The sequence below is a fragment of the Lithobates pipiens genome, unplaced genomic scaffold (assembly GCF_037356315.1).
Source record: "Lithobates pipiens isolate NorthernLeopardFrog02 unplaced genomic scaffold, aLitPip1_a1.2 Scaffold_8, whole genome shotgun sequence".
NCBI lineage: Eukaryota > Metazoa > Chordata > Amphibia > Anura > Ranidae > Lithobates > Lithobates pipiens.
In genome coordinates, this window is record NW_027507903.1 from 242240184 (window position 1) to 242384362 (window position 144179).

The 144179-nt window shown below is 43.3% G+C and overlaps 1 protein-coding gene across 1 annotated transcript; it reads right to left on the reverse strand.

Annotated features, from left to right (window-relative positions):
• Positions 1-2064: 2064 nt before the first annotated feature.
• Positions 2065-111078, reverse strand: KCNMB4 (potassium calcium-activated channel subfamily M regulatory beta subunit 4). The gene is made up of 3 exons (XM_077468754.1): positions 110588-111078; positions 39761-39888; positions 2065-2617 (listed from the first exon to the last, which is right to left on the reverse strand). Exons 1-3 carry the CDS (start codon positions 110921-110923, stop codon positions 2449-2451), a joined length of 633 nt encoding a protein of 210 aa, XP_077324880.1. The 5' UTR covers positions 110924-111078; the 3' UTR covers positions 2065-2448.
• Positions 111079-144179: the final 33101 nt, after the last annotated feature.

The following is a 144179-nucleotide window of genomic DNA, read 5'->3' on the forward strand; positions in this document are numbered from 1 at the left end:
TCCAAATTTTTATTCCGTCTTACCAGAATTTTCGTACTTTAGTAGCCTATTCGTTTTCGATATAGCATGGAAATAATAAGATGATCATTCATCCCATAATCTCATCATGTGTACTAGACTTTAGAGTGTGCCTGCCCCAAGTCTCTTCACCAATAGTCTCCAAAGTTTAGCCCTCTGCTTACCTTTATGAGGGCCCTTGGGACACTATTCTTCCCACTGACACCAATGATGAGGCACTATTCCCTCCACTGACCCCAATGATGAGGCACTATCCCTTCACTGACACCAAAATGGGACATTGTTCTTCTCACTGACACCATTGATGGGACATTATTTTTTTCACTGTTATTTTCTTCTCCCATGGCCACAGTCCGGCCCCCTAAAGTCTAAAAGGTCAGTAAACTGGGAATTCGTTTAGGAAGTTTGAAGACCGCAGCTCTACACCTTTAACCCTTTGTTAGGACAGACAGTTAAAATTTAGTTACAACTGATAATGAAGATCTGCCTGCACAGTACAGACAGGGATAACCCCTTTATAAACAAAGATAATTACCTAGGGTTTCTCCTACTTAAATATTAAGTAATGCTACGTTAATGTGTAACAACTATAAAGTAGACGAGAAACCCGGTTTAGAATATACAATGGGGACATGCATTTGCTGATCAAGCCATGACTATACTAGCTCTCCATTCACAACCACAATATTGATAAGTATGTTAAGCCACGTACATACCTCATAGTGAGTGCTCTTGACCTGATCTGTGGGAGTTTGGACACTAAATAGCCCCTGGGTTCATGATCAGTCATTCTCTCAGAGTGTGGAGTTGGGACCTGGGCAGACCGATCATTTGATATACTATAGAGATAGAGATAGCACATTTCTCTATATAAAAAGATTTAAAAAATTTAAATACCAGAACTGAAGTATTTCTAAGTGAGAAAATTCATATGACTATTAGGTTGCCCCTCAAGGCAAGGGGTTGGAGATACACATGAAGGTAAATCTAAAAATGTCAAATATCTTAAGAGCCTAGTTGAGTTAGACAGAAATCTCATTAAAGCACAATAACAGCAGAATATATATCATGTATGTAGGCGTCTCAAGGAACAAGTCTGGCCATCTGTTGCTAGTAGATTCAGATTTTTGCTCTCCTTTTATGCCATATATTATATAAAAGGTTTATTAGATCATGTTTCCTTAACCAAAATGGCTATAGCAGTCTTCCTCTATAAATGGTACAATAAACTCTGTCCTGTTCACAGTGGAGAAAAAAATATATTGATTGAATTAGCCTCCCTCATTTAAAAGACACAGAAATACCATTACAGTACAGCCTTTTTTTTTTCCATGAAGATAAATTAACATATTTGTTAAAATTCAGTTTCCCAATAGTACTGTATGTGTATCCTACGATTTTCAGTTTTTACACTGGTTGCAAGATTCACATCTCCCTAATAATAATTCTACATATAACAAATATACATTTACTTGTGTAACAGGTGCAAAGTCTACTGGCATAAATTTTAATTTGTGCTATAAGCCTAAAGTAAACTACATAGTATAGTAATAAATACACTAAAGAATGAGGACCATTACTGTTTGCTTGGCAAATGTGAAATATTTGGCATTTCTTTTTAGTTAAATAAGGAAACCAGTTTAAATTAAGTTGAGAAGGATGTTGCAAAAAGGACGTGTTATTTTTTGCCTGTAATCCAACGTTCTAAAGTGCAGCTCAATATAACACAGAGAGGGATTTTTCAGGTTTCTATAGGCCCAACACATACCACAGAAGTTGATGAATACAACAAATCAGGATATGTGAGGCACAAAGGTGTTTGGTATTACTACACCAGCTACATGCCCCTGCCCTTCGCTCAGAACATTGCAGGCATTCCTTATAAGGTGCTAAAACTTTTTTTTTTTTATATTGATCATTGAAAAGACAGGAACTAAAAATTTGTTGAAAGAGATTACACATTTCTTAGTGACTTCAGACTTCTAAAAGCAATAAATATCAAAAGTGGAGAAAATCAAAAAGATAAAAAAAAAAAAACAACAAAGCTAGAACATAAAAAAAGCACACTTTAATATTTGAGAATTACATGGTACAAAATAAACCGAAATCTTCTGACTGAGACTTTACATACCAAATAAAAAATATTTTATCGCAAAGGTGAAATGAAAGTTTCAGCCTGCTTCACTTTACATTTGGCCAAATATGAGTCATTACATTACTCCTTGTATATCTTTGTCTGTTGTGAGCCTTTCTGGGCATTCATCCCACAGGAAACAGCAGTCTAGAAAAAGTCTGAATAAATATCCTGCTTTTAGCTCGAATCCTCAAATATTAAGTTCAGAAAAATAGAGATGAAGAGGCAACAAGAGGACTATAGGTAAATGGGGTTTTGGTTTAGACTGAAGCTTCCATTTTTAGTTTTCGTTCAATCTATGAAAATTTTCTTTTCTGTATAGCCTCTGCTTTAACAGCCAGACTTCTTGCACATATGGTGAGAAGCACGATCAGTACACCCACGAGGAAAGTTACTAGTGGCCACAAGAAGCAATGCAGTAGGACATTTGCGTCGTGAGATCGTTTCAGCAGCACATCTTCAGGCCTGAAAGAGAGTAATCACAAACACACAAATTCAGATGTAAATAAACCTCTACAATAAGCAAAATTTGTAAGAAGCTCACTTATAAGGCAAATATTGATTTTACCAAAAGCCAAAAATTATTTTTGGTTGGGTGGTACATTCAAATATATTCATATATATGTTGTAAAGTGCTGCGAAAACTGTTGGTGCTATATAAAACCTGTAAATATATATATAAAACATGAACAAATCTCTATCTATCCATCTCACAAAGGATTCCCAGAGCACTATAATTTTGCCAAGGACAACAGTAATAAACTAATTTTAGACAGAGATGAGACACTGCAATGATTCCTTCAGTTTAGTTGAATTTCACCTTGAGCTGTTGATCTCTGTAAATGACCAGCTTCATTTCAACATGTACTGGAGCAAACAGGAGCTCCTCCTGTTGGTTGAATAACATAATTTTCAAATGCAATATTTATTACTTTAAGAAAACGCCTTAATTTTTAAGTCTTTCCATAAAAAGTTTATGTATAAAAGTACTACACATTCCTTTTAATGGGGTACAGATGTTGTGGAAACCCTCAGCTGTATAAATCTGCCCTGCTTCTTAATTCCTGCTAGTACAATTGCTTTGCACATTAAAATTACACAGATAAAGCTGTTTATACATTTCAATATACATATATTAATGTTCTGAGCATTACAATCTTGTAGATGGCTAGGTTAGATCCTTATACGTCATTAAACTGAATAAATGGTTTGAAGAGATGTTCTGTCTGCAGCTGACGGAACACATTCATTTTATTTTAGTAAGAGATAAACCAAAAGGAACAAATGTGGGATCTCATGGCCCATCATTATCATCAATAGCTACAAGGACTTAGTCAAGCGCCAAGCATAAACCCCAAAAATGTAAATAAAATAAAAATTAAAAATAAATGCTTTTCATAGCCAGGAATGTAATAACACTATGGACAAAAAGGCAACTGCCTCAAGATTACAAGTCCAAGAAGCCCACCAAAATCACCATATTGATACAGCCCTATGCCAAGAACAATAGGGAATTTGCGACCTGCAGAGCACAGTTGAAGCATTAGCTGGAACCCAAACAATGGGTTGTGAACCAGCACAGCAATCTCCTTCCATCTTGACTTATTTCACATATAGCCAAATAAGAGCCTTAGTCGTAGCTATAACTAAAGCCGTTGGAGGCTAAAATACATCAGCATAATTGTTGGAAGATCTTTTCCTTTATTTGAAAAACAAGTAACATGGGAGGAATTTGCAGTGTGTCAATGTATTAATTATTTTGATCCACCAGGTAATCTTTTGCCATGACCCATAGCCTGTAAGCATTGCAGTCTGAGATCCAGGTTAGTGAAGCTTCAGGTACACATTTTTAAAATACCAGACTAGATCTCCCGAGACTAGGTGCACCCGCTAGAAAGTGAAGAAACGCCCTCTATTAATTTTCATGTGCTTTGCTCTTTTGGTCATATTAGATGTCACATGACCAAGACAATGGAAGATGAGAGGATTGTCTAAACTCCTGCAAGCATCCAATCTGAGGAGAGGTCTAGTTTCTTATTACTCTTTAGAAATCTGTGCATCTGCTGCTTTACTTGCTTGTGACCCAAGGTATAGTCCTTGGACAGCAGGGAACACCTACTGTTACCAACAGTATAGCCAAGGGCATAATAAGAAATTACAGGCTCCCATTAAGTTTTAATAGTCCCCACCCCATTAACCAAAATAAAAATGTAAACATATCCATACTTACCACACTTTAAATATTCTAAGGGCTCTTTCACATGGACGATCTGTTGAGGTTTGCCTGTCAGTTTTTTAGGCGGACCTGAACGGGTGCTCCATAGACCTCTATGGAGCGTCGGATGTCAGTGGTGACACGTCATCAGATCGGATGACGACGGACTCTGCAGTCTGTTGTTATCCAATCTCCCATAGGGGAGAGCGTCGCTCTGACAGGTCCATCCCTGCACAGTGTGCAGAGACGGACCTGTCATCTTCTTGCTCAGCGGGATTGACTGAGCAATCCCCGCTGAGCAAGCGGATATCCACGGGGCGGATCAGCACGGATCTGTCCCCTGTGAAAGAGCCCTTACACTGTTTTTATTTTCTGATGCTTCCTTTTGTTGTTGTGAATAGCTCTAATCTCACAATCTTATTGAAACCTTTTTTTCCCCTCAGGGAAATTTTTCAAAACCCCATTTTCCCGTTCATTAATTTTTCCAGGCATTTTTAATTTTTTTTAGTAGTTTAATTGCAGTGTACCACATTTATAAAAGATACAACTTAGACTTGGAGAAGAAATTAACATGGTTAGTTTGGTGCTATAATGTAATTACTTATAATATGAGCCTCCGGTTTTCCTGGTCTAAAATTTAACAGATTTGTTCCAACTCACCAAATGTTCTCCAGTTTGCTAGATGTGTTAAGGGTGAGGCCATTACAGAGACAGGAGAGACACTGCAGTGTGGAGGGGCTGTAGACATACCACTACTGTACATTACGCAGGCAGGCTCTCTCAGAGAGGTTTTACTCTATGATGTACAGTGCATCTGGAAAGTATTCACAGCGCTTCATTTTATCACATCGTTATGGTACAGCCTTTTTCCAAAATGGATTACATTTATTATTTTCCTTGAATTTTACAAACAATACCTCATAATGACAACATGAAAGAAGTTTGATTAAAATCTTTTCAAATTTATAAAAAAAAAAAATCCCATGTACATAAGTATTTACAGCCTTTGCTCAATACTTTGTTGAAGCATCTTTGGCACCAATTACAGCCTCGAGTCTTTTTGAGTATGATGCTACAAGCTTGGCACACCTATTTTTGGCAGTTTCTCCCATTCTTCTTTGCAGGACCTCTCAAGCTCCATCAGGTTGAATGGGGCATGTCGGTGCACAGCTATTTTTAAATCTCTCCACAGATAGGGTTCAAGTCTGGACTCTAGCTGGGCCAAAGACATTCACAGAGCTGTCCCTAAGCCACTGGGGTCGTTGTGCTGTTGGAAGATAAACCTTAACCCCAGTCTAAAGGCCCAGAGTGCTCTGGAGCAGGTTTTCATCAAGGATGTCTCTGTACATTGCTGCATTCATCTTTGCCCTCGATCCCGACTAGTCTCCCAGTTCCTGCTGCTGAAAAACATCCCCACAGCATGATGCTGCCAACACCATGCTTCACTGTAGGGATGGTATTGGTCAGGTGATGAGCGGAGCCTGGTTTCCTCCAGACATGATGCTTGCCATTCAGAACTAAGATTTCAATCTTTCTTTATCATAGTCTGAGAGTCTTTCAGGTGTCTTTTGGCAAAATCCAGGAGGGCTGTCATGTGCCTTTTACTGGAGAGTGGCTTCTGTCTGGCGACTCTACCATACAGGCCTGATTGGTGGAGTGCTCCAGTTCATCTGGAAGGTTGTCCTCTCATCACAGAGAAATCCTGGGGCTCCGTCAGAGTGACCATTGGGTTCTTAGTCACCTCCCTGACTAAGGCGCGTCTCCGCTCAGTTCAGCTCAGGCGGCCCGTTCTAGGAAGAGTCGTGGTGGGTCCAAACCTCTTCCATGTATGGATGATGGAGACCATTGTGCTCATTGGAACCTTCAATGCTGCAGACATTTTTCTGTACCCTTCCCCAGATCTGTGCCCGATAAAATCCTGTCTCAAAAGGTCTACAGACAAATCCTTGGCATTTATGGCTTGGTTTGTGCTCTGACATGCACTGTTAACTGTGGGAACTTATATAGACAGGTGTGTGCCTTTCCAAATCGTGTCCAATCAACAGAATTTACCAAAGGTGAACTCCAATCAAGTTGTAGAAAAATCTCAAGGCTGAGCAGTGGAAACAGGATGCACTTGAACTCAATTTTAAGTGTCATGGCAAAGGCTGTGAATACTTATGTGCATGTGATTTTTTTTCATTTTTTTTTTATCTTCAATACATTTTCAAAGATTTCAAACTTCTTTCACGCTGTCAGTATGGGGTATTTGTAGAATTTTGAGGAGAATAATGAATTTAATCAATTTTGGAATAAGACTAACATAACAAAATGTGGAAAAAGTGAAGCACTGTGAATACTTTCCAGATGCACTGCAACAGTGTCCCTTTAAACATTAGACTACAGATTGGGCAAAACGGAATATCTTTGGAGCACGGCAAAAAACACCAATGTTGAGCTCTTGGGAACAACATGACCCGGCAGATTAAAAAACCTTGTCCAAATGCTGATGAGTTTCTTGGCACTGGAATGGCACATGGATTCTCCTTCTTCCTCTATTGTCCTACATAGGGAGATTAATGGGACTAGAACTCTGTTAGTGGGGGGAATTGGTCTAGAGCAGTGGTCATCAACCCTGTCCTCAGGGCCCACTAACAGGCCAGGTTTTCAAGATAACTGAAATACATCACAGGTGAAATCATTTGCTGCTCAGTGATTGCAGTATTCTAGTCTGTATCTCCCCAAGGTAATACATAAAACCTGGCCTGTTAGTGGGCCCTGAGGACAGGGTTGATGACCAATGGTCTATAAGACAATGTGTAATTTACTGTTCACTGTCTGCTGTCATCACACATCCGCTCCAGGCTCTGGAAGGATGCTGATTAAAATGTCATGATCTACCCAGATGCCTGACCAGGAGCTAGCCCAGCTTCTAAGAGCCAGATGCTCCTACCCGCTCCCTAGCCTGGCGTTTTAGTGAGAACTGGATGGGCAGAATGGAGAACGGTGATTGACAGTCACTGCTCTCTGTTCAGAGCAGATTAGGAACTTATCAGCACTCATGTGATCACTCAGTGCTCGGTGCTAGAGTCTGTGGGGTTTTTTTTTAACGTAGCCCACACTTCTCCTTTAAATCTTGTTCTTGGCTGACTTTTGTCTACAAAAAAATAAAAATAAAAATTGACACAAAAGAGCATTTGATAACATGATTGGTGAAAATTTAGTATCCATTTCTGAATTTATAGAACAAAAATCATTACCTATAAAATGTCATATTGCACTACAGCAGTTAAATAGCTTGAAAAGCTCATTTTCACAATAGTCAAATGACAGATAGCAAGTATTTAAATACATTACCATACATTTACTCTTTTTTGTAGTAACAAAAGCATGAACACCGCTTTTAAAGGGGAAACCATGACAAGTCACCCTAAAAGTAGTACAGGAACCTTTTTCTAAGTCGGAGCGACTTGTGTCGCTTCCATTAGAACAGTTCCATCGTACAGAATGAAGCGCGACTTGTCAGTGGGCTAAGTCGCCTGACAAGTTGCCCCAATGTGAACCAAGTCTAAATGTTCACAGTTTAATGCATTTTCTTTTCCTTTCAAAGTAAGCGTGTTGTAATGGCATGAACATTTTTTTTTTTTTTTTTAACAAAACTCAGAAATGTACAGCTATTTGCAAGTGCCTTTTTTTTGTTTTTTTTAGCTTCTAACATTTCAAAGAGACATCCCACACAAGTGATATTTCGGTTATAGTCAGTGTGAAATTATCTGTTGGCTTCTTATAGCTCTCATCTCCAGATTAAAGTTGGTAAATCAGCTAAATGCACAGTTGAATAATTATATATTAACTATCTTATTTGTCAAAAGACAAGTCCAGCAGTGACATTTTAGTACTCCTTCCTGCTTATTGAACAATGAAGGTGCAGCAGGACACTATTGACGGCATGTATATGCTCTGCCCTCCTGTAAACATGGGTACAGTGTTAGACTGACAGCAATATATAATGCAGTAAAAACCCTACTGGCTAATCAGTAAGGCTCTTCCATCTCCCTGTCCAAGTTCTTTGGCATTGGAATGAAGGGCTTGTACACATGGGCAACCGCCTCTGCCCCACCTCTGAAAAGCAATCCATGGTGGATCTCAGAGAGTGGCACAGAAGTGGCTGCAAGGCATTCAGAAGGCAATACTGCTGCCTCCTGAATGGCATTTTTTTTTATGGCAGTTGAACAGGAAATTTTGAATGTGAATACTGTGCTGCAACTACGACCCTAGAGCCTGGGTCTCTTATTGTGGCATGGCCCAATTTACTTGAATGGGTCACATTGGGCAGCAGGCCTTGCAGCAGGCCTTTACACAACATGGAGTATAATTTTTGCCACAGCCTTGAGGCAAAAGGATCACAGCATACCTGTATGTGCAACCCCCATCCAGTTGTCCCCCAAGCCGCACCCATCTGAAAAAGACTCCAAATGTCTTCTTCAGCCTCCCATGGAGCCGATCAGATAGATTGGTCTGATCGGCTGCATCCCTGGACGCCAGAGGAAGTGACGACATAACCTGGGAGAGGCAGCGGCAGGTGGTACCCCTTTTTGCCATTCACAGAAGTGATGGAGTCACTAATTAGCCACTATCACCTTCTGCAAGAAAGAAGAGAAGAGAATCGCCAGCTGCAAATTTACATACCGGAATGGTGCCTGTAGGTGCAGGCATAATTCTGGTATAACCACTGAGACTGGGGCACGTCCCTGGACGTTCCCCTTGGTAGGAAGTGGTTAAAAAAATGTAGTGCCATACTTTAATATATATTCAAATTATAGAATAGAAATTATACTGATTGTACAGAGAAAACATTTGGATGGAATATTAATTTTTTGTGCGACAAAGCGGACCTTAAGTCATTTTTTCAACTTTCCATCTATTAAATCTTCTTCCCTTGTTGTTTTAACTTTGGATAATAACACATTTTTTTTCTGCCAGTAAATACCTTCTACAGCCGGTGCGATCCCGATCTCCCTGAGACCCCCGGAGACTGGAGAGAAGAATACAACAGGAGGGCCATGTGATTGGCCCTCCTGATCACATGACGACTGTGTCCAATCACAGTCGTCATGTAATGTAAATAGAGAGCAGTTGTAACTGCTCTCATCTCTTCCTCTCCTCACACAAAACCTGTGAGTGAGGAGAGGAAGAGAAATCTGTGCTTCAGCCGGGAAGATCAGTGAGTTTTCTAGCTGTTTGTCTGCTGTTTACCCACTGATCTCCCAGCTAGTGTCCCCCAAAACACAGTGTCCCCAAAAACAGTGTCCCCAAAAACACCTGGCCCATCAGCCCGCCATCTGACATCAGCCACCCGCCATCACCAGGCGCATCTGCCCCGCCATCACCAGGCGCATCTGCCCCGCCATCACCAGGCGCATCTGACGCCCGCCATCACCAGGCGCATCTGACGCCCACCATCACCAGGCGCATCTGACGCCCACCATCACCAGGCGCATCTGACGCCCGCCATCACCAGGCGCATCTGACGCCCGCCATCACCAGGCGCATCTGACGCCCGCCATCACCAGGCCTTCAAAATGTAATAGGTACTCAGGAAATGAAATGTGTAATTTATGCCTTTAGAACGCCTGATGGTGCTACATGGATGTTGGGCCTCTGTATGTGGCCAGGCTGTGGAAAAAGTCTGACACATGGGGTATCTCCATACTCAGGACGAATAGCAGAATGTATTTTGGTGTGTAATTGCAATTATGCCTGTACCATGTGTGAGAAATAACTTGTAAATATGATAATTTAGTGAAGAAAAAAAAATATATATATATTTCTTAATTTTCCAAAGCATTGTGGGGGAAAAATTGCAACTTCAAAAAATTCACTACGCCTCTTACCAATTACCGCAGACTGTCTTCTTTCCAAAAAGGGGTCATTTGGGGGGTTATTGTACTGTCCTGACATTTTAGGGCCTCAAGAACTGAGATAGGCCATCAATGCATTAGGGTTGATACATTTTCAATTATGCATAGCATGGCTTGTAGGCTCTATAACTGTCACACAAACCAATGATCATACACTTATCAGGATTTTTTTTTACCAAAGACATGTAGTAGAATACATTTTGGCCTAAATTTTCGCCAAAATTAGATTTTTTTGGTTTCTTTTAAAAGAGAAAGTAGAAAATGTTGTTTTTTTTTCAAAAAATTCTCTTTTTTCGCTTATATTACAAAAAATAATAAATTAAGTGGTGAATAAATAACACCAAAAGAAAGCTCTATTTGTGTGAACAAAATGATAAAACATTCATTTGGTTACAGTGTAGCATGACTGAGTAATTGTCTTTCAAAGTGAGAACGCACTGAAAGCTGAAAATTGGTCTGGGAAGGAAGGGGGTTTAAGTGTCCTGTATTGAGGTGGTTAAACACTACCCGATCCGGAAAAATTTGAAGAAAATGTGCCCTAATTGAGAGGGCACATCCAGCTCACCAACCCTTGTTGAAGGTAGTGATCGCTACTAAAACTTGAGAGTTAGCAACTTGACTGCACAAGACTATTGGCTCAAAAGGATCCCCTGTAAGAGCCTGTAATACCAGAGAAAGACCCCACATAGGAAAGGGGTGGTCAATATCTTCTTAGGGCATTAGAGAACCTCGATATCCAGGGGTTTACCGCTAGCTGTTCCACAAAAACACTTCGCATTCTGGGTTTCTGCTCTAAGGGCCAGCCCATTGTCTGCTCTACTTTGCAGGAACTTCAGTACTGCTACTGGGCTGTGTATGTTAAAATGAACTTTCTGCACACCAAGTATTAAACTTTTCCAGAGTATCAGGTAAATAGCATGCGTCTCCTTTTTCCTGAAATTTAGACAGGTCACCACCAATCGGTCAGAGAAACCCTTAACCGTTAGCATCTCCTTCTCAGTAACCAGGCTGCTAGATCACCTCTCCACCTGGGGACAACAGATCGGGCCTTGAGAGAAGTCTTCCCAGACTGGCAACACTCAGGGGGGCTCCCCCAACAGATCTCTCAGAAAGGAAAGCCACAGCCTCCTGGGCGAGTGTGGCGCTATCACAGTCGTATCTTGTCTGAAATTTGTTCAGTACTGCAGGTAACAATACAGGAAGCGGGAAGACATAACACTTAGTAAAACGCCAGCTCAGAATGCATGCTCCCCTATTGCCCTGTCCCACCTGTTCAGTGAAAAGAAACAGTGAGTTTCCGCATTCTCCCTCGAAGCGACAAGGTCCACACATGGGACCCCCCCATCTTCGAGTGATCACCTCTTATGCCGCGTACACACGAGCGGACTGTATGGCGTACTTAGTCCGTCATACAATCCGACGGACAGTCCGTCATACTTACTCGACTGAACGGACTTGACCACACACGGATGCACAAACAGTCCATCGAAAGCTTGCGCGATGACGTGTACAGCATGTACGACGCGACTAGAAATAGGAAGTCCAATACACAGCAAAGCACCCTTCCGCCGTGTAAATCCTTTCTGAGCATGCGCCACTCTTAGTCCGTCGAACTAGCCTACCGACGAGCGGATTGTCCGCTGAAACCAAAGTACGACGGACAGAATTTCGAAAAATCCGAAATACTTCGTACGCCAGACTGCACGCTGAAAAAGTCCGCTGAAGCCCACACACGAGCGGACTGTCCGCTGAAATGTGTTTCGACGGACTAAGTACGCCTTACAGTCCGCCCGTGTGTACGCGGCATTAGGCGACCTGATTCGGGCCCAGTCGCCTTCACTCAGCGTCTTCCTGCTGAGCAAGTCTGCCAGCTGCTTTAACTCCCCTTTCAGATGTACCACTAAGAGTGACAACACTGTGGCTTTGGCCCGCTTAAAAATTGCTTCTGTCAGGACCCACAGGGAACTGCTTCTAGTGCCTCCCTGTCGATATAGGCAACCGCCAAGGAGTTGTCAGAATGGACCTGTACATGTTGGCCCTGGAGCTCCGGCTGGAAGGCTTTGAGAGTTAATGCAATCGCCCTCAACTTCCTCCAATTCAAGGACTTTTGCGTCCCCCGCTCTCCAGGAACAATGCACCAGCCGGTGCCACTTCCGTTCATTGTGACAGTCTTGGACACCAGCAGTACCCATTCTAGATTTGGATTGTGGAACAAGTTTGGAGTCTCTCCATCACCACAGGGATCTTTTTACTTGTACTGGTATTTGAACCACTAAGTCCAGAGACCTCGGACTGTGGTCCCCAACCCCTATAATGAACCGCTGCAATGGGCAAAAGTGTATGCCTGCCCGCTATACAGAAGGGAGGGTTGCCATCAGCAGGCTCAAGGATGATATTGCCTGCCTTATTGAGGTCTGGTTATTGCAAGGCAGAAATGCCTTGTCCACTTTTTGGATTTTCTCCTGAGGAAGAAAGACCCTCCACTGGGTTGAGTCCAAGATCTTGCCTAAGAAGGTGACCCTCTGGGATGGGACCAGGCTGGATTTTTCTAGGTTTAAGAGCCAACCTAGACTTTCCAAAACACTTCTTTCCTCCTGAAGACCCTGAACCAACTGCTCTGGGGAGGGAGCAAACAGGAGCAGATCGTCCAGGTATGCAATAACAGCAATACCTCCGAGTCACAGAAAAGCAAGGGCCTCCACCATGACTTTTGTAAATATGTGGGGGGGGGGGGGGGAATAGGCCAAAAGGAAGGGCCTGGAATTGCAGATGGACTGTCTCCTCCCCAGACCTTACTGCTAATCTAAGAAACATCTGACTTCCCTCTGAGATGGGAATATGCACGTAGGCATTAATTAAGTCTATGAATTCCATGTAGCAGTCCGGAGGGAGCAGTGCCTTCACTGAGAAGACTGGGCCGATGCAGAACCTCCTGTAGGCAACTAAATGGAGAGGATTCATTTTTAAAAATGAGCCTGAACTTCCCTGAGGGCCTGCGTACCACAAAAATGTGGGAGTAGAACCCTCTGCCTATCTCCCCTGCTGGGACCCACGTCACTACTTCCTGCTGCTCCAGTTCTTCCAAGGAGGATAGAAGCCACCTTCTCTGCACACCTTGAGGACTTGAAAATTCCAGTCTGTACCCTCCCCTTACAATTCCCAGGATAAATTGATCGGAGGTGACCAACTCCCACTGTGGGAGGAAAGCCCACAGTCTTCCTCCCACTGTGGTCAACCCATCATTGGGTCTTTTGGGGCTGTTCAGGAGGGTGAAAAAAATTGCTCCCCCACTTCCTCTGCCCGTGTGGCCCAAACCCTTTTTCGGAGCGTCAGCTTCCGGGGGGGGGGGCAAAATTTATTTTTAGACTGTTCTCCAAACTTCTTTATTTTATGGGAAAGGCCTTCTTTTTGTCATCTGTCCGATCTAGAACGACCTCCAAATCTGGACCGAACAGCAAATCTCCTGTGAGGGGTACACCGCAGAGTTTTACCTTGGATGCACGACCACCCTGCCAAGTTTTAATCTAGTTTAAAAGGGCACTTCTGGCAGAGTACATCAGGGTGGAAGATCTTGCGGACATGCGTAATGACTGCGCTGAGGCATCTGCGATGTACGTTACACCTTTTAGAAGCATGGGAAAGAAGACAATATTGTCTCTTTGAGGTCCCAGACTCAATATGCGCGTTTATATGCATTAGCCAATACTCCATGTTGCGAGCCATCACTGACTGCCATGGCAGGCTTAAGATTTCCCAGGGACGAGTCCCAGGTTTTCTTTAGGAGGGAGTCCATCCTTTTGCCCATGGGGTCAGCAAGGACCCCCATGTCCTCAAAAGCCAGGTCTGTTTTTCTAGAGAACTGTGAGAAAGCAGTATCCAGCCTAGAAGATTTGTTCCAGACTGCCGCTTCATCCTCAGAAAAGAGAAATCTACACTTTAGGGCCCTCGAAAAGAAAGGCTTTCTTTCTGGGTCTCGCCATTCTTTAACGGCATCCACCCAGACTTCATGGACTGGAGAGACCTTCCTTTTCTGTTCTCCCAGACCTTTATACATTTGGTCGTGGAGCGACAGTGATTTTTTTCTCTTCCTGGATCCCCAAAGTGGTATGGATGTCTCCCAAGAGATCCTCCACTTCCTCAAGGGAGAGCTTATACCTAGGAGGTTCTAGTGGATTCACCATCCATCCCCCCCTCCCTCAACTCTCATAGAGAGGCTGAGGATGCACTGTCAGAATCTTCTTCTAGTACCACCTGGTGCCCCCGGGAAACCCTCCACTGGTGGAGGGAACAGCCTGCGAACTAGGTGTGATGCTCTGCTGAGCTGGTGGAGGATTAGCTGGGGGTTGCAGTGGCAGGAAACTTGCAAACATTGATTTAAAGGTGCTAGAAAGCTCCTTAACGGGCGCTGCCAAGTCCATACCCTGCTCTGCTGAATGCTACTTCACCAAGCCTTCAATGCACTTCTTACAGAGTACCTTAGGCCAGGAATCCCCCATAATGGTCTGGCATGATGGACACTTCCTCTTGGAGCTGTGTGGGGACCTAGCCTTTTCTGTGGATTTGCTCAGAAACGACAAAAGTATCCCCAAGACACAGCCATGAATACCTGCCTGCGCAACACAGACCACCACCAGGAGTGCATCCCCCCAGGACCAACCACCAGGGTCCAAGAAGTACACATCTTCCACGCTGAACACCTGACCCCCGACACACTGGCCACATTAGGGCGAGGGGAACCCGGACACCTCACACAGCACCCTCCCCGAATAGCAGAAAGCGAGCCCCTGGACTTTCAGCTTCCCCAAGAGAGGACCAGGTGCGCTATGCAGCCGCACAGGTAACAGGCTCCCCAGCCCCGCGGTAGTAGCATGAGAGACCTCAGCCTCTCCAGCTGAACTGGCCTAGTGGTGTCTCCCCACCAGAGGAAACACCAGAATTGAAGGGGCGGGGGGGATGTTTCCTAAGAAGGGAGGAGCAAAGGTATCTCAAAAGGTAGCTGTCCTGAAAAATATCCCAAGCTTTGAACCTCTCACAGACCACTGTTCAATCCATCTGAAAACAGAAAGCGTATGGCACAACTACAAACCTACCAAGACCATGGCCATCCACCTAAACTGACAGGCTGGGCAAGGAGAGCATCAGAAGCAGCCAAGAGGCCGATGGTAACTCTGGAGGAGCTGCAGAGATCCAGAGATCAGGTGGGGGAATCTGTGTACAGGACAACTATTAGTCGTGCACTCCACAAATCTGGCCTTTATGGAAGAGTGGTAATAAAGAATGCCATTGTTGAATGAAAACCATAAGAAATTCCCAGTAAACATGTGGAAGAAGGTGCCCTCTGGTCAGATGAGACCAAAATTTAACTTTTTGGCCTAAACGCTGTGTGTGACGGAAAACTAACAAACAATGCACATTACCCTGAGCCATCCCCAGAGTGAAAAACGGGGGTGGCAGCATCGTGTTGTGGGGATGCTTTTCTTCAGCAGGGATAGGGAAGCTGGTCAGACTTGATGGAAAGATGAATGGAGCCAAACACAGGGCAATCTTAGAAGAAAACCTGCTAGAGTCTGCAACAGACTTGAAACTGGGGCGGAGGTTCACCTTCCAGCAGGACAAACATACAGCCAGAGCTACAATGAAATGGATTAGATCAAATGATATTCATGTGTTAAAATGGCCCAGTCAATGTTCAGACCTAAATCCAATTGAGAATCTGTGGCAAGACTTGGAAATTGCGGTTCACAGATGCTCTCCATTCAATCCAACAGAGCTTGAGCTATTTTGCAAAGAAGAATGGGCAAACATTTCACTCTCTAGACGTGCAAAGCTGGTAGAGACATCCCCAAAATGACTTGGAGAAAAAGGTGGTTCTACAAAGTATTAACTCAGGAGGCTGAATAAAAAATGCATGTCACACTTTACACATTTGTAAACATTTTAATACCATTTATCATCTTTCTTCCTGTTCACAATTATGTGGCACTTTGTGTTGGTCTATCACATAAAATCCATTTATTTTTTTGGTTGTAACATGACAAAATGTGGAAAATTTCAAGGGGTTACACATATATATTCCCTTCATTATGCAGATATATTTCATATGTATGCAATATATTTTAAAAAAACTACAGTTCCATTATATGTATGCATTTTATTTATTTCATGAAGTATCTTTTTTTGCATGGTTAAGAAATTAGGCAGGTGCTCAGGAAGGCTGTCATCAAGGGTCCATTTCATCCAGCTGGAGAGTATGCCTTGTGTCCCATATTTCATACCAATGAACATTCTTGCATATAAAACTTTGTATAAAGGTGAGAATCTGTTCCTTAGCCATAGACGCCTGCATGCTTGCTACTGCTGACAAGCCCATGCATTTTTTAAACCCATAGCAGATTTCTAGGACTGTCTGGTGACCTGAGATCTCATTTTCCTCTACTGGGAAAAAAAGCTTTGTCCTTACAACTAAGTGGATAATGTGCACACTGGCCAGCATTGCACATCTCATTATCACAGCCAAAGTTCCACTTTCAAAACACCGCTAGTGCTCAGGTATTAAAAATATAATAATAATTCTTGGTGGATGTTGGTTATGAAACATATACAAAGAGAAGCTCTTATTTTTTAAAGCAACTCGTTCACTAGAAAAAAATTACAAAAAGGTGCCTTGCAAAGAATCTTCAGAACAACTTCCGGAAGTGCCCAGTTCTAGTGTTGTGCTGCACTTAGTGGTTCCTGTAGGTACGTAGGGGCCTACAGGAGAAGACGTAGAGTGCAGCACAGGACCAACAATCTGACACTCTTAAGGTCAGGACACCTCTTTCATACAACAAATATTGGCAGTGCAGGCAAAATTCAAGCAAAAGTTGTCTTAACCACCTCCCGTCTGCTGTATTGTCAACCGACGGGTGGATGGAGCCCCTCTCATTCTGGGGACCACATCATATGACGTCATCCCGTGGGGACACACAGTGCCACGATCAGTGGTGTACTCTGTCCTTGGGACACACCACCAATATCAGTAAAGAGCCAACGACGAGGCTCTTTACCCATGTGATCAGCTGTGTCCAATCACAGAGAATCACATGTAAACAAGGAAATGCTGGTTATCAGCATTCCTCTCCTTACACTGACCACGTGTGAGGAGAGGAGAGCTGATCACTGGAATTTCCTCACAGGGGAGAGCTGCACAGATAATCTAGTCACCCATTACCAGTGTCCTGATTATCAGTGCAGCCCCAACAGTGCCCAGCAGTGATGCTAGTCAATGCCCATCAGTGATGCCAATCAGTGCCTGCTCAGCAGTGCTGCATATTAGAGCCCTTCGGTGCTGTGTCATCCGTGCAGCAGAAATATTTTATAACAATTATAACAATTTTTTAACTACTTGCCGACCGCCTCCTATACATATATACGTCGGCACTTTGAAGAGGGATACCTCAGTAACGGCAGCAGTTGCTGCCTCAACCGAGATATCCATCTTTACAGGAGGCGGTCGTGTTTACGATAATGGTGGTCTCCGTGGTGGGTTCCCTGCAAGATCAACGTTATCGTCGGCGGGAGAGGTGCCACCCCTCTCCCGCACCCTCCGCCGCTTACCGGAGCCATCGGTAGCGGCAGAGGCGATCGGGTCCTGCACACTGCTGGGTATGGAGACGAGTGAGGCCCAAGATGGCCCTCACTCGTCTCTATAACATAGGAGGGCGGAAGAGACGTCAAAACGTCACTTCCGCCCATACCTCTTAAAGCAACATTTTTTCAATGTCATTTTTTCAAACGACATTTTTTTTTTAAATTGCATTTAAGTCCAAGTATGAGATCTGAAGACTTTTTGACCCCAGATATCATATTTAGGAGGACCTGTCATGCTTTTTTTCTATAAGGGCCGGTTCACACTGCGGGCGATGCGAGGCGACACCGACTTGCCTCGCCGCGACCTCAGCGGCGATTTGCAAATGACTTCTGTATAGAAGTCAATGCAAGTCGCCCCGAGGTCGCCCAAAAGTAGTACAGGAACCTTTTTTCTGAGTCGGAGCGACTCGAGTCGCTCCTCTCAGAACGGTTCCATTGTACAGAATGGGGGCGACTTGTCAGATCGCGGCGAGGCAAGTCGTGTCGCCTCGCATCGCCCGCAGTGTGAACCGGCCCTTACAAGAGATGTTTACATTCCTTGTAATAGGAATAAAAGGGATCCAGATTATTTAATTTATTTTTTTAAACTGTGTAAAAATAAAATAAAATGCAGAAGCGAACGCATATGTGAGCAGCGCTCGCATATGAAAACAGTAGTCAAACCACACATGTGAGGTATCGGCGTGATCGGTAGAGCGAGAAGAATAATTCTAGCCCTAGACCTCCTCCGTAATGCAAAACATGCAACCTGTAGAATTTTTTAAATGTCGCTTATGGAAATTTGAGGGTAAAAGTTTGACGCCATTCCCCGAGCAGGCGCAATTTTGAAGCAGGACATGTTGGGTATCAATTTACTCGGCATAGCATTAGCTTTCAAAATTTAAAAAAAAAAATTGGGCTAATTTTACTGTTGTCTTTTTATTCAAAAAAGTGAATTTTTTTCCAAAAAAAAGTGCGTTTGTAAGACCGCTGCGCAAATACGGTGTGAAAAAAAAAGTATTGCAATGATCGCCATTTTATTCTCTAGGGTGTTAGAAAAAAAATACACAATGTTTGGGGGTTCTAAGTTGTCTAGCAAAAAAAAAAAAAAAATGGTTTTAAACATGTAAACACCAAGTCTGAAAAAGAGCCCTGGTCCTTAAGTGGTTAATTTAGTTTTTTTTTTTTAGCAAAAAATAAAAAACCCAGTAAAGATTAAATACCACCAAAAGAAAGCTCTCGCTCTCAAAAAAAAAAAAAAAAAGGCAACAAATGTAGTTTGGGTACAGCGTTGCATGACCGCGCAATTGTCAAAGTGCGACAGCGCTGAAATCTGAAAATTGGTCTGGGTAGGAAGAGGGTAAAAGTGCCCAGTAAGCAAGTAGTTAAGTCCAGTACACCTAATATTGGGGAGCTTCTGTTTGTATTCTACAAAAGTTAAGGGTATATAAATCATTAATATGACAGGTAATAAAACAATACAGATAAAAGAGAATAGCAACAACTTTAAAAGATGGCCATATGTTCCCTAGAAAACCATTAGGTACAGTAAAGTCTTTAGTGCATCTTAGTACAGATTAACCTTTAAAAAACAGATAATGTATTGATTTTATACATCACGCCTTAAACAGATCACTGATATTAGGGGTATGAGGCAGTTATCCTCAAACGCAGAAATCACTTTAATGTCCTGCACGTCAATTAATGCAAAATATAAAAAACACCCTTCTCTAAAAAAAGCAGTTGCATAAGCATAACAGAAAATGCCAATAATGTGACATGTTAGCAGTTCTATTTATCTGCTGCCAAACGTTATAATTAAATACCACCGTATAATCGTCTTGTGCTTTCCAGTCAAGAAAAATCCATTAAACCAGTATTGCTGTAAATAGATTTTCTTCTGCATTTTCATTCACAAGGAAATTATCAGTTGTTATGAAAAAGGCAGTAATAAAAATCAGCCTTAGACTACAGCCCGGGTATTCAAAGTTCTGGTCTGCACACATGACCCCACACATTACAGATACTATAGTTCATAGGCAGCTTTATCACAGTAATCTATTTATGAAAGATAAAAAAAAAAAAAAAGGTAGGACAATTCTAAATGTGAAAATATAAGGAATAATTTTTATAAAAGTTAACTGAATATTTGGACAGTCCTCTTTATGTCACAAACATCAATACACCGTATATTGTATGCATGTACATTTTTGTGAACATATACAGTGCATTCATAAAGTATTCAGATACCTTCATTTTTTTCAATAGCATTATGCTGTAGCCTGATACTAAAGATATGTAAATGGATATTCCCACGCTAATATGTGCTAAATAGGCCCTAATGGAGATGCAGAAGTCACCGTAAGGGTCAAACACTACCCAAAGAGTAAAATGTAAAAAAAAAAAAAAAAAAAAAAAAAAAAAAATCAATATGTGGTGATGCGCTCCTCAAAAGTGTTAACAAAATCACACTAAAATGTATAGTAAACGAATAAATATTGTGCAATAAAGTGCAAATGTGCAAGTATGGTAAGTGTGCAAATATATATATCCTTAGGGCCGGTTCACACAGCGGGCGATGCGAGGCGACACGACTCGCCTCGCCTCGCTCCCGCAAGTCGCCCCCGTTCTGTACAATGGAACTGTTCTGAGAGGAGCGACTCGAGTCGCTCCGACTCAGAAAAAAGGTTCCTGTACTACTTCTGGGCGACTTCGGGGGCGACTTGCATTGACTTCTATACAGAAGTCCTCTGCAAGTCGCCGCCGAGGCCGCCGCAGGTCGCGGCGAGGCAAGTCGGAGACGCTTCGCCGCGCCTGCAGTGTGAACCGGCCCTTAGGGAATCACTAAGCAATAAACATACCCACACTTATATAGAGTCTGTACAATAAAAATAAAGTGCAAAGATTACAGATATTGAAGCAATATACAAGTAAAAAAATAAAAATAATAAAAAAAAATGGTAAAATAAACTTGATAATTAAAAGTCCATAAAGTGAAGTAAAGTGCAACCAGTGCAAACAGTAAAACAATTCCTAAGTCAATAAATAGTGCAAATAAAGTTCTGTCTAAAAAGGTGATGTTGTGACTTCAGTAAAGTGAAATCTTCAAAGTGACTTGAGTGAATGAAATCTTCGTTGTGTGCTACACCTGTAGGTGCACTACCTTCTTACCTTACTGGAGGAAGGTAATCAGCATGTCAGAGTATAGGGGATGGATGATCGCACAAGGAAGAGGGAGGGAGGGAGGGAGGGAGAGAGGGAGAGAGAGATGAGATCAGGAAGGAACCTCTACAGTGTAGTAAGTTCAATGTAGTTTATTGCGTTCATAGTAAAAACATATGGGTACTCACATGTAGAAAAGTAAAAGCATGCACATAGTAAATGAGTGCCGAACTCGCAACCTGACATCACTTCCAGGTTTTGTATATCAAACGCGTGTCGTCACGAATCACGCGACTTCATCAGGGATAGATTATGGTGCTCGGAAGGGTCTTTAAATAGCGTATGATAGGTTCAAAATGTCAATCGGCCATTTTGTTGAAGTCCATACATAGAAAGTAATGGGGTGGCCATTTTCCAGATGATGCTATGATCCCGGCCATTTTCTTGGCCCATATTACATATAAAAGGAAGCCAAAATGGGCGCAAGTTTCAAGAAAGTAAATAAACATGTTTATTGGTGAAATGGTGTTCATTTCTAAGCGCGGGGCTGAATGCCGCACACAATGCAGATGGAACACAGCCCACAAACCACGGAGCTGAATATTCCCCATAGTACAGACAGAATACAGCCCAGTCCAAAAAATTTGCCAAACACCAGAAAAACAAAACGAAGAAAAAAATAATTAAAACATTTTCATATACTACATTTAAGACAATGAAGGTGGCTCTAATGTAAAGTGAAAAGCACAATAAAAATAAAAATAATCATATAAAAGGGAAATGTAATGAAGCCAATGTGTATCTGTACACAAATTTATATGAACTCCGGAAATGATGTCATGACGCAAGAAGAGTTCAATAAAGCAAAAAAATTTGAATAAATGAAGAAAGATGATAAAAATTAAAACTACAATAGGATATCTAAAGCATAGAAAATATGTATGATATTGGCATAGTATGCACTACTATCAGGCTGCAACATAACTAAATTGAAAAAAGTTAAGGGGATAGAGAACGCCTGAACAATGCGTATAGTTCCAGTCCCAAAAGGAAATCATTTATATGCTTATGCCAATTTGCAGCTCGAAGAGCTTTTCCCCTGCATTCACGAACGCAATATTCAGCCATATTACTCAACCAACAGGCAACTCTGATACAACTGTGGTTGAACTGGATGGACTTGTGTCTTTTTTCAACCAAACTTACTAACTATGTAACAGATGGTTCCTTATCAGCTTGACAGAGCCCACAGAAGTCAGTGTCAACCATATACGCCCCTAAATTTTCATTTGATTTTAAAGAGTCCGATTAATCTGGAAATAGGAAACGGTAGATGGAAATTTATAGGACTCAGGTTCAAGGCAAGATGGCAGAATGATAGCTAGCTGTCCCAGAAGGTCCCCTGCTCAGCCATGATGCCCACTGACTTGGCCAAGCTCCATGAGCTAGTGCCTTTTTGCAGGCAAATGATTCTCTGGGAGAACTGCTCCTGCATAAAAAAAACCCTCATGATTCATGCCTTAGGAAAGTGGCTACCATTGAGCAGGACCTTACACATGGGAAGTATGGAACTGATGCAAGGAAAAAAAAAAACAGGTGATCTAATGTGGGTGTTAGATTAGAATAACACTACAGAAGATACTGACAAAACTAAATGTATACAGCAAAGTGAAGACCATCCCGCAGGGTGACGTGAGATAAGGATACATAAATAAGGGGATTTAAAGGGTTAGCCTGCCAAAACCTTACATTTCAAAGCTTGATATATGCGGTGGAGTTAAACCCCATGACAGTTTCTTATGACTTCTAGGGACTCTGTTATTGGGATATCTGCGTTGGTTCATCCTATTTGCGTTGGTCATTCTCCTGCTGGATATCTTAATCATTACTGTTGAGAATGCAATGAGAGATAAATTACTGGCGGTAGATCTTGATGCTGAAGTAAACAAAAATGAATGAGGAACCAGCTTCCCAGGCTCGAGCAATAAAAAAAAAAATACATGACATGTGAGGTACCATAATACATGGGAACAAAGACAGCATGACATGAGGAAAGGGTGGTGAAGGGCTCTTATGACACATGGGAGAACATAAATTGGAAGGGGTGTCATTAAAAAAAAAAAAAAAAAAAAAAAAGAAAAAAAAAGAAAAAGGGGAGTGAGTTCATGCACATTAAGCAGATCTACTAATCTACCAGATTTCAATGTAGGGGGTCATTCAATAAGGCAGTGCGATGAAGAATGACATGCAAGAAGAGCACTAGTCCATATCACCCAATAAGAAATAATTTCTTAAGCTGAACTTTTAAGCAGTCACTGTTGGTTATAACCCTTTTATTTAATCATATACCATGCATGATCATGTATGTAAGATTCAGAAGCCAAGCTGTGTAGACTGTGAAGATGACTGTAGCAGATATTAAATGCGATCTACAAAAAAAAGAAAAAAAGAAAAAATCTGAAGAAAAACAAAACAAACAAAAAAAATCTAGCAGGCAGCAGATGCAGGAAGCTGTTTTCTCTTATTTACTAATTAGATATAGGAGTATATCAAATCGTCCACAGAAGTGAATAGTGTAACTGTGGCAACAGATAATTTACTGATTTTCATGCCGTGAGGTGAGCTCATCTTGCAAAGCTACTGGAGACAGAAAGTTATTGCACAAAAACACAATTTTAGGCAGTGTCTGAATATCATACAATTCTACAAAAACTGGCTAAGTCATTATGAATAATCACTGCCTTTAAATTAAAATTCATGAGTGTAAATGTTTCAGTCATTACTTAGAAGTGTATATATGTGTTTATGCCTTGCAATCTATGCCATGCCTAGACACTGATAGATATATTATTTAACATCATGACTTATTGATGCATGGTAAACTGAACTTACGAGAAGGTCATAATTACAGAGGGACAGACATCCAATTATAAACATATGTAGTTCTAAATGCAAGTGAATATGACACTCATTACTTTCCCTGTTAGATTCTACTGCCACTCAAGTAATTTATTTTTTTTGGTAATGTTAACATGTCTATAGTAAATCTCTATGCAAGATCTTCAAGTAATACCAAATCCCCCCCCCCCCCCCCCATTTAAAAATAACCAACATGTTATACTTACCTGCTCTATGCAGTGGTTTTGCACAGAACAGCCCAGATCCTCCTCTTCAGCACTCATGCCCCCTCCCTCCTCCCTCCTGCCATAGCTTGCTATGGGGGGCACCCGAGCAGAGGATGTGTGTCCACGGTTTGGCCCCACCCCCCTCTCTCATTGGCTCACTGACCTTTATAGACAGCAGTGGGAGCCAGTGGCGCCCCTCAGCTAATGAGGAGGGGAGCCCCTGGAAGCCGAGACTCTTGTGCAACATCACTGGATTGAGGTGGGCTCAGGTAAGTATTAGCACACTGAAGGTTTTTCATCTTAATGATAAGATGGGGTTCTGACTTTAGAACCACTTTAAAGAAGGTTTTTTATTATTGTCCAGGTCCCTGGTTGGAGGTCAACGGCATAGATTGAAGAGGACCTTCAAGGCAATCTGTTGCCAAAGCAAAGATATTAAAGTGAACGTAAACTCGATTCATGAAATTTGAGCTGAGCACATATATCTTTAGAGTTTTCTTATCTCTCTCCAAGGAACTGAGTCCCGTAGCTGTCTCCTGCTCCGTTCCTCTGTTATCATTCTGATAACTTCTCACGTTCTCCGAGACAGGAGCCTGAAGTGTGCGTCAGGGAGGTTGCTATAAATAGTGGCCATCACACTGCCACCTATCGGTGCCCATCAGTGCCGCCTCATCAGTGTACATCAATGAGGGAGAAAAATTACCTGTTTGCAAAATTTTATAACAAAATATAAAAAAAAATTACTTTTTTTTAATTTGGTCTTTTTAATTTTTTTTTTTTTTTTTAGATAAAAATAAAAACCGCAGAGGTGATCAAATACCACCAAAAGAAAGCTCTTTTTGTGGGAAAACAATGATAAAAAAATTTCATTTGGGTACAGTGTTGTATGACCACGCAATTGTCATTCAAAATGCGACAGAGCTGAAAGATGAAAAATTGGTCTGGACAGGAAAGGGGTTTAAGTGCCCAGTAAGCAAGTGGTTAAAGATGTTTTGTTTTTTTAAAAGTAGATATAGATACTGTGGCTCAGTAATCAATACTACATCATTAAATGCGCTTCTTAAATGCAAACAGAGCAAGTATCTGAATTTGACCTTGTGGCAGCCTCCGGCAGTCCCAGGAAGAAGTAGCACAAGGAGCCAGATCAGTTCATGTACTGGCAAGCAGTATGTTGATAGAAAGAGCCTGTGTACAAAAATATGATGTCATCACTGTGCTGCTTCTCTGTCAGCGTCCAGTCCAAGAGGACCTGGGCTCAGGGGAAGCTGAATGGTGCTGGGCTGAAGACATCCAGGGGCAAAAATAAGTACTGCATGGAAAATCTCTAGGTTAAATAGGGGATATTGCAGCAAAAGCTGGTTTATTTTAGATATTTTAATGGGCGATTTATCTTGGTTTGGTTGGAGCACTGCTTTACACCTACGCTTAAAGTGGTTGTAAAGGCTGAATGTTTTCAACCTTAATGTATTCTATGCATGAAGGTAAAAAGAAAAGCTTTTGTGCTACAGAATGTCCCCAGCACCCCCTTATACTTACGTGAGCCCCATATTGATCCAGTGATGTGCATGAGAGAAGCGACTCTTCCAGCTATGTCCCTCACTGGTCAGATTTATAGCAGCCAATCAAAGCTGTCAAACTATGGCAAGGGAGTGGGGGGCATGCCTGAGCTGCCCTGTCTGTCAATAGACACAGACAGAGCATCTTGGGAGTAAGCCCCCACAAGTGCACCCATAGAAAACAGCTTTCTATGGGGGCACTCACTGAAGAGAAGGAGCCAGGAATGCTGGTGGGAAGACATGAGAAGAGCAGGATCGGGGCAGCTCTGTGTAAAACCATTGCACAGAACAGGTAAGTAACTTTTTTTAAATTAAAATAATAAACAAGGTTTAATAAACCTTTAAAACATACTATAAGAAAAAGTATGGGGGTGCCTTTTCCTGGCCACTTCCGTGACATACTGGTTGTCTGGCTGTGCCTGGGTTTAATATTCTGAGCCATAAACCCAGAACAAAGCATGGCAATTGTCCGATTATAGCTCTATCAAATGGCCGACTAGTCACTCACTGCTCAGTAACTAAAAGACAGGGGGGAAACTTATATGGCCACGGATAAGGAAAAATTACGGAAATTTAAGTGTTCAAATTTAAGAGCCAAAACTTGCACTAGTCATTGGGGGCGCCGGCGTTAAAGCACTGCTATTTTTAGCGACACTTTACCGTTGTATTAGCGGCGCTATTCGGCCGCTTTTAATCCCCACTAGTTGGCAAAAAAGGGGTTAAACTGCCCACAAAGGGCCGCTACAGCGGTGGTTCGGCAGCGCTGCCCATTGATTTCAATATGCCGGGGCGCTTTAGGAACGGTGTGTATGGTTATCTAACACTTACCTGCAAACAAAGCCTGCGCCATCCCTGCTGCAGGCCGCATCCATGCTCAATCCTCTTCCAGGGGCGCGGACTTGGGCTCTGTGACTGGCCAGAGTGACGTCATTCCCACACATGTACATGGGAGCCGCCAGTCATGGCACTCACTACTGAAGAAACGGCTCGGGGGGGGGGGGGGGTTTCCTTCACAGCGCATGTGCCAATGACATCACCGGAGCAGGACAAAGTAAATATCTCTTAAACGGTGCACGTTTAGGAGATATTTACAGTACCCAGCTTATTAGAGGCTCGCCTATAGATACAACTTGCAACTTATAGTTCTCAATGAACTACTACGGCACTGTGCAGCGTCGTGGTAGTCCATTGAGTCTCCCGGTCAGGGAATTTTGGCTTACGGGCAAGTAGATACATCGACAGTGTGCAGTGCAATGCTTTACCGACTCCTACTACAAAAAATAAAAATAAAAGAACGTTTTTTTCTGCCTGCAAAAAGGGGTGCATTTATTATTTTTTGTAGAAAGGTGAACTTAAGAGAAAACGCTTTTAAGAAGCAAGCATATTATTTGACTGACCTCTATTACTAAAACTACTTTTTATCATGGCCATTTGTTAAATAATAAAAACTGGGGAAGTAGTAAGTTTACTTCCCTATTCTCTCATGCTTCACAGTGAGGAATACGTTTCATATAATCAATACTTGGAGATGTGAGCAAGCAGAAAGCGGGTTCAATAAATGACTGTAATTCTGTACTGACAAAGAAGTAAAGAGCTGCAACATTTCAACTTTCTAGCCATTTTGTTTGCCAAATATTCAGCTGTTTATCTCTAGACAAGATCTTTGTTCTGCTTAGTGCACAACATAATAACTTAAATTGAACTATAAAAGTGAGGCCATGAAGTGCAAACCCATTGATGGCGGGGCAGCTACTACACTGGCAGAACATAAACCTTGCCTTACGAGAGAACAACTGGTCATTCCAATTGCTAGCTTTTTATATCATTTTACTAATGTTTATTTTAATTACTGTTCAAAATGATAATAAATATACAAGAAATATGGATAATTGTATTGGTTTACTAATAACATGATATTGCATTACATAGTACACTAGTAATGATGGGAAATAATAGGCCATGTAATATGAAACACATTGACAAAAGCGCAATTCAATCCAGTTTATGGTCATGCATTTAGTTACTGTATATATTTCAAATACGTTAGGTGACTGATACTTCTATGCAAGTATAAAGCATCCAACAGTCAATGTTTCATCAACATTGTTCGAACTGGATCTAAAACTAAAATCAGACAGACGCCAATACCCTGATGAGGGTCAGCAAGGGCTGTAGCTCAGTCTAACTCCAGCCCTAGTATATTTAAAGTGGTTGTGAACCTCAGACATAAATTATGAACAAAGCATATGCCTCTATTGTCCCAATTAGGAGCATTATGTGTCATTTCGCACTGCTGCTTTGTTCCTCTGCTATCAGCACGAGTCCCTTCCGACAGGTTTTCCTGACAGAGAAGAAAGGTGACAGGGGAGGGACCTCCAGCTGATTGACAGCCTCAGCTCTGTTTCCGTGTGCTGTATAAAGGGGGGGGGGGGCGTCTCTTCCCTCCAATCAGCTATCAGAGCTCTCCTCACTGAGCTCTGCAGAGTGCAACTCCAGATCTCCACCCCTGCTTTGGAAGCTCAGTGAAGCTGTATACATTCTACACTTTGAACAGACGTAGAGAAGACTGAAGATAAACAGGAATACCTCATGCAAGAAGACTAGTTTAATCTCAGTATCACCCAAGATCAGTCACTTCACTGGGTATATGTAAGGGTTTACAAATACTTTAATGTAAAACTAGTCATTTATTTATAAATATATTTAGAGAAGTCTCCTATAGCTGCTCCTGTCACCCAGTTGCATCTACTTTACAAATTTGTATACTGACCGCCAAAGAAGACACTTTGGCATGTATGGTCTGTTTACAAGCATCTGTCTTAATAAGAGGCAACTCGCCATTACATGCAGGATGATCTGTATAAATGTACTTCACATAGAATCACATTCATCTGCTCAGTGGTGCCTGTCCCCGTGGTAATTAAATGAAAAATAATATTCAATTTTATCTCTAGCTTTCTTCTTCAATAAGATTTTAGAAAAGAGGAAACGGAAAGGTCACATCTGTAATCATTCATCGTTTAGAGGGTTCGCACAGCATCGGAACATTTAAAGAGCATTGTAATTTGTGAGCCCCTGCCTCTTCAAACACCAGTCCAAATTCTGATGAACATAAGGGCTTACAGCAAATATTTGACTTATCCCTGGTTAGTGTATTGTGTGACACTAGGCCTGCTGCAACTTCATCTTGGCGTGTAGTTACACTGGGTGCGGCTGAACGGAACCATCCCCAAGTTCGACTGCCTTCCCCTACACTCCTCCGCTAGTCTGTACTAACGTCACATCTGCTAATCAGACCACAGTGATCCCTGTTTTTGTGTTGAGTGATCTATGGAGAGTTCTGTGCACAGGCAGAGTTTGCATTCACACTAAAGCTGGACCTCAAAAGGGAACTATGCCTCAGATCACCTCATTCAAGTGGTTCTAGGCATGGTATGCTTATAGTGCTTCAAAACTCACAGCAGTAAAATCAGTCTCTGCATTGTGTAAAAAGGCTGTTTGATCCTGTTTTCTCTGATCCTCACATTTTTCCACTGTTCCCAATCCATCTGCTGATAGAACAGAGCCACTCTGCACATGCTCAATGTGTGGCGTATTGCTAGATTTTTTTTTGGGAGTGTGTATGTGATCAGCACAGGGCCAATTAGCACTGTCCAAAGTCAGGAGTCATGCAGCTTCATAGGACAGTCAGAGGAGAATGAAAACTCCTCCTACAAGCTTTACCAGTGCTCGGCCGGACACCGATAGAAGTCACAAGGCTGCTATATGGTGCTGATGAGAAAAGGTATTTATCAGTTTATATTTACTAAAATAATCGCATTTCCATGTTTTGTGTACTGTGGGAGACCAGATAAAGTGAATGCAGGGCCCTCAGTTTAGTAACAATAATTGTTCTTGGGTACATTACACAAAGGAACTGGACCAAGGGGGTGAACCATGCCTAGGTATGGTTAAAACTGCAACTGTGACTACATACTTCGACATCAATAAGCAGGGCACAGTCAGTAAGACCCCTTTCACACTGGGGCACTTTGCAGGCGATACAGTGCTAAAAATAGCCCCTGCAAAGTGCCCCGAAAGTCGCTCCTCGCACTCCAATGTGAAAGCCCGAGGGCTTTCACACTGGAGCGGTGCGCTGGCAGGATGGTAAAAAAAAAAAAAAAAAAAAAAAAAAGTCCTGCTAGCAGCATCTTTGGAGCAGTGAAGGAGCAGTGTGTATACCGTTCCTTTACCGCTCCTGCCCAGCGCAGTTTTAGCCCTTTCTCGCCGCTAGCAGGGGGGTAAAACCACCGATAAAAAGAGGGTAAATTGGTGCTAAAATAGGGCCGTTTTACCGCTGGCGCCTGCACCGCCTCAGTGTGAAAGGGGTCTTAGGCTGGGTTCACACAGGTCTGGCTGCAGTTTGCTTCCGGTGTCCTGTGTATTTGAGTTTACCAGTTCAGGTGCAATTCAGGTGCACATTTTTTTCCTGAATTTGCACCTGAACTGGATCGAAAAATGCATAGGACCCTTTTCAAATTTGCACCGTGGCCGCCCCAGACACGCGTGAACCGGCTCCATTGAAAGCTGGTCAAACTCACATGTTATGTGAATTGGATGCGGTATAAAACAACACATCCAATTTGCATATATGTGAACCCAGCCTAAAACTAGCATTAGTTATTGGTTGCCCTTTCAGTAGATTGTAAATTCTCTGCAAGATAGGAGTGCTTCCACCAATTGTTCTTAATGGTTATTTCTTGCATAGGCATTCCTATGCTGCTCAAATCACCACAAAAGCCAAGTGGCCTACAAAAATATATGGACATGTACAGCATTTGCAAAGTTTTTTTTTACCTAGAGATCCTGCCAGTAAGAGCATTTCCTATTGCAGCTGACAACACCAAGCCACTGCCTCGAATTAGCAGCATTGTTGTCAGTCCCACAAGCTTTTTCAGTTGCCTGTTAAATGGTTTAATCTGACAGACCAAAGACCGAACACCCAACTGAAGGTGAGCATATCGCAGGTTGAGATCACTGCTGCCAATTTCAAGGCAGCGGCTTAGCACTTGTCTGTCACAGGTACGGTTACTGGTAGGATCTCCAGGAAAGACTTTGCACTAGAGTCACAATAAACTATTTGGTTTGAAAAACTAAACAGGAAGGCAAGATGCTAAACATACTCAAAAGAGATTTTGGTTCCCATCCTTATTCACTTGCCAACCACAATACGTATATACACACCCTTGTGACTTGCAAGTGGTGTACTGGGATTATGGTTGAAAATATCAGCCATACCCCGGTACAGTTTTTTCAGCAGGCAGCCGGCTTGCTCATGAAACCGGTCTGTCTGCTGCTCGCCAGTATTTCTAAAGCACACACGGGCGGATTGTATGGCCTACTTAGTCAGTCATACAATCCGACGGACAGTCCGTCATACTTTCGAATGAATGGACTTGACCACACACGGATGCACAAACAGTCCGTCGAAAGCTTGCGCGATGACGTGTACAGCACGTACGACGGGACTAGAAATAGGAAGTCCAATACACAGCAATGCAACCTTTCGCCGTGTAAATCCTTTCTGAGCATGCGCCATTCTTAGTCCGTCGAACTAGCCTACTGACGAGCAGATTGTCCGATGAAACCAAAGTATGACGGACAGTATTACGGAAATTCCGAAATACTTAGTACGCCAGACTGCACGCTGAAAAAGTCCGCTGAAGCCCACACACGAGCGGACTGTCCGCTGAAATGTGTTTCGACGGACTAAGTTGGCCATACAGTCCGCCCGTGTGTACGCGGCTTTAGGCTTACCGTTTCCACCGGTTTGCCCGAGAAACGATCTGGCGGTGTGGCTGGCTGCTCTCATAGGCATTCAAAGAATTAACACTCTTTCATCTACTCTATGGCCTTGGAGGACCCACACAATGTCATGATATCACTTCCGGTCTAGGCTGGAAGAATTTTTCTTTTTTTTTTTAACACAAAAGAGGGAAAAAATATATTTTTTGATCTTTTGCTTTTTAAAAGGTAAAGAAGAAATTTGGGTGTTTTTGAACCCAGATCTCTCCATAAAGAGGACCTGTCATCCTTATCCCTTACAAGGGATGTTTATTCTCCTTGTATTCGGAATAAAAGTGTAAAAAAATAAAAAAAATAAAAAAAAAAATAATTTGCATCTGCATGCAAGCATGGAGGGATGGAAACACATACGCAAGTCGCACACGTATATGTAAACAGTATTCAAACCACAGGTATCGCTGCGAATGTTAGAGTGAGGGCAATAATTCCAGCACTAGACCTCCAACTCTAAACGGGTAACCTGTAAAGGAGTTTAAAGTGTCGTCGCCATTCCACGAGTGTTCGCAATTTTAAAGTTTATTTACTCAGGGGCAACATCATCTTTCACACTATATAAAGAAATTTGGGGTAACCATTGTGTTTTGTTTAATTCATTAAAGTGCATTTTACCGTGCGACATAAAAAATTGCAATGATTGCCATTTTATTCCCTAGGGTCTTTGCTATTAAAACACACGCACCTTTTAATGTTTGGGGGTTATAAGTCATTTTCTAGCAAAAAAACAAAAACAAAACAAAAACAAAATCTTCTAAACAAAAAGTGCCAGAAAAAGCCTGGTCTATAAGTGGTTAAGCTGTACAACCACACAGAACATAAAATGAAAATACTACTTGCTTCTTACAAAGCAGACTAAAGCAACAAGTACTGTTGCGCCAATGGAACAAAGATGTATTTTCCACATCAGAGTTAGAGAGGTTCTGGAAATTTATGGCTCTGCAGTATGGACAGCTAGACAAGTGACTTGATCGTTGCAGTTTTACTTACAATAATCAATCACTTAGGACTGCATGTGGATGCAGTCAATGCCTTTTATCTATTGTGCTTCATTAAACCAACTCGGGTCAAAGTAGAACAGCAACAAAATCACAGTATGTGCTGAACCTGGAAAACTTTACAGCAGTCTGCCTCTCTCCTGAGACAATCCGTCAGAATCGTTCGCTGTACACCCTTTCATGCACGCCAAAGAGTGGGTGGCAACGGCCGTGTAAAAACAGCTTCTGATGTCTGAAGGGGGTTATTTATCCTTGTAGAACATGTAATGTTTTTTTCTTGCTCTGCCTTAAGATTTTATGTACTGTACACAGGTATATATTACAGGTATATATTTAAAAAACAGATTTAGTAGCATTTTATTTTCATACTCCAGAGAAAATCAGTGTTCCCAGAGGTGAAAAAAAAAAAAACGCCTTTAAAACCTTGTTTACGCGACATTGCTTTCAATCTCTTTTACATTCTTTATAGTATTACATAAAAAAATAAAAGGAACAAATGTATACTTTCAGTCAAATTTCCCTGAAAAAAACTGTATTAAGGCCGGGTTCACACCGGAGTGATGCGGGAACGCCGCAAATCTGCGTCGTTTTCCCACATCGCATGCCTCCCGCCGGCAGTTCACACTGCCCTATGCGGACTGCTGGGAGTGTCAGTGAAATGTTACTGACACCCCCAGATCAGTCCACATATCGCAGTGCGATCTGCAAACTCAGACAGGAATCGGATCGCATGGTGTGAACACCCATGCGATCCGATTCTGCTGCGGACCAAAAAAAGGGTCCTGTGCGAGTTTGCGGCGGGTGCGATGCGAATTCAGCCATACTATCTGTATGGCTGAACTCGCATCGCACAGAGATCGGATGTGATTTGCACTGCAGTGCGGTGCGAATCACATCCGGTTCTCGCTGCCGCGGCGGTGTGAACCCAGCCTAAAACTGAACTCTAGGCAAAGTTTCTTTTATCTGTTTTACCTTCTTTTTATCCAATTTTAGGGCATTAAAAATCTTAAAATATATTTTTAAACCTAAGTAGTATAAGAACCTGTCTCTTCCATTGTATTAGCGTTTCTGTAATCCCCTGCACAGCAGACAAGGATTGGCAGAGCCGTGAGCCAGTCAGATTGTACTGCATTGTACAGCGCTGTCAGTTTACTAGATGTTGGGTAACAGGATGAGAAGGCCTAGTAAGCACAGAGATGACTCCATTAATGTGTGGTTGCTAACTGTCATCCAGTCAGCAAGCTGGGAGCCATTTAGTGACAGTCCTGTGTGTGGATCAAAGTACGTTTATGGGAGGAACATTTTCCTAAAGCTCATAAACAAGATTCCTAAGGTCTTGTTCACAAGGGTATATGTAAAGTGGTTGTAAACCCCAGTCATGAAATCTGGGCAAAGTACGGATCTGTAGTGTGCACTTGTCTCTCTCCGAAGCTCTAAGTGTAGTTTCTCTCTGGTGCTTTGTTCCTCTGTTATCAGCATGAGTCACTTTTGAGAAGTTTTCTTGATGCACAAGATACATTTGTGTAAAGGAGGGAGATTAGCACACAGCTTGTCTAGTCAAAATACAGCTTTGCATGATCCTTTGTCTATGTCCTCCTCTGTACTTACGGATGCAGAAGAATTTTTAAATCACAATTGTTCTCTTTTGAAGGGTTCTAGACAAGAGAAGAATGCCGATAAATAAAACACATGTAAGGGGATTTGTTTCATATTTGTATCACCTGAGGCCATTCACTTCACTGTGTATATGAGAGGGTTTACAACCACTTTAATCATACGCCCATGCGAGGGCTATGTTTGCCTGTATGGTATACATAGGCGTTCTGTACATTCACAGGAATTCAGTTTCATTCATGTCAATTGGGACATAGTGGCTGCATGGACACAGCCGCTGCTCCCAAACTGACATCCATGTGGGTGCACGTACATGCTGGTACAGCATGTGTCCATGCAGTTGCTACATCCCAACTGACATGAATGGGAACACCTGGGTATAACGTGCAGGCAAACACAGCCCTCATATGGGCATACTTTTAAGTATACCCAAGTGAACAAGGCCTTAGTCTTAGATTTATTTATATCCTTTAACTCATGAGGATCTACAGCAAATATATGGTATAGGTTCTAGAAAAATGCCACAAAGTACAAATATATACACTGCTTTTCCCCAGCCACTCACCTGCAACAATTGCCAGTAAATCCAAGCAGTCAAAATGACAGCAAAAATTTGCATAATACACCAGTAAATGTAGGGCCCCCCTGTATAGTTAACAAATCGCTCCATGTGTGGCCCCTTCAGCCAAAACGAATAGGCCCATTGCCCCTCTATGCAGTAGTATGAATAACAGGTGCCCATGAAAGGAGAGGCCTCTGCCCTTCCAAAATTGTGCCCTGCAACCCAAGATTTTTTTTTGCAGAATTACCTTCTAGTACAAAAGAGGACCATGACTTTGACTTATAATAGCACTCTTCAAGGATTCTGCTGTTTAGAGGTCTAGAAAACCTAGGAGCCTTTGGTCTGACATCTGGAGTCCTTCAATAAATTTTAAACTCCTTTATTAATGACTTAAAACCAATATATTTATCATCATTGTAATTTATGTCCCAAACACAAGACTGATGACATAAAATCTATAAACATTTCCTTCTTTACACAGCTTTTTCTGAGAAGGCATTCAAACGATATTCCACAGCAGAGCAAGTTATAAACTGGAGTTCATTAAGTGTGAACTCTCAATCTTATTTTATACTGCTCGCCCTAAATTCTTAACATCTAGAACACCTACGAACTGCAGCATGTAGCGTTTCTTGATTTACTGCATCTTCTGAAGTACAATAAAAAAAAACATTTTAGGAGTATGTAGTCAAAGAGGTTGATTACATAAGTAGAGCCACTTTAGGTAGCAAGGTGAATGGTAAGCTTAGGAAATGAGTGACACTTATTTTTTGAACATTCAAAGGTTTGTAAACTGTGACAATATATAATTTTTGGTTGATTTCGATTTTTTTCCCCCAAATACACATATTTATGACAAGGTGCACCCATCACTATTTGATTGCAGAGGGAAAAAGGTGCGTGCCCCTCTTCTAAACACATTCAGGTCTATTTTCAGCATAGCAGCTGTAAGGAAGAGACTTCACAGCACACAAAAGTCACACAGCGCTCCCCCTGATGAGCGCAAGTGGTAAATATGAAATATTGACAAGAAAGATTTATTATTTACTGGTGTAGCCACCATGTCCTAAACCGGGGCTACTAGTCGAAATTTTGTTCTGCTGGGTGGTAGGCAACCTAGCCGATTTATAGTCTACTTGCTAATTTGGTTTGTCCCCTAAATTCAGTGAAGCTGTGGTTTCTGCCTTCTACAAGTGGGTGTCTTTGGTAACTCTGTATTAGTATGAGAAAACTACAGTAAAACTAACTTATGAATATTCGTACGTCCCTAGCCAACCAGTAGGGAAAAATGCATGGCCATAGGTGCATGCTGATGGAGAGTATAAATATCTGGGAGGGCCAAGTGATCTCTCTTCTCCCAAAGCTCTGGGCCTGGGATGGGTGTGTAAGGGGCAGCTGAGTGATTAGGCCTGAAGCCTGAACATGTGCTTGGAGCAGAAGACTATCTTTATTGTTAGTACCCATTCCCCTGTACAAATAAATTTGTTTTAATGGTACTTCACTATCAGTTCCATTTTTTTTCTTCACTTTCGGGTACCCGTTTTGTCCTGCTGAGAAACTCCTGATTTCAAGATCTGATACTACATCCACCATTCCTGGATACCATTACAAAGCTTTAAGTGACCCACCAGACTGAAAAGCTGGGGGTCGTCTCAATCCAGCAAGTGGGGATACATGAGGGCGTGTTGCACACCTGAATATTTCTGAAGCCTTTTTCACCACTGCTTAACTTCGGATTGGAGCAGTTTTTGTCACTGTTTTTTGTTTGGACATTATTTGGTTTAATATACATTGCAATATATTTTTTCATTGCGTTTGTGAGCGCTATATTTATTTTTTTAGGTTTTTCAAGTGATTAGCACTTTGTGTGTAGCAGCTGCATTTTTATTTTATTATATTTTTTACACCATTTAGCGAGAGTTTATACATTTAGTTTATATTTCACATCTGTGATCTGGGAGCCTGGCTGAGGACAGGAGAGGAACTCATGATGTCCAAGATGAAGTATCAGTGGTCATTACCACATGAGGTTCTGAGTGAGGAACTTGGAGAGCCTGGGAAAGCACCAAGATGGGATCATCAAGACTACTGCTGCCCCCACTTGCAAAGATTTGCTTGTTAATGGAAATAGCTGCTATAAAACCCCTTTCACACCAGGGCGTTTTGCAGGCGCTATAGCACCCTAAAGAAGCTGCACCATTGTGTGTAGTGTGAAAGCACAGCGGTGCGCTGGCAGGACGTCAGAAAAAAGTCCTGCCAGCAGCTTCTTTGGAGCGGTGTGTGTACCGCTCCTCCACCGCTGCTCCCCATTGAAATCAATGGGGCAGCGCTGTAATGCTGCCGGCAAAACGCCGCTGTTGCGGCGTATTGCCGGCGGTTTTAACCCTTTCGCGGCCGCTAGAGGGGGTTAAAAGCACCCCGCTAGCGGCCGAAATGCGCAAAGACGCAAAGGGCGGTGTGGTGTGAAAGGGGTCTTAAGAAGGTACAGATTGCTGGAATCAACGCAAAGGCTCTTTTCTGTACTTGTGTCTTATAATTTTGCTATTGAGTCTTCAGGTCAGTAATGGGTGTTCTGCATGTCTTAACTCCCCCTCTCTCTTTGGAGTTATGAGTGCGTCAATAAACCTTTTTGTTTGCATCTTAACCACTTACAGACTGCCCACAGCAGTTTTGCGTCGGCTGTTTGAAGGAAGATATCGTTATGACAGCAGCTAGATGCCATAACCGCGGTATCCCCTTCTTCAGAGGGCGGTCCGCTATAAAAGTGGTCCCTGCGGTGGATTCGCCGCAAGATCATTTATCGGTGGTGGGGCCAGAGCTGTCGGCAGCGGCGGAGGCCTTCGCATCCTCTCGATGGCTCAGTATGGAGACAAGTGAGTGGAAGATGGCCCCCACCTGTCTCCATACAATTTCTGGGCAGAAGCGACATCAAAACGTCACTTCCGCCCATAGCTTTTAAAGGGCCAATTTTTTTTAAAGATTTTTTTTAATTACATTTTTTTTTTTTTTTAAGAAGCGAACGCATACATGAGCAGCGACCGCATATGAAAACAGTATTCAAACCACACATGTGAGGTAGCGCCATGATCGGTAGAGCGAGAGCAATAATTCAAGCCCCAGACCTCCCCTGTAACGCAAAGCATGCAACCTGTAGAATTCTTTAAACTTCTCCTATGGAGATTTTTAAGGGTAAACGTTTGTTGCCATTCCACGAGCGGGTGCAATTTTGAAGTGTGACATATTGGTTATCAATTTACTCAGCGCAACATCTTTCACAATATAAAATAAAATAAGACCGCTGCGCAAATACGGTGTGAACAAAAAAATAAAAAAATAAAAGTATTGCAATGAACGCCATTTTATTCTCTTGGGTGTTAGAAAAAAAAAAAACCAATATATAATGTTTGGGGGTTCCAATAATTTTCTAGCAAAAAAAACAAACAAACAGTTTTAAACATATTAACACCAAAATCTCAAAACGAGGTTGGTCCTTAAGTGGTTAAAGTGACTGGTGCCCATCTGTAAACAACTGAAAACTGCCCAAATTATCTACAGCCTGTTGTGAAATGTCAGCCGCCTCTGGAGGTGCCACCATGCCTGACTTAAAGCGGAGGTCCACCCTAAAGTGGACCTCCGCTCATCGGAACCCTCCCCCCCTCCGGCGCCACAATTGGCACCTTTCAGGGGGGAGGGGGGTGCAGATACCTGTACAGTACAGGTATTCTGCACCCACTTCCAGGATAGCTCTCTGCGGAAAGGGGTGTAGATTACGCCCCTTTCCGCAAGTGCCCCGCTGCCTGCTGGGAAACACACAGATCCCAGAGGCAGCGGGGACCATCCTTATTGCGCAGCGCGATTCGCGCATGCGCAGTAGGGAACCGGGAAATGAAGCCAAAAGGCTCCATTTCCTGATTCCCATACCCAAGATGGCGGCGGCAGCACCCGACAAGACGATCTAGAGATCGGCTTCGGGTGCCGACATCGCGGGCGCGCTGGACAGGTAAGTGTCACTATTTTAAAAGTCAGCAGCTGCAGTATTTGTAGCTGCTGGCTTTAAAAAAAAAAAAAAAAAAAAAAAAAAACCCGGAGTCCCGGCGGACTCCCGCTTTAAAACAGGATTTTTTTTTTGTTTTTTAACTTGTATTTTTAGTACTAAGTACTAAGACTAAAAGTATAATAAAACACTCTACCTTTGCTTGTCTCTACTTGACTGACACCAAAGTGTGTGGACACTTCACAGTCATTAAAATAATTCATCATGGGACTTAAATGAAAAATAGAAAACATTTAAATAGTAGCAGCATGATCTATGACACATCAGGAGTACAATACTTTTACAAACTACCGGCATTTTGCATAAAAACAAAAAAAACAAAAAAAAAGGGGCATGGCCAGAAAGTCTAGGTGGATATTATGAAAAATATAGTTAAAAGTAGGTTTCATATTAATGGGTCACCCTGTTGGGGTGTGTCCTTTAGTTTTGCCATCTTTTTTCAGTATCTCTGAAAAATAAAAGTAATACACTTGATGATTCCACATTGTGGTTGCACTTTAGTCCATTTGCAAGTATTAACTGCATTCCAAGTTGCTTCCTATTAGTTAAATGGGATCGTGTGAACTTTCAATATTGATGAAGAGCTAAACTTGTTTCAATTATTGCATTTTAGAACATATGGATCTGTATATATCATGGATTTAATATACCAAGGTTAATAAACCAGACAACCATAGAAATGATATGGTCATACAACAGCACTGTAGCAATCTCTTGTGCACCTACTGTAGTGTAGGTCAGTGTTTCTCAACTCCAGTCCTCAAGGCGCCCTAACCGGTCATGTTTTCAGGCATCCAATTATTTTGCACAGTGATTTGATCAGTTCTACTGCCTTAGTAATTACCATAGCCGTTTCATCTGAGGGATATCCTGAAAGCATGACCTGTTGGTGCTCCTCGAGGACTGGAGTTGAGAAACACTGGTGTAGGTGTTAGAGTTGATGTCTTTTAGAGAGGTTCATAAATCCATACTGTACCTTCTATGCTGGTTAAAGTAGCAGATAAATGGCTCAAAGCCAACCTCCTTATTCCAATATTTCTCAAAGCGCAGGACACTCTCCGAATTCTTCTGGTTTTCTCTCTCACACGGAGGGATGTATGAGCACTGTTAAAATAGGATTTCAAAACAATTACTTTTCTCCCTACTTCAGTGAACGTGTTATTTATCTGACATTTTTATTTTATTTTGCAAAAGACAAATGAAGTATAAAGAGAAGAGCAGAAAAACTGGAAAGGCAGTTTTCCCCTTGATACTGCAGCCAACTCTTTTAAAGTTTTAGAGCGTGGAACTTTTGTCAGGTTTTTATTTAATGTGCGAGTCTGTACTGCAGATTTGCCAGCCGTCCTGGATTTGCGCTTGTGTGTGGTGAGGTGGGAAGGGGCAGATCCTCCTTCGGGGGCAATGCTGGGCACTGGAGCAGCACAGCGAGGAGCAATGAAAGCTGCTAAGAAGAGTAGATCAAACGGCACAAAATTATTAACCACTGCATTGTACACAGGGCTGCGTCTTACATAGGTTGTACATAATATATCTGCTGTGCATTCAGTATGTTGTACATTATTGCGTTTGAACCCTGCACTTTATATTATATGTTTATACTCTGACCTCTGCACTGCATGCACTACATACAATATGTTGTAAGTTATTCTACTGACCTCTACACTGCATTCCCCATGTTGTACATTATACTCCTGCCCCCTGCATTGTATGCGCTATGCTGTACATTATACTCCTGTCCCCTGCATTGTATGTGCTATGTTGAACATTATACTCCCATCCCCTGCATTGTACAGTATGTGCTATGTTGAACATACTCCTGTCGCCTGCACATGCCATGTTGAACATTATACTCCTGTCCCCTGCACTTTCTATGCTATGTTGTACATTATACTCTTGAGCTGTGCACTGTATACATGCCATGTTGACAATATACATGTGTCCCCTGTACTATATGTGCCAAGTTATATAATATACACCTGACCCCTGCACTGCATTCACCATGCTGTACATTATAAACATGCACAGTATATGCCATGTTGTACATTCTACTCCCGAGCCCTGCATTGTATATATGCTATGTTGACAATATACTCTGGTCCCCTGCATAATTAGGCTATGTTGTACATTATATTAAGCTATGTGCCTTAACTAGGTTTTATTTTAAAAGATTTTTGCCACCTACAAAAATATTCAACCTATCAACAGCCACAACAGGTGTCACAGTACTCAGGAGAATAGACTGTGAAAGTTTTTTCGAAAATTTGTATGCCAAATTTCCTTGCAGTGCAAGTTGCGTTTTTGCTACACCTAGATGCTGACAGTACACATATATACGGCCTCACTGGACTGTCCAGTTTTACTAACACATTGTTGCAAAATTGTGCTTAGGCGTTAACATTTGTTTTACCCTTAGGCATGAAGGGGGGGGTTACATTTAGACCTTACAGACCAAAAGTTGCAGCTAAACAAATAATTTTACTGATGAACAATCTTGGCAGTGTTTTGTCCTTATTATGGTAAATCTTCCTGTATATACAGCATTTTAAAATTAAATTGCACAATAGGTTAACAGCATGTCTTCTGTTGTGCAGCCCAAATGTGTTCCACTGTACGAGATCGGGTGCCTCAACCTTTGTACACCTTCCATATTCAAAAAGTGCAGCTGGAATTTTGTTTGCAATGTTGGATTTGGAGGGATTTCTTATTTTTTCTGTCTTAGTAGCGGGGGGGGGGATCAGAGAAGACACTGGAAATCACCCCACAGGGGCACAGAAAGAGTAAAATTATTAAAAATAATATTTATATATATATATATATATATATATATATATATATATATATATATATATATATACACATACACACACACATATACACACACACACACACACACACACACACACACACACACACATATATACACACACATTTTTTTTTTTAATAAAGCAGAGAACCGTTAAAACTCTTGTTGGGTATTTATTGTGGTCTGTGCCCTCACAGGAATAGAAGTAAGAAGTTTGGCCAGTGGAGTCAGACTGCAATAATTCTTTATGAAAGTTCTATTCTTCCCACTCTATTTCTAAATAAAACTTTGTGGTTGGACTATGTACACCGTCAGGTCCATAAATATTGGGACATCGACAATTCTAATCTTTTTGGCTCTATACACCACCACAATGGATTTGAAATTAAACTAACAAGATATGCTTTAACTGCAGACTTTCAGCTTTAATTTGAGGGTATTTACATCCAAATCAGGTGAACGGTGTTGGAATTACAACAGTTTGTATATGTGCCTCCCACTTTTTTAAAAAGGGACCAAAAGTAATGGGACAGATTAACAATCATCCATCAAACTTTCACTTTTTAATACTTTGTTGCAAATCCTTGGCAGTAAATTACAGCCTGAAGTCTGGAACACAGACATCAGGCGCTGGGATTCATGCCTGGTGATGCTCTGCTAGGCCTCTATTGCAACTGACTTCAGTTCCTGCTTGTTCTTGGGGCATTTTCCCTTCAGTTTTGTCTTCAGCAAGTGAAATGCATGCTCAAATCAGATTAAGGTCAGGTGATTGACTTGGCCATTGCATAACATTCCACTTATTTCCTTTAAGCTTTGGTTGCTTTCGCAGTATGCTTCGGGTCATTGTCCAACTGCACAGTGCCGTCCAATAAGTTCTGAAGCATTTTTCTGAATATGAGCCGATATTATTGCTCGAAACTTCAGAATTCATCCTGCTGCTTTTGTCAGCTGTCACATCATTAATAAATACTAGAGAACCAGTTCCATTGGCAGCCATACATGCCCACGCTATGACACTACCACCACCATGCTTCAGTGATGAGGTGGTATGCTTTGAATCATGAGCAGTTCCTTTCCTTCTCCATACTCTTCTCTTCCCATCACTCTGGTATAAGTTGATCTTGGTCTCATCTGTCCATAGGATGTTGTTCCAGAACTGTGAAGGCTTTTTTAGATGTTATTTGGCAAACTCTAATCTGGCCTTCCTGTTTTTGAGGCTCACCAATGGTTTACATCTTGTGGTGAACCCTCTGTATTCACTCTGGTGAAGTCTTCTCTTGATTGTAGACTTTGACACACATACACCTACCCCCTGGAGAGTGTTCTTGATCTGGCCAACTGTTGTGAAGCGTGTTTTCTTCACCAGGTAAAGAATTCTTCGGTCATCACCACAGTTGTTTTCCGTCGTCTTCCGGGTCTTTTGGCATTTGAGCTCACCGATGCGTTCTTTTTAAAGGCTTTTCCAAACAGTTGATTTGACCACACCTAATGTTTTTGCTATCTCTCTGATGGGTTTTTGTTTTGTTTTTTCAGCCTAATGATGGCTTGCTTCACTGATAGCGACAGGTCTTTGGATCTCATATTGAAATGTGACAGCAACAGATGCAAATAGCACACTTGAAAAGAACTCTGGACCTTTCATCTGCTCCTTGTAAACGGGATAATGAGGGAATAACACACACCTGGCCATGGAACAGCTGAGCAGCCAACTGCCCCATTACTTTTGGTTCCTTAAAAAGTGGTAGGCACATATACAAACTGTTGTAATTCCTACACCGTTTACCTGATTTGGATGTAAATACCCTCAAATTAAAGCTGAAAGTTAAAGCACATCTTGTTCGTTTCATTTAAAATCCATTGTGGTGGTGTATAGAGCCAAAAAAGATTAGAATTGTGTCAATGTCCCAATATTCATGGACCTGATTGTATGTAGACAAATCTGTATCTGGAGTCCAAGTGTAATCTCCTTGTTCTGGTGACAACTAGGGGATTTTAGCTATCTTCTCTCATTTCCAGTTACGTTTAGACACAAGAAGTGTAGAACAATTTCCCTAATGGGTCACGGCCAGAAAAAAAAAAAAAAACGTTTTAAACGTTTTAACCATTCTCTACTCTAACCTAAAAACAACGTTTTAGCATTAGATATACTTTATGTATACGGTGGTCCTTTACGCTCCCTAAATTACTTAACTGCCCTTCACTCGGCTGCCTCTATAAAGTAAAAACGCAGGTTTATTTATTTTTTGTTTCTATTTTTTTTTGCACAGCAGTTGTTATTCTCTCCTAGACAAGAATGTTGTGTCCCTATGCCCTCTGCCCCCAGGGAAACCACATCATTTATCCCAGGAGGCTGCAGGAGCAAACAGAGCAGCCAGTGGCAGCCCTGGCGGTGCCATCAAAGGCTGGCTGCCTGAACCAAAGAGGACCAAGATGGCCACACAAAACATAAGTTGCACACCTGAGCAACCTATTGCAGCAGGACAATGCTGGATCCACTGAGCAGATGAGTATATAACTATTGGACAACCCTGGAACCCCTCGCTCTTGATACGTTTTATCCCCCAAACCTTTCACCATTTTTGTAACCCGTCTCTGGACTTGTTCTATTTTATCAATATCTTTCTGTAAGTGAGGTCTCCAGAACTGAACATAGCATTCTAAATGAAGTCTGTGTCCAGTTCTGAAGACCTCACTTACAAAAAGACAAAAACTTGCACAAAAGATAAAAAAAACATCATATATAGTGTAAGTCAGACCTAAAAACAGTGCAATAAAGGCTATTAGTGCTCAGTGATTCTGCTCCAGGCTGAGGTGTAGGGCCTGTTGGCACTCAGGATAGTAGGGATGACAGCTTAAGAAAAACTCTTCCAGTGAGCAATGAACATTTAAGCATTAAACAACCGCTCACCATAGCTGATCCTAGTGTGGATGTATACCTGAAAGCCTCAGTCAATGCTGCTCCTTGGGCCATGCCCCTTGACATGTTTCGCCCCACCTACCGGGGCTTAATAACAGGCGAAAAACAGTGCAAGGGTTAAAACCCTGTACATCTTAAGCCAATTTAGCCATACAGGCTCAGACTACTCCTCCCACCAGCACTACAGTTCTTCCAATCACATTTCACTTTATTATTAAAAACCACATATATCCAGAATGGAAATAAAAAAAAAAAAAAAAAAAAAAAAGAAAAAGAAGAAGAAACCCCTCTCTTTTTCTCTAAAAATACTGGATGTGGCATTACACTGACATAACATTACCATTCGCTTTTTTTGCTATATATTCAGCATGGATCAATTAGGTTTACCATAATACTATGGCAAAAAAAAAAAAAGTAACAAGTACTAGAATGTGACATGCATAGTTTCAAATCAGTAAAGACGACAGAGTTAGTTTTGGCGAAGATCCAATGGGAGATAATAACAGCATGTGGCCATGAAAACAGAATTTTTTTTTCTTAATTTTTACTAGCCTTGCTCTCCGATCCTGTTTTTTAAAATATATGACATAACACTCCATGCAAGGACCATATTCATTCCACACCACCAGAAATGTGGTGCTCAGACCAGCCAGGATCTTTTCAGAAAATGATTGGCTAACGCATTGCTCTGACAGCACGTTGGGGGATCCCATATTAGTAGACAAAGTATTAAGTAAAGTGGGCAACGTTATTGAAGAAACACCACAGAAAAGAAAAAACCTTCATACTAATCAGACTATATATATGGTATACTACTTTTTGCTACATCCCTTAAAACTGACCTCTTAGAAAATATTATAAACACAAAAATGTATTTTTTTAACTAGGCTGAAAGCAAGTTTACAATCAATGAATTTTTGGATAAAAGTAACTGCATTATGTCATTGCTGTTTTGTTGTCTATAACCCACAAGGGCACTTGTGGGTTGCTGATAACAAAAAGCCTAATTACCAGTTAAAGATGAAAAATGGTATGAGATTCAAAAATAAAAAGCAGGCACTGATGTGAATTGTCTCTGGGCAATTTGCGATTTCCCAGGAGCCAAAAGCACCATTGTGGCCTCAGCTGTTCTGTTTTGTCACACTGTAATAATATAGTGTTATCTGCAACACAATCAGTGTAGTATTCTTAAAGATAACATCCAGAGATCTGCAACATTGAATACTGATCCTCTGCAGCACAGCAAGGCTATCTCTAACAAGATACTCTACAGTAATAACCAACAAAAGAAGCCCTTGTTGTAATTGCCCAGGTTTGGAACATGCATGAATATTAAATAAAAAAAAAAAAAAAAAAAGTTTTATTTCATTTAATTGTAAACATCTTAATAAAAAATTAAAATGTAATTTTCCCAAAGACAAACCTACAGAAGGATCAATATACAGTAGGTGTACAATATAACTAAGGTTCAGCATGGTGGACGGTGTCCATTGAAAAACTGTTAAATATAAGAAGACATGCACAATACTTTTTGTAATAATACATTGAGCTGTTTGACTTTAAGGTTGAAATTACACTATTGTGTTGCAAGGTGTAATACCGCAACATGCGGCAAAGCATATTATGCACGTTGGTGAGCTGCTGTGCCTGTCATTCTGAAGGCATTTGCATTGCAGCACACCACAATGTATGGCGACTTGTTGAGGCTTGCTATGGGGCTAACATGCCGCACAGGTATAAATGGGCACTTAAAACGGCTCACTACAACTTTATATTTTATTTATATATAACTTATAGATTATTAAATTGGGATATTTTCACCCTTTCAATGGAACTTGCACTTGTTTTGCTGCCATTGTAATGGTTTTCACCATATGGCCAGCAGTATGGTTTAATTTGAATGCAAAAATGAACAAGTCAGCCAACAGACCCAAAAAACAAAAAACACAAGATCCTGGTTTGTATGTGTGACCTCTGGTAGCAAAGCTCTGCCATACAGTACGTGGCATGAAACTCTGGCAAAACCATGCATTAACCTTCCCTTATTACTGCCCCATGCACTTTCCTGCTCTCCTGCCGGGTCTCAGCTTAGCCAAAACCTGCACCGTTTGCGGTATATAAAAAAAAAAATAAAAAAAAAAAAAAATTAAAAAAAAATAAATAAATGGACTTAGGCCGCGTACACACGCGGGGACTGTTCGCCCAACTTTGTCCGTCAAACAGTTTCAGCAAACAGTCCGCTCAAAATTAGCATGGACGGACATGGCCACACACGACGAACGAACAGTTTGCTGAAACCGTGCGCGATGACGTGAACGGCACGTACGACGGGACGAAAAATACGACGTCCTATACACTGCATTATAACTTTCGGCGTGTAAATCCTTTCTGAGCATGCGCGGAACTTAGTTTGACGAACAAGCCTACACACGAGGGGACTGTTCGCTGAAACAAAGTTTCAGCGGACAGTTTTTCGGAAATTCCGAAAAACCTTGTTCAGCGGACTGTTCGCTGAAACTGTCCGCTGAAAGCCCACACACGAGCGGACTGTCCGCCCAAACACTGTTCAGCGGACAAAGTTGGGCGAACAGTCCCCGCGTGTGTACGCGGCCTTAGACAGATTTTTAATCCAGGCAGAAAACATCAGAGGAAATATGTAAGTAATAAGCTAGGAAATAGAGAAGTTTAGCCTGTATTGTAGTGAAGGTAAAACTGTCTGTTTAATACTGTCTATACCCACATTAAAAGCAGAACTAAAGACTACAACTACTCACCCCCCTGGCTGATGCCAACATCTTCTCCTCCACTTCTTTTGGATGCCAGTCTTCGGCCGTCTTTCTTGGTCAGCAGGGAACACCACAACTCCCATGGATGCACACCACATGGTCCATTTATACTGACAACGAGGTATGGCAAGAATCCTATGGCCCCGTTGACACTTGAGCGATTTAAAGCTTCATCAAAAATGCTTCAACACTTGACACTAGGTTTTCCATTATAATCAATGGTGCCCATTCACACCTGAGCATTGTGTTGCTTGAAGCCATCCTTTCAAACAAGTTGACTTGCTTTTTTTTGGGGTAGCTTATATAAACTTCAATAGGAGTAGCTATAAAACATGCATTTTTCACGTTTCTTTGCCTAGTAACCAGCTTCGGGTAAAATCACGTTCATGTATGAAGCGGGCTTGAAGATTCCAAACAGCCAGGTCTCTTTACCAATAAAGAGCCTGCCTAAAATTTTTATTTTTTAAGTTTAGTTCTGCTTTGAATTTCCACTAACTTTTTGTCCTGACTTCCAATGTACTAAACGTCTATAGTAGTTTACAAAAAAACGGGGTTTGTGTGGTTTGTCAATATAAAAAAAATTAAAATATAACGAATGTTTGTGAGGTCAATCTGAACATACATCATACACACAACATTTGGGCCTGTATGGGCATGCAGAGATGAACCCAGGACCCCCAAAAAAGGAGCGATAATAACCAATAATGGTATTTCTCCAATAGAATATACCAGGGATATGCAAATAGCGGACCTCCAGCTGTTGCAGAACTACAAGTCCCATGAGGCATAGCAAGACACTCAGAGGCAGAGGCATGGTGGGACTTGTAGTTTTGCAACAGCTGGAGGTCCGCTAATTGCATATCCCTGGAATATACTATGCAAAACTAGCTTTAAACTAAAAATGATTCTGGATTTTATATAGGATAAATAGAAGAGCATTTATTCAATGTTTTTTTTTTTTCATTTTCGAACGCAAGCTAAAATATGTATCTGATGTGGACAGAGCAAACCCGCTTTCTTTCTATTATTTGTAAAATCTGCCCATCTGTCATAATGTGGCCTTGGAGCCATGCAGTATATGTAAGGTTAATCAAAGCTGTTAGATTAAAATAAATATTCATTAGGATGAGAGGAGCCAATGTTCTGTCTCTGAAACGATAAAAGGAATATCTTCTTGGAATAACACAGCTTTGGTGACTCAGAAATACGCAAAAGCTTTCCTAACTAATAGCTATTAGGTAAACATGGATATGCATGTGTATTATTAAAGTTATTCACACATACATTTTCAAATGTTTATTCTGCAAAATAATTATCATTAAGAAGATTTTGCGTTACCGCCCCCCACCTTCACGGTTTCACCTTTTTTCTTACCAATACATTGACACAAAAATGTCAACTTGACTTGCATAAGGCATAATTTACATTACTCATTTAAATTTTTTACTTAATTTAAAGTGGATCTAGTACCATATATACAGTGGGGAAAATAATGATTTGATTCCATGCAGATTTTGTAAGATTTCCCACTTACAAAGAAATGAAGGGTCGATCATTTTTTTTATCATAGGTGTATTTTAAATGATAGAGGCAGAATACGAACCAAAAATACAGGAAAAAAAAAACAAAAAAAAAAACACATAAAACAAAAACAAATGCAATAAATTAAGTTGCAGTTCCGTGAGTAAAATAAGTAATTGATCCCCAAGCAAAATATGCCTTGGTACTTGGTGGAGAAACCCTTGGTCCACTTCTTTACAGATCTTCTCTAAATCCTTAAGGGTTCTTGGCTGTCTCTTGGCAACTTGAAGTTTCAGCTCCCTCCATACATTTTTTTTTTTATAGGATTAAGGTCTGGAGACCAAGGATGAGTTCAGGCGTGTTGGCAAGCCGCACGTGCCGAGCCTGCCAGGAAGTCGGCACTGCACAGCGCTAATTACAGGCAGCGAGACATTGTCCCGATGTGCGGCTACAGAGATTGGGAAATGTCTCACTGCTTGTGATTAGCGCTGTGCAGTGCCAACTTCCTGGCGGGCTCGGCACGTGCGGCTTGCGAACACCTGCATACAATTTATACAGCACTCCCAGCTGCTGCCTCTCCTGGTGAATGTAATAGTTCAGTTAAACTAGTTAATTTGGACCAAGCTGGTTCAACTAAAAACTGGAGATCAGCTTTAATATAACAGGTGAGCGGTATTCACACAACTCTCAAGTACTTACTCTTGGCATCACATGGTTATAGCAATCTAAGGATGGCCATAGATTGACTTTCCTCCATCCACACAATCAAGGAGGGTGAAATGCTCCCCCTGACACACTAATCTGACAGCGGGACTCTCTCCTGTCAGAATACACTGATCAGTGGCTATAGCCACTGATCGAGAAAAGTTTTCCCAACCAGTCCATTCGACAGAAGTGAAAAGTTAGAATTTGATCCATCTATAGCCAGCATAAAGCAGAGTATACATGCACAGTTTTTTTCCCTCAACCAATGAGTTGAATGAAAAAAAAAAAAAACACTGACATTCTCTGCCTGCTTCCCCTTCGCTCAGAATACACAAATCAGTGCTGCAGCAACTGGCTGCCAGCACTGATTGAAAGCTGCTATTCCAGCATGACTGTTCAACAGAAGTTGATCATTAGACTGGCTTCTGCTCATCAGAAAAAGAGTACCCAAATCCTGAAAGTCGTCCGGTTCCTTCTGAACTGGCCAACTTTCGGTACGTGTGTACCTAGCTTTTGGCTACACTTCTTTCGACAGGGAAATAGCTAATGTGTTACTTGTATATAGGATTGAGGCTGCTTTCATGCTTTCACACTTGAGCGTTTTCAGCTCATAAAACGCCCGAAAAGACACCTGAAGTCTATATGATCACCTGGTCCTCCAGTTGTAGAAGTTTTGGCTGTAAAATACCCCACCTTTAAAAATGAACATCTCAATTGCTCTGGATACATTTTAGTACAAGTCAGAACTTTTTTCCATGTTTTTCTATGTGGTTTACAAATAAAGCGCTGCCTCTTCTGGTTAAAATATGAAGGGCCAACAATAGGGTTGAATCACAAAGCAGTAACGTCCTCCACTAGTGTTCACTACTCTAGGCGTTATTAACCTAATATTCTATTGAATAGTGCAAACCTGAGTCCGAAGCTCTTCCCCCTATGTCTGTATGACCCATATTGGCACTATATACCCACTGAAATATGCATGCAAGTATTTGGCTTTTTGCAGAGTAGAATGGAGGCTGACCAGAAAGGATCACTTTAATGCAGTTGGCCAGCTTAAAAATGTATTGAAATATATGTGAGCTAAAAATCTCTGTTTTTAATGCGAACATTTGCTGGAGATATGCAAGGGTGTATAGCAGTGTGCCAAGGTTTAATTCAGAATATTTTGTGCATGCCAACCAGCTGCTGATTTACACAGAGAAACTGGAGCACGTGTTCATGTGACTGCTTAGAGAAAAAAAAAAAAAAAAAAAAAAAAAAGGTTTAGGTTTAATCTATTTTATTAAAGTATTTGCAGACAATACAGGTTTGCAATACAAATATAAATCTGTATCTGAACAAAATGTATCCGGAATGGTATATCCAACTCATAATGGCCATCAAGTCATATAGAACAGAATATAAACCATAAAAAGGGGGTTTCATTTGTAAACAGTGGTTACACAAAACCAATATCAGAAATCATGTAAAGCCTACAGGTTATCAGAGACTGCTGGACTAAACTGAATTTTTTTTTTAAATAAATAAAACAACAACAAAAAAAACGCAAGTGTATGAGAAAAACAAAAACAAAGAACAAAAATTGGGGGCATGTCCCAAGAAGAGTACCAAACAAATATTTTAGCCAAGAACACAATACCAAGGTTAGCAGGTAACACGTTAACCACTTCCCGACCGGCGCACGCCGATGTACGTCGGCAGAATGGCACGAGCAGGCATATTGGCGTACAGGTACGTCCATTTCTATATGCCGCCCTGCCATCGCGTGCGCACCGCACTCGCATGTTGGTCGTGACCCCCGTGAGTTAGGCCATGGGTCCCGCGGACTCGATCGGCACGGGGATACCCGCGATTGTCTCAAGGGGAGGCTGAATGGGGAGATGCTGTTGTAAACAGCATCTCCCCGTTCTGCCTAGCAACAAGTGACACTGATCTCTGCTCCATGTGATTGGAGCAGAGATCAGTGTTCACTAACACAAAGCCAAGCTCCCCACAGTTAGTAACACGCCCCTAGGAACACTTAACCCCTACACTGCCACCCCTGGTTAACCCCTTCACTGCCAGTGTCATTTACACAGAAGTGCATTTGTATAGCACTGATTGCTGTATAAATGACAATGGTCCCAAAAATGTCCGATGTGTCTGCCATAATGTCGCAGTCACAATATAAAAAAAAAAAAAAAAAAAAAGAAAAAAGAAGGACGTCATTTTGTTTGGGAGCCACGTCGCACGACCGCACAATTGTCAGTTAAAGAAACGCAGTGCCGAATCGCAAGAAGGGAGAAAGAAAAAGGGAAGAAGAAGGAAGAAGGAAAAAGAAAGGGGAGAGGACATCAACACCTGGCTATCACAGAACAAGCCGCTGTGATAAAGGGTCTTGCTAAATTTCTTTTCATTTGTCAACAAAAGCCTGGCAACATGGGTAACACTAATACGAGGTTCATTCAGGATTTTATTGCTCATCAGTTTACCAAACAGGTGTAGATTTAGTCCCAAAATGGGAGGATTTTCAAACAGGTGCCCCAAATGTGAGTCATGGTGTCAGGCTACCCTTGACATCTCCAACAAGTATAAGGAATAGGCAGATCAATTTTGTGTAAAAGTGTAGGGCAGCGATACCATCTATACAAAATCCGATAATTACGCTTGTGCGAATGCGAAGAATTAGAATGTTTGTATAAAAACAGCCAGCATTTTGTCCCATACCATATTATCCTCCCACATTTGCAGTTCCTGCTTCCATTTCAAAAGAAATGGTGGTGGGTTTGGGTAGGACTCCAACAAGATCTGATAAATCTGTCAAAGTGTGTAGCCCAGTCTAGAAGACTGGGATAGCAGCGATTCAAAAGCAGTGTAGGATCACAGCTAGGGATGCACCGAAATTTCGGCCGCCGAAACATATCGGCCGAAAATGCCCTTTTCGGCAATTTGCCGAAAGGAAAAAACGTCCGATAATGGAGCCGAAAATGGGGCGGGGCCTGGGGGCGGAACTCCGCCCCTGGTGCCGCCCATGATGGGGGTGAATAGCGCAGGACTGATGCAGCCAGCGATGCCCCTCTGCAGTGAAGAGAGCTGTCTGGTTGAATAGAGCGCCCGGAACATCACAGCTTTAATTTCAATAGCTGTGTGTTCCCCGTCGCGCGCCGTCACACACAGCCCCTCCCCCTTGTCCGGGGGATTTTGACAGATCACCTGTCCAGATTGGACGGGTGATCTGTCTATCAAAGTGCCTGGACAAGGGGGAGGGGCTGTGTGTGACGGCGCGCGACGGGGAACACACAGCTATTGAAATTAAAGCGGTGATGTTCCCGGCGCTCTATTCAACCAGACGGCTCTCTTCACTGCAGAGGGGCATCGCTGGCTGAATCACTGGGGGGGCATCGCTGGCTGCATCACTGGGGGGGCATCGCTGGCTGAATCACTGGGGGGGCATCGCTGGCTGAATCACTGGGGGGGCATCGCTGGCTGAATCACTGGGGGGGCATCGCTGGCTGCATCACTGGGGGCAACACTGGCTGCATCACTGGGGGCAACACTGGCTGCATCACTGGGGGCAACACTGGCTGCATCACTGGGGGCAACACTGGCTGCATCACTGGGGGCAACACTGGCTGCATCACTGGCTGCACTTATCTCTTTTACCATGTCGCCAGTCTCTGACCACCTCCTGTACCATGTCGCCAGTCTCTGGCCACCTCCTGTACCATGTCGCCAGTCTCTGACCACCTCCTTTACCATGTCCCCAGTCTCTGACCACCTCCTGTACCATGTCCCCAGTCTCTGACCACCTCCTGTACCATGTCCCCAGTCTCTGACCACCTCCTGTACCATGTCCCCAGTCTCTGACCACCTCCTGTACCATGTCCCCAGTCTCTGACCACCTCCTGTACCATGTCCCCAGTCTCTGACCACCTCCTGTACCATGTCCCCAGTCTCTGACCACCTCCTGTATCATGTCCCCAGTCTCTGACCACCTCCTGTATAAAAATATTTTTTAAAAACAGTCATTTTCGGTATTGGTGCTGTTTCGGTATCAGTTTCAGTTTTCGGCCTAGTGTATTTTTCATTTTCGGTATCGGTTTCGGCACCAAAAAACCCATTCGGTGCATCCCTAATCGCAGCAGGTCTATAAAAGTCCTTGTATTCAAATAATGTTTGTTTGTGTATATTCCATCCATGTGTGCGATAAGTTATGGCAAGAAGGGAGTATCTGGGAGAGGGAGACGAGAGACCGGCCACAGAGGGTTTGGCTTAATAGAGGACCGTCCTGGCCATTACATTGTGGTTTATGCTAAAATATATCTGGGATAACGGAGAAGTAACATTTAAAGGGTGGGGTAATGTATAACCTTAACTTCTAATTTAAAGGAAAGGACTTTTTTTTGTTGAAGTTGTTCCATATAAAAGGCTGTCCTGCAAATGTACACAAATACACAAAATAGTAACAAGACCGTTATCTTATGCAAAACTTTATACATTCAAGGCTAAAGACCTTATGTTTTAAGAAACAATAGTTGTGATTTGTGAACATTCATTTGGAAAATTAACAAAATTTTAATTTTATTGTAACAAACAAAATCAGCCTTAGGGCAGTGCTGACAAATGTGAGTCCTGAAGTACTCCCAACAGGTCACATTTAAATATTTTCTTCAGCCAGAACGGCAATTACTAAAACTTTTTAATCAAGGGAACATACAAGGAAAACCGTAAAATGCAGGGTGGCTGGCAGATGGTGGTGCCTAGCTGCAACTCTCCTTGGCTAAGAAATAGCATGAGTCCAGCAACAGGCTCTCTTCAGATTCATGTCCAGGACATGGGCGGACGCATCAGGCGCATTGGTGGCTCCATGGGTCTGCTACAAAAGTCTTATTGATCACACAGTGTGACAAGATAACAACATTTCTGTATTTCAGCCAATCCTGGCCTTAGCAGGTACTAGGACTCATTTATCTGATACATAAAAAATAAAAAGCCTGGACTATGGCTTTAAGTTTAACGTACACTTGGGCATTTAAAAAGAAAAAGTTTTGATTGCAATATTCTCCTTCAATCTGCAGCGATCACTAGCAATAACCCTTCTTTGCCATATGATGTCCTCAGAATTTCCCCCAGGCTCACTTTACCAGAAGACTTCGTATAGGGCATCATGGTCCTGCCCCCCTGCACAGCACCCTGAACTCACTGTGTATAGATGCAGAGTCTGGCATTCAAATCATATTCATACGGACGCAGAGAGCTAGCATGCATAAGTGCCCCCATAGCAAGTGGTGACCAATCTGTAGACCAGGCAGAGCCTGTGACAGCTTGGTCTTTGTGCTGGGAGCACACATTGAGCTCAGAAACATTAGTCGCCTAGTGATGCATATTAGCGAAATGTGGGCTTTAAAGCCCATCCTTTTGCCCCCGCACATGTGCGTTAATAAGGGGGTTAAAGGTGGCAACTTCATGAACATGTAAAGGAGGTGCATAAAGAAATGTCTATTGCACAAGCTTTGTAAAACAGGTTTGTAGCAGATACTTGGAATAGTAGTGGTTTTGGGAAAGTGCCCAGGGTCAATTTATGGGCATAGATTACTTCTTTCTCATTTGTCTTTAGTGCGTCCCTTCAGCCAGCAATTCAATTCAGACTTTTTATTTAAATCCCATTTATTAATGGGCAGATTAGTACTTGTATTAGTTTTTGGGGTATAAAACTAGCCGTGGGAATTTGAGTTTACCACCACAGTCAGATAAGTTCATATCGTCTCTGCCACTAGTGACAAGCCAATCAGTAACAACCTGCTGTAAACTGCACACAAATCAGAAGGCAAGCATCACGTTATTAAAAATAATATATATTAAAGCTGCACGATTCTGGCCAAAATGAGAATCACAATCCTTTTGCTTAGAATAAAAAGATCACGATTCTCACGACGTAAAATCTTTCACATTATAAAAAAAAAAGGGCTAACTTTACTGGTTAGTGAAGTTAGCCCTTTTTTCCTTCCTTCTAGGACAACAGCCATGCAGACCAAATTGGAGCAGCGTGCAGTGTATGGTTTGACAGGCTGACCCCCCACCCCTTCAACCTCTGCATCAATGCTGGTAGCACTCAAACGTCTGTTTCCCAAAGACAACCTCTGGATAGGATGATGAGCACATGCACTCAGCTTCAAGACCTGTTCTGAGTGGAACCTGTCTTGTGAAACTGCTATATAGTCTTGGCCACCGTGCTGTAGATCACTTTCAGGGTCTTGGCAACCTTCTTATAGCCTAGGCCATCTTTATGTAGAGTAACAATTGTTTTTTTTTTCAGCTCCTCAGAGTTCTTTGCCATGAGGTGCCATGTTGAACTTCCACTGACCAGTATGAGAGAGTGAAAGCGATAAACACCAAATTTAACACACCTGCTCCCCATTCACACCTAAGACTTTGTAACACTAACAAGTCACGTGATACCGGGGGAGGCAAAATTGCTAATTGGGCCCAATTTGGACATTTTCACTTAGGGGTGTACTCACATGAAAAGATAATAAAACATTTCCAAAAATGTGGAGTGTACTCAAGTGTGTAAAATGAGATAGATAGATAGAGATATATATATATATATATATATATATAGTTAATTTATTTACTTTCACCATTATGAAACAGATAATAAGACCTTAAAATGGGAATTTCACTTTTGCCAAGAAATATAGCATATACAATTGCCAAACTAGCCTTTTTTTGTAGCAATATTGCAACATGGAGCTGTTCTCTACAAGTTGGTGCACAAAACACACCCAGAAATGTAATTTCTTGCTTGCTTGGATCATTGCTTTGATCAGGCATCTACACTATGATACACATGAATTTTTAGGCACCCCCCTTGTAATAGGAATGTCATTTCAAATTCATTCATACTTTCTAAAAGCTTACTTCAAAAATGATGCAGACACTGCAGCTTTCCTCATCAGGACACAGGTGGCACCAGTGGACTGATCCAGGTGTCAGTCTTTAGTATTCTAAAAGCCCGCTCTCCTCCTTCGGGTGCAAGTCTTTGCTAAAAGCCTGCCCTTCTCCTTGGGGTGTCAGTCTATGCTAAAAGCCAGTCTCTTCCTCCAGAGGTCAGCCTATGCCAATAGCCCACTCTCCTCCTTCGGGTGTCAGTCTATGCCAGCCGCCCACTTTCCTCCTCTGAATATTTAGATTCTCTCTGTAAGACTGAGTGTGTGCCAAGGTCCTGTCTCCCAAACCCTAAATATTGTCTGAACAAAGACGTTTGTGTCCTTTCGGGGAGAAAAGCAGGTGGAGACACAGGTAAGTACTGTGATCGCTTTGAGAGGCAATACTTGTAAGTGTTTTACCTACACATTAACTAGCATGCATGCTCCCAAACATGAAAATATATATCTGATGTTAATAAAGTTGGTGAAGCATTATGTACTAGTAGCTTATAGAAAACAATCAGCGATGGCACCTCCAATATATATCACAGATTAAATAAGATACAGTCGTCTTCCGAATTCAGGACAAAGTGGTAGTATCCACAAGGCAAGCCGCCCAACCAATTAGTATTCCCCCTCTTTAGCACTCCCACCTACTTTTTCATTTGTCACAGCCATTGCCAAAATGCCTGGTATTAGAGCTCAGAAGGAATGATGTTACCCCTTCCATCATCATGTGGCACCATTTCTTTAGGTTACATGCTACCCAAGAAAAAAAAAAGAAAGAGGTAAAACAAAAACAAAAAAAAAAAATATGAGGTAGAGTCGATGGACCACTTGTTTTTTTCAGTCTTTTTGGGTTTTCATGTATTTGAATTGATGGCCACAAAAGTAGTAAGGGAGCACTAGAGAGGCAAGATGCCTTTATTTATAATTGATATACAGCTGCTGCTATGTGACCCAGCCTGTATGCAGTGAAACATCAGCAGGAGGAGCTTCTAGTCCCCCTGCAGCCAGTCACATGTTAAAAAAGAAAAATAAATAAAAAAGGGGAGGAAATTAACAGCTTAGAAGGGAACTGAAACTGGAGCATGCTCAGTAGATGTGGCAACGGTTCTACACAAACTCAGCCTGCAGCAGGGGCATAGTCAAGGAGGCAGGCACAGGGGGGGGGGGAAGCAGGGTCAACCCGTTTTTTTGCAGAATATGGAAATGAATCCCATAGTAACATTGGGTATAAACAGTATGCAATACAGCATATACTGACAGTTTTTACTGAAGTGGGTTTAATGACACTTCAACTGGGCCATTCCACCAGAAAGCTAAAAATTGAAATCACTGTGCATATTACTACACTAATGTTGCTTGTTATGTTGGGACTACTTTGTCGCCGTTCTGTATATTAACAATCAAGATATTACCCAATAAAATGTTTTGGTAAATGTATATTTAGCTAACATATTGATAGTCGATTACAAAATGACAATGCAATATCTGTTTGACATGCTCAGTAGGCCTATCTTCTATACCTTCAATGATCCTTTCCCAGGTGTGAATAAGGGACAAGTCTTCAGAACTGTCCTAGCAACACTACTAAGAGGACACTGAAATATCTGTCCTGTTGTATGTGAATAGAGAGAGAGACGGCGCCCTCTAAGTGCAGCAGTAAAGTTGCTCAAATTTATTAAAAATGGTTAAAAAACACTCACATTAGATTAGTGGTGTACAGGCATATCAGGGATAAGATGTTTCATCCGTAAGTCCATGAGGGCGACTCGCAGGGCTGTAAGGCAAGGTTCCTTGGAGTGGTCAGAGCAATCAGGGTGGTGCTGATAGCTGTGGTGCCTTTAGTCCGGTGTTCGGGGAGTCGATGTCCTCAGGAGACGGGCTAGGCAGAGCGGCGCTTCGGAGCATGCATGCTCCTTCATCAGGCTTCAAGTAAGGTGTGTATGATGGAGGCAGATTTAAAGGATAAATGGGAGGGGCAAAAGGAGGCGGGTGGTAACTGAACTACTTTAAATTAAGTGAGTGGAATCATACAGTGGATTGGTATGATAACCGTGTATGGGATAGTACTGTGAATAAAGAACTGCAGAGCGTGCAGGCAGGTATGTCCTTTCCCAGGTGTGAATAAGGGACAAGTCTTCAGAACTGTCCTAGCAACACTACTAAGAGGACACTGAAATATCTGTCCTGTTGTATGTGAACACTGCCTAATCCACCTAGACAGATGCTGTACATTTGCTAAGAAAACAAGCTAGCATTTATAGAACAGGTTGAATCAATAAACTCCAGCACTCGACATCTACTACAGAAGGGCAGTCACACTTTAACCCTATAGCAAGTTATCCTTTAAAAAACTAAAAATAAAAACAGTTAGCCTATTATGTTACACTTCAAGAATACTTTTACATTCATGAGATTACTTTTAAAGTGAAATGTTTAAAAAAAAAAAAAAAAAAAAAAAAAGAAGAAGAAGTGTATATAAACCCAAACATTGAACTTCCTGCATTTGCTCCCTTTTGGTCTGGTTAATAAATATGTGCTTTATTATATCTGTATGATAAGTGCGATAAACACCCGTTGATGCTGCCAGGAATCTTGTAGCCTGAAACTTTCTTGTAAACTCTATCCCAATGCTCTGGGTATTACAGAACACCTTCCACATATGTAATGGAGAGGAGATGTGTTTTGAAGTCCTAGCCAGGGTTTTTTTTTGTCAAAGCATAGATGCAGGAGCTCAAACGCTAATGACCCACCCCTCCCAAATGCCTATGCACACCCGCCCACCTGTGGGAGAGCGCAGTGGTGTGGCAGATGGTATGCACCATGTCAAATGGTGGGTGGTAATTCTGCCAACAGTGGAAGGATCCTAAAGGGGCAATGTTAAATAAAGCCAGAAGAAGTACATAACACACAGGGTGCAGGGTTCACGAGTGCGTTACACATGGGGTGCAAGGTTCACAAGTATGTTATGCATCTCCATCCACATTTCAATTCTGCACTACTCCTCATCTGATAGCTCCCCCCATGCCTCACCTCTACACACCCCCTTCTACCTTCAATGCCCACCATCATTTGCACATAGCTTTCACCTGTTAGCAGTATCTAATACCCTCCATGGCTGTGGCTTGTTTTTCCGAAACACTGCACAGAAGGCACTTTGTGGCGCTGCTGGGAGAGGTGTATTGTCGTTTGTAAACACAGAAAAACCCTAGTTAGACTTACCGGTAACGGTATTTCTACGAGTCTTTCAGGACAGCACCTTGGAGAGAGCGCAGCTCCACCCACTTTCCCAGGAAACACTGCAGTCAGTTTTTCTTTAAATCCGGATGCTTCCACCATGGCCTCAGTTGTCTATAGAGTACCTCCAGCCATGCTGAAAAATATATAAGCAGAACATAGCAAATAACACCACATCATACAATACAATTAGGGTGGGTCATCGGTGCTGTCCTGAAAGACTCGTAGAAATACCGTTACCGGTAAGTCTAACTAGGGTTTTTCTCCCTACGTCTTTCAGGACAGCACCTTGGAGATGATAAGAGAGTACTTACTCTAGGGTGGGACCACCGCCTGCAGCACCTTCCTGCCAAACGATTGTTCTGCTGCTGATAGCAAGTCCAATCTGTAGTGGCGGGTGAAGGTGGCGAAACTTGTCCATGTGGCCGCTTTACATATCCGACCTGGGGAAGCTCCTGCTCTCTCCGCCCAGGATGTTGCCACTGCCCTTGTTGAATGGGCCATTACCCCTGTGGGGGGATCAGACCCTGACGTTTTATACGCCTCACTGATAGCTGTCCGCAGCCATCTACCTATAGTGTTTTTAGAGGCACCATACCCTTTACGTGGTCCTGAAAATAACACAAAGAGCGAATTCGATTTTCTGAATTCCTTTGTGATTTCCAGGTAGTGCAACAAACACCTTCTCACGTCCTGGCTATGGAAAGATTCTTCCCTAGGGCTGGCTGGTGTGGGGCAAAAGGTAGGAAGTATAATTTCCTGCGACCTGTGAAAGGCTGTCGGAACTTTCGGTAGGAAACTTGGATCAGTTTTCAAAACTACCCTATCTGGGAAAATATAACAAAAAGGTTCCATAATAGATAGGGCTTGTAATTCACTAACCCTTCTCGCTGAAGTAACTGCTACTAAAAGGGCTAGCTTAAGCGACCATAATTTGAGCGTCGCTTTCTCTGGTGGTTCAAAAGGTTTTTTAGTCAAACCTTGTAGAACTAGGGATAGGTCCCATTTTGGAAAAAACTTAAAAGGCACCGGCCTAACTCTGGACAATGCCTTAAAAAACCTAATAATAAGCGGCTCCTGAGATAGACGCCTCTCCAGGAAAACCGATAGGGCGGCCACTTGGGCCTTTAAGGTACTGGTCGCCAATCCCAACTCCATTCCCTCATGGATAAATTCTAAAACCGAAGGGATTTCTGTTGGTGATAACTTCTTGGTTATACACCAAGAATTAAAGCGCTTCCAAGTCTTAAAATAAAATTGCACCAGTGACCTTCTTCCGACTATTCAAAAGAGTTGAAACCAACTTATCTGACAGACCCTTCCCCTCTAGGATCTGTTTTTCAGTAACCACCCTGCAAGTCTCAGGTGTTCTATGTTTGGATGTTGAAGGGGTCCCTGAGTTAGTAGATCTCTGCGAAGAGGAAGAAACCAGTGAGGCTCTATCGCCATCCTTTGAATGGTTGCCAACCAGGCCCTTTTGGGCCAGAAAGGAGCCACCAGAATGATGCTTGTGGTTTCCCTCTGTAGTTTCTTTAATACCAAGGGTATCAGCTGAAAGGGGGGGAAGGCATAACACAAACGGAAACTCCACGGTTGTGCCAGCGCATCTAGACCCTTGGATTGATCCTGTCTGTTTAGTGAAAAGTAGTTCTTCACTTTTGCATTGCTCTGAGAAGCAAACAGATCTACCTGTGGCGCACCCCACCTCTTTTTTAGCTCTAGGAATACCTCCGCATTTAGGCTCCATTCTGATTCCAGAATTCTCTCTCGGCTCAGAAAATCTGCCACTAAATTTAGATCTCCTTTCAGGTGTACCGCTGTTAGGGACCCTAAGTTGTTTTCTGCCCAGGACAGGATCTGCAGGGCCAAGGAAAGCAGAACCCTGCTCCTCGTGCCTCCTTGCTTTGATATATAGGCCACTGCTGTCGCATTGTCCGATAACACCTGGACATGCTGCCCTCGAACCAGACTCTCGAAGGCCCCTAATCCTAGGAGTATAGCTTTTAGCTCCCTCCAATTGGATGATCTCCTGGCCTCCTGGTTTGACCAACTTCCCTGGGCCATTTGGCCTTCCAGGTGGGCGCCCCAACCCCAGGAATTCGCATCTGTTGTCAGTCTCGTTCCCATGGGGAAACACCAAAGCAGGCCCTTGACCAGGTTTGAGCGGTTCCTCCACCACCAGAGCTTCCTCTGAACTCGAGGAGGCAATCTGATCCATTTTTCCAGGGATTCCCCATAGGACCAATTTTTTAAAATTGCCTGCTGGAGCTCCCTTGCATGAAGCCTTGCCCAATCCACTGCTGGGATTGACGCAGTGAGGAGACCTAGTACTGACATAGCTGACCTTACCGAAATTGGTAGGTTTGTCTGGACCCTTTTCACGGCCTCCTGTACCTTCTCTCTCTTTTCCTCCGGGAGAAAAATCCTTTCCCGCACGGAATCTATGGTATATCCGAGGAATCTTATTGACTGAGATGGGATCAGACTTGATTTCTCCATGTTTATTATCCAGCCAAGATTCTCTAGATGATTCTTTGTCCCCGCTAGGTCCTCCTCTAATAGTTCCCTTGTCTTGGCAAATATTAGTAGGTCGTCTAAATAAGGGACAATGGAAATGCCTTTTAGTCTGAGGGGGGCTAGAGCTTCCGCTACAATTTTTGTAAATATCCTCGGGGAGGAGGATAGCCCGAAAGGGAGAGCTCTGAACTGGAGGTGCACAGTTGAGGCTCCCATCCTGACAGCGAACCTCAGATATTTCTGAGATAGTAAGGCTATGGGCACGTGGAGATATGCATCCCTCAGATCGATGGACGCTAGAAAACAGCCTGGGGTCAAGAGATTCCTCACTGAAAAGATGGTGTCCATCTTGAACTTTTTGTATCTGATTGCCCTGTTCAGTATCTTCAGGTTTAAAATCAATCGGAATTTTCCTGAGGGCTTTTTTATCAGAAACACATGGGAATAGCACCCCTGTCCCTCTTCTTTGGGGGGAACCTTCACAACTACCTTCTGCTGAATCAATTCCTGAAGGATTGATGTCATGGCCATAGCCTTCTCTACATCTCGGGAGGCCTGGGTAACATAAAAACGGGCAGGTGGGGTCTGGGAGAACTCCAGTCTGTAACCCTCCGAAATCGTCTTGAGGATGTACGGACTGGTTGTTATCAACTCCCATTGTGGGAAGAAGGACTGTAGCCTTGCTCCCACAATCGGAGGCTGGTCATTGGCTTTTAGTATTGGGGGTAGGGGGGCGAAAGAGGACCCCCGACTTACCCCTGCCTCTCTGAGACCTCCACGGTCTCTTGTAGCCTGAATCCTTTGAGTCCGGGGCTTTTCGAAAAGTACTAAAATTTTTGTTGGTTTGAGGGATCACCTTCTTTTTCACTGGGAAGGCTTTCTTCTTATCAGCTGTTCTGTCTAATATGGCCTCAAGATTAGGCCCAAAGACCAAGTCCCCCTCAAAAGGCAAACCTCATAATTTGGCTTTAGAAGCGGAATCGCCAGACCACGTTTTAACCCATAAAGCCCTTCTAGCTGAATTCACCAAAGCTGAGGATCTAGCTGACATCCTTACTGATTCAGCTGAGGCGTCTGCCATATACCCCACTGCTTTAAGTAACACTGGCAGCGTCTCCAGCAGGTCCTTACGTGGCGTTCCTTCTATATGTGCTTTTAGTTGTTCTAGCCAATGTTCCAGGTTTCTTGCCACCACCGTTGAGGCCATAGCTGGCTTTAAATTCGCCAAGGTAGAATCCCATGCCTTTTTTAATAAGGAATCTGCCCTTTTATCCATGGCATCTTTCAGTATGCCCATGTCCTCAAATGCGAGGTCTGTGCTTCTTGAGACCTGAGAGAAAGCTGAATCAAGTTTTGGTTTTTTATTCCATACTTGAGAGCTATCTTCGTCAAACGGAAATCTCCGCTTTAGGGATCGAGAAAAGAAAGGGGCCCTCTCAGGGTCCTTCCACTGCTTCTTTACTGTTTCCGATAAAAACTTGTGTACAGGAAAAACCCTGTGTTTTACCTCGCCCAGGCCCTGAAACATTTTATCGTGTAATGAAAGCTGGGCCTTATCCTCTGAGATGTTGAGGGTAGTGTGGATAACCTTCAAGAGATCATCGACTTCTTCCAGAGATAATTTATAACGAGAAGAGGAAGAGGTTTCTTTCTCTTCATCCGAATCTTCCCCAGAACCTGAAGAAACACCTGGTTCTTCATCCTCTGATATACTGCCCGCCCTGGATGCAGCAATAGAAGAGAGAGAGCGGGGTACCGTGCTATCTGTAGCTGGGCGTCTGTCCAGATAGGAACGGAACGACTCAAAGGTGTCCGCTAGTTCCTTCCGGAAGGAGTTCAATAACTCCCCTTGCTGAGTCGTAGGCGCAGCAGGAGTAGTCTCCTCTTTAACCAAGTCTGCTATGCAGGCTCTGCATAACACCTTGGACCAGGACTCTTTAAGAACATTTCTACAAGACGGACATTTCCTTTTAATAGGAGGAGACAAATGCTTGGTCTTTTCTTTAGCTTTCTGAAATACACCAAAACCACATTCCATTAACATCCTGTATACTAACAAGGGAGAAAAACAAAAAAGGAGCTATCCCTTTAACTCCTGTTTCTACACTCCCACCAGCAAATCTCCCCACAGATTCACCAAAAAATAAGAATCAAAGCACAATCTTCCTGCTACATCAAACAGGAAGATTGCTGCAGGCTTCCTAGGAAAAAACGTTCAAATCCAGGAAGGGAGAAACATTTCTATGCCTCTAAAGTAATGGACAGAGACCGCTGTCTCTGCTTACCTGAGGCTGGCTGACATGGGTGGCTCCTGCTCCCGCCACGACCGTCTGTTCCTCCTCCATTACGCGAGGTCTGGATGGCGTTCTGCCCACAATTTAAATTTTCCCGGGTCGCTCGCCGCTGCGAGCGCCGGAAACGATGTCAGCCAGGGAAGAACCGCCCCCTGCTCCTGCGTTCCAACGGCCGGAACCGGAAGCCGCGTCGCGCCGCCGGAAGTTCCGCCCTCGCCGTAATGACGCGCTCGTCCACGGGACCCGGAAGGCATGAGGCTTAGGGGAGGGAGGCGCGAAATACAAACACAAGCCTCCAAGGCTATGCCTCCGGTCTATGAGGACGGAAAACCTCCCGGCAGCCTGACCCTCGCTGGGTATGAAGAGGAGGGGACACCGGAGCATCCACCACGCGTAGAGGGAGGAAGCTGGGCTGGTCCTGAACAAACAAAGCCTAAAAACCGGTATGCCTTCCTACTCTCACCACCTGGAGAGAGCGCAGCACACCCCTGGTTCCCTGCAGCGCTTCCACCATGGCGGAGGAAACACTACAAACTGAGGCCATGGTGGAAGCATCCGGATTTAAAGAAAAACTGACTGCAGTGTTTCCTGGGAAAGTGGGTGGAGCTGCGCTCTCTCCAAGGTGCTGTCCTGAAAGACGTAGGGAGAAACATGGCTTCTGTGTTTACAATTGAGAGAAGAGCAGTGTGCACAGGGACAGAACTGGGAGGTGGCGGAACTCAATTCTACCATGTTCAAACCCTGGTCTTAGCATATTTAAATGTCCTAAATACAATGCTGCTAATCTGTAGATACAATACATTAAACTGAGTGTGAACAACCTACAGCAGGAAGTGTTACTAGCAGGATCACCAGAAAAAGCTTTTTAAAAAAAATAAAAAATAAAATAAAACACAGGACAACTAATATGCAGTCTCTACAGACTCTTAAAAGGTTAAGATAAAACAATGAAAAAAATAAAATAAAAAAAATAGTACATTTGGGGACAGGAAGGTTTTTCTTTAATTGCAGAAAGAGAAATACTGGTTTACCATAAAAAAATAAAAGGATTAATTTCTCCTTGCAAACTTCACGTTGAATCTGGGACGTTAGAAGATCTATGTCCGGAGTCCATCTTTGGCAAACAGCCCATTCCCATGGGAATGACTGCTGGCGACAGATAGTCCACCTGCCAATTTTCTACTCCCAGAATGAAAACTGCTGATGGGCAGAAAAGGAATGTCCCATCCCTAAGTTAGGATATGGTTCACCTCTGAGCTGAGAGACTCTTGGTGCCCCCTTGGTGATTGATATATGCCACAGCCGTGGCATTGTCGGATTGAATCCGGACTGGACAATTCTTTAACCTGGGAGGTCCATGTTTTCAGAGCCAGAAACACTGCCCGAATCTCTAGGATGTTGATGGGCAGGGCTCTTTCGAGTTTTGACCACTTTCCCTGGACAGTCATCTCCTTTAGTACCACTCCCCAGCCTGAGAGGCTGACATCCGTCGTTGCTACTTTCCAGATTATTGGTCTGAAGGATTTCCCCTTCAGCAAATTCTGACTTCGTAACCACCAACTGAGGCTTTGAGACACTCGTGGGGACAGCCGCATTGGCAAGTCCATGATGTCGATGGATGCCAGAAGTTCTCCGCCTTGTAGGGTGGATACCACTGACCCGATTCGAAATTAGCTAATTTTTAGGAACCGATTTAGATTTTTTAGATGCAGAATGGGCCTGACAGCTCCATTTCGGTTTTGGTACCGTAAACAGGTTTGAATAGAAACCTAAACCTTGTTCTTCTGTGGGGATCTGTACAATTACCCCTTGAGTCAATAATCGGTCTAATGCTTGAAACAGGGATAGTCTTTTCCCTGGATCCTTGGGAACGTTTGTTTTCAGAAAGTGATGGTGGAAACTCACAAAACTCTAGTTTGTATCCTAGAGTCACTGTGGAGAGGGGAGACGCCTCTTCATGAAGAGGTCTTTGTATTCTTCTTTGAAGTCTTGCGGCTCCAGGTCTTCCTTTGAGCCTGGGCCTGATCCTGCGATTTTCCTCTGGAATCTGACGGTGGAAGCAGTTGCCAGTGCCTAGAGGTGGATGCGCTTGACGTAGGAGCGAAAGTCTGTTTAAATGAAGGACGTTTATACTTTTTGACTAGCAAAAGCGTACGTATTCCACTGGAAATTGTCTGGATGTATTTAGCCAAATCATCGCTCCCCATGAAATAGGAAACCAGACAGTAGAAGGTCCTACGCATGTGTACTAGCACAAGTGCAAGGCGCGACGCCTGGTGAATAAAATCCTTTATAGCATCTATGGCAAAACATTCTTTTGGTAAATCGGCCAACTCACTGGCCTGTTGTGCAGGGAGCTCGTTAAGGGCCTCTGAACTGGTCTTTTAAGGACCGACAGATGACTATTGCTGCAATTGCAGGCTGAGCAACAGTACCTGCTTAAAAAAAAAAAAAAAAAAAAAAAAGGAAGAGGATTTTAAACAGGAATTCCAACTTTTTATCTGTTGGAGCCTTTAGCATTTGTGCATTGTCCACTGGACAAGTAAAACTTGTATTCACACTGGAAATCGCAACTATGAAATCTACTGCTGGAACTTTCCATTATTTGGTGAATTTTTCCTCCATAGGATTGAGAGCCGAGAATCTCTTTGGAGGAAGAAAACTTATCTGGATGATTCCATTCAGTATAAATAAGCTGCTCTAGTAATGTGTGGACTGAAAATGCATGCACTGGTTGTGAAGGTTTCAAGGAACCCAAAGAAGAAACCAGACTTTCAGCTGACTCTGTTAGGGGTAGCATGAAAGTGCAGCGAACCATTTCCATAAGGATTTGTACCTCAGATTGTGAAGCTGAAACTTCAACTGTTTCCTCTGTAGAGGAGTAATCAGATTGTTTTTCCCGATAGTTTGAGGGTAATACCTCACCCTGTCCCCATGTAAGGGGTTTGGAGGGAGAGAGGGAGATCTAGCACTCTTCTTATCCCCTTTAATGGAGGATGCGATTAAAAGCCGCTAACCTTCCTTTTAAGCCCTGCAGGGCAGAGAAAAATGCATCTTCAGTCACGTATACAGGGGCTGAAGTGTGATAAGGAGTTGCACCACCAATTGCTTCCAATGACTCACCTGGGCACCTCTGGAAAGGATGACAATGTGGAGACATGTTTGGAGTTCCCAGCACCTGGGGGTGGTTTTGGTGACCTAGTAGTAAGCCTTGAAGCCATAGTGCAAAGCACAAAAAGCAAAAAGGTACTCTAAAAACTGTTCTATTTATTTTAACAATAGTAGGAAAAACAGTGGTAACATAGAATGATCTAATGCTAAACAAGAAGTTTTTTCATGGGGGGGGGCAGCATGGCTAAACCTTCAAAGACTGGGGCCCTTTTAATAGGGATTCCACTCCTTTGGACCGTGTATAGCACCCCTCAGGACAGCTTTAGGTAATGTAGCAAGACCAAAAAAAGAGTCCTGGATCCTAGGGCCCAGCCCTCAAAGAGGAGCGTTCCAGTCAAAACCTCGTTCTTCTATGCAAGGTCGGGTACCATCCTAGAGCAGCGGGATTGATCCCGTTGTGGAGGCTTTTTAAATTTTACCAAGTGGATGTAAGAAGGAATGAGGATATCGCCTTTGGGTGCAGTGTGCTGCAGGCAGCAGTATAAGTCCTCAAGGCATGGGGGTGCCCTGCAGGTTGTGTCTCCCTCCCCTCAAGTAGCATAGGCTCTGTGTCCTATGATGTACGATAAAGAAAATACAGTTGTTGCCAGTATTGGGTAAAAAAACAATAATGCCAAAGCATATGCAAACTTGGTAGACGAAAAAACATCCAGGGCCAAACACTCACGTCCGAAGCTGGATGTAAAAAACTGACTGAGGCAGCAGCGTCTGTAAACACTCTAGGAGATCTGCTCGTTGGATGTGGAATGAAAATGGAGATGCCATACCAGACAGACACTCAGGAACTGGTCCCCCATGATTAGGTCAGCTCGTGCATCTGCTTATATCCTGACAACTGAGTCAGAGCCCTGATACAAAAAGGAAGGAGGGCCAGTAATCTGGAATGAGAACGCTACCCCTGTAAGAATATTTCTCATGGTATGAGGCAAAATTATAATGTTCACGCCATTTACCATGCCGCTGCCAGAGGGCAGTACTGATAGGAAGTAGCTTGAATGCATCAGTACTTTCAGCTTGGATAGGAAAGCACTCCTGCCTAAACTGTAGAATGTGATGGATAGCCAGACCCACGGATGAGTACTTCAAAGAACATTCTTCTGAGGGAATGAGGAATTGAGGCTAGGAATGTAAGATGAATGAGGCGCAGACAAATCGCAAAACAACTGATATTGGTTGGAAAACTAGCCACTGACAACCCCGATGGGCCTGACCCTCCACATGCAGAAAGATGGTGAAAGAACCAGACCAAACACAATCCCCATGGAAACCTCAGGCCTTTAGCAGCTCATCGACAATAGAAGCATGACTGACTACTGAAGTCCAGCTGCTACATATAAAAAAGGCCGATGGGAGAGTGATGAGGCCTGTGTGAAAGCCTACTGAAAATCCAAGTTGTGCTGATGACAGACAATTGGTACACACAGGGGATTTCTGGTTGATGAAATGCCTGCAGAAAAGTTTGCATATCAAAATAGCTCAAAGGTGTCACCACCTGGAATTATGCCCAATTGGCAGCCACCTTCGCTGCAAAAGACCGATGGTAACCATGGAAAATGAACCCACCGTGCTTGTGCACCAAGACCACCACTTATGTAAGTATAGATCTAACACTGCCCTCCTGTCAGGACCGGCAGAACAGACGATATCTCTGAAAAATACTGAATGCTAGAACGAATTCTGCCATGCTAAGTTTGTGGCTAAGCCTGGGACCCTAATTTCTGAGCACAACCCAGACCTCCCCACAAGCAAAAGCTTTGATCCCTGGATTGTCCATTGATGCTGTTGGAAGAGGCCAAGGTGACATCTTAGCCAACCAGAATGTCCTTCCTGATATTGGCAGATATGAAATGGGCCGGACACACTGAAGATAAAACCACTAAAGGTGAAGGAGCTGCCACAGGTAAAGAAATTCAATATTACCAGCAGGCGCACTGAGAAGAGCAGGAGCTGGGGGTGCAGCTGACACATCAGCCCTAACCGTGTGGCCTTCGATCACCTCAATCCTGTCTAGTAATTGTAGCATGGACGTTATTATGTACCACATGAATCAGAGTTAAAGAATTATGCCCAGAAACATGTTCTGTGCTGGTGGATGGAAGAGGTTGAGACAGAGATGGGAATAACAATCTGAAGGGTACTGCCTCCCCGGCAGTAGCCGGGAAAGGGATAACCCAGCGATGAAGCTTAGCCATGAGCTTAGGTATAGTCCAACTCCTTAATGACGGGGTAATACCATGCTCAACTCCCACCTGGGGTTGGAGAGATGAATGGGAATTTGTGACTTTCCGAAACGCATGACATGCCCTGATCTAAGGAAACACAAACTAAAGAAAATAAGAACAGACAACCAGACATAAAACACAACACCACCCCTTCCCACCCAAGTATATGGATGTATGTGCAGAAATGACAAGACCAACAGCGAGGGAATGTGAACCTAATGACAAAACACCACCCTAGTGTATGCAGTAAGTGAGCTCGAGTAACCTACAGAGCAAAGACAGGTAATTCAAATGAACACTCAGGGCCAAGCTACCCACAGACCATGGTGGGTGGTAGTAGTAAAGGTGTAATGGTGAACATGTATTGTATGACGTATGGTATACAAAGCGAGAAGATTGTGGGACAACAATCATATTAAAATGAAAACCTCAGCCTGTATGGATCTGTAGATGTGACAGATCCTAGATGTGAGCACTAGCCAACAAGCACACACACTCCCCTTTGCTGGCCCTGCATGTAAAGCTGTGAATCCACCTGAAAAAAATAACACATGCAAAAGCGATGAAAATATTATAGCGAAAGGGACAATGATACATTGAAAAGTTTAAGACGACAGGAAAGGATACTGGTGTATGTGGCAAACTAGTGATACCCAGTGTAACCAACACAGAAATGAATGAGAATGGAAGTCTGGAGGTAGATTGTGTTTTAGATACAATAATATAACACTCTAGAATTTGAGTGTATAAAAAGTAAAATAATATGAAAATGAACCAAAAGCACCAAAAAGGATAAAAGTAAGTGAAAAAAAAAAAAAAAAAAAAAAAAAAAAAAAAAAACCTCATGTATGTGTTAATATGGATAAAAAGAAATTTCTTTACCACATAATTAAAGCAGCTGCAGTGTGAAATTGGTGTGAACAATTACTAAATGATAAAAATTATACCTCGCTAAATGCTAAAAAAAATGACACATAGGTAGTAAAATGATACACTGGTAAAAATTAATAAAAAAAAAAAGAGTCCCCAGTGAAAAAAAGGTGCTTGTGCTAGTGAAACAATATCCAGTGCTGTGACTTGAATAATAGATGGATGACTCCGTGCTTCTTAAGTGCTTTAAATAGGGTGCCCCCCTAATAGTTGGTCCACTCCCAGGGGTGAGTACACATCTATTGCTAGTTAGGTCAAATGCACGTGTGGGGCGACCTCTATGGATATCCGATGGACCAATGATTGGCAGCGGTGAATGTTCTGCATATAAAATAGATATAATATAAAAAAAAACTCATTGCGCAGTACCGTTGATTAGAGCTGCCACGACGCGTCGACTAAGAAAATACGTTGACGCGTCACAGTGGGGGCAGTGCTTAGTATTTACCGCTGCCCTCTGTGCCGCCGTCCCCCTCTCTTCTCCCCCTCCGTGCCGCCGCCCCCCTCTTCTCCCCTTCCGTGCTGCCGTCCCTAGGGGTGCAACGGATCGTCACCGATCCGTGATCTGAGCGCACATGCCGCAATCCACGGTCTCGGCCTTAGGAGAGGCCGCGGCTTCGGCCTAGCTCCGAAGCGGCAGCCATCTTTCTACACCCAGGCGTTTACAATGTGATCGCTCCGATGGAGCGATCACTTGTAAACAAACCGGCGTCATGACATGACTCTCTCCCCTCTCTGTACTGATCTGTGCAGTGGAGAGGATAGGTCGGATGGAAGCAGCCATCCCTCCATACCCAGCCCGATACTCTGCCCGCCAATGCAATACTCTGCCATGCCAATACTCTGCAATGCCAATACTCTCAAGGTTATCCAAAGGATTAATTAGCTAATAAAAAAAATAAAAAAAACTAGATTCATTAAAAAAATAAAAATAAAATTGGATAGTTGTTGACTAATCGTAAAAATAATCGATAGATTAGTCGACATACAAATTAAATCGTTAGTTGCAGCTCTACCGTTGATAAAGAGCTTTTTATTCCAAAAAATATAAAAAGGTATTACACTCACATGTATGAGTGTCTAATGTCCTGGCAACCGGAATGAACAGCAGGTATAAGTAAATCCGTGAAAGCCGCCTGGTTAGCTCATACAGCTGCTGGCTCAGTGAAGGCTCGATTTCCAGATTAAATGTGTGGGTGGAAGTGTTTCTCGATAAAGTGACTCAACCTCTATGCATTTCCACCTATCAGATTGGCCGTCCTCAGGAAGTTACCTCCTTAAACTTAAATTCGTAACTTCCTGAGGATTAATTTTAACACCAGTGTGTCATTTATTACCTGCAAGTCATTTTTTTAGCATTTAGCGCGGTATACTTTTTATCATGTAAAAAGTTACAATCAATAGAAACCAACTGCATTTGTAAACAAGTGTGTAGATATTCAGTCATGCAACTACAAACGTGAGCTAAAAATCACATATAGTCACTTAGACTGATACATGGTGTGCAAAAACCAAAAACTAAGTAATATATAACAAAGCAAACTATATCAAAATTGATTGCGTACAACAAAAACGCAGCTATTAAAGTAGCACGAGTATGGTGTACCTAAATTGTGCGATTCCACCTTTTAGCAATTCACCTGGGATTTCAGGCACTTTGGTACACTGCATATGACTATTGAAATGTCATTTCTACTGTCTCCATGTCATATTTGAACCATTTATATACCATAGAGTAACCCCCCCCCCCGCCTTTCACCAAAGAGATATAAATCTGTTGAACCACTGTTTAAATACATTTTTTCACAGTTTTTGTTACTTTTTAGTTTTATGCGATACTTAAATCGCTCATATACCTTTTTTCTTGGTTTACATAAATTTTCAGTGTTTGCATTCTGTGACATAGCACATCATATTTCTTGATTCACATTAGGTCCACGTGGGTGTGTGTGATTTCATGCTACATTAACCACTTTCAGACCGGACCATTTTGCTGGTCAAAGACCAGACCACTTTTTGCGATTCGGCACTGCGTCGCTTTAACTGACAATTGCACGGTCGTGCGACATGGCTCCCAAACAAAATTGACGCCCTTTTTTTCCCACAAAATAGAGTTTTCTTTTGGTGGTATTTGATCACCCCTGCGGTTTTTATTTTTTGCGCTATAAACAAAAATAGAGCGACAATTTTGAAAAAAAAACGCATTATTTTTTACTTTTTGTTATAATAAATATCCCCCAAAAATATATAAAAAAACATTTTTTCCCTCAGTTTAGGCCGATACGCATTCTTCTACATATTTTTGGTAAAAAAATAAAAATAAAAAAAAATTGCAATAAGCGATTGATTGGTTTGCGCAAAAGTTATAGCGTTTACAAAATAGGGATAGTTTTATAGCATTTTTATTAATAATTTATTTTTATTTTTTACTAGTAATGGCGGCGATCAGCGATTTTTATTGTGACTGCGACATTGTGGGGGACTCATCGGACATTTTTGACACATTTTTGGGACCATTGTCATTTATACAGTAATCACTGCTATATAAATGCAGTGATTCCTGTGTAAATGACACTGGCAGTGAAAAGGTTAACCAGTGGGTGGCAGTGTAGGGGTTAAGTGTTCCTAGGGGTGTGTTACTAACTGTGGGGGGGTTGGGCTTTCATTTAGTGAACACTGATCTCTGCTCCAATCACATGGAGCAGAGATCAGCGTCACTAGTTGCTAGGCAGAATGGAGAAATGCTGTTTACCTCGGCATTTCCTCCTTTCAGCCGTCCCGTGAGACGATCGCGGGTATGCCCTCGGCGATCGAGTCCGCTGGTCCCGCGACCGGACTCACAGGGGCCCCGACCAGCGCGGGAGCGCACCGCCGGCGAGCTCCCGTTGGCAGGGCGGCATTGAAGATTGGACGTACATGTACGCCAATATGCCTGCCCGTGCCATTCTGTCGACGTACATCGTCGTGCGCTGGTCGGGAAGTGGTTAATAGCTGCATTTTGTTGTACACACTTGATTTTGGTATAGTTTGCTTTGTTATAGATTACTTCATTTTTATTTTTTTCACACCATGCATCAGTCTAGGTGTTTGTGGTCGCATGACTGAATATCTACACACTTGTTTACAAATTCAATTGGTTTCTATTGATTGTAACTTTTTATACACTAAAATTCTACGGTGTTATATTATTGTATCCAAAACGCAATCTGCCTCCGTTCTGGTTAGAGTCCATCCACACAGGGGCAACTTTGGCTCTGACTTGAAGTCGTCCCAAGTTGCCTCAAGTCATGCAACATGATAAAATCAATGTAAGTGAATAAGAGCCATCTTAATGTACACTACTGAAGTCGCTCCTACTTCAGAAAAGGTTCCTGTACTACTTGAATCTGACTTCTACCTATTGATTTCAATGGAAGTCGCCTCCAAGCCAGATCCCCTGTCTTAACTGAAGCAACTTTCCAGTAAAAATAGTTTTCAAGGCAAACCCCTCCCTCCCACAGAACGGATTATGTGATTGGCCACTGGCAAAGTCCCCTGTCCTGGAGGCAACTTCAAGTTGCGTTGTAAGTTTCTCCAAGTCGCGCTGTGATTCATACTCAAGTTGTGTCCAAGATGCCTCCCAAAGTCGCGCTGGAAGTAGTGTTGCCCCTGTGTAAATGGACAGGGATTAATTTTGTGGATTATACTCATCACCAGCACTACACGTTTATTTCATATTTCACCATACAATTAGTCTGATTGTTGTGTTGGCCGCTCACACCTGAGGTTGGCGCAGTATTTCTACCTTATATTCACAGAAACGATTGCCCTAATGAGAACAGATGACAACTGGGCCTACCCATACGCCCGTCTACAATGGCAGCCGTAGGATGCCGATGACACCTACCCCCCCCCCCTCTCTGAACTTAGGGGTAATAGAACGTGCATGACAGGTGTCATGGTGAAAGCCAAGGAGATAACCCAAGCAGTTGAAAACAAATCCTCGAATATTTTATTGCCTTGATAAGCACCTATTTGTATATTGATAAATGGTGTGCGAGACGGCCGCAATAATCCATCTGAAAGAAAAAAAATAAAAAATAAAAAACAAAAATACACACACACACACACACACACACACACACACACACACACACACAGTAGATATCAATGCTTGTATCTGATACGCGCCCCCCCCCCCCCCCCCCCGTTGATGGCTAATGCCGCTCCATTTTGACCTCTAATTATTTGGTATTGAAGTCCATTAGAATGAGTTTGTACCTGAACTACATACCTTTAACCACTCAAGGACCGCCTCACACCGATATACGTCGTCAGAATGGCACGGCTGGGCACAATCACATTCCTTTACGTGGCTCTTTAAATGCCCAGCCGTGGGTCGGGAGCGTGCCACCGGCGGCACGGTCCCGACCCGGTCCTGAGCTCTGTGCCCGTGGGACCAGCAGACCCGATTGCCACTGGTGTCCCGCGATCGGGTCACAGAGCTGAATAATGAGGAGATGTCTGTGTAAACAAACCTCTCCCCGTGCTTCCTAGTGTGGCTGTCACCGATCGTCTGTTCCCTTTTATAGGGAAGGACGATCAGTGATGTTACATGCCAGGCCACAGCCCCCTACAATAAAAAATAAAAAAAAAAAAAAACACAAAAAACACACACACACACACACACACACACACACACACACACACAGTCATACATAACCCCTACACTGCTCCCTAGTGGTTAACTCCTTCACTGCCAGTGTCATTTACACAGGAATCAGTGCATTTAAATAGCACCGATTGCTGTATAAAATGAAAATGGCCCCAAAAATGTGTCAAAAATGTCTGATGTGCCTGCCATAATGTAGCAGTCACAATAAAAAAATAAATAAAAAAAAAAAAAAAAAGTTAATAAACATGCCATAAAACTATACCCTATTTTGTAAACGCTATAACCTTTGCGCAAACCAATCAATAAAATCGCTAATTGCGATTTTTTTTTACCAAAAATATGTAGAAGAATACGTATCGGCCTAAACTGAGAAAAAAAAAATTTTTTTTATATATTTTTGGGGATATTTATTATAGCAAAAGTAAAAAATATTGCATTTTTTTCAAGATTGTCGCTCGTCGCTCTATTTGTGGGAAAAAAAAAAAAAAAAAAAAAAAAGAGGACGGCAATTTTGTTTGGGAGCCACGTCGCACGACCGCGCAATTGTCAGTTAAAATAACGCAGTGCCAAATAGCAAAAAGGGGCCTGGTTCTTTGGCTGCAAATTGGTCCGGGGCTTAAGTGGTCAATGTGCCCGATAGTGTCTTGTTAATTTCTTCTGCCTTTTTCACAAGTTTTAAAAAACGGTTAGCAATTGGTAGTATCTATTGCCATTTTTTTTTTATTACTGCGATCTGTATATACCCAAAGATGAGCTCCACTCACCAGCTTTACATTGTTCGTTTTTTATTAAACTATTAGTGACCTTAAGTTTCAGCGAAAACAAAATACTGTGACCCATTAAGTAGGATGGCAAAATGTGGGAGTTTAAAATTGCAGCAGACGAGCTACTTTGACATGGTTGAGTTTTGCTTGACTGTAGGGTGGATTTGATTTCAATTGTGTCGATTTAAATCACTAGTAAAAAGGCTTGATTTAAATTAACTTGATTAAAATCATAATTTTTAAAGAGCAACTGTCATCTCTCCCGCAGCGGCTCCTCCTCTGACTTGCTGTTGACTCACTGACAGTCCCATTCACTTTATTGGAATGGCTGGTGATGCAGCAGTGGTACAACAAGGTGAGGGACGTAGCCGCAGCAGATCAGTGGATTCCCGCTAACAGGCTCTGCCATAATCGATCTGAAATGACAGGTACTCTTTAAAAATGTAAGGACTCATTCTTGCCAGTAGTTAGAATCTTTAATATTTGCAAAATGAAGGTTTCCCATTTAGTATAATAATCTGTCAGTTTAGTAAAACAGCGATATCAGAACCGATTCAAACATACAGTTTGTAGTGTACATAGATTTGCAAAACAATGGGATAAAGGAATATTCCCGAATTTTGTTTTATCTCATAGTCACTGTAGAATTGTGTGAATGCATCAATGCAGTGCATGTTATCTCAGCTTGCAGAGCTTGGATTCATTGAATGAGTTTACCAAAAAATGTAAATTTTGCAGAATATACAGCCTCACGCTACATAACTAAGCTCCATTTCATGCTGAATAAAATTAAATTATTAATGCATCTTAAATAGAAAAACAAAGAAAACAAAAAACAAACACTATCTTTAGATTTTTTTTCTCTAAAAGCATTTTATCAAAAAAAAAAAAAAAAAATCTGATTTCAATTAAATAAAAAATTTTAAATCAGATTTTTATCCACCCTGCTTGAATGTCAAAACATGCTTGTTATAAAAGGTATTCAGAAGTTATTCAGGTTGCATTTGTCTGAAAGCGCTCATGTATGGCATATTAGACTACCACCTACTGAGGATTTACAGTGTATATTCAGCAAGGAAAAGCAACAGCTCAAGGGATTATACACCCGGTCAAAAAAATTAAACAAACAAATCATTTTTTTACAGATCTGAAGAAAGGGGTATTGTTTTCTACGGGCCTGTGTACTCAGTTGTGTACAGATCAGTAAACTTGTGCTGTTGTCAGATCTGTTGAAAAAAAAAATGAATAAATGAGAGATAGAGATACACACACACACACACACACACACACACACACACACACACAGGAGCTGTTCCCCTCTGCACGCTGTCTTGGCTCTTGATTGGATAGATTGATAGCAGCGCAGGCATTGGCTCCTGCTGCTGTCAATCAAATCCAATGACATGGGCACAGGGCTGAGTCTGGCATTCTGCATCTATGGGCGCAAATGCTGGACTCAGGAGCATGCCACAAGTTAACCCCCCGGGAGAGCACTTCTCCTAGGGGGTTATACAATGCGGGGTAGGAGCTACCAGCGACCACCAGGGGACCCCAGAAGTTAAGGATCAAAGCCAAAACTAACTGCACAGTGGAGCCAAGTATGACATGTTTGTGATTTAAAAACAAAAAACAAAACAAGCCTTATAAATCACTTTAACGACCAGGTTCCATTCCAATGACCAGGTCATTAAACAAATTGGTCGTTTAACGAGGAGCCACAAGTAATCAATATTTTAAGCATTCTTATCTATTGTACTGTATTGTGAATAAAAGGTCTAAACAAAAAAATAAATAAATAAAACTCCAGCTCTGTAACATTGTTTTTATACATATGCAAATTAAAACAAACAAAAATTCTGTACTGTACATTACAATGATGTACAGCACGTCATTCGGGTGGGGAGAGCTGGTCATAAGTCAGAGTGGTCATTAAACAGGCAAGTCCTTAAAAGGAGGAGTATCTGTATTCTGTAGGTGTTTGGATTATATACGCTGCCTGCATATAAAAAACTTTTGTACTCTACCTGCATCCTAGCAAAAGGAGTAAGCTAGAGGACTTCCTTGAGAAGCTACCTGCATCCTAGCAATAGATGGAAGCTAGAGGACTTCCTTGAGAAGCTACCTGCATCCTAGCAACAGGACGCTAGAGGACTTCCTTGAGAAGCTACCTGCATCCTAGCAATAGGACGCTAGAGGACTTCCTTGAGAAGCTACCTGCATCCTAGCAATGGAGAATGCTAGGCAGCAATAGCTACACACTTATCAGCAATTATTAGTCTTCCATAAGCAGCTACCTATGCCCTAGTAGAAAAGGATGCTAGGCAGCAATATTCACCTGCATTCTAATAGACAACAGGCAGCTTCCTTGAGAAGCCATCTGCCTCCTAGCAACAGAATCATTTACGCTGTAAATGCTTCTCAGATGTTAAATACATACAGAACACTTTACACAGGATAGTGCTACCAGCAAGATCCTGCATACTAGTTGCCATATTTAAATACAGTCCTGTGCATGTACCCCTAATGGCCTCATGCCAAGCAGCACACACATTCATATTTTCTCTGTATATGAAGGAGCAGTGCTGAACTTTTTAGGGTTACAGTAAAACCTTGATTTGAGAGCATTTTGCAAGACAAGCAAAATTTTTAAATACATTTTGGACTTTATATACAAGCGATGTCTTGATATACAAGTAGCGTCAGTTCACAACTGAGTATAAAAGAGAAGATAGGCACCTCCAAGTGTAGAATAATGGTTACATTTAATGAAGGTACAACATTTAGCAACTCACATGGTTGATGATTAAAACAGACACTTCTAAGTATGCAAGCATCCGGGGTAAAGCTGTCCACGTAGACCGCCCTCCGCACCGCCATCATCCCTTCCACGCTGCGATCCATAAGTGGTTCAAGCCTCGATTTCAGGTCGCTCTACTGCAGGGTAGTCTCCTTGTCACAATTGCAGACCGACATCGGTGCGGAGGATGGTCTACGTGGACAGCTTTACCGAAAATGCTTGCATACTTAGATGTGCCTCTTAATCGTCAACCATGTGAGTTGCTAAATGTTGTAACTTCATTAAATGTAACCATAGTGCTACACTTGGAGGCGCCTCTCTTTCATACTCTGTAGCTCCTTCTGGATTTTGCTTCTAATCACCTTGTGGAGTCTTCCATTTGTGGATGGACATTTTTATGGTTACACAACCTATCACATTGCTATCATTTTTTATATGGGCTATAAACTGAAGGACTTATGAATAAATGGTTGTGGAACGAATCATTTGAGTTTCCATTATTTCTTATGAGGAGATCCGCTTTGGACATACAAGTGCTTTGGATTAAAAAAAAAAATTCTGGGAACGAATTATGCAAGGTATTATCCAAGATTTTACTGTATACCTATAACACTGCTACACAAATGACATCCCAGAACACTGTAGTAACCTTGCTGAACATTACCAGTGTAAAGAAAATGCAGATTGTAAAATAACAAAACTGTTACTGTGGTGTTAATGATACGAGATGCTTAGTACCCTGTTTTGGTAAGAAGATACCCTCATCTCTTCAGTGTGCCAAACGATCACAGCAGATGAAATATTACACGGTCTGGCAATGAAACAGGTTTACCCACTTGGCAGAGAGCTGAAATTTCTAGTAAGCCAAGTGTTACAGCAGGTCAGGGCTACAAGAGAACTTGCTGCCTGTGAGCTCAGCAATATCTCCTTAAACTACTACTGACAGGAGATGAGTGCCAAGTTGTCTGAACTGTCAGCCACGAGTGTGGTCCTGAACATACTCATACAGGTTGTACTCTGAGCATGGCACTAGGGAGAAGCTTACCATCTCCAGGAGATGGTCAGACTATAGGAATAATACAAACAATGGTTAGAGACTGCAGACATGCTACAAAGGATGGTCAGGGACTGGGGACATGCCTTAGACAGTCAGTGAAAAGGTTCTATGGGACTGCTAGTGATGACAGCTACTGCAGCGTCTTACAATGCAACACTTCCACATTTGTGCTCCCTATAGCTCCTTAAAAAAAAAAAAAAAAAAAAAAAAAAGAAGGGGACTTGTGTCGCATTATAGGTTTCTCTCAGCAGGAGCCAAGATCTCTCAGCAAGAAGGAACAGGCTTTTCTTCCCTGGCTTAACACAACAGTCTGCCAAGGCCCCATGGATGTGCATTAGGTGCCAAAAGGGCTAGCTACAGCCCCTGGGGTGGTGTATAACAAACAAAATGTAACATAATTCCCACTTTTAGGGCTCATACACACTGCAGCTTAAAAAAAAAAAAAAAAATTATTATATATATATATATATATATATATATATATATATATATATATATATACACACACACACACACACACACACACACACACACACATATATATATATATATATATATATACACATACATTTAAAGTCCTGAAAATGCCTATAGTGTGCATGGACACATTGGCAAAAATGGAAGGGAGTTTCCAGGTAGGGGAAAAAAAACCGGAGTTAAACTCTTTTTCTAGGAGTCTTCCAGGACAGCCTGGCTTAAAGGCTGTCCTGGAAGACGATATGAGAAAAAAATAATGTGCATGAGCCCTTATAATATTAAATATACACAGAACATACCGTGGTTCACAGGTGGCTGAGAGTGCTACCTACCCCTAATTAAAAAAAAAAAAAAAAAAAAATGTATTAAAACACACACACACACACACACACACACACACACTTGTGCTCATAAGTTTACATGCCCTGGCAGAATTTGAGATTTCTTGTCCATTTTTTTTTTTTTTTTAGAGAATATGAAGAACACAAAAAGGTTTCTTTCACTCATGGTTAGCGTTTGGCTGAAGCCATTTATCAATCAACTGTGTTTACCCTTTTTAAATCGTAATCACAACAGAAACTATCCAAAATTACCCTGATCAAAAGTTTACATACCCCAGTTCTTAATACCGTGCATTGCCCCCTTTAACATCAATGACAGCTTGAAGTCTTTTGTGGCATTTGTGGATGAGGCCCTTTATCTTCGAAGATGGTAAAGCTGCCCATTCCTCTTGGCAAATAGCCTCCAGTTCAAGTAAATTCTTGGGCTGTGTTGCATGAACTACACCGTTTGAGATCTCCCCAGAGTGGCTCAATGATATTGAGGTCAGGAGACAGAGATGGCCACTCCAAAACCTCCACTTTATTTTGCTGTAGCCAATGACAGATCGACTTGGCCTTGTGTTTTGGATCATTGTCATGTTGGAATGTCCAAGTACGTCCCACGCGCAGCTTCCCTGACTGATGAATGCAAATGTTCCTCCAGGATATTTTGATAACATACTGCATTCATCTTGCCATCAATTTTGACCAAAATTTCCTGCGCCTTTGTAGCTCACACTTACCCAAAACATCAGCGATCCACGTCCCGTGTTTCAAAGTAGGAATGGTGTACCTTTCATCATAGGCCTTGTTGACTCTTCTCCAAAATGTAGTGTTTATGGTTGTGGTCAAAAAGCTAATTTTTGGTCTCATCACTCCAAATGATTTTGTACCAGATGGTTTGAGGCTTGTCTCTGTGCTGTTTGGTGTATTGCAAGTGAGATACTTTGTGGCATTTGCAGAATGGCTTTCTTCTGGCGACTCTACCATGCAGCTCATCTGTGTCTCCTTAGTGTGCATCTTGAAACAGCCATGCCACATGTTTTCAGAGAGTCTTATATTTCACCTGAAGTTATTTGTGGGTTCTTCTTTGCATTCCAAACAAATTTCCCTGGCAGTTATGGCTGAAACTTTAGTTGGTCTACCTGACCGTGGTTTAGTTTCAACAGAAGCCCTAATTTTCCACTTCTTGATTAGAGTTTGAACACTGCTGATTGCCATTCTCAATTCCTTGGATATCTTTTTATATCCCTATTTTATATTTCCTGTTTTATACAATTCAACTACCTTTTCCCACAGATCCTTTGAAAATGACTCAGAATCCAGAAATGCCAGTGCAGCATTGGATGAAAGATGCAAGGGTCTGTCAGGAGTCCAGAAACTCACTGACTTTTTTACACACGAACACACACACACACACACACACACACACACACACACCAATTACAAGTAAACAGATAACAGGCAAGGATGGTTACCTTTAATAGCCATTCAAACCCCTTTGTATCAACTTAAGTGTATGCTATCAGGCCAAAATCACAAGGAAATGTAAACTATTGATCAGGGTCATTTGGGTAGTTTTTTTTTTGTTTTATCGTAATGACAACAAAAAGAGAAGAGGAGTAAATGTTTAGGTCCACCAAAGGCTCAGTGTGTGATTCTCCAACATAACTAGAAAGAAAAGGAAGGAGGGCCTTGTGAATTACCAACGGCAAGATTTTAATTTCAAAACATAAAAACAATGTTTATACACAAACAAATAAGCAATTCATGCTTATCAAATGATAAAACAGCGTCTGACCACCAGCAACCCGGACCAGATGTTATGGGGGTCAAACGATATCCTAAACGTCTGGCGCGTTTCAAGGGCATAAAACTAGGTTTTGTTGCACTAAAAGCATAAAAAAAAATAAACAAAGAAAATATAGCGGCTAACACAAATATTGCTGGAAACAATATAAAAACAGATATAAATTATGATAAAGCGCTTTAAACAGTAGTAAATGTAAAGTTCAAATTATTAATGAACGGATTCCAGGAAAATGATCTAGACGAAATCGTTGTCTTTAAATTCATACGAGGAACAAAGGGAACCACCACTAACACCCGATATTACTGACTCTTACCGTCAGTCTGCATATCAAATGCATGTAGGATTGAATTGTAAAAGATCGTATTTCCAGACTTCTCCTTATCACAACATGATTGATCCACTTAGAGGGAACCGTCCAAAGGCCATAAAAGGAAAATCTTTTTTACCTCCTCACTTAATTCTGCGCTTCTCAAGACCTCCTCGAAAAGCGTTCTTAGAAAAATTAATTTCCCCAATGGCCACATAAAAAATATAAAAAGAATGGTTTCATTGCGCAGACTTCATGATAAGTCAATCACTCTTTAATAAAAAGATTTTAAACTCACATTTCAGATGAGGTAAAAACAGCATCAAAGGTATTAACAGCATCCAACAATAAGGATAGAAACCACTCCCGTGCTCCTTCTAATGTCACAAGTCTCTCATTCGCCCGACGTTTCGTCACAAACGTGCGTCCTCAGGGGCGTTTCAAGGGCGTACCCCCTTCTTCAGAGTCTACATGACTTGTCCCTTGCAGGTGCTTCTATATATATGTCCACGCGCCAAATGACACACCCAATTAGGACACACCCGCCTGCATGGGCTAGCTCCGCCCAATGGGTCTATACAAATACACTCTTAGCATGGTGGGGTGGGTAGAAGTACCTAGACCCCCATCTGATGTTTTTATATATGTGTGTGCAAAGACATTTTAAGTGCAGCAAGAGATGATATATATTTATATTATATCTCTATCTCTCTATCACACACACTTTTTTTTATTCATTCTTGTGCTCTTGGCAGCCAGTTGCAATGGTGCAAAACGTGTGCCTTTTCGTTACATCATCGGGAAATTACCCAAGAGTAACATTATGAACATGTTAGGACATGGTGCCTACAATAGCACACTATACTCTCTAAAGCATAATGCGGATATTCTTCTGTTGCCAGCACGAACATGTTGGTCTAATGTAATCGCAAAGATTCTGACTTTTACATTAGTCTGTAATCTGAGAGATTCTCCATTCACTTTAGGACTGTAATCAGAGATATTCCCCTTTTATATCCTTACATTAGACTGTAGTCAGAGATTATCCTCATATAGCTTTACATTGGATTGTAATCTGAGAGATTCTTCTTATACAGTAAATCTTTCCATTAAGATTACTATAATCAGATTCTCCTTAACCCAGCCAAACATGGTTCAAAATTCACCTGCTTCAACAGGGACCTCCTAAATTTCGATCCATGTATGGGCACCACGGTTATACACAAGTCAATCCATCGAGAGACAGGTGGTCTATGAATAGGGGTGAGGAGGACCCAATTCTTCCCCCAGTCTGCATGGGGTAGAGCATGTATGTCTGCACAGTGCAGGAGCAGTCAGTGACAGAGCAGCAACGAGCTGGAAGAGGTACAGAGCGTGTATCGGAGAACTGAGGTGCAGGTGCTGTATTAGGTGGTCTGGGGCAATGTTTCTCAACTCTAGTCCTCAAGTACCCCCAACAGGTCAGGTTTTCCATTATTTTGCTCAGGTGATTTGATCAGTCTCATTGCCTTAGTAATTACCACAGCAGTTTCATCTGAGGGAAATCCTGAAAACATGACCTGTTGGGGGTACTTGAGGACTGGAGTTAAGAAACATTGGTCTGGAGGACCAAAAGGCAAAAGGCCTGTACAGCGGTGCTGCTAGAGAGCCATGAGCCTAAGCTTTATTTATGTTAGTGTTGATGGTGGAAACGGATTTTCTGTTTTTTTGTGAGATAAATGTGAGGCAGCAAGGCCTTGAACAGAATTTCTGGAGTGGATCAGACTCACTGGAAAGCACCCCCACAACATCACAGTGGACAAATGCTTGCCATCAAATGCCCATCCCTCACACAGCTTTCACATGCACTGCAGCAAGCAGAAAAAAAATAAAGATTCAGTGCAACCATCACTGCACACAAACAAGGGGACAGCGGTAGAAGAAAAAAAAAGCACCATAATTTAAAAAGGGTTGTAAAAGGCAGGTTTTTTTTTTTTGATCTTAATGCGTTCTAAGGAAAAAAAAAAAAACAAAAAAAACACACACAATCTTCTGTGTGCAGCAGCCCCCCCTAAACACTTACCTGAGGTCCCCCTCTGTCCAGCGATGCCCATGAGTGTCTGAACTGTACAAATTCTCTTTCCTGAATGACTGAGACACAGCAGCAGCGCCATTGGCTCCCTCTGCAGTCAAAAACAGCTAGCCAATCAGGGGAGAGACGGGGGGGGGGGGGGACTGTGTCCAAATTGAGACTGGAGCTGTGACCCAGCTCGGGTGCCCCCATAGCAAGCTGCTTGCTGTGGGGGCACTGAATAGGAGGGAGGGGCCAGGATCACAGAACAGGGATCTGAGAAGAGGAGGATCTGGACTGCTCTGTGCAAATCCACTGCAACGAGCCTTTACAATCACTAAGAAGGCTTGCATTAACCTTCTATGCAAAATGTTTACTGACTCCTCTGATGTTTACTGGGCCTCTTCGCTGATCACAAGTCTATGTAAAAACTCCAAGATAAAGAAACTATTTAGCTGCTGTAAATTATCCAAATGTAACATCTAGCTTTTGTCAAAGTCTCTTCAAACAATCAGCTATTTCTTCATTATTATTTGCAGATTGATGTATTGGTGTCTATTTTAAATTTGGTGAATTTTATGAACTTCTTACAAAAGTTGCAAATCTCAAAATTTACTCAGCTGGTTTCAATACAATCCTGTATCGATTGTGAAGTGTTTAATGAAGTACACCCAAGCCACTTGGTGTGGGTAGGTGATCTATTTAGAATTAAAAAATACAAGCTTTATTATGTCCAGCTTTTCTTTGGCTTTCTTACTAAATCAATGCAGTCTTATAATAAGCCTTGCAGTTGCTGCAATGTACTGTACAGTTCAGTGCAAGCAAATATAATAATATGAAACGATAGGCCATGCACAGACTTGTAAAACAAAAAGACGTGACTGGTATGAGAATCATTTGTGGGAAATAAGGCTACGTAGAGATTGTGGGATCAAGCTCCAATTTAGCCCCGATTCACAGGCCGCGTACACACGGGCGGACTGTCCGCCCAACTAGGTTCGTCAAACAGTTTGACAAACAGTCCGTTCAAAATTAGCATGAACGGACTTGACCACACACGACGAACGAACAGTCCGCTGAAAACTTGCGCGATGACATGAACGGCACGTACGACGGGACGAGAAATTCGACGTCCGATACACTGCAATGCAACCTTCGCCGTGTAAATTCTTTCTGAGCATGCGCGAGACTTAGTTTGCCGAACAAGCCTACACACGAGCGGACTGTCCGCTCAAACCAAGTTTCAGCGGACAGTCTTACGGAAATTCCGAAAAACTTTGTTCGTCAGACTGTCCGCTGAAACTGTCCGCTGAAGCCCCACACACGAGCGGACTGTCTGCTGAAACACTGTTCAGCGGACAAAGTTGGGCGAACAGTCCGCCCGTGTGTACGCGGCCACACTGTCATGTTGCATGTGATTTGCACATGAATCGCACGGCATTCCTGTGCAGTGTGATTTGAGCCGATTCATTTGAATGGCTCAAATTGCATCACATGCTCATGAAAAATATATATTTTTTGTTTGCACTGGTACCAAATCACATGGGTGTTCATACCCATGCGACCCAGTTCAGGCAAACTGAACTGCAGTTTGCAAGCTTCTTTTGGGGCGTCATTAACTTTTAATTGACACCCACAGCAGATTGCATGAACACAATGCAATCGCTATGTAGTGCAGGGAAACACACAGGAATAGTGTTTCCTGCATCATATCTGTGTGAAACGAGGGGTACAACAGTTTTGTGCTATTTGTGAAGAAAAAAGGAACAAAAAAAACAAAAAAAAAAACACAACTTATATTACATATACACCACTAAAGCTGGTTATACATGGCTCCAGTTTTTGTTCAGCCAGCCAAAAACGAAAAAAGAAATAAAAGGGGGGGGGGGGGGGGGAGAGCCAATTTGACCATCCACACATTCGAGGTGGATGGAAAAATCCTCCCCTCTCTGTCATTGAATTCTGAAAGTGTGACCACCCTGCTATCAGAATACATGGATCAGCACTGCAAGAGCAAGAGCTGATCAAATGGAAATTCACATCTGGACTGTTCATGAGAAGTGGATTGATAGATGCACTTGACAAATTTCGATCCATGTATGAACACACATCACGTGAATAAGGGAAAACCTGCAGCAAGCACCCTCAACACAGTGCTCTTCGCTGCCATGCTTCAAAAGACATGTCATGTCCATGGTTACCCTTGGGAGTGTGATTGACAGGCAAATATCTCCCCAAATACAAGAGATTGGCAGCCATGTTCAGATAAGTTATATGAGCACCAGATCTCAGTGTTAAACCTTTCCAGTGGTGACAACAAGGGATTTGTGATTTTCTGATTCTTGCCTATGCTCTATAAAAAGCCAAACCAGACTTTCCAACATCTTGGAAAACCTCCCTGTGTGATAAGGAAGCCCTGCAACTGCCAGAGCACTCATTGTGGTCACCTATCTTGTCAGGGTTGGGAGCATTGGTTAGACTCGCCTTAACTTCACCACCCTGACCCTCCATTTAACTGGGGAGCGAAGCGTCATAACCAGTACTTCTGGCCATTTTAAAGCATGTGTCCCAATTGCTCGATAGGACACTAGTTTTGGGGATACCAGGGCACTCAGCCAAATCAGCCAATGAGCAGGAAACTTGAGGTGCCTTTGACCTAGGGGCACATCATAACGTACCGTATAGACTCGAGTATAGGCCAACCTGAATATAAGCCAAGGCACCTAATTTTACCACAAAAAAAAAAAAAAAAAAAAAAAAAAATGGGAAAACGTAATGCAGCAGCTACTGGGTAAACAATGCCCATCTGAAGTTTCTTCCGCTGTGTCATGCGGTCTGTTCAGCAGACGTCCATTGTAGCAAAGCCCTGCCTCCTCCTCGTCTGTGATAAGACGGAACACAGATACAATTTCCAGCATTGTGTCAGTGTTCCGTCTATCACAGACGAGGAGGAGGCAGGGCTTTGTTACAATGGACGACCACCAAACAGACTGCATGACACATCGAGAGACACCCGCTGTTTTAGTTATCAAAGGTACAGCTGCCGATGGCCCCAGTGAGGCTGCACCCTCACCCAAGTATAAGCCGGGGGGGGGGAGGTTTCAGCCTAAAAAAATATGTGCTGAAAAACTTGGCTTATACGTGATTATATACAGTAAGTTTAATCCTTACTGTAGGTTTCTACAGTGTCTCTCTGTCCATCCAGTCCTGAGGTTTACACAGCTAAGGCACACAGCACAGTCATGTCTGGCATGTTAGGAGAGTGACGGGTCTCCTCCAGACCCTGCCCTTTGAACTAAACAGTTAAAGCAAAATAAACACACTGGTAAGCTTATCTGTCCGTCTCCCTCTTCCCTCCTATTGGGTTGCTTTCTGCACAACACCTTAGTGGACCTTGGCGCTGCTTCTCCCTCTGACAATCTAAGCTCTGCTGCACAAAGACTGCAAGAGGCCAAAATCAAGTCACATTTAGGTACTCACTTGGCTTGCATTAATAAAATAAATAAATGTTTTAATGAATACAGGTCTGCATTAATTGTGTCTTTTAGATCTGCCTAAAGTTCAACTTTAAAAGGGAGCTTTAACGATATTATGGAAAACCCCTCTTTGACAGCTAAAGATGACCAACTGATCAAGAGCAAGATTTCTCGTGACTAATCAGGCTTATTTAATGAGGTGGTGCTATAAAGCAAAGCTTAAAAAGGCATCAACCACCTTTTGAAAACAAATAAAATGCACCCACACCAATAAAAAAATTAAAATAAAAAAGGCAATAAAAATGTGCATTTATTACATTTTTGGCATAAAGGCCTGCAAAGAACAGCAACAACAAACAGTGCACCGCAAGTGTAATGCATAGGTTTCAGCAGACCTTTTCCCCTAGCCCCAGCTAACATAGGGCCGAAGGACATAATGGACTAGACCTGTGATGATATCACTGCACTTGTGCTCAAAGATCTACAAATCTCTCTGCCACAGTGGAAGATGGGATTTGTAGTTTTCCAATCACAGATCCGAATTCAAAAGAAAACCATGCCACACAAAGAACCCTGCGATTGAGGTAACTTGAGGGGTTTAAGGTGACCACATTTCATGTAACAACCCAAGTATGAATATAACATAAAACGGGTTCACAGAGGTGGACTAAGCATTTAAGCGCACAACCTATAGCCAACCAAAGTTCAGTTTAATCAGATCAGGGGTCTCCAAACAATGGGAGGTGGGGCATATCCGTCTCACAGCAACTGCTTGTGAAAATATCCTGGCTGGTTGGCGGTGGTCTGTTTCCCCCAATATGGAGACTAGTGGATCCACTGCCAGTCAGCCCTAACCTTCCACAAGTCCTCGTTATGGGCCCTATTGGATTGAAGTAGGTAGAGCTCCAATAGGCCCTCCTGGATCTAAGGGGGGGGGGGGGGGTAGGACTCTGATGGGCCATTCTGGATCTAAGGGGTGACTCTGGGGAGCCCTTCTATATTTAAGAGGGGGGGGGGGGCGATGATGGGCCCCCCTGGATCTAAGGGGGTAGGGCTCCAATGAGCCCTCCTGGATCTAAAGAAGGGTGTGGACTCCGATGGGCCCTTCTGGATCCAAGAAGAAAAGGGGGTGGGGGAATCGAGGTAGGGCCCTGCTGGATCTAAAGGGGGAGCTCTGATGATGGGCCCACCTGGATCTAAAGGAGGGGAGCTCCGATGATGGGCCCACCTGGATCTAAAGGAGGGGAGCTCCGATGATGGGCCCACCTGGATCTAAAGGAGGGGAGCTCCGATGATGGGCCCACCTGGATCTAAAGGAGGGGAGCTCCGATGATGGGCCCACCTGGATCTAAAGGAGGGGAGCTCCGATGATGGGCCCACCTGGATCTAAAGGAGGGGAGCTCCGATGATGGGCCCACCTGGATCTAAAGGAGGGGAGCTCCGATGATGGGCCCACCTGGATCTAAAGGAGGGGAGCTCCGATGATGGGCCCACCTGCGCAACTTTAGCCAATTTTGGCTGTGGACTCAATACAGTCAAACCAAATGCATTTTATTCTTTAGTAATAACTGGTTACATAATTTATAGCAAGAATATCTACTGCTCTTTTCTTACTTTGCCACTCTGGAATGTTGGGCAACATAAGTTCAAACACACTCATCACCAAGTACCCACTTCCTACATGGCCAATATAGACCAAGCATCTCTGCTGTAAGCAGTTCGCCCTTCTTTTGGCATGACAAATTTCCAGGATTCTAAAAGCAAGGCCAGGTTTACTGTAAAAATATACTTTAGTTTACTGGTTTTCATAAATACAAATTAAGAACAGTTTTTTTTTTCACTGCAGTGCAGCTAATTTATATTTTAGCAAAATATATGACTTTAGCTTCCCTTCATTCTTAATTGGATGCATGCAAATACAACATTTTTCCAAGAATATGGTGACATTGATTTCAAATTAATTAATAATACGGTATACTGAACAAGTGTTTTCATTTTCCAAAGTTATTCAGCTTCTTATAAAAAGGTAATACAACTACTCAATGCGGTTTTTCCTAATCTGTATGGAGGGAAATGCATTTTAAAATTCAAATCACACCTAAAAAATAATGGGATAATGTACTATGTGGTGTCAAATATTCAAAGGTTGACATTTCTGGTGCTGTATAATCAGTCATTTTGTATTTCCAGGATGTGGAAAATCCATAGTTCAAGCATTATTTATTTGAAAATGGACCTGTCAGCTGCTCTCCAAAAATAGTTGGAAGAAATAGGATATTTTTTATTATACAAAAAAAAAGACCTTGCACCATATATTGCATACTTTACCTGTATTAGGTAGCCTTGATAGCTTATATGTCATGAATGTCAAAAGGCTGACTGTTGGTGAAATATGCTAGTAATAAAAATACTATTTAACTGAAGCAGTACCAATCTGTGGGAACAAAACTAAGAAATATTGGAAAACGCATAAGATCCATCCTGAGAAGTGAAATTTGTATAACAAGAATACAGTGCGACCCCGGAAAAGCTACAAATAAAACATGAACTGCACTAACCATTATTCCATCTAAATTGGTAATCTAATGTCAATGTAGTTTCAGAAAATCGTGTTCTGTGAAAACGAGACAGCTGGTTCCCCATGTCATTATCAGAAGTGGAAGACTACAAAAAATAAGAGCCGTATGTAGCTTACTCCTCCTCCTGTTTATCAATGATCTTAAAGTGATAATTAAAGAAAAAACTAAAAAAAGTCGATCAATATTTTTTTTCTTTGTTCCACCTGGTGATTTAGCCAGTAACATACAGCTTTGTTTTAAAGTGGAACTTCACTCTCCCAATCAACAGTGATTATGTTTAATCCTCATGCCAATTTTTTTTAGATTTAAGTTACTTCCTGGTGTCTTGCCTAGGCATCCCAGGAGCCTTCAGGCTGGGAGGAGAGGTTTTCTCAGCTAAGCACACTCTCCTGCATGCATGTCTGAGCTATGGGTAGATGGATTCCAGGAAGGAAAGGCTGCATGAATCATCTGCCCTTACTCAAGATGGCCACGGCCAGAAATGCTTTTTAAAAAGGTGTTTTTCAAAGCGATTTCGCAACAAAATAAAGCACGGAGACATGGATGGATGGGAGAGTTTGCTTTGAATAATAAAAATGAATTAAATGCGATATTAAAAAGGCAATTGTTATTTTGTTAAAAAAAAAAAAAAAAAAAAGTGTTACTTGCTCTGTGCAGCGATTTTGCACAGAGCAGCCCTGATCCTCCTGTTCCCGGGTCCCCCATTGGTGCTCCTGGCCCCTCGCTCCTGAGCGAACAGCTCGCATTGGGGGCACACAAGCAAACTTGCTCCAAAGCTGCTGCTCTCCATGTCTGGCTTGGCCCTGCCCCCTCTCTTTTCACTGGCTTACTCACTGCTGTCTCAGCCAATGAGGGAGAGTCCCCAGAGAGCCAAGGCTCTCGTGCACATTACTGGATCACGATGGGACTCAAGTATTAGAGAGGCTGGGGGACTTGCTGCATAGAGGCAGTTTTTTTTTTACCTTCACGCATAGACTGCATGAAGGTGAAAAACCTGGAACCTTTCTTTATAACCACTTTAAAATAGCGATTTTGTTTTGTGGTACACAGATGCAGTGAAGATCCGCTTTAAAAAGGAGGAGGTGCAATGGAGACACCCTTAGACAGAAGCACTGTCAATCTAGTTAGAGAGTAGTGTTAGACTGGCTTGCTCAAATCCATTTGAATATACTAAACTCCAGAGAACACTTTGTAGCAGCAATTTTTCTTCCTTTTGGATAAAGATTTTATATAAATAAAAGCTGACTGTCGTAAGCACCCTGACAGTGTGCCATCTCTGAGCCACCATGTCAGTCCAGAGCGTGCTGACCCTAGATCATTTTTGAAAGCTTTTTTCGAAAGGCTTCATCTTTCTAGAGAATAAAGTATATGAAGGCATTACATTATCAGAGGCATTAGTGCGATCTCTGCAACATAATAAATGCCTGCGTGTGTTTGCACTTAAAATGAAAATATATATCATATGGTGGGTCCACTTTTAAGAGGGAGATGCCTGCTCCCTCTAGTGTCTAGTTTCCAAATCCCTATATTTATTAAAACAATAATATAGAAGGGCAAGCATGTAAAAATAAACGTCAAAATACATTTTTAGGTGGTCTTGAGTTCTCTGCTGATAAGGCAAAAAAATAAAAAAAAATTCTTAGATTAAGCTCGAGATTTTTTTTTCCTCCTCAAGCTGACAGCGGCTCATCTGAAAAAAAAGGCATCAGTCCCAAAAAGGAAGAGGCAATTATGCCTCCTGCCATTGCGACATGACAGTGCCCACAAGTGCCACCTATCAGTCTAACCGATCAGTGCCCATCACTGCCACCTATCGGTGCCCATCAGTGCCGCCTCATCAGTGTACATCAATGACGGACAAAAGTGAAAGGTTTTAAAATGTTTTAACAAAATTTTTAAAAATAAAACAAAAAAAAAAAAATCTTTTTTTTTTTTACATTTTTTTTTAAACAAAAAATAAAAAAAACCACAGGAGGTGATCAAATACCACCAATAGAAAGCTCTATTTGTGGGGGGGGGGGGGGGGGGGAGATAAAAATTTAATAATTTGGGTCCAGTGTAGCATGACCGCGCAATTGTCAAAGTGCATCAGTGCTGAAAACTGAAAATTGGTCTATGCTACAAAATCATGTCTAGGTGATATAAGAGACTCTCCTTGACTGCCCATTATGGACACCTCCTATAGATGCTGTAGGGGGATGTACACAAGAGGGTACGTTTCTCCATACAGCATTTGGTGGACATGTTTTAAGATTTACCAACTTTGGAAGTCTATCACTTTGGATAGAGAAAACTATCCCTAAACCTATTGGGTGTAACCCTCTCCAACATCAGCTTCGTAAAGCTCCCTCCTATAGAAATGGTGTTACTCCACACCATGCAGATAACAGCTCATTCCTAGATTACAGCATTAGTAAAAATGTCCAACTATTTTTTAATGAAAAAGAAGTTAAGATATGGAGGTTGGAGGATGGTTGTTCACATGTTGGGATAAACACAATAACTGTAATGGCATCTGGTCCAGCTAGATATTGTACTCTTCTGAAATTGGCAAGGCATCAGAATTATTTTGTCTTGGTTTAGTTATGATTTATGGAGGCTTGGTCTAATGATAATCTGCTTGCAATAAACATATACTCACCTATGCTTTCAAAGTGGTGTATGCTTGGAAATGGAAATCACAGAACCCATTATAAAGTTAAGTGTGTATTGCTATACCCCCCCCCCCCCCCCCCCCCATGGAGTAGACATCGGATCTTCAGCTACCACAGAGTACTGAGATGTTCTTTCCTTTTCTCTTGCTTTCTTCTATTTCTTGTTAAATCCCCCCAACCATCTGCATATATATTTCTTACTTTCTTTGTAAAACTGTTGAAGAGACATTATACTTTTTATCAACCACATATTTCTTAAGATGGGTTTGTAGCAAGGAAGAATAATTCTTGAATAGGTCACCTACTTCATTCCTCTCTGAAGATATATGAGATGCTCATGTAAGAAACCACCACGGCATGGTGTTCATATTGATTTTGTGTCCTTTATTAGATAAGATTATTAGGATTATAAAAGAATAAAAATTGACTTTCAAGTGAACAAGGCAAAAAAGGCTAAAAATATGTGCTTGCTGAACATAAACCACACTTGCCCTTTAAAAGTACAGAAATGCAGACCCAGATTTAAACCCCATTATTTTATCTCATGATAACTTCTCCTAAACATTTTCACCTCACATGGAGAAATATCACTCAGGCCACACACACCCACCCACACACACTGGACATTTTGGCCCGATGCACCAGATTCCAGAGTTTTGGTGCAGGCTAAAAGGCACAGGCACACAGGGTAGTATGTGCGAAGGGAAAAATGCCCAGAAAGCAGACCGCTTACTGCCCTAAAAATTAGTACTACTTGGTGCATTGTCCAGACCCAGCAGTTTTCAGCCCCTCAGAGTTTTACAGGCTGCCTTAAAAAAAAAAAAAAATTAAAAAAAAAAAAGCATTATTTTTTACTTTTTGCTATAATAAATATCCCCCAAAAATATATATAAAAAAAAAACAACTTTTTTTCCCCCTTAGTTTACACCCATACGTCTTCGACATTTTTTTTTTTTTTTTACCAAAAATATGTAGAAGAATACATATCGGCCTAAACTGAGGGAAAAAAAAAATTGTTTTTTTTATATATTTTTGGGGGATATTTATTATTGCAAAAATGTGTTTTTTTCTTCAAATTGTCGCTGATCAAATACCACCAAAAGAAAGCTCTATTTGTGGAAAAAAAAGGCGTCAATTTTGTTTGGGAGTCATGTCGCATGACCGCGCAATTGTCAGTTAAAGCGACGCAGTGTCAAATTGCAAAAAATGCTCTGGTCAGGAAGGGGGTAAATTCTTCCAGGGCTGAAGTGGTTAAGTGTGTCCTAGGGGGATGTTTCTAACTGTCTGGGGGATGGTCTGTGTGTTACGTGACACTGATCACTGCTCCCGATGACAAGGAGCAGACGATCAGTGTCCTGTCATTAGGCAGAACAGGTAGACGTCGTTTACATCGGCATCTCCCCGTTCTTGAGCTCCGTGACACATTCGTGGGTATCCCCACTGTGATAGAGTCCGCGGGATCCCACAGGCACGGAGCTCGCGGCAGGTGCATGCGCACGGCTTGAAAATTAAAAGTAATGTACGGGTACGTTACTTTGCCCAGCTGTGCCATTCTGCCGACGTATATATGCCGACAGCGGTCAGCGAGTGGTTAAAAAGGAAAATGTGTCATTTGAATATGTACCCCTTATTGGTGGAAGGTGGCCGGTAATGCCCATGTTTTATCCATACTTAATATGTCCGGGATAATAAAAGCGGAACAATGTATGGTAGAGCAACTTGTCTTGTGTCAATCATGATAGATAGATAGATAGATAGTCAGGACTAGAGTTTCAGGCGTTAAAGGAAACCCCTCCCCATTCCATGCTGTCAGCAATGGCACCACATGGAAGAGAGATGTCAGAAGACCTGAGAAAGAAAATAATAATTTCTATATACACAAAAGGTGAAGGCTACAAGAAGATCAGCAAAGCGTTACTCTCTCTCCCCCCTCTCCCATGAACACCAGTGATGGGGCACTATTCCCCCCCCCCCCCCACTACCTTATATGGTAAACCACTACCTCATTTGGCAGCTCGGCTCTCTCTCTCTATGAGGGGGGGGGGGGGGGGGCTGAGAATATCTTGCCGACGTGAGGGAGGAGAGAGGTGGACGTGCTGGGCCACATGAGCACCATTATGAGAATACAGCGGCTCCAGCTTGTACAGGAATCGGGCGGAGGTGGGACTGGCAGGGAGGAAGGTGCGTGCCATTAGCAGACCAACTAATCGGTAATGAAAAACGTTCATTAATCGATTTATTGTTTCAGCCCTACTGGGAACATAGAAGCGATTGCCTTCGCACAACATACAAAAGCTGCATTTTAGTGAAATAGTGAATGCTGAAATTTTGAACTTGGCTTGCAAAAGGTTGCATTTATATTTTCCTTAAAATTTTTGACCAGAATAGAGCAATACAGCAAAAACATTCCAATGCCACAAATAAAGCGTTGACACGTTGTTGTGCTTTATCCTTTAATTAGAAAGTGCATGGAAGTGTGTCCCAGTAGGTCTAGTCTGCATTATTAGATATTCCTTCAGAGTTTAGTGATAATGTTTTCTGATTTAATTAGAACTTGTTGATGCATGACTATCTAATTCCAAACATGCCCCTGGCAACTGGCAAAAAATATACGGTGGCTTTAATTAGTTATGTGTACTGTAGTGCATGTCAATCAAATATTAGCCCCATCCCAACTCCAGTATGAAAATAATTTGTAAAATACAGGATTTCCAAAAGGTACTGTGAAAAGATTTAAAAAAAATAAATAAAATCAATTAAGTCACCTGATCATCAGGCCAGGGTTCACATTGGTACAACAAAGGCTCCGACATTGGGAGCTCATGTCGTATGATGTGTAAAAATCAATGTTTCCCTATGGGAGACGTCCTAACTGGTCCGACACAAGTCGGTCCCACTTTGAAAAAGGTTCCTGCGCTACTTTGGTCCTACTTCAGCCCATTGAATATCATTGAAGTCAGATCAAAGTTGGATCCTTGTCCTAACCATCCGACATGGCAATTATAGCAGCAGTAAAAAAGGAATTCATGTGACACTGGGATTGTTTTGAGTGGTCAAAAGGACAAGTCATACTATCTCAAAGTCGGATCAAAGTAATATCCTGTTCATGCAAGTCGGATGGATGTAGGACTGATGTCGCAAAGCAAAGTAGAACGACAGTCGTATGACTGTAGTATCAGTGTGAACTCAGCTTTAAAGTAATGTTAAATGTATTCCATTTAATATAGGTTTTCCATAATCCCCATAAATCAGCACTCAGAAAAGGGGGGGGGCGGGGGGCACCAATAAAAGCCAATGAGGCTTTGCTGCGGTGCACACTGATAGTAAATATAGGAGAGAAGCAGAAATTACAGTTAGAAGAATGAGCACCAATCACTGTCCTGCTGCTCCTTCACTGTCCAATCAGGAGGCTGGGGTGTGCTTTAGATCTGCTGCAGCGCTGTTGCTTTCCCGGTCCATTCATACCAGCTGCTGGGTTACAGTGCCAGAAGTGCTGATGCACACTTTTTTTTTACATTTTAACAAATTACAAATGCACCGCCCCGCCTCCTGATCTCCTGTTTTGACAGCAAGTGGGGGGGGGGGGGAATCTTCAACCCACACCCCCCCCCCCTCCCCATAGGGTTGCCACCTCATCCCTTTAATCCAGGACACATTAATTACACTTTACATTAGGTTCTGTGGCTGATCAAGGTGGTAATTAAGCTCACTCTGTGCCTTATCTGCATTAAATCAGCCTCAAAACCTGTGTAATGAATATGTGTCCTGGATTAAAGGGATGATGTAGCAACCCTACACCCCCCCCCCCCCCCCAAAAAAAAGTGCTTGGCTCCGCCCACATCATTCATTCAGTGTTCTGTGAATGGGAAAACTACAAGTACCAACAACCTTTGCTTGAAGTTCTCGATTAACTACCAAGGCACTGTTGATCCTTCTACGTAGTTCATTGAGCTTCCAGTTATTGTGTAACTGCCTGCCTGTATCAAGATTTACACAGACAGTCTATAGGACTGTGGCATCAACAATTGCTAATCATGGGTGCAATGCTTTACAAATCTACCAAAAAAAAAAAAATGTATATTTATTTTTTCATGTAAAAGTGAATTTAATCTTTAAATGCACAATCTAAACTTGGACGTTGATAGGCTGAACAGCTGCACCTGCCTGCAGTGACTATGCTGCTCTGGGGAAAAAGGAAAAAAACAAAAAAAACAAAGTGCACACCACCACAACGCAGTCAGTGACAAGGCAGCTTGCAGAGGGGTGTAGTGGGACTACACTGGAATAGCCACCCAACATAGTCCCACCACACATAGTGTGAATCTATCTTAAAGGTCACAAGCCAAGCTGTTATTTCTGCCAGGATCACAAAATGTGGCTGCATATTATTAGAAATCCTTTGGGAGGTAGCAGTTCACATAAACTAAAAATAAAAAAATAAACCCTGTGTAGCCTCTGATGAAAATGGTCATTTTTCATCAGGATCCAGAAAAGCGATGCTGCTCTTATTAACTTGCAGCGATTCTGAATCAGGGTTCCTCCAGAGTTTGCTAGGGGTTCCTTGACATATGGTTGATCTAATTGTGCTTGCATAAGTTGGGGGCCAATGCCACTTGAGTCAGTAACAGCTCAATGTCTTTTTAAAAATGTCTGCAAGAGGGGCATTCTTCCCCCAAAAAAAAAAAAATAAATAAAAAAAGGGAAGGGCATTCTTTCCAAGAACCACCAATATATAAAAGAAGGGGCATTCTTCTCGAGGACCACCAATATATAAAAAGGGGCATTCTTCCCGAGAACCACCAATATATAAAAAGGGGCATTCTTTCCAATAACCACCAAGGATTTGGTTTTAGCAGGGGTTCTGTATATTATTTCATGGGTCCCTCTGGGATAGAAAGGTTACACATGAAGGCCCAGCCCTGCTCTGGAACTATTAAAAAAAGTCAGAAAAAAAAAAAAAAAAAAAGTCAGAAAATTGCAGATGTTAACTGAGGCTTCTTAGAAAACAAGACCATGAAAAATTCTCTTGCATTTGCTTTTATATGTACTGACACTTGAAAAACAATCCTCGCTAGCATTACCGCCCACTGAATACATGTTTCATAAGTCAGTCAAGTTCAAGAACATTCACCAGCCTGAAAACTTGTAATACTGCATTTGCTCATTTTCTTATTACAACACATTACAAACAGCAGCATTTCATATTGCAGGTTTCTAAAATTCAGCCAATTACGACTGGATCATTTTGGAACAGGTGAATGTTTTAGACAAATACTGACTGGCAACGTTTGTTAGGTGCATGGAACGTGTTGAGTGAATCTTGGGCAAATTACGATGTGGTCCTATGTAAACAAATCATCGTGCATCGATCATAACGTAGTCAGAATACCCCAATACTCACTATACATTTTATACACTTCAAAATATTCAAAAATAATAATTTTTTTTGCAAAAAGGGGGGGGGCTGTGTAAAGCGCTGAATAACACACCATACCACACTGAGTTGTGAACTCGCACAGGAATCAGATTGCATTGGTGAGAACACCCAAGCAATCCAAGTATAGTATGGGGAAAAACCAAGTCCCTGCACTAATTTCTGTGTGAATCCATTGCAAGCTCAGCAATACAACTGAATGGTTGAACTCGCATTGCTCAGAGATCGCATGCGATTGGCACCTGCGGTGCGGGTGTGAACCACATGCGATCTCTGAGATTGCGCTAGTGTGAACCCAGGCTCAAGAACAAAAATTGTGTAAAACATGGACAATCTCAAGGTTACAAGTCCATCTCCAGAGATCTTAAAGTTCCTGTGTCCACTGTGCGCAACATTGTCAAGTTTACAGCCCATGGCACTGTAGCTAATCTCCCTGGACGTGGATGAAAGAGAAAAATTGATCAAAAGATTGCAATGAAGGATTGTTTGAATGGTGGATAGAGAATCTCAATCAACTTCCAGAAAAATTCAAGCTCTGGGTACATCTGTGTCAGCTCATACGATGTCACCATCTGAATGAAAAGCAGTGGCGGCCCGCCCATAGGGGGCGCCCGGGCGCCGCCCCCCCCTCTCCCTAGCTGTAAAAAAAAAAAAAAAAAAAAAAGTTAAAAAAAAATAAACGGGCCCTTTAAGACATTTAAAAAAAAAAAAAAAAAAAAAAAAATGTAATTTAACAATTTAACATAGTGTACTGTGGCGCCGGTCACAGTGCACTATGAGAAGCGCCACGTCGATGCAATCACAAGATTGCATCCATGGCGCTTCATTTGCGGGTTAAAAACCCGCCTTGCGGCGCACTGCAGAACGCCGACTAGCTTCCGCCCGTAAAATCACTGTGATTCTACGGGCGGGAGCATTGTCATTCTTAGACAGGCAGTCACTTCCGGCTTTCGGCTGCTTCACGAAACCCGGAAGTGACGTAGGCAGCTCCGTTCCTTAGCCCGAGCGGAGCTGCCAGACAGTGGGAGGTGAGTCACTGCATAAAGGCTTTCTAGCTTCTACTTTGTGGAGAATGTTCGTGCATTTAGCTGAATGAATGCAAAAAGCTTTCACAGCCAGAAAGGTTTCCCCAGGCCAGGCGACTTTTGCCGTGGCCAATCAGAGAATGAGCTCTGAAGGGGGAACTCCACGCCAAATTTCTGAAAAAAAATTTGACGTGGGTTCCCCCTCCGAGAGCATACCAGGCCCTTAGGTCTGGTATGGATTCCAAGGGGAACCCCCTACGCCGAAAAAACGGCGTGGGGTCCCCCCCCAGATCCACACCAGACCCTTATCCGAGCACGCTACCCGGCCGGCCAGGAAAGGGGGTGGGGACGAGCGGGCGCCCCCCCCCCTCCTGAGCCGTACCAGGCCGCGTGCCCTCAACATGGGGGGGTGCCTTGGGGGAGGGGGGGCGTGCGGCCCCCCCACCCCAAAGCACCTTGTCCCCATGTTGATGAGGACAAGGGCCTCTTCCCGACAACCCTGGCCGTTGGTTGTCGGGGTCTGCGGGCGGGGGGCTTATCGGAATCCGGGAGCCCCCTTTAATAAGGGGGCCCCGGATACCGGCCCCCCCACCCTATGTGAATGAGTATGGGGTACAATGTACCCCTACCCATTCACCTGTGAAAAAAAAAGTACAAAAAAAAAAAACACAACACAGGGTTAAAATATTTTATTGCACAGCTCCGGGGGTCTTCCGTCTTCGGGGGTCTTCTCGCTGGACTCCTCCGCTATCTTCTTGTAGCTCTTTTGCTAGCGGAGGAGTCCGACTTTCTTCCTCGCCGCCGGCCTCTTTTCCCGACTTCGGGGGCCTTGTCCCCCTCTTCGGTTCTTCTGCCGGGCCACCGCGCCTTCTTATAGCTCTTTTAGAGGCGGTGGCCCGGTCTTCTGCCGCCGCCGCCGCCGTTCTTCTTCTTCTCCTTCTCCAGGAGATGTTGCCTCGACGATCTCCCTGGCCGGAATGTGACATCAACCCATGTGACATCAACCCATGTGACACCGCCCCATTGTCCCTATATAAGTGGCAGCGCAGCGCGTCCCTGGCATTCCGGCCAGGGAGATCGTCGAGGCAACATCTCCTGGAGAAGAAGGAGAAGAAGGAGAAGAAGAAGAACGGCGGCGGCGGCAGAAGACCGGGCCACCGCCTCTAAAAGAGCTATAAGAAGGCGCGGTGGCCCGGCAGAAGAACCGAAGAGGGGGACAAGACCCCCGAAGTCAGGAGAAGAGGCCGGCGGCGAGGAAGAAAGTCGGACTCCTCCGCTAGCAAAAGAGCTACAAGAAGATAGCGGAGGAGTCCGGCGAGAAGACCCCCGAAGACGGAAGACCCCCGGAGCTGTGCAATAAAATATTTTAACCCTGTGTTGTGTTTTTTTTTGTACTTTTTTTCACAGGTGAATGGGTAGGGGTACATTGTACCCCATACTCATTCACATAGGGTGGGGGGCCGGTATCCGGGGCCCCCTTATCAAAGGGGGCTCCCGGATTCTGATAAGCCCCCCGCCCGCAGACCCCGACAACCAACGGCCAGGGTTGTCGGGAAGAGGCCCTTGTCCTCATCAACATGGGGACAAGGTGCTTTGGGGTGGGGGGGCCGCACGCCCCCCTCCCCCAAGGCACCCCCCCATGTTGAGGGCACGCGGCCTGGTACGGCTCAGGAGGGGGGGGCCGCCCGCTCGTCCCCACCCCCCTTCCTGGCCGGCCGTGTAGCGTGCTCGGATAAGGGTCTGGTGTGGATCTGGGGGGGACCCCCACGCCGTTTTTTTTCGGCGTAGGGGGTTCCCCTTGGAATCCATACCAGACCTAAGGGCCTGGTATGCTCTCGGAGGGGGAACCCACGTCAAATTTTTTTCAGATTACATAAGGGGCATGTTTTATGAGAAGTGGGAGGGGCCAAAATGATGGGCAGGGTCATGATGGGCGGGGTCTGGCGCCCCCCCATCCAAAAACTTCACCAGCCGCCACTGATGAAAAGGAATGCTATGGTAGGAGACCCAGGAGGACCCCACTGTTGACCGAGAAACAAAAAAGCCAGACTGGAGTTTGCCAAAACTTACTTCAGGAAGCCAAAATCCTTCTGAGAGAATGTGCTGTGTACAGACGAAAAAAAAAGTGTAGTTTTTTGATAAAAACCATCATTCTACTGTTTTCAGAAAAAGTGATAAGTCCTTTAAAGAAAAGGATGCAGTCCTTACAGTCATACGTGCTGGAGGTTCACCGATGTTTTGGGGTAGCTTTGCTGCTTCAGGCAAAGGATATCTCGACCGTGTACATGACACTATGAAATCTGAAGACTACCAAAGAATTCCAGGGTGCAATGTAGGGCCCTGTGTCAAAGTTAGGTCTCCATCAGAGGTCATGCGTCTTACAGCAGGACAACGACCCAAAGCAGTTAAAAAGCAGAAATGGTTGAAGACAAAGCGCCGGAGAGTACTGAACTGACCAGCGAAGAGTCCAGAACTAAATCCCATAGAGCACCCATGGAGAGATCTCAAAAACAGCAGTTGGGAAATGGAACCCTTCCAATCTGGGAGACCTGGATCAGTTGGTGAAAGAAGAGTGGTCCAAAATTCCAGTAGAGGGGTGTAAAAAATAAATAAATAAAAAAACACTTGGATTACAGGAAGCGATTGATATCAGTTATTTTTTTCCCAAGGGATGTTCTACCAAATAAAAAAAAAAAAAAAAAAAAAAAAAAAAAGTCTCCCCCACCAAAAAATAAAAAATGAAATGCCAGCAGCTACAAATACTGTAGCTGCTGACCTTTAGAGTCCATTCACACAGGAGCAACTTTGGATCCGACTTGAAGTCGTCCCAAGTTGCCTCAAGTCGCGCAACATGATAAAATCAATGTAAGTGAATGAGAGCCGTCTTAATATACACTACTGAAGTCGCTCCGACTTCAGAAAAGGTTCCTGTACTACTTCAATCCGACTTCTAGGCAACTTGTACCCATTGATTTCAATGGAAGTTGCCTCCAAGTCTGATCCCCTGTCTTAACTGAAGCAACTTTCCAGGAAGTAAAAATAGTTTTCTAGGCAAACCCCTCCCTCCCACAGAGCTGATTATTATGTGATTGGCCACTGGCAAAGTCTCCTCTCCTGGAAGCAACTTCAAGTTGCCTTGTAAGTTGCCTCAAGTCGTGCTGTGATTCATACTCCAGTCGTGTCCAAGTTGCCTCCCAAAGTCTCGCTCAAAGTCGTGTTGCCCCTGTGTGAACGGACCCTTAGAGTCCATTCACACAGGAGCAACTTTGGGTCCGACTTGAAGTCGTCCCAAGTTGCCTCAAATCGCGCAACATGATAAAATCAATGCAAGTGAACGGGAGCCGTCTTAATGTACGCTACTGAAGTTGCTCCGACTTCAGAAAAGGTTCCTGTACTACTTCAATCCGACTTCTAGGCAACTTGTACCCATTGATTTCATTAGAAGTTGCCTCCAAGTCTGATCCCCTGTCTTAACTGAAGCAACTTTCCAGGAAGTAAAAATTGTTTTCTAGGCAAACCCCTCCCACCCACAGAGCTGATTATTATGTGATTGACCACTGGCAAAGTCCCCTGTCCTGGAAGCAACTTCAAGTTGTGTTGCAAGTTGCCTCAAGTCGTGTCCAAGTTGCCTCCCAAAGTCTCGCTCAAAGTCGTGTTGCCCCTGTGTGAATGGACTCTTACAACTGGAGTACTTACCTGTCCAGGTATCCAGCAGTGTTTTTGCCTAGCCCGATTCTTGAATCGGCTCTCCATTGCTGCCATCTTGGCTAAGGGCAACCGGTAGTGAAGCCTTGTGTCTTCACGGCTGGTTTCCTACTGCTCTCTTTCCCAATAGGCCAGCTGGGGTGGGTTGACGGAGGAGGAGAGTGGCAAACATCCAGCTCACTTCACCACAAGCAGAGCTTTCCCTTTTAGGTGGAGCTGTGCTTTAAAATTGAGAGTACCAAAAATTGTCCAGTCCATTTTTGGCATTTTGCTTGGAGTGTGTCAGCTTTGACTTTTTCCTTTCTCCCCTTTTTTGTGTCATACCAATACAAACAAAAGAAATATACACTAGAATGCCTAAACATTTGTAATTGCAACAATTTTCTGGCCAAAGTGGTGCATCATCTGACAAACGCAGGGGGTGGCAATATTTTTGGCCACGACTGTATGTGGTAGCTGATTAGAGCCCACCTTTCTTTTTTTTACTTGGAAAAAAACTTTTTGGATATAAAAAAAAAAAAAAAAAAAAAAAAAAAAAAAAAAAAAAACACATTTTACAAGCCATTTGGGTACATATATTCAAAGAAGGTCAATTACATATTATGACAGCAAAATTAAGTATACAAAAGGTGTTGCAGCGTGTGTATATATATATTTGCAGGTGAAGTAAATGGAATGGTACATTAATCCATCCTATAAACAATGTGTGCCACGGATGCCAAGGGAGCACCGCACCGGGTATGACACAACTATACACAAGTCTCCCCGCCTTCCAACCATCTGTCCCAGATCTTGGAAGATTTTTGTGAAGATCCGCTGTGTGCGTAAATCAGTTTCTTGAATGGTAGGGTGTCATTTACTAACTTTTTTCCCCCATATCTGTATCGTGGGGGGTACATTCTGCATCCATCTCTGAGCTATCACTTTACGCGCTAAAAATAATGCTTCAGAAATGAATATTGTGTGATACTTATCCACCTCTACGTCTGGCAGTAGCCCCAATATACATAACTTAGGGTCTAGCACCGCAGGGGACCCCATATTGTCATGGAGGAAACAGACAAAGCCCACCTTTCTAGCTGTGCATCTACGCAATATGTGGTCGATAAGAGGTTAACAGGTAGAAGCGTAGATGAGATTTCGGTGATCGGGTTTAGTAGTGCGCAGAGAACATAGTAGGTAGCTGATAGACTACAGGGCCTTTACCCTTCCATCCAGAAGTAATGTGAAGAAGAGTCTGCGCTGTGTGATGAGCACAGGTGACAGAAAGAATAAAGTTTGATGCTGTGTGAATAATGCGTCTAGCGCTATTTGGGCTCCGCGTGCTGATCTGTAAATTCATTTCAGAGTTCCTCGTTCTGAGAGCCTCAGATACTAAGCAAACCTCATCCCCTAGGCAACAGAGCTTATCTCCGAACGGTAACGACAATTGTATTAACTCGTTCATCAGCCTTGATTGGCACAACGTGCAGGAACAAGACGATTTTTGCACGTATGCTGCTGATTAACCCTTGTGCGCTATCTGCCCATCTCCTCATTAGTAATGATGATCATTTGCTCATCGCTAAAGGGCAAGCCACTGTGTGTGGTACATTAGAGGGAAGTATATGATGAGAACACGCTCTGCTCTCTACCCCTCTGCTCATTATTTCATAGTGCTATAAAATGACCATTAGGCATCGCAGACTACACCGGGGAAGACACAAATCCATTATTCAGAGGTTACCTAACCCCACACCAGCAATGCATTCCCAACACTGCAATGCTACATGAGACCGTCTAAGTGAAAGTCTCCCATCATCCCAGAATCTGCTAGTCTGTACTACATCCCATCTGATAGGAAAGTGTCACTAAGCACATACAAGATCCATCGCGAGGACCTCCATGAACACAGCAAGCGATTAAAGTGACAGCGAACAGCAATATGTTGGGGACATTGTCAGAGATGACAGCAGGTCATGCAGAACTCTATGTGGCTGATTTACTAAAACTGGAAAGTGTAAAACCTGGTACAGCTCTACATAGTAGCCAATCAGCTTCTAACTTCAGCTTGTTCAATTAAGTTTTGAAAATAAAAACTGGAAGCTGATTGGTTTCTATGCAGGGCTGCACCACATATTGCACTCTCCAGTTTTAGTAAATCAACCCCTGTGGGTCACCATACACACTACAATCAACTTTAGACTATGTAATACGTGGACCTACCTAAAACTAACCAAGCAGGCACTTTACTACAGATTTGTTGGTAGATCTCATGGTGGCCATACACACTTCAATAAATGACCCATTTCTGTTCAAACTGTCCTCTCCTGATAGCAATAAATCGATCTATAGTCAATAATCGGTTCCCTATTATGCCACACATGGGGAAGTGGATCCTGATCACTATAGTTAGGAGATGCGAGTGGAACTGATCAATCACATTTCATCATGTAATCTCATAATCTGATCAAAATACATAACCAAAGCACCTCAGATGCAAAACGATCAAACGTTTTTTGTCCTGGATGTTCGACTCAGTTTGATCACTAACGAGTCTAATTTGGTTGGAAGGGAAGTTATCACTATTTGACATTTCAATCATTTTGAGTGAATCTGGCATCAATAAGATAATAAATCAAACCACCATTGGATTGAACTAAACTATCCAATTAATTTGTATCCAATCAGGCAGGACTTTCTACTACATAGTTGTTGGAGTATCTGCTAGTGGTCACACACACACACACACACACAACAATTGAAAATCGGCAAACAATTAAGTAGCCCCAAATTCCCTTCCAATCAATTTGGACTCGATTAGATTAGATTCAAGCAAACTGAGCTGATTGGCCAGGGTGGAATATTATTGATCTGTAGCACTGAAGATACTTTGTTCATTAATATGATCAGTTTTTGATTGATGGGATTATGAGATTATGAGATTACATGATGGAAACAAAGATCTGACTGATAATTTACAATCACAAGTATCATATCCTAACCTTCCCTATATGCAGCATAGCAGTCAAATGGGTTGTAGACTAAAGATTGATTATTCCCATCAAAAGAAACTGAGCATTTATCAAAGTGTTTATGGCCACCATTAGATTTAATAAAACATTGTAATACGAAGACCTACCTAAACCAGCCATTTCATCTGTATCCAGTCATGCAAGCCCTTTCCTACATAGTTGTTGACACATCTAAAGGAGATTGCACAATTAAATTCTAAGGTGAATGGCCATCTTAAAAAGGAGACTGATCACATTGTCTAGTGAATGGTCACCCTAAAAGGAAATTGTACAATCAGATTGTATAGTGCATGGGCATGTTAAAGGAGACAGTACAATCTTATTGTAGGGGGTGTGGTGACCTCAAGTCCTCCACACTAGAACATAAACGAGAGTCACTTTGCAGCATCCGGCCCAGATGAAGGTACAGATCAGGCACTGGAATGGAATCACCATGGTACTGTGCAGAGTGAATATGGTGAGATGAATCATGAGGAGTGGCGAGGAGTGCGGCAACGTGGGGATTGGTGATAATGATTGCTGCTGACTGATGTACCTTGGGGCTGGTAGCTTGGGGTTCATGATGAGCAATGGCTTGGGGATGAGAGATGTACCTGGGGTTGGTGATGAGCGAGGATGGGCAGGGTATATGGAGGTTGGTGATGAGGGATGCTGAGTAGTGATGAGTGGGGTAGCCTGAGGTTCATGATGAGCGGTGACTCTGGGTACCTCTGGGTTGGTGATGAGTGGTGCCTCTGGGTTGTTGGCGAGTGTGGTGTACCTTCGGGTTGATGATGAGGACTGGTGAAGACTGGTGTCTTTATCTTGGGGGAGAACATAAATGATAATGTACCTTGGAGTTGGTGATGAGGGGTAGTGATAAGTAGTGCCCCTTGGGATTGTTGATGACTGATGATGCGGAATGGTGGCAAGTGTGGCTTACCTTGAGGTTGATGAACAATGATGAGATGGGTGATGCTGACTGAGTGATCAGTGTAGTGTACCTTGGGATTGGTGTTGAGTGATGAGGAGATGAGTGATGTCCCTACCTTGGGGTGGATGAGGAGTGGTGACAAGTGTGGTGTACCTTGGGGTTGTTGATGAGTGGCATTGAGTGCAGTGTACCTTGTGGTTGGTGACGAGAGGGGGAGGAGGTGATGGTGTACCTTGGAGCTGGTGATGAAGGGTAATGGAGAGGAGTGGTGTACCTACCTTGGGGGTAGTGATGAATGATGATAAGAAGAGTGGTGTTCCAACTTTGGGGTTGGCAATGTGATGAGTGATTGATGTACCTTGGGGTTGGTTTTGAGTGATAAGTGAGAAGAGTGGGGTTGGTGATGAGGAGTGGTAATGGTGTACCTTGTGGTTGGTGATGAGGACTACTTTGGGGGAGGAGATGAGTGATGATGTACCTTGGAGTTGGTGGTGAGGTATAGCGAAAGATGAGTGGTGTCCCTACCATGGGGTTGGTGATGAGGAGTGGAGATGAGTGGTCATTGGAGTCCCTACGTTGAAAAGATGAGCGGAGTTGCCACCTTGGGGTTGGTGATGAGGAGAGGAGTGGAGTTGCCACCTTGGGGTTGGTGATGAGGAGAGGAGTGGAGTTGGTGATGAGGAGAGGAGTGGAGTTGCCACCTTGGGGTTGGTGATGAGGAGAGGAGTGGAGTTGCCACCTTGGGGTTGGTGATGAGGAGAGGAATGGAGTTGGTGATGAGGAGAGGAGTGGAGTTGCCACCTTGGGGTTGGTGATGAGGAGAGGAGTGGAGTTGCCACCTTGGGGTTGGTGATGAGGAGAGGAGTGGAGTTGCCACCTTGGGGTTGGTGATGAGGAGAGGAGTGGAGTTGCCACCTTGGGGTTGGTGATGAGGAGAGGAATGGAGTTGCCACCTTGGGGTTGGTGATGAGGAGAGGAATGGAGTTGCCACCTTGGGGTTGGTGATGAGGAGAGGAATGGAGTTGCCACCTTGGGGTTGGTGATGAGGAGAGGAATGGAGTTGCCACCTTGGGGTTGGTGATGAGGAGAGGAATGGAGTTGCCACCTTGGGGTTGGTGATGAGGAGAGGAGTGGAGTTGCCACCTTGGGGTTGGTGATGAGGAGAGGAGTGGAGTTGCCACCTTGGGGTTGGTGATGAGGAGAGGAGAGGAGTGGAGTTGCCACCTTGGGGTTGGTGATGAGGAGAGGAGAGGAGTGGAGTTGCCACCTTGGGGTTGGTGATGAGGAGAGGAGAGGAGTGGAGTTGCCACCTTGGGGTTGGTGATGAGGAGAGGAGAGGAGTGGAGTTGCCACCTTGGGGTTGGTGATGAGGAGAGGAGAGGAGTGGAGTTGCCACCTTGGGGTTGGTGATGAGGAGAGGAGAGGAGTGGAGTTGCCACCTTGGGGTTGGTGATGAGGAGAGGAGAGGAGTGGAGTTGCCACCTTGGGGTTGGTGATGAGGAGAGGAGTGGAGTTGCCACCTTGGGGTTGGTGATGAGGAGAGGAGTGGAGTTGCCACCTTGGGGTTGGTGATGAGGAGAGGAGTGGAGTTGCCACCTTGGGGTTGGTGATGAGGAGAGGAGTGGAGTTGCCACCTTGGGGTTGGTGATGAGGAGAGGAGAGGAGTGGAGTTGCCACCTTGGGGTTGGTGATGAGGAGAGGAGAGGAGTGGAGTTGCCACCTTGGGGTTGGTGATGAGGAGAGGAGAGGAGTGGAGTTGCCACCTTGGGGTTGGTGATGAGGAGAGGAGAGGAGTGGAGTTGCCACCTTGGGGTTGGTGATGAGGAGAGGAGTGGAGTGGAGTTGCCACCTTGGGGTTGGTGATGAGGAGAGGAGTGGAGTGGAGTTGCCACCTTGGGGTTGGTGATGAGGAGAGGAGTGGAGTTGCCACCTTGGGGTTGGTGATGAGGAGAGGAGTGGAGTTGCCACCTTGGGGTTGGTGATGAGGAGAGGAGTGGAGTTGCCACCTTGGGGTTGGTGATGAGGAGAGGAGTGGAGTTGCCACCTTGGGGTTGGTAATGAGTGAGGAGTGGAGTGGTGTGCCTACCTTTGGATTGGTGATGAGATCAGTGATGGATTGGGAGTGCTTACCTTGAGGTTGGTGATGAGTGAGGAGTGGTGTACCTATCTTGGGGTTGGTGATGAGGAGATGAATGGGGAGTGGAGTGCCTACCTTGGAGATGATTAAGAAGTGGAGAAGAGTGATGACTGGGGGAGTGCCTACCTTGGAGTTGTTGAGGAGATGAATGAGTGGAGATGAGCGAGGAGTGGAGCTAAGTGATGATTGGGAGTGCTTACCTTGGGGTTGGAGCTGATTGACAATTGGGTGTACCTACCCTGGGGCTGGTGATGAAGATATGGGTGTACCTACCTTGGGGTTTGTGATGAGTTGTGAATGGAGTACCTGTCTTGGAGTTGGCGATGAGTGGAGATTAGGTGTATCTACCTTAGGGTTGGTGATGAGTGAGGATTAGGTGTACCTACCTTGGGGTTGGTGAGGATTAGGTGTACCTACTATCTTGGTGTTGGTGATGAGTGAGGATTAGGTGTGCCTATCTTGGTGATTCGGAGTACCTACCTTGGGGTAGGTGATGAGTTAGGATAGGTGTACCTACCTTGGAGTTGGTGATGAGTGGAGACTAGGTGTACGTACCTTGGGTTTGGCAATGAGGAGTGCCTTGGGGTTGGTGAGAATTAGGTGTACGTACCTTGGGGTTGGTGATGAGTTGCTGCTCGTCCTGGTGGAGTAGAGCCCTGGAGTAGGACTCGGAGTTGTTGACATAGATCTGTAGACATGGGTAGAGAGAGGTGCCCTTACAGTCGGTGCCGCAGGTGAAGGTACACTCGAAGGTCTCCCCGATCTGCTGTACAGACAGGACGGTACAGTTGGCGGTGGTTCCCTGGAGGTCCTGTAGAGCCGGGTTGAGCCAGCAGAAGCCGAGGATGAAGAGGGACACGACCCCGGAGATGATGAGGAATAAGCCCAGTCGGATGCTCTTGTCCTCGGCCTCCGAGTACTCATAAGATACCCGGAACTTGGCCATGACGCCTGGACAGTGCGGGGCTGTAGAGCGGACTTCACATGAGCACGGCTCTCAGTGCGGGGCTGACACAGCACCAGAGGAGAGGGACCACGGGTAAGTCAGCCATGGACTTTGTCATCACTTCCACACTGCGAGGAAATCAGTGTGCGCTACACAGCCCCTCCCACCACACACACACAGGGAGGGAACCGTGCTCCTCTCCACCAATGGGAGCTCATACACTGCACACACCGCTCCCCCTCCACCAATAGCGGACACCCAGCAACGGGAGACAGGTGAACGCTCAGCACAACTCGTTGCTAACACTTTTTCTAAAGAGTCCCTGTCACCGACACAAAGTGAAGTCTAGTATATGGGATGGAGGGAAAACATACACGTGTGATGCCGGGTATCCCACCGTGTGCCTTCCTTGCAGTGCCTCATTCACAGCCAATGGATACTGCCCTGAGCGGCTGCAAATCAGCCACTGCTACTGAGAAAAGTTGCGCCACTAGCCCACCCCCTTCTGTCCTCTCCACCAATCACAGAACTCCTATTACTACCAACCCAGGATGCATAGCGTTCTGTGAATGGACGCTCTTTGGAAATGATGCTTCAACTTAGATGTATTTATGAATGAACGTACAGACCTTGTTTGCAGGTCAGTCTTTGCAGGGAAACCACCTGAGAGCTGTACATTAAGTTGTGTTTTCCTGGGCATTAACCACTTACAGACCGGACCATTTTGCTGGTCAAAGACCAGACCACTTTTTGCGATTCGGCACTGCGTCGCTTTAACTGACAATTGCGCGGTCGTGTGACGTGGCTCCCAAACAAAATTGATGTCCTTTTTTTCCCACAAATAGAGCTTTCTTTTGGTGGTATTTCATCACCCCTGCGGTTTTTATTTTTTGCGCTATAAACAAAAATAGAGCGACAATTTTGAAAAAAACGCATTATTTTTTACTTTTTGTTATAATAAATATCCCCCAAAAATATATAAAAAAACATTTTTTTCCCTCAGTTTAGGCCGATACGTATTCTTCTACATATTTTTGGTAAAAAAATCGCAATAAGCGATTATTGATTGGTTTGCGCAAAAGTTATAGCGTTTACAAAATAGGGATAGTTTTATAGCATTTTTATTAATAATTTTTTTTTTTTTTTTATTTACTAGTAATGGCGGCGATCAGCGATTTTTATTGTGACTGTGACATTGTGCGGGACCCATCGGACATTTTTGACACATTTTTGGGACCATTGTCATTTATATAGTAATCACTGCTATATAAATGCAGTGATTCCTGTGTAAATGACACTGGCAGTGAAGGGGTTAACCAGTGGGTGGCAGTGTAGGGGTTAAGTGTTCCTAGGGGTGTGTTACTAACTGTGGGAGGGTTGGGCTTTCATTTAGTGAACACTGATCTCTGCTCCAATCACATGGAGCAGAGATCAGCGTCACTAGTTGCTGGCAGAATGGAGAAATGCTATTTACACGGCATTTCCTCCATTCAGCTGTCCCGTGAGACGATCGCGGGTATGCCTGCGGCGAACGAGTCCGCGGGTCCCGCGACCGGACTCACGGGGGTCCCGACCAGCGCGGGAGCGCGCCACCGGCGGCGCGCTCCCGATGGCAGGGCGGCATTGAAGATTAGACGTACCTGTAAGCCAATATGCCTGCCCGTGCCATTCTGTCGACGTACATCGTCGTGCGCTGGTTGGGAACCGGTTAATGATCCACCCAGCTAGTGGTAGGGCTCTACCTAGGCAGGATGTATTTACGTAAATAAAAATGTGGGTGTCTTGACCAGGGGTGGCCTGTCCATTAAGGGGTCATGGGCACCGCCCCTCCTATCCATGCTCCAGGCCACTTGCAGGACGCCAGATGCATGGATACCAATGGTGGGGGGTGTTTTTATTTGGAGCACCTGAGTAGAGCTAGAGACTCTAATAGGCATCAAAATAGGGTGGGCTTGGGGAGCAAGTACTGTGAACTGAGCCCACTGAGTTACAATAGCAAATTCATATTTACTATTGTAACACTGATTCTCCTTCCGGCCAGTCGGGAAGCGGATCTCGAGATCTGTCACCCGATTGGCTGAAAAGACAGGCGATCCTATTAGATTCCTAGGAGGAGGGGAGGAGACGCATGGTGGAAGCCACTGTGATGGAGGAGAGGACACAGGAGCAGCTGCCCACTGCCTCAACAAAAAAAAAAAACACCAGCCGCCACTGGTCTGGACTGGCTCTGACATACTTGGAGCTGGTTATCCATTCCTGAGAGAGAGAGTATATATTATATATATATATATATATATATATATATATATATATATATATATATTGTAAGATTGGGGTGATCAGACTCAAGCGGTAGGTGCGTTTCCAGTGAGTACCCCAGTCCAAGACTGTATTTTAAGGACCTGGTGAAACAAACAAAAGGTTCACAAATACATCAGTATCCCATGCAGGGGGTTCCACCATTACTGTATGTTACAGACTCCAAAGGCTTCTTCCTCCTGGCTTACGTTATTGCCACACGGCTGCTTCAGGCATGTAGCCTAGGCCTTAGGTCTGCTCCTTAGAACAAAAAGAGTTTCCTAGAGTTAAGCTCTCTCCTAGCTTACTCCCGATCAGCGTCTTGCTGCTCTGTCACAAAGTACATCAGCTTCCGGCAGACATGCATGCTCTGGCTGCACCCATGCAGCCTCCGACTCCTGCAGAGGAATGGGAGTCCACTTGACTCCCCTGCACAGACTTCCTGTCTGTAGGGTGGGGCCCTGAGCCATAGCAAGATCACAACTAAATAGCTCAGCATGCCTTTCTCTCCAAAATCTGGCGTAAACCAGCAATCTCCCAGGTAGCACAGGGTCCCACTGCCACATATCCTCCCCCCTTGTTTCGAACCAGAGAGAGGAACACATAAACCCGTCACCATGGATGAGACACCACTGTGCCAGGCATTATCTGTGTAATTGGGCCCAATTAGCCATTTTTCCTCCCCGATTTTATGTGACTCATTAGTGTTAAAAGGTCTCAGGTGTGAATTGGGAGCGAGTGTGTTAAATTTGGTGTTATCGCTTTCACTCTCTCATACTGGTCACTGGAAGTTCAAGCACCTCATGGCAAAGAACTCTCTCAGGATCTTTGTAAAGATGGCCTAGGCCAGTGATGGCGAACCTTGGCACCCCAGATGTTTTGGAACTACATTTCCCATGATGCTCATGCACTCTGCAGTGTAGTGGAGCATCATGGGAAATGTAGTTCCAAAACATCTGGGGTGCCAAGGTTCGCCATCACTGGCCTAGGCTATAAGAAAATTGCCAAGACCCTGAAACTGAGCTGCAGCAAGGTGGCCAAGACCATACAGAGGTTTAACAGGACAGGTTCCGCTCAGAGCAGGCCTCGCCATGGTCAAGTTGAGTGCACATGCTCAGCATCATATCCAGCAGTTGTCTTTGGGAAATAGACGTATGAGTGCTGCCAGCATTTCTGCAGAGGTTGAAGGGGTGAAGGGTCAGCCTGTCAGTGCTCAGACCATTGCTGCACACTGCATCAAATTGGTCTGCATAGTTGTCGTTCCAGAAGGAAGCCTCTTCCAAAAATGATGCACAAGAAAGCCCGCAAACAGTTTAATTTTTCCAGCAATCCATGTCCTGTGGTCTGATGAGACCAAGATAACCAAGATAAACTTATTTGGTTCAGATGGGGTCAAGTCTGTGTGGCGGCAAACAGGTGAGGAGTACTGTACAAAGTCTACAGTCAAGCATGATGGTGGGAGTGTCATGGTCTGGGGCTGCATGAGTGCTCCCGGCACTGGGAAACTACAGTTTATTGAGGGAACCATGAATACCAACAAGTACTGTGACATACTGAAGCTGAGCATGATCCCCTCCCTTTGGAGACTGGGCCTCAGGGCAGTATTCCAAAATGATAACAACCCCAAACACACCTCCAAGATGACCACTGCCTTGCTAAGGAAGCTGAGGGTAGAGGTGATGGACTGGCCAAGCATGTCTCCAGACCTACACCCTATTGAGCATCTGTGGGGCATCCTTAAAGGGAAGGTGGTGGAGTGCGGGGTCTCTAACATCCACCAGCTCCATGATGTCATCATGGAGGAGTGGAAGAGGACTCCAGCGGCAACCTGTGAAGCTCTGGTGAACTCCATGCCCAAGAGGGTTAAGGCAGTGCTGGAAAATAATGGTGGCCACACAAAATATTGACACTTTGGGGCCAATTTGGACATTTTCACTTAGGGATAAGGATGAGCCGAACACCCCCGGTTCGGTTCGCACCAGAACCTGCGAACAGACCTTAACTTTGTGTGAACTTTAGAACCCTATTAAAGTCTATGGGACTCGAACGTTCAAAATCGAAGTGCTAATTTTAAAGGCTAATATGCAAGTTACTGTCCTAAAAAGTGTTTGGGGACCTGGGTCCTGCCCCAGGGGACATGTATCAATGCAAAAAAAAAAGTTCTAAAAACGGACGTTTTTTTCGGGAGCAGTGATTTTAATAATGATTAAAGTGAAACAATAAAAGTGTAATATTCCTTTAAATTTTGTACCTGGGGTGTGTATAGTATGCCTGTAAAGGGGCGCATGTTTCCCGTGCTTAGAACTGTCCCTGCACAAAGTGTCATTTCTGCAGGAAAAAAAGTAATTTAAAATCACTCGCCGCTATAATGAATTGTCGGCTCCTGTATTACAGAGAACAGTCATTGAAAGTCATTGATTAAAAAAAATAAAGAAAAGCGTGGGGTTCCCCCAAATTCAATTACCAGGCCCTTCAGGTCTGGTATGGATATTAAGGGGAACCCCGCGTCAAATTAAAAAAAAAATGATGTGGGGTTCCCCCTAAAAATCCATACCAGACCCTTTATCTGAGCACGCAACCTGGCAGGCCGCAGGAAAAGAGGGGGGGACGAGAGAGCACCCCCTCCTCCTGAACCGAACCAGGCCACATGCCCTCGACATTGGGAGGATGCTTTGGCTTCCCCCCCAAAGCACCATGTCTCTATGTTGATGTGGAGAAGGGCCTCATCCCCACAACCCTGGTCGGTGGTTTTGGGGGTCTGCGGGTGGGGGCTTATCAGAATCTGGAAGCCCCCTTTAACAAGGGGACCCACAGATCCCACCCCCCCATTTGAAATGGTAAGGGGGTACAAAAGTAGCCCTACCATTTCACAAAGAAAGTGTAAAAAATTGTTAAATAAGACAAACACACTTTGGAAAAAGTCCTTTATTAAAAAAATAAAATAAATTCCAGCGGTGGTAATCCACTCTTGCTATCCAGCGACAGATGATCATCTCTTCGGGGTCCAGCGATGGCTGATCTGATCCAGCGACGGGTGATCTCTCCCTCCAGTCCAGCGCAGCGCAGTCAATCCATCCTTCCTCTGTATCCACTGGCGGAGACACTGCGGGATCCCGGCAGCCTGCCATTTCTTATATGAGGAGGGCGGGGCCACCCATCACCTGACCCCGCCCCCCTCTGATGCAAGTGGGGAAGCCTGGCTTCCCCAATGACGTATGTGTGACCCCGCCCCCCTCTGATGTAACGCAGGTTTGAGAGCTGGCAATTAGCCGACAGCTGAGCAGCCAGTCCAGAGAAGGAAGTGCTAAGACAGCCCTGACAGTACCCCCTCCTCAACGACCCCTCTCCCTCGGAGGACCACCAGGCTTGAGGGGAAAACGTCTATGGAAATCACAGAGGAGGGCAGGGGCATGTATGTCCAAGGATGAAACCCAGGAGCGTTACTCCGCACCGTACCCCTTCCAATGCACCAGGTACTGTATGCGCCCACAGAACCTACAAGAGTCAACAATGGATTGTACCTCATACTCCTCATGGTTCTCTACCTGTATAGGGTGAGGATGTGGCACCGAGGTGGTAAATTGGTTGCAGACCAACGGTTTCAATAAGGAGAAATGAAACACATTTGAGATGCGCATACTACGAGGAAGGTCCAACGCGGAAGCCACTGGGTTAATCCTGCAAAGGATACAGCCCAATAAACCAAGGTGCAAACTTCAGTGAGGGAACACAAAGTCAGAGGCTGTGAGATGACAGCCAGACCCTGTCCCTAACCTGGTAGGAAGGTCCAGGCAGGCGTCTGCGGTCAGCATGGAGTCTGTACCTATCATTAGCATGACACAAAGCCTCCTGGACTTGTACCAAAGTGGAACGAAGACCACGGAGATGCTCCTCTAATGCAGGAATACTCTGTGGAACAAGCGAATCGGGGCAACATGGAAGGTTTGAAACCATAATTCGCCATAAATGGAGACAATCGGGAGGCAGAATTCAAGGCACTGTTGTGAGCAAACTCTGCCCATGGTAATAGGCCTGGTGGTCAGAAATATAGCAACGTAGGAATTGCTCCAAGGACTGATTGGCTCGCTCTGCGGCCCCATTAGACTGTGGGTGATACGCAGAAGAGAAAGCAAGCTGAATTCCCAACTGTGCTCAAAAGGCTCGCCAGAACCGGGAGACAAACTGACTGCTCCTCTCCGAGACAATCACCTTGGGTAGCCCATGTAAGCGAAAGATCTCCCAAGCAAAAATGGAAGCCAGTTCCTTAGAAGTAGGCAACTTCTTAAGTGGAACACAATGACACATCTTTGAGAACCGGTCAACCACCATAAGGATAACGGTATTTCCTTGGGAGTTGGGCAACTCCACAATGAAATCCATAGACAGGTGGGTCCAGGGGCCTCTCTCCATTGGGTATGGGTTGTAAGAGGCCCACTGGAAAGTGTCGTGGAGTCTTATTCTGAGCACACACGGAACAGGCAGCTACGAAGGAAGTTAAATCAGCCCTTAGACTAGGCCACCAGAATTGTTGGGAAATAGCCCAAATGAGTTGATTCTTCCCAAGATGGCCAGCTGCCTTGGGAGAATGGTAAGCCTGGAGCACAACAGTACGGAGACACTCTGGGACAAGGCAGCGGTCACAAGGTTTCTCAGGAGGAGCATGGACCTGAGCAACAAGACTTTTGTCACCCAAAGGAGAAGTAAGACTGGTGCGAACCGTATCCAGGATACGATCAGGAGGAATCACAGAAACCAGAACCAAATCTAACTTGGAAGTGGAGAAAAATTGTTGTGACAAGGCATCAGCCCTTACATTCTTAGTACTGGGTAAGAATGAGACAATGTAATTAAAACTCGACAAGAAAAGAGCCCACCGCACCCTTCTGGGAGAGAGGAGCTTAGCCTTAGACAAGAATGTGATATTCTTATGGTCAGTAAGAATGATAATCGGCACAGTGGTACCTTCAAGGAGATGTCTCCATTCTTTCAGGGCTAAAATGATCGCCAACAGCTCTCTGTCACCAATCTCATAATTGCACTCAGCAGGTGACAATTTCTTGGAAAAATAGCCACACAGATGCATAGAGCTGTCTGAGTTAGCCCTTGTACACACGGTCAGAGATTCCGACGGAATGTGTCCTATCGAACCGTTTTGTCGGATATTCTGACTGTGTGTGGTCTCCATCAGACTGTTTCCGTCGGATACCAATTTTCCAACTTGCCGGTAAAATTTTCAGACGAAATGCTCCGATCGGACATACTCCGATTATGTGTAGCCTACTCCGACGAACAAAGTGCCACGCATGCTCAGATCAAATTCCTAGACCAAAGCTATTGGCTACTAGCCTGAATGTAGTCCCATCGTAACGAAATAATGTCATCACGTTATGTACAATCGGATTTTCCGACAACTTTGCCCGACCGTGTGTATGCAACAGTTTCGGACAAAATCCAACCAATTTGGTTGTCAGAATGTCCGACCGTGTGTACAAGGGCTTAGGATGTTGAGATAGAAGGGCGCCAACTCCAGTCTCAGAAGCATCAACTTCTAGGATAAAAGGCAATGTAGGATCAGAATGTGCCAACACAGGAGCAGAAACAAAGGCAGCCTTGAGAGTCTCAAAGGCCTTAATGGACTCCGGAGACCAACTCTGTGGGTTACCGTCCTTTCTGGTCATATCAGTCAGGGGCTTGACCAGAGACGAGATGTTACGAATAAACTTCCAATAATAATTGACAAAGCCCAGGAAACACTGCAGAGGACGTAAACCCACAGGTCAAGGCCACTGTAGGACTGCCAAAAGTTTCTCTGGGTCTATCAAAAAACCAGCCGTGGAAATGACATAGCACAGGAATTTAACCTGTTCACATTGGAACTCGCACTTATCCAGTTTATAATAGAGATTGTTTTCTCTGAAGTTTCTGAAGCACACGACAGACATCTGTGTGGTGGCTCTCTAGGGACTTGGAAAATATGAGGATATCATCAAGATAAACCACCACACATAACTGCAACAAATCTCGGAGGACATCATTAATAAATTCCTGGAAAACTGCCGGGGCGTTACAAAGGCCAAAAGGTTGTACTATTAGGAGTGAGCACTGACCCTGCTGAATGTGTTCTAAATGATTATACCTAAGACTATGTGGCTAAACATGGAATAGTACAAAAACAGAATCTGGACTTCATACAGTCTATAAGGTTCTATGCTGACAAAGCTAGGGTGCTAACTAAAAAAAACTGTTTGAAAAAAAAAAACAATTTTAATGGAGAGAAACAACAAAGGAGCTATTTGGTTTACTCCCAAAGCAAAGGAGTACTGTTTTGTGCTCCATACCACTTGTTTGATGGCAAATCCCAGTTCGCAGAGAGTGGTTTCAATGACTGAAAAAATGGCATAGAGATTAAATCAAAATGAGTATTTAGCTGAACATAAATCCTGCATGCTCGCTTTAAAAGCAAGAACATGTATATTGGGACGAATTGATGAGGGACTTACAAAAAAGCTTTCCGATGAAATCCAATATTGGAGAAATGTTTTAAAGAGTTGTTGCTGCTGTTAAGGCACTTGGCAATCTAGGGCATGCTTTCAGAGGGAAAGATTACTGTTTTGGTTCCACACAATGGAAACTACATGATGATGTTTGAATTTCTTTCAGACTTTTTTTAGCTGAACATATTGCTTGTTATGGCAATACAGGAAAAGGAGTTACATCTTATCTATCATTTGCTACATGTGATCAGTTCATTCAGCTTATGGCTGATAATGTTACAAAGCAGATAATTCAGGAGGCAAAGACTGCAAAGTATTATTCTATCAGTGTCGATTCAACACCTGATAGCTCCCACATGGATCAGCTGGCCTTCATCTTAAGGTATGTCAAGGAAGATGGTTTACCAATTGAGCGCTTTCTACACTTCATTCCAAATCCTGGACACAAATTGGATCAACTGGCTGAAGTGGTCCTTGTCACTCTTAAGTCATATGGCCTTGATATTGCCAGCTGTCATGGTCAGTCATATGACAATGCAAGCAATATGTCTGGTCATTATAGAGGATTGCAAGCTAGAATTCTATAAAGAAACCAACTTGCTGTGTACATTCCATGCTCTGCACGCTCTTTAAATCTAGTAGGAAACCATGCTGCTGAAAGTTGCAATGAAGCCTGTGCAGTCTCCTACAGTACCTTTATACATTTTTTACTTCTTCCACTCACAGATGGGAGATTTTACAAGAACACTTATCATCTATGCCCAACATTCTACCTTTATAGAGACTATCTGACACACAATGGTCAGCCAGGGAAAATGCATGTCGGAGCTTAAATCAGAACTGGACTCAAGTAGTACAAGCTTTAACAATTAAGGGAAATACAGCAGAGTCACCAGGAACGTGAAAGGAAGCAGAAGGTGTAAACTGCAACGTCTGGAGACTGCACTAATGAGTGGTTTGTGGGGTACTAGCCTAGAAAGATTTGGTGCAGTTAGCAAAAAATCCAAAGCTTTGCCATTGATGTGGTAGAGCTATATGAGTCACTGATATAGTTTGTTCGAGACACCAGAGAAATGTTTCTTACTCAGCAATAGAAAAATCAAGTGTCAAGGATTATGAGATTAAGGCCCCTTTCACACATGCGGACAGTATGTCCGTATTTCATCCATCCGTTTGTGGATGAAATACGGACATATATGCATCCCTATGGGATAGCGGGTGTCTGCGGATGAACATCCGCAGACACCCGCTATTGTCCGCCTCCGCAACTGTCTGATTCTGCAGATGGAGGAAAATCCTATTTTTCTATCCGTCTGCAGAGCAGATCAGATGAACACGGACAGACGGTCTGTGCTCATCCGATCCCCATAGAGGAGAGCGGAGAGCTGACAGGGCGGTCCCTGCACAGTGAGTGAAGACCGCCCTGTCCCCGCCGGCTCAGCAGGGACAACGGAGCGATCCCCGCTGAGCGAGCAGATCATCACGGGGCGGATCATTACTGATCCGCCCCGTGTGAAAGGGGCCTAAGAGGAAAGGTATGCAAGGGGGGAAAAGCTCAGCAACTTCCAGCAAGACAAGGAAGCTCAAGAAAAGTTATGGATCAACACCCTTTATGTAATTTGTGACAACCTTGGATGAGCACAATGTTTGAGTCGAACATTGGGTGTTCATCTGTTTGCCGAATAGTGAACAATTTGGGGTGTTCGTGGCAAATTCGAAAGCCGCAGAACACCCTTTAAAAGTCTATGGGAGAAATCAAAAGTGCAAATTTTTAAGGCTTATATGCATGGTATTGTCATAAAAAGTGTTTGGGGACCTGGGTCCTGCCCCAGGGGACATGTATCAATGCGAAAAAAAAGTTTTAAAAATTGATGTTTTTCCGGGAGCAGTGATTTTAATAATGCTTAAAGTGAAACAATAAAAGTGAAATATTCCTTAAAATTTTGTACCTGGGGGCTGTCTATAGTATGCCTGTAAAGTGGTGCATGTTTTCCATGTTTACAACAGTCCCTGCACAAAATTACATTTCTAAAGGAAAAAAAAAGTAATTTAAAAATACTCACGGCTATAATGAATTGTCGGTCCTGGCAATACACATAAAAGTCATTGAAAAAAACAGCATGGGATTCCCCCACAGTCCATTACCAGGCCCTTTAGGTCTGGTATGAATATTAAGGGGAACCCCCGAACCAAAATTAAAAAAAAAATTGCGTGGGGGGTTCCCCCCGAATTCCATACCAGGCCCTTCAGGTCTGGTATGGAGGCCATACCATGCCTGCCCTCCCCCAGCCCCCCGTTTGGTTGCTGCAGGCCACGCCCCTTCAGCTCCCGGTTGGAGTGCACTCCCCGCGTATGCCCCTGGAGATCAGTCCTCTGGACCAATTGACCATAATGTAAGTATGGGGTACCTCTCAGAGGCCAAATGCTTACTTTCTAACCTTAATCATCATTGTATGTTATATCTTACCAATACTTAATGTTTTTTAGATAATGAGCTAACTCTTTTTATATTAGACCCTTCTGGTATGGATTTTAAGGGGAACTCCGCGCCAATTTTTTTTTTTAAATGGCGTGGGGGTCCCCCCAAAAATCCATACCAGACCCTTATCCGAGCACGCATCCTGGCAGGCCACAGGAAAAGAGAGGGGGACGAGAGAGCGCACCCCCGAATCATACCAGGTCACATGCCCTCAACAAGGGGAGGGTGTAACCCCCCAAAGCACCATGTCGTCATGTTAATGGGGACAAGGGCCTCATCCCCACAACCCTTGCCCGGTGGTTGTGGGAGTCTGCGGGTGGGGGGCTTATCGAAATCTGGAAGCCCCCTTTCACAAGGGGACCCCCAGATTCCGGCCTCCCCCCTCTGTGAAATGGTAACGGCTTACCATTTCACAAAAAAAATTAGAAAATTGTAAAAATGACATGACAAATGGCTTGGGACAAGTCCTTTATTAAAAAAATTAAAATGTCCCACAAAGTCCTCTTCTTCTTCTCTTGCTCCTTCGATGAAGAAAAAAAAAACATTTCATTGTATGTTTAGAGTAGTTGTCCTGCTGGAAGATGAACCTCTGCCCCAGTCTCAAGTCTTTTGCAGACTAACAGATTTTCTTCTAAGATTTCCCTGTATTTGGCTCCATCCATCTTCCCATCAACTCTGACCAGCTTCCCTGTCTCTGCTGAAGAAAAGTATCCCCACAACATGCTGCTGCCACCACCATGTTTAACGGTGGGGATGGTGTGATGTGCAGTGTTAGTTTTCCGCCACACATAGTGTTTTGTTTTTAGGCCAAAAAGTTTCATTTTTGTCTCATCTGACCAGAGCACCTTCTTCCAACTGTTTTCTGTTTCCCACACTTGGCTTCTCGCAAACTGCAAACAGGACATCTTATGGCTTTTTTTTTTTACATTGGCTTTCATCCTGCCACTCTTCCATAAAAGTGACGTGCACAACAAATAGTTGTCCTGTGGACAGATTCTCCCACCTAAACTGTGGATCTCTGCAGCTCCTCTAGAGTTACCATGGGCCTCCTGGCTGCTGCTCTGATTAATGCTCTCCTTGTCCAGCCTCTAAGTTTAGGTGGTTGTCTTTGTGTGTTTCCAGTTGTGCCATACTCTCCATTTTCGGATGATGGATTCAACAGTGCTCTGTGAGATGTTCAAAGCTTGGGATTTTTTTTTTGTAACCTAACCCTGCTTTAAACTTCTCCACAACTTTATCCCTGACCTGTCTGGTTTGTTCCTTGGCCTTCATGAAGTGGTTTGTTTTCTAAGGTTCTCTAAGAAACCTATGAGGGCTTCACGGAACAGCTGTATTTATACTGAGATTAAATTACACACAGATGGACTCTATTTACTAATTAGGTAACTTCTGAAGGCAATTGGTTCCACTAGATTTTACTGAAGGGGGCTGAATACAAATACACACCCCATTTTTCAGATATTTGTAAAAAAAATAAAAATTGAATCATTTATCATTTTCCTTCCACTTTACAATTATGTGCCACTTTGTTTTGGTCTATCACATAAAATCCCAATGAAATACTATAAATAAATGTAATAAATGTATGTAATAAAATAAAATACATAATTTATGTTTCTGGCTGTGACATGACAAAATGTGGAACATTTCAAGGGGTATGAATACTTATTCAAGGCACTGTAGTACTTTGTTCCATCTTCCTAGGTGCCCTGTAACGCTAGGTGCTCATTTCTTCCCCCACACTATAGGAGTTTGGGGAGGTTTTTTCTTATTGTTCTTATTTTAAACAGGACATAAACCCCAGACTTTATTCATATTTTTTAAAATATTATAATCCAACAAGGTATGTGTAATGCCGCGTACACACGTAGCGGACTATCCGGCGGACTTCGTCCGGCAGACTTCCCGCCGGACTATCCGCCGGACTTTCCAGACGGGCTACTTGCCCGCACACGGCACTTTTTCAGCGGACTAATACGGCGTACTAAGTCCGCCGGACTATCCGCGTACTTTTGAAATGAACGGACTCGCCCACACACGCGGAGGAAAGTCCGCTCATTTTGAGCGTGTCTCCAGGTAGACGGGGCCAGCAAAGGAGGCGTTGCTGGCCCCGTCACCTGGTATGGACTTAAAGGGGAACCCCAACGCCAAAAAAATCGGCGTGGGGGTCCCCCCAGGTCCACATCAGACCCTTGTCTGAGCATGCTACCCGGCCGGCCAGGAAAGGGGGGGACGAGCGAGCGCCCCCCCCCCCTCCTGAGCCGTACCAGGCCGCGTGCCCTCAACATGGGGGGTGCCTTGGGGAAGGGGGGACGAGCGAGCCCCCCCACCCCAAAGCACCTTGTCCCCATGTTGATGAGGACAAAGGCCTCTTCCCGACAACCCTGGCCATTGGTTGTGGTGGTCTGCGGGCTGGGGCTTATCAGAATCTGGGAGCCCCCCACCCTATGTGAATGAGTATGGGGTACAATGTACCCCTACCCATTCACCTGTAAATAAAAGTTAAAAAAAACACAACACACAAGGGTTAAAATAGTTTATTGCACGGCTCCGGGGGTCTTCTGTCCTTCTTCGGGGGTCTTCTCGCCGGACTCCTCCACTATCTTCTGCTAGCTCTTTTGCTAGCGGAGGAGCCCGGCTTTCTTCTTCGCCGCCGCCGCCCTCTTCTTCTGACTTCGGGTGTCTTGTCCCCCTCTTCAGTTCTTCGCCGCTGTCGCCGTCTTCTGTTCTTCTCTTCTTCTCTTCAGATGTTGCCTCGTCGCTCTCTCTGCTCACAATGACGGGGACACGGCGCAGCAACTTATAACTAGGTTTTCAAATACCTTTTTTAGCTTTTGTAAAAATTCTCTTCTTCCGGGTATCAGCCGCGCCATCTTTATTGGAATTGTTGGCTCTTGTGTGGATGTCATTTCTGCCCTTCCTTTCCTTCCCTGTCTAAATCAAGTCTAAACCAAGCCCCTATCTTGATGTATGGAAGTCTCTCTGCTGCTATGGTTCACTCCCCTTGTGTGACGTCTTATACAGTCACAAGGAGAGAACCAGGATGGAGAGAAGGAGAGCAAAGCACAGCTTCCTCTGAGCCGTTCTCAATGACAGTCAATGAGCCGACATGCAGAGGATAGTGAAACGGCACACATAGTGTGCCGTTAAAGAAGCTATGAACTGCGCAAGCACTGCTGACGTCACTACAGATTGCAGGACAGAATATAAGGAAACAGAAAGAGTAAGTGAAATTCTGCCTGTTATATATAGATTAGAATGAGCTAAAGTGAAAGTGGAGGGTTTAAAACCACTTTAATCAGCAGCATTAATCCACACAATAAAAAAAAAAAAAAAAAAATACAGGGCTGTTACTTCTGTCCCTGATTCAACTCAATGAACCTTTTATTGGCCTTGATTTGTTTAGACTGCAGCAAAAATAAATTTCTAGAAAACCAATATGTGTTTTATTGCTTCACTCATCTTAAGTCCTAGTCGCATATTCAGAGCTTAAATAGTTGAATGTTAAATGTTAGAAGTAATACCTTCTTGTTATCTGAAGGAAAATATTTATATCTTACCTTCTGAAAGAAATCTCACTAACAGAGGCCCAATGCAATAATAGAGATTCCTAATGAAATATGAAAGGCAATGTTTGCAGCATACTACCACAATGAGCATTTTTGATCAGAAGGGAACCAACTCAGCCACAAGGGTCAACTCTTAAATAATGGACTTTTGGAATTCACTTTGAGGGAAGAAGCAGAGAAATGACCCACTCTGTCACATTAAAATAGTATATACAGTATGTATTCATCATAATCAACTAAAGGCCTAGTGGCACTACAACTTGAACTATTTCTACCACTACAATCACAATGGTCACACAACAGTTTGATTGACTTATTTAATCAAAATCCGAATTTGTTGCTTCTCCAGCAACTTTTTGTTTCTATACTTTTATTCTATTTTACTATGGCTCTCAGGGGTGTCCAAACTTTTTTCAAACAGGGCCAGATTTGATGAAGCGAACATGCATGAGGGCCGACCATTTTGCCTGACATTCTTAGAACCATTAAAATTCATTCGAGCAATAAGACACATGCACACACAAATACACACACACACACACATACAGACAAATGCACGCACACACATACAGACATATGCATACACATACAGACACACAGAGAGACAGACACATGCACACACATATGTAGCAGCCATAACCCTTGGCAGGGGCGGCCTTGACTTTTGGGCTTACCGTTTACCTCCACTTGGCTTGTTCTTTCACATCTAGAGGTTCCCAGGGTTAGTGCCCAACAACTTTGGACGCTGACACCATAAAAGTCCTTTAGAAAGGTTTTTATTTGCAGGGGTAACATCCAACTAACAGTCTCGTATGGGATCAGAGGGGAAGGGTGAAGAAAATCAGGCACCTTGAACTGCTAATCATCAGAAAGTCTCTAATACCACCCAGAGAGTAGCCACTCGCAGCTGGGCTCTTCAAAGCTGAACAAATCTCTAGCCAGAGATTATGGCAGTCAGCACTTTGATCCGGAACTTGTGAAATCTCTGACCTTGAGCAATTTGTAACAGAAAGTGAACAGGAACCTTTTCCTTAGTACCTGGAACATTCTCTGTCTCCTTGGCAGTACTGGAAAAGCTTGGATTCGTTAGCGTCCTTCACAACCCAGCAACCAGGCACTTCTCCAGATGCCAGCTTGTAGGCCCTCCTCCGAAGAGTCCTCCCCCGGTCACTTAAATGAGCTGTGGTGCCCCTCCAAGCCGAGAGCACACCCGGACGCCTTGAATCCTCCCTCAGTTACTGCGCCTCGGACCAGCCGGTTCCGAGACTCGGGAACAGGCGGATCCTTACCCCAGACCAGGCAGGTCTATTGGGGTTAGTCAACCGACGCATGTTGTGGAGTGATGCACGCTCCCATGACTGGGACCCCCCACGGGGCTACCCCGGTCCAGAATCAGGAATGGGCCGCTACGGCCTCACAAACGAACCCAGAACACGTGACTTCAACATCTTAAGTACCCCTCCCCAGACTCCTCAGCGGGGCCTGGCGCACCCACTGATTGGCTCCGGGGAAATCCGATACCCAAAGCGTCGAACCAGGCCTGGTTCTGGGCCTGTCATGTGCACTTAACTGTAAACATGACCAGGCAGAACTCTAATCTAGCCCAGCCAAACTGATGTCAAAGTTAAACCTACACAATTAACCCTCAGAACCCCTTTACTGTTCTGAGGCAAAAACTAAATTTGTACATGACAGACACCTTGTCCAAAGTGTCATCGCTATACATACAAAATACAGACATATATACAGACACATGCATACACATACATACAGACACATGCACACACATACATACGCACACACACACACATACAGACATACATACAGACACATGCACACACATACAGACACATGCACACACATACAGACACATGCATACACATACAGACATATATACAGACACATGCATACAGACACATGCACACACGTACAGACACATGCATATAGACACATGCATATATACATACACATACATATGCACACACATACAGACACATGCACACGCATACATACAGACAGACATACACACAGACAGACACATGCATACATACAGACACATGCACACGCACACACATACATACATACAGACACATGCATAAACATACATACAGACATATATACATACACATGCACACACATACAGACACATGCAGGCATGTACTGGCCATCGGGACTAACGGGAGTTTCCCGGTGGGCCGATGGCTCAGTGGGCCACTCTGATGTAAGGGGGCTGGTGATGGGCCACTCTGATGTAAGGGGTGCTGGTGGGACACTGTTGTAAGGGGGCTGCTGATGGGACATTCTGACATCAGAGGGTGCTGATGGGACACTCTGATGTAAGGGGTGGTGATGGGACACTCTGATGTAAGGGGTGCTGATGGGACACTCTGATGTAAGGGAGTGCTGATGGGACATTCAAAATGTAAGTGGGCCGGTCTGGATGAAGTCCAGGGCCAAATTTCTGTCCCAGTCCAGCCCTGGACACATGCATACACATACATACAGACATACATACAGACACATGCACACACATACACTCACACACAGACACATGCACACAGACACACACACACACACATACACATGAATAAAGCCCTTTTAAAACTAATCTAGCTTCTAGCACAGTACTCTACCTTTTCCTCATTCAGCCGGGTACTGCACTGTAGGGGGAAGCAGAGAGCACAGCACACTTCCCTGCACTTTACTTTCACTTTTGAAGCTGACAAAGCTTCTCACAGTGCTGGGGATCAGGCTCATCTGACAGCCCTGATCCCGTGGCACACTGATTGAGAAGTTAGCCACTTCCCGACCAGCGCACGACGATGTACGTCGACAGAATGGCACGGGCAGGCATATTGGCGTACAGGTACGTCCAATATTCAATGCCGCCCTGCCATCGGGAGCACGCCGCCGGCGGCGCACTCCCGCGCTGGTCGGGACCCCTGTGAGTCCGGTCGCGGGACCCGCAGACTCGATCGCCGCGGGCATCCCCGCGATCGTCTCACGGAGCGGCCGAATGGAGGAAATGCTGTGTAAACAACATTTCTCCATTCTGCCTAGCAACTAGTGACGCTGATCTCTGCTCCATGGGATTGGAGCAGAGATCAGTGTTCACTAAATGAAAGCCCAACCCCCCCACAGTTAGTAACACACCCCTAGGAACACTTAACCCCTACACTGCCACCCACTGGTTAACCCTTTCACTGCCAGTGTCATTTACACAGGAATCACTGCATTTGTATAGCAGTGATTACTGTATAAATGACAATGGTCCCAAAAATGTGTCAAAAATGTCCGATGGGTCCCCCACAATGTCGCAGTCACAATAAAAATCGCTGATCGCCGCCATTACTAGTAAAAAAAATAATAATAAAAAATTATTAATAAAAATGCTATAAAACTATCCCTATTTTGTAAACGCTATAACTTTTGCGCAAACCAATCAATAATCGCTTATTGCGATTTTTTTTACCAAAAATATGTAGAAGAATACGTATCGGCCTAAACTGAGGGAAAAAAATGTTTTTTTATATATTTTTGGGGGATATTTATTATAACAAAAAGTAAAAAATAATGCGTTTTTTTCAAAATTGTCGCTCTATTTTTGTTTATAGCGCAAAAAATAAAAACCGCAGGGGTGATCAAATACCACCAAAAGAAAGCTCTATTTGTGGGAAAAAAAGGACGTCAATTTTGTTTGGGAGCCACGTCGCACGACCGCGCAATTGTCAGTTAAAGCGACGCAGTGCCGAATCGCAAAAAGTGGTCTGGTCTTTGACCAGCAAAATGGTCCGGTCTGCAAGTGGTTAGATAGCCAGGCGGGCCGTTCAAAACCGGGCCACGGGCCGCGATTGGCCCATGGGCCGGACTTTGGACATGCCTGGCTTATATGATCAAGAACAGCTTTTCCTCCCTTGCCTTGTTATTATTGAATCCCATGCAGCTACAATAGTAGAATCATACTTCAGAACATTAGTGAACAACTGGGCTTTGAACATATTTTTTGCTTACCAAAACAGCTAGAAAAAAAACAAGTTTATGTTCAGAAAAGAAAATAATTTTCTGTACTGAATAGTCTAGCAACACCTGGCTGGTGTGCAGGAGTGCACTTCTCCACTGATTGCCAATGTAAGATTAGACCACTAATATAATGGGGCATTTTCCATGGACCACCACTAATGTAAGGGGCACCTGTTCACTGACCTCAGATGTAAGGGGATACTTCTCTACAGACCACCAATGTATGGAGTACTACTCCATTGACCACTTATATAAGGTGCACATCTCTACTGACCACCAATGTAAGGGGTTCATCTTCACTGTCCACTGATCTAAGACACTGCTTCTCAACTGACTACTAATGTAAGAAGACGCTTTCCTACTGACTGCCAATAAAGGGGTACTGTGCTCCACTAATGTAAGGGGCCCTTCTCCGCTGATCAATAATCTAAGGGGTAATTCTTCACTAAATCACTCATATAAGGGGGTACTCCTTCACCTAACAGTGTGCAGGGATTGATTAGGACTCCATTGATTAGGATTGTAAGGGGACACTTCTCTACCAACCAAAAAAGGGCCAATACGTTGACAACTCTGCACAGTGCATGCATACCCCCTATCCTACTGCTGTCCATTACATTTTGAAAGCCATGTTGTACATTACATAGTCCTGACTACTGCTGTATATTACATACTTCTAACCACTGTACTCAATAAGCTGTTCATAGTGTGATTTTTTTTTTCTGGACATTTTTATTATTATTTTAATTTGACAGTTATTACTAAAGTAATTTTGTTATATAGTGCAGATACATATGTATATAAATCTGTTTCTAGCTTGTTTTTTTTTCTGTATGACAGAGGATGGGCAAAATGATGTAAATTAAGGAAATTAAGAATATATTTCCTAAGCTTTGGAACAAATGGGACCTATTGTATAAATGCTACCTAAATGTTTGTTTTCATAGACATCTGGTAGTAGCCAAAGAATTTTCAACAGCAGAAAGTAAATAATGTATCCCATTTTATGTGTTTTTTATCTCTAAAATCCTGAATTTGAATGTGTGTATTTGTTCTGAATTGTAATAAAAAATTATGTTAATATTTGATATATTTCTAAACTCTAGCTATTATAAAATATTTATCATACTGGCCAACAAAAGACCTATTTAATTGTAACTTATTTGTACTTAAATTTGCAATATCTTTTATGATTTTATGAGGTTGGATCATATATTATTAATGTATACGTTTTGCACAGCCTGCCATTCCAAACTTGGATTTGTCAGTATAAGGCACCCTATGGAAAGTATTACTCTTGCTGTCAGTCATTTTAAAGAACCTAGGTATGTACTTACATTGCTTTTTTTTAGATTGTGACTGGTATTTATAAGTTTCAATTGTAGTTTATCAAGAATAAAATGTTAAAGCGGGAGTCCGCCGGGACTCCACGTTTTTTTTTTTTTAAGTCAGCAGCTACAAATACTGCAGCTGCTGACTTTTAAAATAGTGACACTTACCTGTCCAGCGCGCCCGCGATGTCGGCACCCGAAGCCGATCTCTAGATCGACACTCGAGTGCTGCCGCCGCCATCTTGGGTATGGGAATCAGGAAATGGAGCCTTTCGGCTTCATTTCCCGGTTCCCTACTGCGCATGCGCGAGCCGCGCTGCGCAATGAGGACGGTCCCCGCTGCCTCTGGGATCTGTGTGTTTCCCAGCAGGCAGCGGGGCACTTGCGGAAGGGGGCGGGCACTTGCGGAAAGGGGCGTAATGTACGCCCCTTTTCCGCAGAGAGCTAGCCCGGAAGTGGGTGCAGTTACCTGGATTATCCAGGTAACTGCACCCCCCTCCCCCCTGAAAGGTGCCAATTGTGGCGCCGGAGGGGGGGAGGAATCCGATGAGCGGAAGGTCCATTTTAGGGTGGACCTACGCTTTAATATTGCATTCTAATATTATAAGTTAAAGTGTATGTCAAGGTAAAACAAGCTTATGAAGTACATCTCTGCAATACATGCACATTTTCACATATTTTATTATTGCTATAAAACCCTGCAAGTACAGAAAAATACCTGTTGACATGCCAAGAATGTGCTCACCTTCTAATATTCCTTTCACATTAATGTTCCAACCTGGTTAGGCGGGAGCGGTGGGTGTAAACAACTGATTGGCGGATATTTATTGACAAAGCGGGAGAACTTACGGTTCTTGGAAGGACTTTATGTGGTTTACTATGCTATAGATGCACTATATATGTGCCCTATAATGCACTTTACTGTCGTTACTGTTTTCATGATTCCCCTATTTGGAGGCTCTGCATTTTATTATATATTGATCATCCATTACAATGGCATCTGAAAGTGGGTGAAATATATTAAGCAGCATGTGAACATCAGTGGTGGCCGCTCCATTAGGGGTGCCACCCCCCTAATCCATGCGCCTGGCCCCTAATCTACAGTATTCATACCCCTTGAAATTTTCCACATTTTGTCATGTTACAGCCAAAAATGTAAATGTATTCTATTAGGATTTTATGTGATAGATCAACACAAAGTGGAACTAGACATGTGCAATTAATTTCGTTCTGAATTTGTTTTTCGACGGAATTCTACAAATTCATTAATTCCGAAATATTCAAATTAAGGAAAAACCCTTTTAACACATTTTTCCAAAAACAAAAATTCGTAAATGTGAAAATCAGAATTAAAATATGAAAATTCAAAAGAACGAAAATCAGAAAGCCTGAAAATTCGAAAATCCGAAATAATGACTAAACAATAATAACTATTACTAACTATTAAATTATAGGTATTGGAATTTCCTTTCAAATGCACCTGTTAGTGAATGTAACAAATACGTATTTATCCGAAATAATGAATACCGCATCTAAACAAATGGAACATAACAAAAATAATAATAAATAATAATAATAATGACATTTTATTGTTATTATTAATGTGTTACATTCTATTTATTTAGATTTGGCATTCGTTATTTCGTAACTTTGGATAAATTCGTATTTGGTACGTTCATTAACAGCCAAATTCAAAAGGAATTTTCAATACCTATAATTTAATTAACAGTTATTATTAGTTATTATTTCGGATTTTTGAATTTACGAATACCGCATCTAAACGAATGGAACATAACAAAAATAATAATAATGACTTTTTTATTATTATTGTTAATGTGTTACGTTCTATTTATTTAGATTCGGCATTCATTATTTCGTAACTTTGGATAAATTTGTATTCGTTATGTTCATTAACAGCCAAGTTCAAAAGGAATTTTCAATACCTATAATTTAATTAATAGTTATTTTTAGTGATTATTTCAGATTTTCGAATTTACGAATACCGCATCTAAACTAATGGAACATAACAAATTAGAATTTTTCCAAAAGTTACAAATTTATTTCTTTATTTCTTGATTCTCAATTGGATTTAGGTCTGGACTTTGACTGGGCCATTCTTAGCCCACGTACACACGGTCGTAAATTTTTGCCAACCAAATCCGTCGGATTTTGCCCATCGGATTTAGTCCGACGGATTGTGTCCGAAACTGTTGCATACACACGGTCGGGCCAAGTTGGCGAAAAATCCAATCTTTCAGAACGTGATGACGTAATTTCGTTACGATGGGACTACATTCAGGCTAGTAGCCAATAGCTTTGATGTAGGAATTTGATCTGAGCATGCGTGGCACTTGGTCCGATGAAAATGCTCTACACATGATCGGATTAGGTCCGTCCAGCCCAGTTGGTCGGGAAATCTTTCTAACATGTTGGAAAATTGGGTCGGACGGAGATTCGGACGGAATCAGTCCGATTCATACCACACACAGTCGGATTATCTGACGACACGGTCCGATAACACTCATTCCGACAGATTCTCCGACCGTGTGTACAAGGGCTAACACATGAATGTGCTTTGGTTGCTCTGGTTGTATATTTAGACCCCTTTCACACTGAGGCGCTTTTCAGGCACTTTCATGCTAAAAAAAAAGCACCTGAAAAGCTCCCGAAAAACTATTTCAATTAAAATCAATGAAGCTTTAACACTGGGGCAGTGCGCTGGCTCTCCATTGAAATGAATGAAAGCTCTTAAAAAGAGCCTGAAAAGCTCTTCAAAAGCACTCAGTGTTGTACTGGAAATTTAGAAGGCGCTTAAGTGTGAAAGGTGTCTTATGCCCTGTACACACGGTTGGACTTTCCGAGGGAAAATGTGCGATCGGATTGTGTTGTCAGAAATTCCGATCATGTGTGGGCTTTATCAGACCTTTTCTGTTGGAATTTCTGACACACAAAGTTTGAGATCTGGATCAAAAATTTTCCAGCAACAAGAACCGATCGTTTAAATTCGTGTGTAGACAATTCCGATGCACAAAGTGCCACGCATGCTCAGAATAAATTACGAGATGAAAATTATTGGCTACTGACCTCTTTATATGCATCGTACGTGTTTTACGTCACCTCGTTCTGAACAATCGGATTTTCCAACAACTTTGTGTGACCGTGTGTATGCAAGACAAGTTTGGGCCAAAATCCTTCAGGAAAAATCAGACGGATTTTGTCATCGGAATGTCCGACCATGTGTACAGAGCATTAGAGTTGTTGTCCTGCTGGAAGGTGAACCTCCACCCCAGTCTCAAGTCTTTTGCAGACTCTAATGCCGTGTACACACGACCGGACTTTCCGGCAGACTAGGTCTGATGGAATCAGTCCGTCGGACATTCCGATCGTGCGTGGGCTAATCCGAACGTTTTTCATTTAAGAAAACATCAGACGGACCTAGAACATGTTTCAAATCTGTCCGACGGACTCAATTCCTATTGGGAAAACCATTTGTCTGTATGCTGGTCCGACGGACCAAATAAGACGCAAGGGAAGCTATTGGCTACTGGCTATTGAACTTCCTTTTTTAGTCCCATCTTACATCATCATGTTCAAAACAAACTAACTTTCGAATGGACTTTATCCATTTGTGTGTAGCCAAGTCCATTCATTCGGAAGTCCATCGGAACTCCGCCAAAAGTCAGTCGGGAAGACCGTCTGACCTTTTCTGGCGGAATGTCCGATCGTGTGTATGCGGCATAACAGGTTTTCTTCTAAGATTGCCCTGTATTTGGCTACATTTTCCCATCAACTCTGACCAGCTTTCCTGTCCCTACTGAAGAAAAGTATCCCCACAACATGATGCTGTCACCACCATGTTTAACGGTGGGGATGGTGTGATGTGCAGTGTTAGTTTTCTGCCACACATAGCTTCTTGTTTTTAGGCCAAAAAGTTTAATTTTGGTCTCATCTGACCAGAGCACTTCTTCCAACTGTTTTCTGTTTCCCACACTTGGCTTCTCGCAAACTGCAAACAGGACTTCTTATGGCTTTTTTTATTTTATTTTTTTAACATTGGCTTTCTTCTTGCCACTCTTCCATAAAGGCAAAATTTGTAAAGTGCATGACAAATAGTTGTCCTATGGACAGATTCTCCCATCTAAACTGTGGATCTCTGCAGCTCCTCTAGAGTTACCATGGGCCTCCTGGCAGCTGGTGTGTTCAGGGTGATGTGCAGTGTTAGTTTTTTCGCCACACATAGCATTTTGCATTTAGGCTAAAAAGTTAAATTTTGGTCTCCCCTGACCAGGGCAACTTCTTCCACATGTTTGCTGTGTCCCCCACATGGCTTCTCGCAGACTGCATACTGGACTTCTTAAAGCTTTCTTTCAACAATAGCTTTCTACTTGCCACTCTTCCATAAAGGCCAAATTTGCGGAGTGTACGACTAATAGTTGTTCTGTGGACAGATTTTTCCTCATGAGCTGTGGATCTTTGCAGCTCTTCCAGAGTTATCATGGGCCTCTTGGCTGCTTTTCTGGTTAATGCGCTCCTTGCCTGGCCTGTCAGTTTCCGTGGACGACCATGTCTTGGTAGGTTTGCATTTGTGCCATTCTCTCCATTTTTGAACGATGGATTGAACAGTGCGCTGTGAGATGTTCAAAGCTTGGAATATTTTTTATAACCTAAACCTGCTTTAAACTTCTCCACAAATGTATCCCTGACATGTCTGGTGTGTTCCTTGTCTTCATGATGCTGTTTGTTCACTAAAGTTCTCTAACAAACCTCTGAGGGCTTCACAAACAGCTGTATTTATACTGAGATTAAATTACACACAGGTGTACTCTATTTACTAATGAGATGACTTCTGAAGGCAATTGGTTCCACTAGATTTTAGTTAGGGGTATCAGAGTAAAGGGGGCTGGATACAAATGTACACCACATTTTTCAGATATTTATTTGTAAAAAATGTTGAAAACCATTTATCATTTTCCTTCCACTTCACAATTATGTGCCACTTTGTGTTGGTCTATCACATAAAACCCCAATAAAATACATTTAAGTTTTTTGGTTGTAACATGACAAAATGTGAAAACTTTCAAGGGGTATGAATACTTTTTCAAGGCACTGTATATGCAGGCTACCGGACGCATGGATTTCAAAACGTTTTTTTTTTTTTTTTGAAACACGATTAGAGCCAGAGGCTGGAATTTTAAACTTTAAAAAAGGGTGGGGTCGAGACACAGAGCCACCCAAATAATATTCGCTATTGTCTTCCTGCTTCTCCTCCCGGCCAATCAGGAAGTGGGTCTTAAGACTCGATTGGCTGAGAGGAGAAACAACCGTATTGGCCGCCGAGGAGGAGATGCAGGGGGAAGCCAGCAAAGCTGCCCGTGACCGAGATGTGGTAAGTGCGGGGCTGGTGGGTGGATGGGCGAGCAATGGGGGGTTGTGTATGGTTTGTGGTGGATAGTTTGCAGATCGGCCGAGTGACGGGGGTGGGAGATTTTGACTGACGTACCAACTGATCGAACGAATGGGGGTGGGGATTTGAATGCCAGGTCGAGCGAAGGGAGGGAGGGGGTGGGGAAGGTTTGACGCCCCCCCCCCCAAAAAAAATGGAGCACCAGCCGCTACTGATGTTGATGTGTTGAAAGCAGAAAAAATGGTCAATCACAAGGATCTAAATGACAATGGCCAAATTGATAGACAACTGGGTCAGAGCATGTGCAAAACTGAAGCACTTTGGGACGTTCCCAGTCTGCCGTGGTCAGGACCTACCAACAGTCATGGACAGCCAAGGCTCATTGATGCATGCAGAGAGCAAAGGCTGGCCCATGTAGCCCATGACACTTACCCGCCCAGCGCGCCCGCGATGTCAGCACCCGAAGCCGATCTCTCGATCGTCTCTCGGGTGCTGCCGCCGCCATCTTGGGTATGGGAATCAGGAAGTGGAGCCTTGCTGCTTCATTTCCCGATTCCCTACTGCGCATGCGCGAGTCGCACTGCGCAATAAGGATGGTCCCTACTGTCTCTGGGATCCATGTGTTTCCCAGCAGACAGCGGGGGACCTTCGGAAAGGGGTGTAGATTCTGCGGAAAGGGGCGTACCTTCTGCAGATATCTATGCCGGAAGTGGGTGCAGATACCTGTACTGTACAGGTACCTGCACCCCCCTCCCCCTGAAAGGTGCCAATTGTGGTGCCGGAGGGGGGGAGGGTTCCAATGAGCAGAAGCTCCACTTTAGGGTGGACCTCCGCTTTAAGCCCCATACACACTATCAGATTTTCTGCTGTGTTTTTCCTTCAGATTTACTAAAACCATGTAGTGCAAGGGCCTGCCTGATTGCATACACATTGAAACTCCTAAGGTTTCACCTCATATTATATGGTTTTGGTAAATCTGAAGGAAAAACTCAGCAGAAAAACTGATAGTGTGTATGGGGCTTTACTCTGAATGATCTAAGGTTATCAGTGGTGTACTCCAAGGTTCAGTGTTGGGACCCTTAATTTTTTATATATTTATAAATGATAAAGGGTCTGGGATTAAAAGTACCATTTGAATCTTTGCAGATGACACCAAGCTATGCAGTGGATTAACGTCCTTAAAGGATGTCTCCAATTTACAAGCCAACCTCAATGTACTGTTTAATTGAGCAACTATGTTGTAAATGAGGTTTAATGTTGATAAATGTAAAGTTATGCACTTGGGGGCTAAGAATATGCATACATCATGCATACTACGGGGATTCCAATTGGGGGAATCAATGGTGGAGAAGGATCTGGCGGTTTTGGTAGATCACAAGCTTAATAATAGCATGCAATGCCAAGCTGTGGTTTCCAAAGCGAGCAAAGTCCTTGTTTTAGCAAATGTCCTTTCTTGTTTTAAGAGAGGTATGGACTCCAGAGAGAGATATTATTTTGCCCCTGTACGAATCTTTAGAAAATTTTGATACCACCAAATGTTTATGTATGTTTTAGCAATCATCGTGTGATGATTTTTTCGTTTCTATTTGTATTAATAAAACATTTTCTTACTCATTCCATTAGTGTTGTTGCCAATTTAAAGTCCGAATTGGGGGTATCCACATTTTCTATATATACACAGGGATGTGGCAACCACTCACTAGTTTTTCTGGTATGGTCAAAACATTTATCTACCTGTACAAATCATTAGTAAGACCTCATCTGGAATATGCAGTTAGGTTTTGGGCACCAGTTCACAAAAAGAATGTTGAGGAACTGGAGAAAAAGCAGAGAAGAGAGAGCAATCAAACTGATAAAAGGCATGGAGGAGCTCAGCTGAGGAAAGATTAGAGGAACTGACTTTATTCTTTCTTGAGAAGAGGAGATTAAGGGGGGTTATGATCAACATGTATACATACATCAGTGGTCCATATAGTGAACTTGGTGTTGAGTTATTCACTTTAACCACTTTCAGACTGGACCATTTTGCTGGCTTAAGACCAGACCACTTTTTGCAATTTGGCACAGCTTCTCTTTAACTGATAATTGCGCAGTTGTGCGATGTGGCTCCCAAACAAAATTGACGTCCTTTTTTTTCCCACAAATAGAGCTTTCTTTTGTTGGTATTTGATCACCCCTGCGGTTTTTATTTTTTGCGCTATAAACAAGAATAGAGTGACAATTTTGAAAAAAATGCATTATTTTAACTTTTTGCTATAATAAATATCCCCCCCCCCCCCCCAAAAAAACAACAACATTTTTTTCCTCAGTTTAGGCCGATACGTATTCTTCTACATATTTTTGGTAAAAAAAGATCGCAATAAGCGATTATTGATTGGTTTGCGCAAAATTTATAGCGTTTACAAAATAGGGGATAGTTTTATGGCATTTTTTTTTATTTTTTTTACTTGAAATGGCGGCGATCAGCGATTTTTATTGTGACTGCGACATTATGGCGGACACATTGGACATTTTTGACACATTTTTGGGACCATTGTCATTTATACAGCAATCAGTGATATACAAATGCACCGATTCCTGTGTAAATGACACTGGCAGTGAAGGGGTTAACCAGGGGGTGGCAGTGTAGGGGTTAAGTGTGTCCTAGGGGCATGTTACTAACTGTGGGGGGCTGGGCTGTGTGTTAGTGAACACTGATCTCTGCTACAATCACATGGAGCAGCGATCAGTGTCACTTGTTGCTAGGCAGAATGGGGAGATGCTGTTTAAATCGGCATCTCTCCGTTCAGTGTCCCCGTGAGACGATCGCGGGTAGCCCCGCGGCGACCGAGTCCGCGGGACCCGCGACCGGTGAGCATGCAATGGCAGGGCGGCAAATACAAATGGACGTACCTGTATGCCAATTTGCCTGCCCGTGCCATTCTGCCGACGTACATTGGCGTGCGCCGGTCGGGAAGTGGTTAAAGACACCACAGAGGACAAGGGTGCACTCTTTAGGTCTGGAAGAAAAGCGATCTAATCTTAAAAAACAGAAAGGTTTCTTCACAGCAAGAGCTGTGAAAATGTGGAATAGACTCCCTCAAGAGCTGGTTCTGTCCAGCTCAGTAGATTGCTTAAAAAAAGGCCTGGATTTGTTCCTAAATGCACATAATATACCTGGATACTAACATTTATTGGTAAAGTTGATCCAGGGAATATCTGGTTGCCCCTGTTGGATCAGGAAGAAATCCCCCCCGCTGGAGTAAATTGGATTATGCTTTGCTGGAGTTTTTTGCCTTTCTCTGAATCAACTGTGGGTAGCCAGCTATGTAACCGGTTAGAACACATGTCAGGCAGTTTTGCTGTATGTGTCCTCATTGGGGAGATTCTGCTTCTCTACTTGTCATGCTTGCTGTAATCACTGAAAGTGAAAGAAAATCCCCAAATTATGGGTTGTCCCCATATAGGAGAAATCTTCCAATGGGAACACTAGTTCTGGTAATCTTGGTAGCATGTTTTGGCACAGGACATGAAGCAGAATTTCTCATTAGAACACAGATGGCAAAAATAAACACGATAAGGGTTAAACCCTGTCTTACTCTATCCAAAATGGGAAAACATGTCTCTACTACTAACCCCTTCTGTTTGTACATGGCATACAATTAAATTTTTTTGGTCACACTTCAGTCCAACAAAGCTTTTCAAATGGAACAGGGTCTGCACTGTTTACTAGATGGAGACCCATGTTTTTACACTACCTAACTTGGCTAGCCCAATGAGTTTGCCTTGACAATCTTAGAATTAAATACAATTTGCAACTATTGACCTGTTGACATAATTTTTAATCATTCGCCTCACTGAACATGAAATTCCAAATTTTGCAGGAAAATACCAGATAGAAAGAGCACTATTTTGAATTAAGGAGAGTGGTTGTAAATGTTAATTATGGGGTGGTAAAAATGGCATGACTCTTGAAAGCTACACACTATAAGAAAATTGGTAGAACAATTCTGTATGGGGAAGGATCCGTGGATTATCAGATCCTTAGTATAGTGCTTTGGAAAACTGATTCTGACGGAAAAAAAAAAAGAAGAAGGTAAAAATGTTTTTAATCGTACATTTCACTCAATGTGTATAGTAATCCTACAGAAATAATTGAATAGGGATAAACACTTGTGATCAGAAGCAAAGAATGACCCAGAAGACTGAGCTCTCCATATTCTCCATGCACCACCATAGGAACCTGCTTCCTATGGGGGTGCATGTGCGGGCTTGCTCCGAAGCCGGTCTGTTTGCATCTATAGATGCACACAGAGTGGCTCAGCCTCCACTCTCTGCTCAGAGGATTCAACTGACAGCAGCAGGAGCCAATAGCTCCCACGCTGCCTGTCTGTCCTATGACTGCAAGGAGGGTAGAGGCACAGACAGACAGACACAGCGCTGGATCGAGGGATGATTGAGGTCAGTATTTAGAGGGAGAGGCAATACATTTACCGGGCAATTGTTTGCCTTCATACAGGGAATGCATTAAGCTAAGAAATGGTAAGTCCTTACAACTTATTTAATCAAACCAAATAAAAATATCCAGCAAACTGCTGGAATCTTGGAACCATACCTTTCGTCCTGAACTCAAACAGAAGTGTTTATTGGCCCCCGGGTTCCTGTTTTTACCCATTACCCATTGCCAAATCCTAACTTTAAGGCCCAGTTTACATCTGAGCTTTTTTTTAGGTGCATTTTACATGTCTTTAGGTGTATTACCATTGAACTTTATATAGCATGCACTTCCCTGAAAGCGCATCGATTATGCAACGAGCAGTGCTGGGTTCACTTGTCCTCCATCCTGCACAACTGATTCCTTTGATGACTTGAGTCATTTTTAAAGGGTGGCTAACATTTCAGTTCTTGGTACATGCCAGGTAATTATGTTCCCTAGAAGTTATCTTGCAAGGACTGTTTTTTTTTTTTTTAAAGGTATATTTATTGCTTTTTCTCTGAACATACAAACACACAATAAAAACAACAAAATACTAAAATAAAATACAAAATGCTCCTGTCAGCCTAGAACAGAAGGAAATTGTGTGTCATGTACATACTATGTTAGTCATAGTGGATAACATCTAGCTTAACAACAGACTCTATAGACGAGTGTCACAGTCATGAACATTACCCTCGTGGCAGAGTTCATTCACTGTATGAGGCAACTGCCTCAGGTAATTTCCCATTATGGCAGTGTAGGTGATAGGGTTATTGGGCTAGCCAGCCATCTGTCCCTCTAGTTGGGGTCGCAGCACCCTTCCAGGTCAGCAGAATGACCACCTTTGCATAAAAATAGAGGATACAAAGCAGCCTTTTGGCCTGGGAAGTAACAGCGAGGTCATCAAAGATTGCCGAGAGACAGTTCTTGGGTTTAAGTATATTGGGGAGACCCAGTTCTGAGGAGATAAAAGAGCTTATGTTCACCCAGAAGCCTTGTATTATGGGACAGGTCCAGAAGCAGTGGAAGAAGTCAGCTGTGTGGCCACCAGGGATGAGCCGAACACCCCCCCCCCCCCCCCCCCCCGGTTCGGTTCGCACCAGAACCTTCGAACAGACTGAAAATTCATACGAACTTTAAAACCCTATTAAAGTCTATGGGACTCGAACGTTTGAAATCAAAAGTGCTAATTTTAAAGGCTAATATGCAAGATATGCAACAGACAACACCAGCAATAAGGGGTATCTTCAGGTGTATACTGTGCTGGAGGCACACAACACCCACTTTAACTCCTGCAGATGCCTGTATAAGAGAACACCAGCAATAAAGGGTAGATCCAGGTGTATACTGTGTTGGAGGCACACAACACCCACTAACTCCTGCAGATGCCTGTATTAGAGAATACCAGCAATAAAGGGTAGATACTGGTGTATACTGTGCTGTGCTGGAGGCACACAACACCCACTAAATCCTGCAGATGGCTGTATTATAGAACACCAGCAATAAAGGGTAGATACAGGTGTATACTGTGCTGTGCTGGAGGCACACAACACCCACTAACTCCTGCAGGTGCTTGTATTCGAGAAAAACAGCAATAAAGGGTAGACACAGGTGTATACTGTGCTGGAGGCACACAACACCACATTATTTAACATTAAGATGCCTAAGAAAATAACACACTGTCCCTGCCTATCTAGCTCTTTCCCTGCATGCCGGAACACACTACACAAGGCCACCGTGCTGGCGGCCTTATATAGTGTGGGGCGTGTACTAAACCCCCTGAGCTATAATTGGCCATAGGCATCCTGCCTATGGCCAATTATGGCTCTCCTCGCTGCCGGCGCTGTGATTGGCCAAGAATGCGGGGTCACAGTGCATGCTTGGCCAACCTTGAGCCAGCAATGCACTGCGATGGCGTAGTGCACTGTGGGGTGTTCATGCCACACGAATTTGGGTACACAGCGGTCCACAAAGTTCTGAATTCGCCGAACAGATGAACGGCCGATGTTCGAGTCGAACACGTGTTCGAGTCGAACACGTGTTCGAGTCGAACACCGAGCTCAACCCTAGTGGCCACATCCTCGAAAGCATTCGGCTGAGGAGGATATGCCCATTTTGTTCATTTTAACTGGAGTAAGGTGTGATTGGTGAAAAATCTTACGTTGAATTATCCTGTCTCTGGAAGAGATAACAGAGGTCTTAAAGGAGACACAAAATTCAGACCAGTCTTCTTCTGTGATAGGGATGTCTAGGGAGTCCCATTTCCCTTGTGCTGCCCTGAACCTAGAATTGGAGTTTGTCACTAGGGCCGAGTAATAGGTAGATTTAAGCTTTGTCTGGTCTGAAGATCTTAGGAGTTTTTCCGGGTCAGGGGTCTCAAGGGGACTATCTAGGGAGCAAAACTGCTCATACAGCATGTCTGAGTTGGTAATAATAGAATAGATAGGTATGTGTCAAATCAAAGTCTAATCTCATCTGGGAGAAGGATTTGAAACTCTGAGGTGTGTATATATAGTATATAGTATTTAATCCCTCTGGATCTCTTAGGGCCAGGTAGGGAGTTTATTTCCTTAAGTGTAGGATTAAACCAGAGTGGACTATTGGGAGAGGTCAACCAAGAGTCAAAGGCACGTTTGTCCTGTTTTAAATAAAGAGAGAGGTGCGTATGATAGACATCCCAGGTCCCGGTGGTGTGCATCTGTGATATGTTATGTAGTGTTTCAAACGAGGAGACTATGGCTCCTTCAGTAGCTGTACATGCGTTATTCGAGTCAGGGTGTAGCCAGTCATGGATATTAACTAATTGAGATGCCTGGTAGTAAAGGTAGAAGTCAGGGAAAGCTAGCCCTGCCAGGTGGTATGGGAGACGAAGTGTCTCCAGTGCAACTCTAGGGGGTCGTCAATTCCAAAAGAACATAATACAGATAGAATCTATGCTCTTAAAAATGGATTTAGGGATTTTGCAAGGAGAGTTAGCCATGACATACAGCGGTTTAGGCAAATATATCATTTTAAGGACATGACTCATCCCATAAGGTCTAGGGGCAAGTCCTTCCACTGCTTGATCTGGGTCTGCATTTGTAGTAAGGGGCCTAAATTATTGATTATGTAAAGGGATAATGGCAATTGAATTATAACTTCTAAATATCTGAATGAGGTAGCTATTTGCAGTCTGGAGTCCGGTTTGATTTCCGAGGTAAGAGCT

Coding starts and splice junctions, on each gene's coding strand:
- KCNMB4 (XM_077468754.1), bottom strand. CDS start 110,923: ATGGCCAAGTTCCGGGTATCTTATGAGTACTCGGAGGCCGAGGACAAG. Junction 39,889..110,587: donor AACTCATCACCAACCCCAAG/GTACGTACACCT, acceptor CTATTTTAACAG/TGCTCATACATCCCTCCGTG. Junction 2,618..39,760: donor TACTTTAACCAGCATAGAAG/GTACAGTATGGA, acceptor ACTCTCTTTCAG/GCCTGAAGATGTGCTGCTGA.